The sequence below is a fragment of the Nelusetta ayraudi genome, unplaced genomic scaffold (genome assembly GCF_046127955.1).
Source record: "Nelusetta ayraudi isolate G7.1 ecotype Tasmania unplaced genomic scaffold, CSIRO-AGI_Nayr_v1 ptg000011l, whole genome shotgun sequence".
In the NCBI taxonomy this organism is placed as follows: Eukaryota; Metazoa; Chordata; class Actinopteri; order Tetraodontiformes; family Monacanthidae; genus Nelusetta; species Nelusetta ayraudi.
In genome coordinates this window covers 15,640,025-15,767,500 of record NW_027466061.1, presented here as the reverse complement: position 1 = coordinate 15,767,500, position 127,476 = coordinate 15,640,025, and the positions used below count along the sequence as shown (strand labels likewise).

The 127,476-nt window shown below is 43.7% G+C and overlaps 10 protein-coding genes and 4 non-coding genes across 26 annotated transcripts; 6 read left to right on the top strand and 8 right to left on the bottom strand.

Moving 5' to 3' along the window:
* The first annotated feature begins 1,747 nt into the window (after positions 1-1,747).
* On the top strand, positions 1,748-5,521 carry LOC142885195 (glutamine synthetase). Its single transcript, XM_076021416.1, has 7 exons — positions 1,748-1,902; positions 2,657-2,847; positions 2,930-3,091; positions 3,806-3,952; positions 4,048-4,175; positions 4,259-4,458; positions 4,549-5,521. The coding sequence occupies exons 2-7, from the start codon at positions 2,679-2,681 to the stop codon at positions 4,859-4,861; spliced, it is 1,119 nt and encodes a 372-aa protein (XP_075877531.1). The 5' UTR covers positions 1,748-1,902; positions 2,657-2,678; the 3' UTR covers positions 4,862-5,521.
* A 28,845-nt stretch (positions 5,522-34,366) lies between these two features.
* tmem275a (transmembrane protein 275a) lies at positions 34,367-36,774 on the bottom strand. The gene is made up of 2 exons (XM_076021415.1): positions 35,810-36,774; positions 34,367-35,187 (listed from the first exon to the last, which is right to left on the bottom strand). The coding sequence occupies exon 2, from the start codon at positions 35,080-35,082 to the stop codon at positions 34,465-34,467; it is 618 nt and encodes a 205-aa protein (XP_075877530.1). The 5' UTR covers positions 35,083-35,187; positions 35,810-36,774; the 3' UTR covers positions 34,367-34,464.
* Positions 36,775-37,039: 265 nt separating this feature from the next.
* kncn (kinocilin) lies at positions 37,040-40,800 on the bottom strand. Its single transcript, XM_076021414.1, has 5 exons — positions 39,573-40,800; positions 38,065-38,133; positions 37,887-37,958; positions 37,514-37,601; positions 37,040-37,424 (listed from the first exon to the last, which is right to left on the bottom strand). The coding sequence occupies exons 1-5, from the start codon at positions 39,718-39,720 to the stop codon at positions 37,349-37,351; spliced, it is 453 nt and encodes a 150-aa protein (XP_075877529.1). The 5' UTR covers positions 39,721-40,800; the 3' UTR covers positions 37,040-37,348.
* trnag-ucc (transfer RNA glycine (anticodon UCC)) lies at positions 40,739-40,810 on the bottom strand. Its single transcript has one exon. It is a non-coding gene; the product is annotated as a tRNA-Gly (tRNA).
* A 292-nt stretch (positions 40,811-41,102) lies between these two features.
* Positions 41,103-41,176, bottom strand: trnai-aau (transfer RNA isoleucine (anticodon AAU)). The gene has a single exon. It is a non-coding gene; the product is annotated as a tRNA-Ile (tRNA).
* A 321-nt stretch (positions 41,177-41,497) lies between these two features.
* Positions 41,498-41,569, top strand: trnaw-cca (transfer RNA tryptophan (anticodon CCA)). The gene has a single exon. It is a non-coding gene; the product is annotated as a tRNA-Trp (tRNA).
* A 268-nt stretch (positions 41,570-41,837) lies between these two features.
* On the bottom strand, positions 41,838-41,909 carry trnap-agg (transfer RNA proline (anticodon AGG)). Its single transcript has one exon. It is a non-coding gene; the product is annotated as a tRNA-Pro (tRNA).
* A 508-nt stretch (positions 41,910-42,417) lies between these two features.
* gigyf2 (GRB10 interacting GYF protein 2) lies at positions 42,418-54,446 on the top strand. Of its 9 annotated transcripts, none has more exons than XM_076021404.1 (28): positions 42,418-42,439; positions 44,853-44,901; positions 45,091-45,253; positions 45,355-45,450; positions 45,665-45,776; positions 45,899-46,004; positions 46,134-46,174; positions 46,268-46,300; positions 46,391-46,567; positions 46,648-46,859; positions 46,931-47,093; positions 47,514-47,765; positions 47,876-48,048; positions 48,163-48,319; positions 48,478-48,644; positions 48,882-48,976; positions 49,225-49,496; positions 49,594-49,694; positions 49,894-50,034; positions 50,110-50,268; positions 50,366-50,629; positions 50,970-51,092; positions 51,203-51,433; positions 51,830-52,032; positions 52,138-52,289; positions 52,390-52,583; positions 53,224-53,377; positions 53,461-54,446. In XM_076021404.1, the coding sequence occupies exons 2-28, from the start codon at positions 44,864-44,866 to the stop codon at positions 53,526-53,528; spliced, it is 4,047 nt and encodes a 1,348-aa protein (XP_075877519.1). In that variant the 5' UTR covers positions 42,418-42,439; positions 44,853-44,863; the 3' UTR covers positions 53,529-54,446. The 9 variants fall into 9 exon arrangements, with proteins under 9 accessions (XP_075877519.1, XP_075877526.1, XP_075877525.1 ...); XM_076021411.1 differs by lacking the exon at positions 42,418-42,439 and adding an exon at positions 42,648-42,775 and having other exon boundaries at positions 46,391-46,492; positions 46,955-47,093; positions 49,225-49,484; XM_076021410.1 differs by lacking the exon at positions 42,418-42,439 and adding an exon at positions 42,648-42,775 and having other exon boundaries at positions 46,391-46,492.
* Positions 54,447-54,735: 289 nt separating this feature from the next.
* Positions 54,736-59,830, top strand: snorc (secondary ossification center associated regulator of chondrocyte maturation). The gene is made up of 3 exons (XM_076021413.1): positions 54,736-55,093; positions 58,418-58,564; positions 58,766-59,830. The coding sequence occupies exons 1-3, from the start codon at positions 54,772-54,774 to the stop codon at positions 58,876-58,878; spliced, it is 582 nt and encodes a 193-aa protein (XP_075877528.1). The 5' UTR covers positions 54,736-54,771; the 3' UTR covers positions 58,879-59,830.
* Positions 59,831-63,551: 3,721 nt separating this feature from the next.
* LOC142885187 (G-protein coupled receptor 55) lies at positions 63,552-67,645 on the top strand. The gene is made up of 3 exons (XM_076021397.1): positions 63,552-63,700; positions 64,072-64,816; positions 66,876-67,645. The coding sequence occupies exons 2-3, from the start codon at positions 64,088-64,090 to the stop codon at positions 67,080-67,082; spliced, it is 936 nt and encodes a 311-aa protein (XP_075877512.1). The 5' UTR covers positions 63,552-63,700; positions 64,072-64,087; the 3' UTR covers positions 67,083-67,645.
* Positions 67,646-68,541: 896 nt separating this feature from the next.
* Positions 68,542-75,153, bottom strand: itm2cb (integral membrane protein 2Cb). 3 transcript variants are annotated; one of them, XM_076021399.1, is made up of 7 exons: positions 75,014-75,153; positions 73,344-73,613; positions 71,278-71,391; positions 70,985-71,182; positions 70,786-70,896; positions 70,507-70,654; positions 68,542-69,610 (listed from the first exon to the last, which is right to left on the bottom strand). In XM_076021399.1, exons 2-7 carry the CDS (start codon positions 73,428-73,430, stop codon positions 69,519-69,521), a joined length of 750 nt encoding a protein of 249 aa, XP_075877514.1. In that variant the 5' UTR covers positions 73,431-73,613; positions 75,014-75,153; the 3' UTR covers positions 68,542-69,518. The 3 variants fall into 3 exon arrangements, with proteins under 3 accessions (XP_075877514.1, XP_075877515.1, XP_075877516.1); XM_076021400.1 differs by lacking the exon at positions 75,014-75,153 and adding an exon at positions 74,465-74,556 and having other exon boundaries at positions 73,344-73,606; XM_076021401.1 differs by lacking the exon at positions 75,014-75,153 and having other exon boundaries at positions 70,985-71,179; positions 73,344-73,718.
* Positions 75,109-76,879, top strand: hes6 (hes family bHLH transcription factor 6). Its single transcript, XM_076021402.1, has 4 exons — positions 75,109-75,240; positions 75,334-75,420; positions 75,559-75,640; positions 75,949-76,879. Exons 1-4 carry the CDS (start codon positions 75,166-75,168, stop codon positions 76,374-76,376), a joined length of 672 nt encoding a protein of 223 aa, XP_075877517.1. The 5' UTR covers positions 75,109-75,165; the 3' UTR covers positions 76,377-76,879.
* Positions 76,880-78,685: 1,806 nt separating this feature from the next.
* Positions 78,686-107,907, bottom strand: per2 (period circadian clock 2). 3 transcript variants are annotated; one of them, XM_076021394.1, is made up of 25 exons: positions 107,326-107,907; positions 102,267-102,824; positions 93,492-93,584; positions 92,523-92,677; positions 92,312-92,433; positions 91,994-92,195; positions 91,179-91,230; positions 90,587-90,729; positions 90,332-90,410; positions 90,108-90,214; positions 89,858-90,011; positions 89,615-89,729; positions 89,300-89,449; positions 88,922-89,012; positions 88,623-88,800; positions 88,364-88,488; positions 88,083-88,289; positions 87,361-87,624; positions 85,995-86,884; positions 85,468-85,584; positions 84,356-84,578; positions 83,702-83,909; positions 80,926-81,076; positions 79,041-80,766; positions 78,686-79,010 (listed from the first exon to the last, which is right to left on the bottom strand). In XM_076021394.1, the coding sequence occupies exons 2-24, from the start codon at positions 102,713-102,715 to the stop codon at positions 80,563-80,565; spliced, it is 4,479 nt and encodes a 1,492-aa protein (XP_075877509.1). In that variant the 5' UTR covers positions 102,716-102,824; positions 107,326-107,907; the 3' UTR covers positions 78,686-79,010; positions 79,041-80,562. The 3 variants fall into 3 exon arrangements, with proteins under 3 accessions (XP_075877509.1, XP_075877510.1, XP_075877511.1); XM_076021395.1 differs by lacking the exon at positions 85,468-85,584; XM_076021396.1 differs by lacking the exon at positions 88,083-88,289.
* A 7,579-nt stretch (positions 107,908-115,486) lies between these two features.
* Positions 115,487-124,215, bottom strand: LOC142885184 (solute carrier family 12 member 9-like). The gene is made up of 13 exons (XM_076021393.1): positions 123,914-124,215; positions 123,553-123,687; positions 123,167-123,310; positions 122,936-123,042; positions 122,506-122,707; positions 122,249-122,356; positions 121,768-121,879; positions 119,970-120,127; positions 119,322-119,404; positions 118,639-118,763; positions 118,353-118,545; positions 118,086-118,260; positions 115,487-117,369 (listed from the first exon to the last, which is right to left on the bottom strand). The coding sequence occupies exons 1-13, from the start codon at positions 124,095-124,097 to the stop codon at positions 116,303-116,305; spliced, it is 2,793 nt and encodes a 930-aa protein (XP_075877508.1). The 5' UTR covers positions 124,098-124,215; the 3' UTR covers positions 115,487-116,302.
* Between the last annotated feature and the right edge of the window lie 3,261 nt (positions 124,216-127,476).

Here is a 127,476-nt window from a genome sequence, read left to right as displayed (position 1 = left end):
CAGGCGGACACATTTTTGAATGAGCAAACATCTGCATGCTAACCTTAAGATTTATCCAATGTGGAAAACAAGAGGAGAAGCAAAATCACGTGGAACAGATGTTGAATGCGTTGTTTTATTTTATAGGATAAAATTTAGCAAATTAGCTTGCATCATCTTAACGCAGCTGGTTGGATTAAATGACACTTTTTCACAGGGAGAATTTAATCATAAGAACATAATACATTATTAATGCAAATACATTATTATTAAGTCATAAATAATGTGGAATAATAGAACAGTATTGAAAAAGACAGGTTGTCAAAGATCTCCAGGACAGAGTTAAAACTTTACAGTATATCAACATCATTGACTTTTTCTATTGTGGCAACTCACTTTTAAATTAATCTCCCCTTTGTTTAACTCCAGTTTTATAGTGCAATACTGTCTTTATAGGTCCACAAACATGTTAGAGGCAATTAAACTGAAAGCAATAAGAGTGATATTTACATTAATAGCCAAACAAAGCATACTTTATCTTAATGTTCGCAATATTCTGCTTATCAAACTTGAGGAAAAACTAATTTTGCTATGTGCAGATCAAGCATGTAATGACACCTGGAGTAAAAAAGTGGCATATCATGCAACTTTGAGTGCCCAGCGTCCAACTTTGTTGTCCAGGATCCTGCAAACTAATCAGGGTGTCCATGTGATCGTGTTGATGCATGTGACTCCGCTGTTCTTCGCTGCCTTCAGAACCACAGTCCTCCCACTTGTGACACTGTGTCAATAAACAAGCATCAATAGCGGCAAACAAACACCGGCCAATGCCACTGATAACATGTCTTGCAAAAACGGTTCTCTAAAATGTCTTTCATAGGCCACCACAGAACAGAATAAGGTACCACGAAGGGCGTACTCTTGTTTGCAATACCATGTGCCAATTTTTGACGATGCTCACAAAATGATGAAGAATGAATAATAACAACTTTATCTCAGTATACTTTAGTGGAGCGTCAATGCTCTTTAAAGTGTAGGCTCTCGATACATGAAGAGAGCCAGTTATAAATCAAGTATGCCCCCAATGCAAGGCCTATTCTGTAAGACTTGGTGATATCCAATGGTGAGAAGGCATATTGCAAACAATATTTCCAGAAAATCCATTCACAATTTTGGGGCTTCTCAGGCAAGGCGTGTTTGAGCACAACATTGGTGGGAAAAAATATATACGTTACATACTCACGTGGCTCTCCAGAACAAAACCACTTGGCAAAACCCAGCACGAGACAATGGTATTTGGTAGGCATTGCATAATGCCAACAAAAACACACCAAACCCTAGCATACTTGAGCCGCTTGGGGGCGTCGTTTGACTCAATTGTGCCTCGTGGTTGCCAAAGCAGGAAGACCTTGGGCCGTGTCCGTAGACATGGATTTTAGTGTGGAGCCTCTGTGAACTGGAGCGACCTGCGAGTCAATGCGGCGGCAGTCGTCAAGACTTGGATCAGGCATGTGGGCTAACTGGCTGCTATCTGCCGCACATCAGGCCGGCCAACTCCTCAGATAGCATACCGTTTTTAAACAGACACGTGAGGACGCGCTGCGATAACCAGGTCGAGTTTCAATGAGCACTGCAGTTCCTAGGATTCCTTCCATTCCCCCCCCCCCCCCCCCCACACACACACACACACACCCCGACGACCTCCCCATCTCACTCCCGCCTCCCTCTTCCCCCTCCCCCTTCCCCGTGATTGGTCCGTCTCCATCTACGAGCTGTCAATCACACGCTGCCTCCAGTATATAAGCTCGGCCACCTCTGCGGTTCGGAACCGGAGAATGAGAGAAGCGACAGCGACGCATACAAGTACGAGACACTGGACCGGTCCGTCCTTTAGCTTTTATTTCAATTTTCTCGTTCGTCCAGGTAATTATTGACTCTTTTTTTTTCTCCTCACACTTCTTGTGCGTACTCGTGTCTTTCCGCCTTGTGATTGGGCCGCGGTGAATTTGAGCGACTTGAGAGTTTTCCTTGTCCTCTCAGAGCCGCGGCACTTGTTTTTCTTTCTCTCCTCCCGTTTCTTTGTCCAACTCCCCCTGCGCTTGTTTTCGAGCCCTTAAAGATCCCCGCTCCGCTTCTTTTCTATTAGTCTTTTCTCTTATACTGTGATGAAGCTCAACGAGGAAGCAGGGTGACGCAACGTTGCCTCACATCGTGCTGTGTAGCCATGGCTACACCGAATGGTAACAGGATGTACAGTCCAGACGCGCGTTTCTCACTGTTTGTAATGCGTCCTCCCCCGCTCCCCCCGCACCGTGTGCGACGGCCGTGTGCGCTGTCAAGTCAACACTCGGCCAGCGATAAGTTGCCGTGTTTTTCCTCTCACAGGCTTTGTCCGTGGCTGGGGTGGGGGGTGGGGAGAAGTGGCCGAAAAGCGTTTTTTTTTTTTTTTTTTTTCTTTCTTTCTTTCTTTTTTTTTTTCTCTTACTGAGGTCCATTTATTTTCTAGATGTTTGGAGACAATGCGCTTTTGTTTGTTTTTTGGGGTTTGTTTTACGCATGTTTTCCATCGACCAGCACCGATCGCCAACCTGTCGTTACGCAACATGTTTAATCAACACGTCGGAATATGGCGTCTCTAATCGCATGGCCCTCTTTTTTTTCCCCCCCTCATCTTCAGGTGTGTTATAGTAGTAAATTTAATGATGGCCACGTCCGCCAGTGCCACCCTGAGTAAAGCTGTGAAGCAGCAGTACATGGACCTCCCGCAAGGAGACAAAGTCCAGGCCATGTACATTTGGATTGACGGAACCGGAGAAGGGCTCCGCTGCAAAACCAGAACGCTGGATTCTGAACCGAAAAGCATCGAAGGTAAGTGGCATCCCAACGCTCTGGCACTTTTCCTGCATCCCAGCTGGTTAATAATGTCCTCTCCTCCACTGTGACCCCATAGAGCTGCCTGAGTGGAACTTTGATGGCTCCAGCACCTATCAGGCTGAAGGTTCCAACAGCGACATGTACCTGATTCCTTCTGCCATGTTCCGCGATCCATTTCGCAAAGACCCAAACAAGCTGGTTCTGTGTGAGGTGCTCAAGTACAACGGCAAAGCTGCAGGTATTGAGAGCTCTTGAGCTGTTGATGTTGACTGTGTAGTGTAGTAGAGATCATGCCGACGTGCAGTAGAGTCTTCGGCTGATGCAAGTTGTGGGCCATAGCTGCATGACGTTGTAACCAGATGCATTTGTTGCCAAAACAAACTGCATATTTAGAAACTAATCCATCTTTAAATAAACGAGCCATGCCTTCTGTGCTCCTGAACTGTAGTAAAAGATTAAATATCTGGCACCAGCATAACTGGGGCAAAGTTGCAGCAACAGGGGATCAACTAATGTCATGTGCGCAAGGCTGAGACTTGACACAGATTTTTATTTGTCTACATTATTTTCCCTGGAACTACTTGCAGATTCATGTAGCCAATAAAGGTAACGGGGTAGTCTCCTACTAAAAGCACATTCTGAATTGCTTCCTGATTACAAGCACACAGATATCCTGACACAATACATTTAGTTGAATGTGTATTTTCTTTTCTACTTTTTTTTTTAAGTTGTGTGCCTGAGTTTATACCCTGAGACCTGCACTTGTTTGGCACTGAGTAGAGGCACATGTAGTTGGAACACAAACTAGGTTAATGGGGGGGTGGGTATTGGTTTACGGCACATGGAATAAAAAATGAAATTGTATGCCACACTGCCAGGACATGGCACGATGAAGCACAATTCGCTTCTACTTGGTTGTCTCACTGGGTTTTTTTTTTTATCTCTCTTCCAGAAACCAATCTTCGAATTTCATGCAAGAAGTTGATGGAGATGGTGAAAGACCAACATCCCTGGTTTGGTATGGAGCAGGAATACACCATCCTGGGCACCGACGGTCACCCATTCGGCTGGCCTTCTAATGGCTTTCCCGGACCACAAGGTACAGATGGCTTCCAAATTCTGTTTGTGTTGCTGTTGGTTCCTATTTGATTTTCCACCTGTTGACTTCATGGTTTGTTTGGTGTGTCTCTACAGGCCCGTACTACTGCGGCGTCGGCGCTGATAAGGCCTATGGTAGAGATGTTGTGGAGGCTCACTATAGAGCCTGTCTTTATGCTGGAGTCCAGATTTGTGGCACCAATGCAGAAGTCATGCCTGCTCAGGTAACAACAGCTGCAGACTGAACCCACTTGAACCAAGTTGCAATTGAAAACACAGGTCTCAATTGATTGTTGTTGTATTCCAGTGGGAGTTCCAAGTCGGACCTTGTGAAGGGATAAACATGGGTGATCACCTGTGGGTGGCGCGCTTCCTGCTGCATCGGGTCTGTGAAGATTTTGGCGTCGTCGCCTCATTCGACCCCAAACCGATCCCCGGAAACTGGAACGGGGCCGGCTGCCACACAAACTTCAGCACGAAAGAGATGAGAGAAGACGGTGGATTGAAGTGAGAATCTCCAGACCTAATGCATCTCACTTGATGGAGGGTTGCACTTGGCACAGTGTATTCAGTTTCTCCTTTGTATGGTGTTTTCAGGGCTATTGAGGACAGCATCGAGAAGCTTGGCAAGAGGCACAGTTACCACATCCGTGCCTACGACCCCAAAGGCGGGCTGGACAACGCTCGCCGCCTCACCGGCCACCACGAGACCTCCAACATCAACGAATTCTCCGCTGGTGTGGCCAACCGTGGCGCCAGCATCCGCATTCCTCGCAACGTGGGTCAGGAGAAGAAGGGGTACTTCGAAGACCGCCGCCCGTCCGCCAACTGCGACCCATACGGCGTGACCGAGGCCTTGGTCCGCACCTGTTTGCTGAACGAAGAGGGGGATGAACCTGCGGATTATTGAATCCACCGCTCATAGACTGACTCCCACTGCCCTTTTTATCTTTTAAATTTAGTACTGTACCTCTCCTCCCACTCAGATGATTTTAACATGCATATTAATGGTCCCAAGTTGACTGGTCAACTTAAAGATGACACGGTAATGATGTCCTCGGTGGTCATGAGCTGATATTTGGCAGGATGTCTTTCCTCGTGTCGGTAGATGGATCAGCTTTTGTAACACTTTTATAGTCCATGTCATATTTCTGTCTCTTGGCAAACTAAACTAAAGCACATGGACACTGAAGAGTAGAGCTAAAGCCTGGACAGCATGTATGACTTAATAAATCTGACTAGTTATTTTATGTGGACCTGCCTTTGCAACCATCCAGTCTTGTAACTAATTCTCTGATCTTAGGAAGTGTCTATTTTTTAAATGGCAGCGTTCGTCTTCAGATTTTGGCACACTGGGTCAACTTGTATGGTACTGTTTTTGTAGATGTCTGCACCCAGACTTGTTGTTCATATGTGGTTGATATGTCCATAATGCCATTTGTAGAGTTCCTCAAGGAGTTTTATCCTTTGTTAACTGCAATTTATTGTAATGCACCTGATTTGGTAAAACATTGTTTACTGAACCTGGTGTTTTCTATTGATACAATTTAAAACTTTTATTTTTATCACAGCACAGTATCATGACTCTTCACTTGGAAACAACTTTTGGTGCTCTGCATCACAAGTGATTATCACACGGCCAGAGAAAATTAAGTTAAGCTCACATCCTGTTAGTCTGTTTTGACATTAACATAGATGGAGAATTTGCAGCTGCTGTTGCCGTCTGCTAAATGAGACCTGTAGACTGAGGTGGCCATAACTGTCAGCAGACAGAACTGCAAACAAGTTCACCAAACTACTCTCAGAAATACGTTATGGTTTTCCCACAGCGGGGAAAGCTGCATCAGGAAGAGGAAAAAATAATTCTACTCTGGAGCTCAAGCTTGACATTGAATCATGAGGCTGGGCTTTTCTTTTTTTAAACTTGAGATAGACCGCCAGGAAACTGATCGGTTTTGTATCACGTGGAATCCTCAGGACACACTTTACAAAAAAACCCAACATAATCCACAATACATCTTAACTATTCAACCAGAAAGTCAGTTGAGGGGCCTCTCTGCAATTTCAGTGAAAATACTTCCATGGGTGAAAAAGTGATGACACATCTATTTACTGTAGCTTGTAAACATACAGTGAAGGGGGTCGGTGTCCTCGACTCGGCACCCCTCAGTTCAACTCTGACCTTTGCGCTCTGTGGTATATCATTAGAAGCCATGTGCTCACGAGACTGTTATCCTGCCAGAGCAACTGCCACGTGTTCCCAGAGGTGCGGCGTCATCGAGTTTGCAGGGCTGCTGTTGCTGTGGCTACAAACATGACTTTGTGGGATTATGGCAACTACTGAATGGAAAACATCCTGAAACATTAGCACAGGTACAAATTTGACTGTAGAGCCAATGAGAAAAGATGACAAAGACGTTTCTACTTTTATATGATGACTTTAATGTGCGTGGAATAGAGTGGAGTTTCTTCCTAAACCCATATCCTTAACCTTACAATTCTGCAGCACTTCAACTTAAACCTTGTGTTTGAGTTGTAAATCCAACTTCACACATGTTTAAGAAATTCTTTGTTTTTGCGTTAACTGTGAACTGGACACGGTAATCTCACCTAACAAGAAGCACATTGCATCCGCATGTCAATGCTGTGTTCAAGCGCAGCCTTCCTGCATTGGGGGAAGGGCAGTTTGTTTTGAGACCTTTCCCCTAGTTCCCAAAATGCCTTCACAACAGGACGTGTGTGCTCTCCGATTGGCTTGGCGGGGAACAAATAAACCAATCAGATAGAGTGGAGGGAAGGTACTTTCCCTTTTTTTTAAGCATGCAGGCTGGAGTTAAGGACATGTGCACCAATGTTTTCATTTTTCTGCTGAAGCAGCAATTTCTGCACTGTGGATTCTGCTTGAGCAAAAGTTTTCAGGTCAACTTCGCAAGAGCTTTCCGAGAGTAAGAAAAGCAATTGGGTTGCCTTAACACTCTGTAGCCCCAAAAGACTTTTAATAACATTTCAACTCATGGATTTATCAGGTCAAAGGTTTGTTTTACCCGACTAAAATGGTGAGATTGAAATGCTGTCGAGTGAGGAGTTCTTGCGGATCAGTCTTTTCTTTCACATGCTGTGTATAACTCTTCTTCCAGCTTTCCGACAAGTATGCTCTGTGACACTAAATGCAAAGAGTTAGCACTGAAGTATCCTCACAAAAATGCACAAGAATTAGCTTTCCTGTCTGATCACACAGTCCACATTAGCTTGAGTTTTCATCTCTCTTTAACACTTAACAGACCAAACAGCATTCAAATTGTATGCTGTTTGTGGCTATCCCGGATCTGCTCCATCACTTATTTATGTGATGTCATTCAAGCTAAAATACCAGTTCTGTATCTGCATCAGGGATTGGATATTTTCTCCCTCTCATGTGCCACTTGATTGTTGCCATCGCCGCATGTGGGGAGGCACCTTGCTGCAAGCTGTGAAAAAGCTCCTAATGACTGTCAGTCTCAACAAGAAAGGCTTCCACTTCCTGCCTTCCAAAACTCAATTATATGGGCTTTGGATTTTGCCTGCAGAATCCCAACAACCTTCTGCCTGGGAAGCTCAGACGAAGGGGAGACACTGGACAATGGATAGACAGGGATGCTGCCCTGTTGCCATGACAACCACCAGAACGTACAGGCTGGATCGTGGTGGTTCTTGTATGGAGTGGGAGAGAAAGAAAAACATGTTATGTAAGAAAGGGGCAAAAAAACAAAACATAGAGGGGTTTCATAAATAGAGTCACACAATTAGACCCCCTGGCCAAGCAGAATGTTTAGATGCAGCTCATTTAGCTTCAGTTCACATCAGGTGGTGGAAATAGTGTCCAGGTTTCAACACATCAGATGCAATAATAAGCAGTTTTACTAATCTGTGTTGAGAAAAAACAGCACATGCATGTAGCATCCATTGTTTCCAGAGGTTGCGGCATCACTATGCCTGTATGTACAGTGAAATCTTTCGCACTTGGGCTGCGTTGTTGTGTAACACATCGTACTAGTTCAAACCAGTATCGACGCCTCATTCTAAGGAGCTCAGCAGTAGGAGGAAACTGCATTCAAACCGCTTCCCTCGCTAGGGTGAGCGAATGACGGAAGGAATCAGAAAAGCAAGTCAAACCTCGGGTCTTTGGCCAACCAACATGCACAGACTCGAGAATGTGCATGAGATGGAGAGGAAATATCAACCGAGTGACTTTGTCTTGTCTCGTGACTCATTCTTTAACAAGAAGCACACATACTCCTGTTAGGGAAAACACAGGCAGCGTGATGGGTCTGTGCATGTCTGGTGAGGCTTTGATTTTTTTTTTTTTCACCCCCATAATCATGAACTCAAATGTGGAACGCAAATTACATTCTTGTCGCCGTGCGCTGACACACTGTTGTCACGTGCACACGGCATGCTTCTTCTAACCCAGCTCTGTCTGCTGGCACTGAGCGTAAGAAGCTGTGGTACACACACACACACACACACACAGATGCCTCTCACACAGGCCGAAGCTGTGTTCTGATCTCACAAGCCTCCTGATTGGCTGAGAACCCTGGACGAGACTCACGCTACAATCCCAGCCAGTCCTGCTTACCTGCGCATGATTGGTTGCAACCATAACACATGACACAGTGACACAGATTTGGCTTTGGTGCTGCAGCGCAGTGAATCTAGTGAATCTATGAAACAAACACAGGTAACAGTTTCACACTTTCCCTGCACCGGACCAGTAAGGTTTAATTGAAAAAGATGAAGTCTGTGGAATGTGTTAATCCTACAGTTTTTGAAAGGGTATTTGGATTGAATCCTCTCTGCTCTACTTCATTTATTTTTAAACTAGAGTTATAGTCTTATCATGAGATGAAGATCAGTCCAACTGCTTGTCAGCAGCAAATTTGTGATACCAGCCAGTCACACTTTGTGCCCAAGATACATGGAACTCCTTGGATTTTTGCCCAAGCGCTTACTCTGCATGTGCATTATTGCCAAACTGGCCATTTCCTCTTGACCTAGATCGTCTCTGTTACTTTAACCGCAACTATAGCAGGGTCATCTTTTAGATTTCAGCAGCAACACATTTCTAAAACTTTGGGAAACTGGCAGAATGGAGGGTCACATGCCCGTAATCTTCCGTCCACAAACATTCAAAAGGATCCCCCCCCCCCACCCCAAAAAAAAAAAAAGACTCATTCTAACTTATCTGCAGGAGTTTTTCCTTTCTTGAGCAAAAACAAAGGATGGCCTTCGGAACCTCCTTCCATGCGCACTCTCCTGTAATTTTCCGCAACTCACGCTGAAGAAGGGGGTAGAAGAAGATGTTGTCCCAACTGAAGTTCTGTGGACAAAGAGTGAGGACACTCCGTTCCCAAGTTTGTTTTGGGAAACTGCATCAAGCATCAAGTCTAAATACACAGTAATAGAGCCAATAAATCAGAATAAATGGATCAGCATCTCATCAATAAAAGCTCAGCAATTGAAGTAAATTCAGATAAATGTATTCATGCATCCATTATGTTACACATTGTCAATCAAACCGGTTCTTTCTCAAGTTGCAAAATTGTTTTTGAAATGTTCATGCTTTCAGGACTTCCTTGCATTTTCAATAAAAAAAACATCAAAACAAAAAAAACAGGTCAAACTAATCCCTTGTAAGCAAATACAATCTGACAGGGATGGGTGGCTCCTGGAGATGTTTTGTTTAATTTGCAAAGGAACATAAGTAACTTATATTCCTTGGTGCCTTGAACAGCTGCCTCTCACGTGGCAGTTCTTAAACTCAGGCCATTTGGCTTGACCAGTGACCCACAAAGAGGTCAACGCTTTGTGCCAGCCACAACCGTGAACTCAGCAGTGTCTCCTCGTGCACACCACCCTTTAAGTGAGTCAGCCTCTAAATCTATGAACGTCAGGACCATCCTCTCTGACGCCCACTGTCTGCACTAGTCACAGCCGTGCACACCAAAACAACACCCAAGTATTAAGGTGCATCAAGGCCAATGCTGAAGCAGCGACATCTTACTCCACTCCTTCATATCCACTCAAGCAGGAACATTCAGGACAGGCACATTCTGTACCATCTGAGAAAAATGAGCACTGCAAAGAAAAAAAACATTGAAAACAATAGTGGAAAAACCTGTGTCAGCAAACTCAGCACCCATAGTATGCCACAGCACTATTGTGCTGTTGACGCTGATGGTTTAACATAGCCAAAGGAATGAACTGCTGTAATTGGATACAGCAGGGCGATTTTGTAAGCCCCATACATTTAGAAATCAGGCGTGGCAAAATTGCATGAAAAAAAGTTTATGTTCGTCTTTGGCACACAAGCAGTTGCTTGATCAAAAACTTGGGAGAGAGCTGGAGGTGAAACGTCTCTGTGGCGTAACTACTGCTATCTGAAGCACTGACACACAGGGCGTTCATCTCCAGCTTTCTGTAAGGAGTCAAGACCAAAAGAGGCAGCGGAGTGTGCTATGATTTTTCTTTAGTATTGAAGCCACGGCAGCCAACCAGGTTCTTTTTTCACTTTGACAAGCAGCTTTTGTGCTTTCATGCAGAACAAAAAAATTGGAAAACTGTTGCCCTTAAATCACTTCCTCTGTTGAAGTACAAGTCTCACAAGAATTTAATCTGACACTGGATGTGGCAGTGAGGCATCACCAGGCTTTAAAGAAAACCCTCAATGATATTTTGCACAAGGAGAGTCGGATTGGCAGATATTTATGGCTAAACTGAGGAAATATGTACACAAACGCCTTCTTTTTTAACAAGCCGTATTCACACTTTTAACGTGAGACCCGACGAGGCAACGTCCTGACAGCTGTTTGTCAGCTGTTCAGTCAATTCAAGCGACCTATCTCTTTCTTATTTCATTCTCCTCTAAGACTCTCCTCTTATTAGTTAGCACATTAAAAACATTCTTTTCATTTCTCTCTCTCTCTCTCTTTGGGGACCTTGGTATTCGATTCAGCATGTCCTTGTTTGGTCTTTGCTAGTTGGTTTATCCAGTTCACCAGTGTGATCAAATGTCAAGGAGCAATGAGTTCCGACAGTTTCTGACAGACACATGACGTCACGCAGTAGAATAGGTGGCTTACCTGTCCGATCCTGTTGTTTGGCCACATGGAAAATGACGCAACAGGGTAAAAATAAAAAGGACAAGGTGGGGCTTTTCTCACAGGAGAGAATTAGCATTGATTGTTGATGGAAATATATTAAGTAATGTTTCATTTATGTTATAAATGTTGAAATTAAATTAAATGAAATATGTGATGAAAACTTACAGCTTGTTTCTCACAGCTGAAAAGGCCTTGTGCTGCTGGAATACTGCCCCACATAGGTACAAAGAGGTACTACATGAAGATGCCAGGCAGAGGCTTGACTCAAGAGCGAATTTCAGCAGATATGGTTGTATTATTCCATTTTATTACACAACTTCTGCATCCAAATTTTTTTTTGTTTCATAAGTTAAATAATTCATCGCACCTTTAGGACAATGGCAGCAAAAAAGAGAACTGGTTTTGTTTGTAAAGTTACACAATTGCACATTAAGAAGACCATCTCTTGACAAGATCATGCTCGGAATGTTTGAACAAAGAGACAATAGAACAAGCATAGAATGAGAGGTCACAGAGAAGTGTCACACGCTAGCTCAAAGTGGAATAAATGATTAGATTACATATATCTTGAATCTGTTGCGTTTAAGCTGATATGGAGAGCCGAGTCTGCAGTGTTGGAGACAGAAGAAGAGTCCCTTCCATTGTTGCTGCTTTTGTTAATGCTTAATTCTGCTGCAAAAAGAGCACAAGGATCCCGTTATGATATTGTCTTATCGAACTGAGATGCCATAAAGTTTAGTTATTAATCAAGCTATTGTCCAAAATGACAGTTAATATGGTCCCTTATCCAGTGTCTCAACAGTGGATAACAAAATTTGATAACCACTTTTATTGTCTGTTAAACATGCCATTGTATTTGTGGAAGTGGCATGTAATTAACAGCTCATAATTGACCACATTTATCATTTATTAAATGGCTGGAGTTATTATAACCACCCAAACATCAACGCAATGCTAATAAACTTCAAAAAAATAAATAATCTGTAATCTATAATAACTCACAAAGAAAGTCACTCACTAAGGAACATTATATGGTTGATACAGGGATATATTTTTCCCACAAGTTAGACACACCCACAGCTGTGGGAAGTAAAGTATTTGCTGGAGAGCCCAACTGTGCTGTGCTGTGCTGCCATCCAACTTAAAGGCTCAATTCCATGATCCGAAAATGGAATGTTTACATATAATATTTTGTAAAGAAAACATATGTGTAAGGATGTACTCCGGGCTTTGTGTTTTTACTTTGGTACTAAAGCTGGAACAGAAGAGAAAAATAAGACGTAAGACTGAGTGCTGTGTAAACCAACACAAACAGTCACCAGCTGTTTGTGGTGAATTAACACCAACCCGATCTGCCCCAGAAGGAAACCGTAGGTGAGAGAACTTAAAATGTAACATGTCTTACAGAATGAATATATAGTCATTTATCTGTGAAGGTTCTTATTGTTCAAGGTAACAGTCTGAGAGAGTTTATTAGTAGGCAACTGGACTGAGAACTACCAACCAAGAACCAAGTCCAGTGACCTGCTACGAAACTCTTCTAAGGCTGTAGAAATCTGCTCGCTACTCAATCTTATACACAAGACCTTCATTATGAAGATCAATATACTTACACAAACTCTTTACTGACACCTCAGAGACACAATTTAGAGGGAGTTTCAGGAATTTGTAGTGCCAAAGTCAACTGGGCAAAGACTAAGACTTGAGGAGTTCAGCAAGTTGACTCTCCTCTTAGCGTGTTACAACAAAGGGAGTTACTGTATCGAGTTTTTGTGCTGCTAAACTTGGCAATAAAGGGCTCGCTGATCCTGGCACTGCGCTACACAAACAGCCGCGTTGCGTGGCGCGAGGATATTAAGACAGGGCGAAACTCTGCGCGAGGCAAACAACCTGGTTAAAGTCCACAGCTGGTTATGGTGAACAGGCCCACAGAATGGCTTTCTGTCTGTCTTTGTTCATCCATCCATGTGCTTCTGGTCCTGACCAGCTAAGACAGGAGGAGCCACACGCCCATTGAGGGCACCTCTCGCTATTGTTCACAGGTTTGACAAAGGCAGCGCGTGTTTTTCCAGGATGCAGGTGACCCGCTTTTCACCTCCCGGCGAGCATACGCACATCTGCCGCACACACGTCCCTTGAAACTTGAAACCGTGAGGGAGAGACTGCGAAAACGGCCATTATACTGACTCATTTCAAGTGCGTGGTGTCATGTGCAAGCGTGAATGGTGCTCTCGACCTGATTCCAAATGAGGAATGAAGCAGTTATTTGGAAAACAGGGTGCAACTGTTTTAATACGGCATTCTTCCCTGTTTGTTTTGGCCTGGAGATGCTGATGGGACAAACTACGCTTATGCACAATACAACCGCACGCGTGTGGGAAAGGCTGGTAGTTTGATGATGTGGTTTTGCTGTGGTGAAGAAATATAAAGACAAAAATTGAGTAAAATCTCACAGAATCTTTATTACTTTGTTCTGTCACAGACAACACATTAAAAACACACCCTCATTCTTCAGAAAATTGATCACAATCTTAAGAGGAATGCGAAACAGCTGTCGTGTCAGCAGCATCCCCACACATAAAAAAGACAAATAGCCCCAGGGTCATGATGTCTCTTTAACCATATTAACATTTGGGAAGGCTTATTTAATAATCCCGTAACATGTCATGTATGGTTGGTTACCTTGTGCGCCTAATCAACTCTTACGTAAGCGTTTTAACGTGAACATCAATTTGTTGGCAGTTGTTTGCTAAACGCCTGTATTTGTCCATGCCTGAGGCAGATGGATGGAATAATAAGTTGTATCCAAATATTCATTAGTAAGTATAATAAGTAATATTAAGAATTGGCTTGTCTCAGTTACCCACTGGCACAATTAAGTGTTGACCTAGAATACAAATGAGTCATTCCAGAATTGGAGGACATTTTGGCTTCAAAATAAACCTTCACTTTTCTGATTTTGTAGCTACATATTTATCAATAATAGGTAATAAACTACCAAAGGCTTGATTAGCTCAGCTTACAGACCAATGGTACAATTTTTTTTAAATTCTTTTTACTTTGGGTTGCAGGGTTGCAGCATTACAGGGTTGCAAATCCGTAATGTTTGCTTTCTCTCAGCAGTAACAGCTAGCTGTTTAGCTAGCTGTTACTGCTGACCAAGAGGACAACCTTACTTATATAAATAAGTTAAAAAAAACAACAACAACAAATTGTCATATTCTGATCATATGCATAACAGGGTTGCATGAGGTACAACGAGACATTCAAGCAAGGCTAACTATGTTATAAAAATATGAAAAATAGAAGAGAGGACATACCTTTGCTCTACCCATTCTTTTGGAAAACTGTTTGATGATGTTAAGTCCAGCGTATCATGTGATTCACGGTTTTCTTCTTCTTCTATTATGCTAAAAAAGGTTATGGTAACAGGGTTGCGTGCATGTTGTGGGACACACTTTCCATGAAGAATAAGTGTTATTTGAAATATTATGTTTATAAAGACAAATGTTACCGCAGTTACTGGAGACAGCATGTCCTCCAATTCTGGAATGACCCAAATGTTGAAGTTAACATCATCGACCCCTACTCCTATAGCAGCAAGTGTGTCAACTGCATTATTTGTAAGATCCTGTTCCCTCTGGGATGTTTGTTGTTGTTTTTATTACCTTGCTGAAGACGTGAAGGGAGCAGAGGAATGATAGCAATTTACAAAAAACTTTTAAAACTTTTTGTTAAAATAGACAGAACATGTTGTTCTCTGTTGTGGAAAAGAGCGAAGATGCCGATGCAGGAATGCTGGGATAATAAGTAATTTAATGAACAAACAATAAAAAATGGATCGGAGCTCCGAGGCACAAAACACAGTAAAAATGGTAGTGCGAGTGCATGTGCAAAGAGGGAAGGAGGAAGAAGGTCTTTTATACAGTGGACCGGGAGGGGAAGAGATAAGGAAAGAACAGGGAGGAGAACAGAGAGAGACAAACCAACAACTATACGATAGTTGACCGATTTCACAGCTCATATCCTGTACAGGGAGAGGATGAGCACATCCGTGGCAGGCCATAAAGGAAAGTGAAATACGATGCGTATATGTTAACCTAGGATTCTAACAGTTTGCACGTGCTACTAGTGATCATACAATATAAACCAAGATAAAGAATAACACAAGAATACTTTTCCATTATATTCTCTTTCCTCTGACAGGGCCTTAAACAGCCCTAATTTCCCCCAAACCTCAGGAAACTGCGTTGAGATGAACCGTGATTGAAAGGATTGTCTGGCTCACCTGCCTGGAGCGGTGCTGATCAAAAGGCCTTTCACCCTCACCCTGGTGACACACTTTGTAAGAAAGAACCCTGCAATCCAAGACGACCATTGTAGGCAAAAACAGCAGAACAGTGAAGACACAACTTGAGATTGTTCAGTACCAATTACACCAGGAGGCTACGAGACCAGTCAAGACATGCAGGTTTTGGTTGTTGCAGCCTGTGGGAGCACACAGTTATAGAACCTGCGTCAGTGACACATCGCTGGATTTGTGTCACAACTTGTTCACATCTGAACAGGCAGAAATGTCTTTGGGACAAGTGCGCAGACGGAAACAGCCTTTTAGGCAGGAGACTCTGAATGGCGGGTCTGTTTAGGCAGAGTGCAGAGATGGCATGCAAGTGAATGATGCCTGATTAATAGTTCTGCTTCCTTCCAGGCTTAAACATCCTGTATTTGGCAAAAATATCTCTCTGTGTCTTTTAAGCGGATTGGTTCCTGTACTGCTCTGAATGTCAGTGGTCTGGCACAGTTCTGGCAGTCAGTGCCCTTTGTGACATCGTGAAGGGCATTGACTGGTTAGAGACCACACAACCCTGACCCTCTGGGACCACCTTGTTTTTGTCCCCTTTTCAATGTGTGGAAGGATTAACAGAAAGCCTAAACTGACCATTATTGCTGCAGGCTGAAAACACAAGAGATCATTTCTGGCCCTCTGATCTGGTTAAGTTCTTGGAAAATGAATGTTGCGAAGCTACTCCACCATCACGGATGATCAGAGAACTTTGCTGGAATGTAAACATAATAAAACAATATAAATCCTCTATTGAAAAAGTTATTCTGCATTAATGTGACAGTTTAAGAAATAAGAAAAACTATGATTGCAGGAACATTAAATTAAAAAATTGACTAAAATGAATGTGCACAATACTGACACCTTGCCGTATTCAACAGGTATGGTAAGGTATCATGAACGCAGCAGCACGATCAGTCTCACTGGGACTACCACGTCAAGACAAGTGTCCTGAGAGTTGTGTTGTCAGCCGGCTCAGCAGAGCCAATAGTGAACATCCCATGCAGTTGAAACTCAGAACTGCAGAGATAAACAGGAAAAAAGACGTCATTTTAGTCAATGTAGTAAAGTGCATAGTAGTGTAGTAGTATAAATCTAATCACGCTCTGCTGCACACCTGTATTTACTCATGGCCCAGCATAGCTTTAGGTGCACGTTATGTAATCTGTAGGGCATAGTAGTGCCATGTGTGCGTGTCTGTGTGCGTGTGTGAGTGCACGCACGCCGTAACATATAAGCAGATTTTATACACATAATTAGGCATCTAAAACACACTGACCCTCTGTGTAAAGCTGTAAATTCTGCACCCATTCACAGAATCTGCACGTCCCTTGAATGTTTTACATAACAGTAGAAGAAGGGGGGAAAAATCCCTCAAGCGTCCTGTAAATGTGTTACATGGCTTAAAAACATCCACATGATGGTAAGAATTTGAGATTATGTAATGATGGTAATGAGATGCAGGCGTGCTGTAGACCCTGAGCTCACTGTGAGCAGCTTTTCTCTTGCTTTTTTTCTTGGTCCATCAGTGCAGTGGTTTTTGTTGTTGTTGTAGTTTTATTGTCAAATGTACAAAGAACATCTTACTTTTTTCTAAGGAGGATTTGTGAGTTTTACTCATAAAAAAGCCTGCTTAACGTATTCCTCAGTTTATGGAAAAGGTTGCATAACGCCGCCTGTGGCTTTGGAGCAAATTAGTGACGTTTCTGAAAAAGAGACGGGCGACAGCACAACGTGCGGTGACCATGTTGCGTTGTAAACTGTCAGACAACCCCTCTACTCCAGCTTCAGCTTTTGGCTTTTCATATCTTTTTTATTTTTACAACTTTTGTGGTATCTTGTAATTTCACCATCAGCATCGTCATTAGTTCAAAGCTACAGAGCATTAATGCGTCACTGCGAAGCCTTTCTACCTTGGAGGGCATCATCAACCAGGGACATCCGCTGTGGCGAGAGTTCAACCTCCGCTGAGCAAACTAGGGTGTGACAGGGATACACACGGAATGTGATGAAATAAGTACACAACGTTGCAAGGGAGAGACCGAAAGGAGAGACTAGACAGGCGTGTCGTCGCAAGCAGGCCACCACAGTTACACAGTTCCGTACCAAACCAGTCTGGGGTGCTGTGTCAATGGATGTAGTGCCATTTTCCCCATTGGAGATCAATAAATATGATTCTGCAACTGTTATTTCACTGTATGTGAAGCCCTCAAGAAGGCCTCAACTTCCTCTGAGACTTGGTGGCAGCTGCATTTATCGTATTTGTGCCTTTGCTTTTATGCTGATTTGTCTCACTCTTTTTTCTTTTCTTTTTTTTAATTACTGTGCTAGCATATTTGCATCTTAAAGCTGTAAAGCCGCCAGTTCAGGGCGAGGTATATTTCATTTATTTCCTTTTCCTAATTTCTGATGTTGACTGTCACAGAGAAAGAGGTTGAATAATTAGCAGCAGGAGCACACAGTCGTTCTCTAAAACACAGATGTGAATGACAGTAACACTCAGATCGCTGGTGTTGCGTAACTGCCAACAGAGCAGAATGTCTGGCCAAAAGTAAGCCGTCTCGAACGGAGAAGAGCCACACCCACACGCACGCACACATACACATATGCACGTACTACAGCAAATGCAGTCTTCACGCATGCGACTTGACGGATCTTTTGTCAAATTCTTGCAATCAGCCTGCAAAACCATTGGAGATAAAGCGCTCACTGGACACTCGACGCCTGGCGCTGCCTGCCAGAGATTTAAAAATGATTACACGAAAGCAGTGCCCTCTCCAGCCCTTTGAGCTGCTCCAAGATTACGTGCTGATCACGTATCTGATGGTGCCACACCACGTTTACTACAGCCTCTAGTCTGTCGCAAAGGAATAATCCCCACAAATCCTTTATTTTCCTGAGAACACCCAACACACACACACACACACACACACACACACACACACACACAAAGACACGCACACATGGTGGCACAAGAACAAGTGGGGCAAGTGAGCGAAGGCCGAACGCAGAATGCAAACTGCTGTCTCGTCCCACCAACGTCGTGTCATTATGGTGGATCATTTTTCTTGCAATCCACGGCAAGTAATGAAAACACAGAGACAGACAGCAGACGGGGGATGACGCACTCTGCTGTAAGGTTGTGTTCTTGATGTTGCTCTGCAACCTGCTCAGTGTAATAGGATCACAGCGGCCCAGCGCCGGGGTGTCAGGGAGGTCGGGGAGTGAAGCCCAACGGGTTGCAAGTGGCCACGCAGATGCTGATGAAGAGTGATGCATGAAAATCAAAGGCTGTTGTTCATGAAGAAAGTTGTAACACAGCAGCTTTCATCGTCTTAAAAGTTTTTGTCATGTGTCCATCATGGAAGAGCCTATAGGAATTGTGTGCACAAGCGGAATCAAGATTGTTTAATTTTTTATTGAAAAAAAGATTCTGTCAGAGGGATTCGGCACACTTACAGACAAAGTCACTTAATCCACCATCCAATTCTGTTCATCTAATTCCACTGCAGGGCCATGTGTTGTTGCACCTGCTTGTTGTGTATTTGTCGGCCGCATGTCACAAGACAAACCCCCAACATAGTTTTTGGGGGGGATTCAGATACCCAGCTCTGGCCAAATACAGCTCAATACAGTTGTGCAACCTAAAAACAACAACAAACATTTACCCTTATTTTGAAGAGAAAACCCGCCTGCCTGGAGTGAGCAAACAAACACAAGAGCAAAAACACAGAGGATCACGCTGCAGGAAGTTCAGACCACCTGTTAAGTTCAGACTCCAAACAAATGTGGAAAAGTGCGTCACAAGCAGCTAGTTGGCTCATTTAGCCATCCAGACTGCATTAGGTCTCAAACCAGCATTGATTTTAAAATGGACCCCTAAGAAATGTTCCAACTTATTCTCAAATAGTGTTTGTTTAGTTTGAAATATTATTTTCTGACTTTGTTCACCCTGGGTATAAAAGCTGACTCTTGATGTGAGATTAATTCTTGTCACTATTTTAAACCACCAAATCCATTAATAATCCTTTGGAATGCAATCAATGTGCAGCTCTTGAACAGACCTCTGCTTCTGTCACCTGCTCCATGTCTGCAGTTATTTTCAGAAGAGCCGAAAAGAGCGAGAAGACACTGGTCCAAAACTGGCAGTCTGTCCCTAACAAACTAATGACAACAAAAAAAACATACACAGTAAGGTGATCAGAAACATAGCACACAAGCATCATCTGCAAAAAGAGGCGGCCTTGGTCATGTGGATTTTATTGAAGACATATGGTGGAGCATGACAGACATCAACTGTCTGAACGAGATCTAACTTGCTTTGAATAAGAAAAAAAAAAATACTCACAATGTTAGAGTGAAAACACGAGACTGAAAGCAAGTAAAGCCACAGTGAATTTGGAAGCTTGGGATTGCCCTCCAGTGGCCAACGGAGAGGAGATTTCAGGGGCGGATGTTAATTATTTGCATGTGATGTTCCCGAGCGAGGCTGAACGACAAGGCCAAGACCATTTCAGGCGACCACATCTCAGGGAAGGTGCTGTTTGAGAGCATGCGCACACAACGGCCATTTTGCTCACACGGTTTGGATCCCTAGAAAATGGTGGTTGATCCCTTTAAAGTCTCTGTGTTTGTCTCATATTCCGGTTCAAGTGCTGGCTGGGTCTGTATGGTAAATGGACTGCATTAGATACAGCACTTTTCAGCACCTTCCCAGTGTCCCAAAGCGCTTTACAAAGACTCACACTCACTCACCTATGGACGTAGCGGCCAACTAACTGTTGGATTGTGCGCCACTTCAGACTGTATTACGAAACATGATGAAATGCCATTGTTATCTGCAGGTGGTTAATGAAATTGTTTTGTCACATCCTCCTAATCGCTGGCATTTAAGAAGTTGTCCTTATATGATGGAAATGTATTATGGAATGTTGTAAATATGTTTACAACAAGTATTAGTATATTTCTCTCACTTGCTTACTTACTTGCTAACGTCAGTTGGAGCCCGTCTGTGTCTATACGGTGTTGTTGTTGTTAGCATTATTCCCAAAGTGCCTAATGGGACAAAACAAACAATGATTTGCATTAGCTGCACACACAAGAGCACACCACTTCACTGTCATAAACATGTTTGTGTTATGACATTGAGTAAAAGCTGATGACAGAAATTCTGCACCTCAGGTTTAATGTAAATAACCTATGTGGTGTTTATGCTAGTTAAAACACAGCATTGCTCCACTAGTGAACACAGAAGATCCTATTGGCCTTTTCTGTGAAGTCCAGTGGGAACCAAACATATTTTTGTGTCTGTAATCAAAGGAGGATTTTACCAGAATCCGTCTGAAAAATGTGGCGATCCGTCCAAGGGAAAGAAGCCTAATGGGAAATTTTCATCTTCGAAAAAAAAAAAAAAAGCTTGACAAACCTTAGCCTCAACACAGCATATCATATCTAATTTTATTTATCAACAGAATGCACAATGATTCACAGGTATATAACATCTTATCTTTTCGCAAACAAGCACATAAAAGGATTTCCCTCTCCGAGAAAGTAATACAGTGTAACATTATCTTTCACTCTTCATTGAGTGTCAGTTTATCATGTCCCTTGCTGCCAGATCGACGCTCAGGTAAGCGCACACTGCTACGCTCTTATGTAACAAGACAATGTGTCCCTGGTGGCTCAGGTCCACACCGTGGGAACTGCTTCTGTGGAGAGCCGTGCATTGTGGCATTTGAGTTGTCGAGGGGGACAGTGGGATAAAACAGGAATTGTCCCTCAGAATGGAGCCAATTCATTTAGTTGGCACTCAGTAGCCTCTTCATGCAACACGACCCAAACCATGTCAGGCCAGGGGGAATCCAATTCACCCTCTCTGGGGTGCAGCTCTCAATCCACCGTTATCCAACTTTTTTCACTGCAGTACAGCGCATGCACGCACAGTCATTTGGCCCAGCCACCGTAATTGAATTATCAAATCTGCTTCAGCCTCTTGTGTGATTAAACAAAGCATGTATAATGTTTTTGTTTCCACTTGAACGTACAGAGAATTTTTTTCTTTTATACCACGCAGCATAAGGTATAGTTGTGCCATTTAGAAAGAATTGACTTGGGCAAGAAATTGGAGAGACTGAAGGGATTAAGCTGTGTCTGCAGGGTGACGACTTCATTACGAAGCTGAACTGACAGCCTGCTCAATGTATTGCATATGAACGACATAGCCTTGCGTCATTTGCCAGGGCGCGCTGCTTGTCTTTGCTTGGTTTGCTCAATGAAATAAACTTGTGTTTGAAATGCTGGGAAGAACTTCCAGCCCTGACCTAGCAGTTAACTTGCTAGCTAGGCTCTCCAATGTTTTGGGGAAAGGGAGGCCTATTAAAGAAAGCAACACCCTGGAAAATGTTGGAGAAACTCAGTTTAAAAAAAAAACACACAATTCAGATATTTTTTTGAAACCAGTCAATCCAGTAGCAGCTCAAGGCTTCATCCTACTGGTGTAAGAAGTGATGTGCCACTGCCATGTGGTGAGCAGTGATGAAATGTTAAACTAAACTGCTACTGAGGTCAGTGAGGAGTAAAGCAAACGAAAACAACATCCACTCTGAGAAGCTCTCGCTGCTACTCGTTCTGGTTTCAACACAAACAAGACATCCAGCTCAGATAATACAGCAGCAGCCAGGCTGGGCGCTGCCTTCATTTCCCCCTGTTCTTCTGTGTTGTGTGTGCCGTGTGCTAACTGGCTATGTGATGTCAAGACTGGCTGAAAACACTCTCACCTGTAGGTCGACAGAGATGAATGGACCAGCCCAGCGACTCAGCGCGCAAGCTATTCTGTCTGTTAAACGTAAGAAAACAGCAGCGATTTCATCAGAGTTGGTCAACTTAAAAAGGCAAATGCAGTATCCGAAAACTAAGAACCAGTTGTTTTGCCCTTGATCAGGTTTTATCCTATTAAATTAATTTTTTGGTTTGAATCATTCCTTAGTTTAGTTTCGTCCACCTAATTTTCTCAAATTCACGGAAGGGTTATTGAGAAATTCTGCTACAGAAGTGCTACAAAATGACAGCAGTAGTATCAAGAACACAATCAATACCTTTGCTTTTGAACAACTGCATCCAACACTTCCTGGTGGGTGCAGAACAAACACATGCATGTGCTTGAACATAGCCCAGAAAACCATTCATTCATTCATCTTCTATAACCGCTTATTCCTATACAGGGTCTCGGGTGTCTGCTGGAGCCTATCCCAGCTGTCTTAGGGCGAAGGCAGGGTACACCCTGGACAAGTCGCCAGTTCATCGCAGAAAACCAATGGACACATTTTAATCCTGGATTTTAATACTGGATGAAAGACGAGCAAATCTCCCTCCCTGCAGCATCATTCACTACTTTGCGGCGGAGGCTGATGTCTCAAAATGTCCGAGGCCATCATAAGAGCCAACCCAAACCGACTCTGACACCATGAAACGCTCCTCGGAAACCCATTGTTGTTGACTGTATGATAATTAGAGTTGGCCCCGGCTGGCCGGCTGGCTTACGTAAGAGGGGCCTGTTTATTCATGGCGAGTTCAGTTTGTGCAAAAAAAGCCCCTTTGGGATTTCAATGGCTCCATTATTAGGCGACTGGTTAAAGCCTCTTTGAAAACTTCAATCGTTAGAAGCCTCCTCCTCCGGCTCAGTGGCCTGGTCATCTGCAATAACTGATACACAATCAATCTGCATGTGAAGCAATGCGCAGTGGGACGTGAAGGGCTGAACACACGAGCGCACACGTCCACCGTCATTGTGTCCCCTAAATGTTACGCAAGCTCGTCCACCGCTTGATGACGAGCGGTCTGGGAAACACCTGAGTATGCGAATCACCTGTGGCCATCCACACTGCCACCACCACACAACAACAACAGTGGACTCGCTCCACTTCCACTGACCTGCTAACAGAACTTTCCGTTACATTTCGCTGGGCAACAGCGAGGAGAACGCAGCCTGACACAGCTGGGGCATTGTTCTTCACAGGAGTGAGCAAAGCCTCATTAAGAGCCGATGCCCATAAGCCTCTTTGACTGGACCCTCTGCACCGGCAGACACTGAGCCCAGGTAGAGAACGGCAAGCACTGGCCCCGCAGTAAAACCTGGAAATACCCACTTTCACATCCTGTTTTTCAGGAAGAGGCTAAAGTGGATATCCGTAAAAACCTTTAGCACTTTACTTCCCAACCCAGGGTCAAGAAATCGGCCCGGCTTTACAGAGGCGCAAACACCTGCAGCCCCTCCTGGGAATTTTAAACTAGTTTGTTTCTTTCAAAATGAACCCACTTGCAGGTTTTTGTTTTGTTTTCTTAATCAGTGCAAGGTGAATTTGATGAATAAATGTATTTATTTATTCAGAGCGCTGTGTTGTTGGAGGAAGACCAGATGATCTGGCACTGCAATAAGAGGAGCCATTCATCGCTTCGCTGTGTGAAATCAGTGCCTCTTTATGGCCTCTTGATTACGCTGATCTCACCATAATGATGGCTGGGTCACATGGCCCGCCATATGCCAGTCACAGGGCAAGAGACACTGATACCCGGCACATTTATCCAGTGATAAATCACAAAGCCTCATAGTTGAAAGATGCCCCTTATCAGCAGACATAAGTTAAGAGGATATCTATTATGTAATTGTTACATGAGTTTGTGTAAAAACTTGTTGTTTCATGTTTCATCTCTTTTGCAGGTATTGGAAACATCTTCAGTATTGCAAAAAAAACTTAATTTTAAGATTTTATGCTTAAAATGAGCAAATCTGTTTTGTGGAAGTAAAAATCTCCTGCAAACAATGTAAGTGCAATTATCATAATCTCATTTCATTGGAATTTTTAAAGGTCGAAGGTTATGCAGAGTCCAGAGTGTTTTGCTTTCTCCACTTTTCACAAAATGTTCTCACGCAATCCGATCTGAAAATGAGCCCTGTGAGATGTCACTGAGGGAACTGTTACCAGTCGCAGATTAGTGATAGCAGCATGCAAGGCTGCCCCAGTAAAAGCTGTGTTTGACACGAGCCATACTGCTGAACCTGATTTTTTCACTTCGTTATTTCAGGATGCAAAGTGTCCCATTTCCCCTTTGCTTCCACACGCCTCACAGCACAGCGGCCACATCTGCAGCCACATAGAGCAGACAAAACGACACTGGCTGCATTTTCAGACACCAGTACACGCGAGCGTCGCGGCAGTAAACTTCTTGACGAGTCAGCGGAACAAACACCATGACTCGAGGAAAGCCGAGGAAACACCTGTTTCCATCTGTCGTCTGACTTTGACTGCACTTTTTTTTTTTTTTTTTACTGAACCAATGACCTCGTTGTTCCATTTTGGTTTTAAAGGTACGCTTGTAAAATTGTTGTCTCATGAGACTTTTGACTTTACTCTCACTATCTCACTGTCCATCGTTTTATAGGCCACACCACATCAAAAAAGCGAATGGAAACTGAATCCAAGAGCTTCATTTGATTGCGAAGAGCCATAATAATATAGTTAGTTGCATTAAATGAATGCATCTACAAAGCAAAGACTTTATGTCACTCAGGGAAGGAGATTGTGGCGATATCACCAGCGTGCATTAGCATGCACATAGAATTAGCACTGTGCTAAGGTACCCTGCAATATGCACAAGCCACACACTGCTGGCTCAGAGAGGATTTTACAACTGCAGCAGAGATTATGTTTTTATTATACATGTCACCATTGCCTGTAATCCACTTTAACAGGGATCATATACTGACGTCTTGGAACATGACACTAAAGGGTAAATGGCTGAATCAAAGTCATGGGCGTAATTAACCTTGTTAACTTATGACACCGACCCTGGTACAGAAAAGTGCAACTCTCACAGAATTATCACCGCAAAATATGTTTAGCATGCAAATCAAGGCAGACTCTCTCATTTCAAATCACCTTTTTATTAATTTATTTATTTATTTATTTTTACCCAAGGTTTGGAAAAACTTTTATTCCCCCTGAGGTTTTGTTTTGTTTTGTTTTGTTTCTAAGTCAAAACTAGAGACCTCATGGGAAGGTAGGAATGCTCTTATTTGCCCTTAAAGCAGCTCAGAAGGGTGACTTATTTTCTGGCACAGCATGACACAGGATGTGGTATTACACTTCCCACCCAGCAATCAAAAGGAAGAAACCATCAGTTTCAAATCTCTGGATGTTTATCCTGGCAACACCTTTAAATCTGAAGGTGTTTAATGTCATGCAAAACTCAATTGGCCAATGTTTTCTTGCAATATAATATAGAGCTCTAGTCAGTCAGTAAACACCTCATAAATGAGAGAAGTGCAGTTTTTACTTTGTTTGCCTGAGAAAGTGTGTGCAAAGGGACACAGGTATGCAAATCAGCAACGAAAGGTCACCTAGTTTTCTGACAGTGTCAAAGTGCAAATACTCCTGTAGATTTTCTGCACCTTTTACCTCATCTAACTATTTATTTTTCTGATGTTTTATTTTTACTTCTAACGCTATAAAACATTTTAACTTTGCATTCTAAAACCTGCCTTATTCCCATCACTGTGAGTATTGACATCAGGAACGCTGACCTCAGAATAAATGGGTTGCACTTTGTCCCCTTTATAGTCTCATCTAAGGCTTTTATCAGACGTGTGACGCAAGGGCTTTATACGTGGAACTCAAAGATGCTCAAACGCAAATGTGCTCAACTGCTGTGTGGAGGCTGGACAGAAAACACCAAATAGAGAGACACAAACATTAAGACAGACCATGTTTCTAAACACATTTTGTTGGAGTTGATTTTCAGTACATTTCAGTACATTAATTTAACTTGTTGGAATGTTTGTTTAAAAGTTATAATGATGACGCAAGGTTCCAGTAGCTCTGGCCAAGATCAATGGCAGAAACGTCAGTACTTTCTTCTACGCATTCTTTTTTTTTTTTTATTTAAAGTAAAAGTAGAATCATAAGAATAGAATTCATGCATTTTTGCATTCCAGCCAGCAACCTTTTTAGCTGTCCAGGTGTGAAAGGATTAGCTAAATTTCACAGCAACAAATCAAGTTTTTGATCTAATATCCATCAATTCTTGCTCTGTCTCTGAGCTTTGTGGTCACCCACCTGTCCGTACACCTCGTCGTTTGGAGTGGACAGCTGCAACGTCGCTAGTGCAGATTTAGGCGCTTCGCAACATAACCATGTGTTGGATCATGTGCAACAATCAGCCAGGATAAGGCACAACACTCAGGCTGTTCCCTGAAGGCCCCGCGCCACATAAAGACCTGATTATCTCCTCCTCTCTGCCCACTGTTGGCCGGCCTTGCGGAGTGGACAGACAGTGGACTCAGTATTTTCCCTTCCTCTGTTGAGCGGCGGGGACTCTCCTCTGGCCTTCGCCAGGGCGGCCGCGGCGATTTTAAAGGGCGCGCTCTTGTTTTGGAAAGCAACTGTGGGAAAGTCATTAAAGTGTAAAGCATCCGCGCTTTTATTTCCCTCTAAAGGACTCCTGGAAGAGGCGTCCACCAAGGCGCGGGATGTTAATGAGTGCTGACACAGAACGGCCACCCCCACAGTGCCGTGTGTGCCGATAGCCGCTGCCATGGTGAAGCACCCCTCAGCCGTAAAAAAAAAAAAAAAAAAGAAGAAGAAGAAGAAGAAAAAACCACAGTGACGCACAGCGTGAGAGGTTTCCTCTCCTCTGCTGGTGGCCGGCGTCCACCAGCTCTCCACTAAATCAGGCCTTTTCCTCCTCAAAGGCAACAGACTTTTAGGCAGCCGTTTGAGGATCATGGGGTCAGTCACGAGCCTCGAAGATCGTCGCAAATTGCATTCGAGACAAATGACTCTGAGTCACGCAGAGGGTCGGGCCCCACAGCAGCCGCGCCTCACGGATCCCGTCATTATGACTGCGTGTGATTTACAGTCGAGGGGTGAAGCAAAACTGCATGTCACTCTTTCACAGAGCGAGATGACCCACATGTAAACACTATGATCACGGCATTACGAAGAAACCACCAAAAAGGACACACAGAGCGCGCACCATGACAAAAGGCCCGACACACACACGCACACACACACTGTAGTAGCCCTACAGTGCGACAACTGAAATGCAAAACTGCAAAACGATGCTCTTGACTTTTTCTGCTCTGCTTCCTTGCAGACGACTCAAATGTTATCTATTTGAGAACCTGCAGACACTCGCAGACAGCTGCACAGAAACACACAAGGGCATGAGCCACCCAATGTTGAGGTTGCGTCCGTGTGTGTGTGTGTGTGCGTTGTCTGTGTTTTTTTTTTTGTTTTGTTTTTTGAGCATGACAACCCTCCACTAAATGTAGAGCAACATAAAACCGGTCTGAGGCAGTCTGCTGTGGATGGCCGTTTTCTCATCCGCTGCATTTCTCTGAAAAACGGGGGCCTCTGCTGGAAGCAAGCGGTACCACATGTTGTTTACCAACCCACCCTTGCTTCCCCGGACGTCTATGCACTCGCTGCGTTGAAACGGCTCGCTTTGTTCTATTACCGTGCTCCACATTATGACTATTAAATGTATTGTATTTAAAACACACATGCACACAAACAGCATCACGTTCACTGACATTTATCGAACGCATGAGATTGAGAACATTTCGAAGGCTGTTTGATTGTCGTTGTTGACATTGATTGAAATGTTATTAATGCAGCCAAAGCAAACAGTGTGTTATTTTGGCGTAGTTTGGCGTTTAACGTTTAACCAGTTGACAACCTTGAATAGCAGAGCACTCTATTTTCGAGCTGCCTATTGATTTTTTCTTCTTTTCCCAGTCAAACAAAAACAAAAGCTCAACATTTACAGACCACGTCAAAGACCCCGAGCCAAAGTCAAGAGATCATATCTCTGCTCAGTACGGCAAAGTCACTGAGGCCACATCAACTGTTGACAGGCTGACTGACCGATCACACTGCATCAAATCCACTCACGTTCAATACGTTGTTTTGTGTGCTCTTTTTTATTTTACCCGGGCCTTCTCTTCTCTTTACCCTAACTGTGTAAGTTCTCCTCTACCAGGCCCACGTATGGCGGGGTGAAAAGTGAAGTTACGTAACAGCTCGGCCACTTGAATGCTCTGCCATTTAAGGGCGAGTGAATGGGGGTCTTAAGGATTGCCGCAGACCCATTGTCGTGCTGTGATCGGTATTCAACGCAATACCAGTAGAGGCCTGAGCGTTTCCAATCAAAATCAGCTCCGTCTTCAAATCTTCCCCCCTCACCCTCCATCCCCGCTGTCAGGGCATCATGAGGCCCCAGACACCCACCAGTGTGCGACCCCTGGAGGACCACAAACATCCCCGTCCACGTTTAGAGCCCTGATAAATTGGCTCTGCCGTGTGATCAAATCATGAGTTCAAAGGTGCTCCAGGCCCCAATCTAGAGCAAACATGCAACACGAGGGTCTGAAATTTACTCTGCAACGAGGAAAGAAACGACCATCAGTTCACACGCAGCCGGTCGTAGCGTTTCCTCCTGCTTTCAATGGTTTGACACGATCTTTGACCTTGTTCTTGAGCGTTTGGAAAACAAATCCAACACCCTTTTCTTTGTCATCCAAAGCTGCGGAACATGCTGATATCTGTCTGCACCGGTTTATACCAGTCTAAACACAAGGCTTCGCCCCCACTTCAGTGCGTTCGCCTCGTCCCTTTCCCGCCCAGAGCGCCTTTGAAAGCGGAGTGAGCCGGGTTAGCTTTATGTAACCAGTGTCTGCTCTCATAGATCCTCAGCAGCTCGTCTTCCCCTAATCTCTTCAGCTTGATTACACCCTCCGTCCCCTGCCCCCCCTTTTGCCCCCGCCCCCTCCGCTGACTCATTCGGATGGGAACATTCTCACACACGAACACATCCATGCGGGAGAAGCGCATGAGCAAGGCGACGGGATCCGCCACGTTCTGGTTTGGAGCGGATGGGATGCTTGTGATTGCAGGTGTGTGCATGTGTGCCTTGCGTGCGTGTGTTTGTGCATCTTGTCACAATAAACACAATGGCAGTGGGTCGCTGCACCTGACATTTCAGCTGTGCCTAAACATATATATACTGTATAGATATATAAACTCTTTCTGTTTCTTCATTTCCCCTCCTCGCAACGTGGCTCTCAGCATGCATGTGCACAAAAAGTGTGCAATGCTGCAATTGATTCAATCCAACAACAAACGCAGATTCTAAAAAAGAAGAAATCTATAAAGTGCAGCGGCACGCACAGAATGTGACAGTGTGCATAGCAATAAAACAAGAGGAATGTGAGAGCTTCATTTCTGCATGGATTTAGTGTAAATGGGCTGCTGAAGATCTCAGGTGGTGATTGATGAATTTGAGATGGGAATTCTGCCTCAGTTTCAATAACGATTTCTTTTTTTCTAAATAGCTCTTTTGTGGTCATTAACTTATACCTACATGGATTTTAATCTAACCTAAACAGTGAGTTCTCCTCACTGTCACGGGAGTCCGCTTAATATGAACCATGTTCAAAAAATGTTCACAAGCATTGCTAAAGGGGGTAGAAAGTTCATGAGAAGAACATTCCTGACATCTTTCAGACTCAGCATTTTTCTCTTTAAGTGAACTATGAGGTGCATTTTAAGAGGCACCTCAGGTCAGCGAGAGAGATGGAGGTTCAAGGGGCAAAGGCCTCGCTCCTATTTTCTCTGTTTTCTGTGACAATCAAGCTCCTCTGAAGTAGTGAACAATGACCTGACCTTTGCTCACCCAAGCATAAACATGTAGATATTCTCCTGCGGCCACCGCTCACCTACAAACCTGCAGACCATGCATCCAGCATGCTCCAAATACTTAGCCTCCAGTTGTAAGATATGCCCTTATTAGGAGTCACAACCCCTTTCTGTGTTCAACATCAACTCTGTGGTTCACAATTGGCTCATATGATCTGCTTGCAATTTACTGTTGAAAAGCTGCTATGAGTCAAAAAGATGAACCCTTCCAAAAAAAAAATAAAGCACGCCAAGCAAGCGTGCTCACATTAACGTCACATAATAACACAATTACAGTGTTGAAGAACACAATTAGGAGCACAGTTGCGGAGATGGTGTGAGTTGAAAAGAAGTTTAAACACTTCCTCCCTATGGTGTCACGGTGCAGGCCTCGATAAGAGGCAGCCACACATTGCACGCTGCAGTTAAGTGACAGCCTCGGCGTCTTGGCTGACTTTCCTCGCCATGGCTCGCAGAGTAACCAGCCCTGACACACCATCTGCTGCTTCAAACTCTCCCTCGCAGTGTTTTAGCTCCCTGGTCCTGTTAACATATGAGAAACGTGTCAGGAGGCAGCAGCACAGAGAAGAGGGCTCGGGTATGAGCTCCATCATTTTTTAACCATATCTTTGATTTCCAAATCATTTATTGAACCATAGCTTTGGAGATATGTTCAGCTGTGAGTTTGCTCATCTGCTCAGTTCATTTGTATGAGCTTCAGTGATAGAGGGGCTAAAAATGGGAAGGAGAGGAGGGGGAGCGAGCTCCATTTTGTCACAAGTGTGCTGCCACCGAAAGTAGGCCATCATATATCTGCTTTTCAAAATCGCACAAGAGGGCTCTATCAGCACTGGAAGAAACACATTTTGAAAACACTATCTCATATTTGTCAGACTGATTGAGAGTCTGACGAGGCATAGAATTCAGATAGATTTCTCCCTGTAATTTGAATTGATTTTTTTTTTTTTTAAATTAAAAAAAGATTTTTGTTTTTGTCTCCATCAACCAGGCTTCAAGTCCCCACTTTCTGCTGAACATAATCTGCTTTCCCATTCGTTCTGCTGCAGCCCAGAACACGTTTTTTTTGTGATCTACTGACATCTACTGGCTCGATCTACCACACATTTTGCGTAACCTCAGTGATGAACAGATGGGGCTTTGATGACCTCTAGTGGGCATTTCCAACAACTGTAAGCATTTGACGTATGTATGTATGTATGTATGTATGTATGTATGTTTGTATGTATGCATGTATGTATGTATGTATGTATTTTTGAGAGCCTTAGATTATCAGAGCAGCAATAACTTGTAACAAATGAATCTTCAAGCTTAAGCACAAGCATGCACCTGCATGCACTACTATATACAGACTCATGTTCATTATACCTACATCTACATATCTGTTAATTTAACGAAAAACATTCTTTAATAAAAATAATAACTCCAAAATAATAATTCCCTCTTATATATACAAATTAATAACTGATTTTCCATCCATCCATTTTCAATACCCGCTTCATCCTGAGCTCAGGGTCATGAGAGTCTGCTGGAGCCTCTCCCAGCTGTCGAAGGCAGGGGGACACCCTGGACAAGTCACCAGTTCATCGCAGGGCTAGATGACTGATTTTATACAATTTAATTTTTGGTTGCTGCCATGTATTGCCATTAGAGGACACATGATAATGACGTTATAAATGCAAAATTGAGTTTGTATCTTTTCCATGCAATATGTGACAAAATGCAGTGAGGAGACATTTTCATGGCACCTTCGACCTGACACTGCAAGGCATGTTTTGTCAGCAGCAGCTGGTAGCTTCAAAATTGGAACAGGTTGCTATTGTGGCTGGCTAGCATTAAACATGGCCTAGCTAGACACATGGGGGACAAATCATGAGCACATAGATTTTGCCATGCCTTCGGAACCAGGTAATAATATGGAAAGGACATTGACAAGATCTGTATGATAGCTATATGCAGCGATGATGCATGAGTTTGTTTCCACAAGACTTCAAGGCATTTTCTCCCGAGACTAAAAGTGTTTGGAGTGGAAGAGAAATTTAAGTTGTTATCATGCAGCCATGGAGAAGATTTTGAGACGAAACATTGCAGCCTGACGGAAATCTCTAAGGCTGTGTGTTATATAGACAACAGCAATTAAAGTCACTCACAGCAAGAAGGTCGTGGGTTCGATTCCGGGGCCTGGACCTGAGAACTTTCTGTGTGGATTTTGAGGCTTCCTCCCACACTCCAAAAAAATGCATGTGAGGTCAATTGAACACTCTAAATTGTCCGTAGGTGTGCATGTGCATGTGAGTGTGAATGGTTGTCTGTTTCTATGTGGCCCTGCGATGAACTGGCGACTTGTCCAGGGTGTCACCCTGCCTTCGCCCAGCAGACCCCCGTGACCCTGACCTCGGGACTAAGCGGGTATGGAAAATGGATGGATGGATGGAAGAATTCCTACCATTCTGGAGATTCATAGCCTGCTGATGCAAGATGCAAAAATGTGTTAAACGTGTATATATGTTTTTCTCTGTATATTTATTCCTCTTTCCTCTATCCTATCCTCCTCTTCCACTCCTGCTTTTCCTTCTCCTCTTCTTTGCTCATTTTCTTTTTTCACGTAAACAAATGTAATACGTACAAATAAATCACATATATATTTTTTTTAAAAAGACTTAAAATAAATTTAAAATAACTTAACACATAATGCTTTTAATGTTTGAGTTGTTTTTGGAGACCCAGTGGCTCCAACAGCTAAGGGGGAAAAGAAGAGGCAAAAATGATGGCAAACTGGCTTCACCTGGAAGAGGCGCTGGCAAGAAATAGACAAACAACAGAACTCCAGCTGACAGATGTGGAGCTCCAGACAAACAAAAGCACTTTTGTTCAAATATTTTTTATGTTTTGCAATGATGTCAAGGAAGTAAAGAGGCCTGTCATGACAAAAGAACATTTTATTTTTACCTCTTAAACGTTTCCCATATTTTACTTTTAAAATAAACAAGTCTTCCCAAAAAATACCTTTTTCATCCATTTTACATTTTTTTCTACTCAGTTGTATATGTGCAACACAATGTAGAACACAGACAACAGGTCACATTTTCACAACAGGTTGTTTTTTGGCATTCTCATGTGTCAAATGTCCAAACATGCAAAATAAGACGAGTCTGACAGGAAAATTGGCCCTTTAAGGTGCTGTTTAACCAATAGTTCACTCTTGCCATGATTTGTACAACATGGTCACTATCCTGCATCATAGAAAGTCATTTTACATGCATTTTATTTTACATAAACAGCCACATATGACACTTTTCACAACAGTGAGCGGAATGCAAATTCTGATGGAAACAAATATATTTTGATGGGGGGCGGAACGCAATTGTGCACTTGGGTTATAGCCCTCATTAGTCGATCCTGATATCTTAGTGTAAGGCAACTTTCCTTGCAAAGGAAATCAGGGTTTCATTGTCTCACACAGACATCACAGTGATGTGGCAGATACTGATTTTAAATATAATCTGTATTAATTCACTCTGTCATGCTCCTTGGCTTGTCCATGTTTCATATAATCCTTAAAATTACAAACCTAGATCATTTCCTGCATTGTGTATTTAATTTTCTACAAATTAAGTGGAGAAAAAACTGGTACCCATCTTTAATCGCAATAGAAATTGGCAAAACAACAGGAACATTTCCTCCTTTTATGAGCACCATCTAAGAAAATCTTCATAACTGCCAATGTGTTGGCCGCTGGAGCATTGTGCAACTAATGGGGTAAATTACAAGAGTATAACATTGAATAACAGAATATATTGTGCCAGTGTCCCAGCTCCACTGTGACAGATTTATTTTACACACCCAAAGTAAAGTCAGCATGCACGATAAAACACAAAATGCCAAATGTCACAACAAGTGTATAGTTCACAAATGACCTTTCACATCTCAACTTGAAGCTCTGAGGACAAGTCACATTGTTTGGATAAGCCCTCTAAAATCCCTGCCGACAGCTGAGGTTTCTTTCTACCACAGTGTCAGGGCAGGAGAAATAATGTCCAAGCGAACACTCTCCATGATGCCCCTTTCTGGGGAAACAGCACAGAAGAGGTAGGAATTTGGATTCCAAAACTCTGAAACACCTTGATGTTTTCTTAACATTGCATGCTAATGACCTGTTGGCAACACAGGGACAAGGTAAACCGGGGGCACAATTGCACAACGCGAGAGCCCTCCGCTGCCCAGACAGACAGACAGGGATTTACACTGACAGTGCTGCAGCCTTGGGAGAGTTTGTGTGCTGCTAGGTGACCACCTCCTCACGTGGCAGGTTGAGCCTTACCTCTCCTCCAGCGGCAGCGGAGGCTGAGTAGACTGCGGTATTGGGCACAGAAGAAGCGCCGTTGGCCCCCATCATGGTGAACAGTCTCCCAGGCTCATCCACAGGTGGAGGCTCCTTCTCGGGGCTGGACACCCGGGAGGACCCCGGCGAGGACGTGGGGCTGAGCTGCACGGCCGTGGTGTCCTGTAGCGTGTGCTCGCTGGTCTCTATTTCAAACGCAGCCCCGCCGGCCAGCCCGCCACGTCCCATCAGCCCCCCGCCCTGCCGTCCCACCTTTGACCTGTGCGAGCTGTGGGGAGGGGGCAGGCGGCTGCACACGCAGCAGGCTCCGAAAAAGGAAAAGGCCACCAGCAGGAGGACGGGACCCAAGATGATCGGGGGATTGGCAGAAGGCACGAACGAGGTGAAGGCAAAGGCTCCCACCAGGGTGATGTTAAGTCCAGCCAGCATGATGCACAGGCCGCAGGCGCAGCAGAGCGCCGGAGAGGGGAGACCGTGCGGGCGGGACCTCCTCCTCGGCTTCTTCTGTTGCTCCTTTTTCGGCAGCGGCGTGCCGGTGCTTCTATCAGTGATGACCATGGCTGACACTCTCCCTTCCACTGCGATCAGATCCTCCCACGCGTCAGTTTAAACTTTCCCCCTCAGCGACGATGGAATCAGTGCACAGGCAGGAAACATCTTTGTCTGTTAATGTGAAAACACAGCAGCTGTGAGACCAAATAAACAGAATCTGCACTTGAAGCCTGTCACTGCATCCTGAAAGGTCCCTGCAAAACATATTCATTTTTTTGTTTGTTTTTTTGTAAAAATCACTCGCTTTCATCAACAACTTGCAAATGGCTTGCAGTGTTGTGGAATAAAACAGCTCATGCCACCCAGAATGAACTGGAGTGAACTCACTGCTTCCATCAGCACAGGTTAAAAAAAAATAATATACATGCATATAGTTGCTTCACACACTGCAATGAACCAGTGTGAAGAAAAAAAATAGCTGTTTTGGTGTGCATCAATATAAATTAAGGTTATAAGGTCATAAAGAGATGTAATACTGTCTATATTTTATTAGATGTCTATAAATGTTATAATGTGTTATTCGTACCAACAAGCCCCTGGAGACAGGGGTCAGTATGTGGTTGCAATCCAATTTCATGAGGGGATATTGTGAATCAAATAGCAATAAATGAAAATGAAAAGAAAATGCGTTGAAAGAAAAAATCATCTACCACCATTGACGTGAACTCGGATAAGAGAACGTTGCACCGGTGTGACGCATTCCTCCCTGCATTTCTTTTGAGTCAAATCTTACCCTCCATGTCAATGCCGGGGCTGTTCCCTTGATCTTGAGATGCTCTTTCTGATGCTCCCAGCCTGATCAGTCGGTGAGCGGTTTGGAAGAAGCTCCCTGAACGCCTACTGGGGGATTCCGGTCCGGAGGGCACAAGTCATGACCGCCGTTCAACCGGCTGCTGCACAAACGTGCCGGCCGCTGGCAACATCGCTCAGAAGGAGAGATGGTGGCATCTCTTTGACGAGCCGGGGCGCAGTAATGCTCCTCACCTCGCACCGGGACGCGCGGCAGCTGCAGCGGTGGCGGCGGCGGCACCACCTGACGGGTCGCTCCGCAACGGAAACTGGAAGAAGGGAGGCGCTAATATGAAGGGGGCGTCTCCCCGGCAGGGGGCGCGAAGTCCTCTCTCATCATTTCTCTTATCGTCTGATTTACGTCGAGTACACGCGTCCCTCCTTTGAGGAGCGTGCGTGTGCGCCTTGCTTAAAGGCCCACTAGGTCACCTCTATTTGCTTGTTGCTATTTTTCTCCCTCTCCAATGATAAAACCAATCTCCTTGTCTGCGTTTTTTCCGCCGGAAGCTCAAAGCCCCTGGTGTTTGTACTTCATTTTTGCTTTCCCTCGTTATTGCATTTCCAGCTCCGAACACAGAAGTGAATAATATAGGGCCATCCTTGAGGAAAGTGGCCAGGGACAGGGCAGAAACAGGCGTAAAAAAAAAAAAAAAAATCAAATCCATAGGAAATGTGTGGGATGAAAATGGCAAGCAGTCGCTGAAAGGACCTGACAGACGTGATAATAAAATGCTTATCTGTGGGAGATGATGAAGGTGGGAATGAAAGGTCAGAAACCACAGGGAGGCTCCAGTGCAGCTGTTCAGACAGGGACAATGTGACGTGGCTCTTGTTCCACATGCAGCAGAATTGAATGAATTCTTTTCTTTGTGACAAAGGTAGGATGCAACTACCATTACAATGAAATGCAGGAAGTCACTTCAGGCCAATGCTAATGCTATGAATTAGCGTTGCATTAGCTGCAGACTTATGACTGAGGACCATTGCACTTGCAATCATTTTCCATTTTGTTTTTTGCCTTGCCAAAGGTCAAATATTTTTATGACTAAGTGGCGATTAAAGTCATGAACTGCCATTTTGTATAAAAAACCTTAATATATATTTTGTAAATTTAAAGAATGCTTGAAATTGTTGTAAGAATTAAGTTTCTCTCAGGACGCAGGGGCAATTGAGCCCAACCAGTGTGCGATTATTCCCCCGCAGTCACAAAGCAACCATAATAATCTCTTAATCGACGATTGAGAACATTGTGCAACTTATGAGATGAGCTGCACACAAGTGGGAAATCTGAACTTAATTTGCTTCACTTCATGTCAGGGACTATTAGCAAGGTCCTCCAATAATAATGCTGAAACCTTCAGAGGTTTTTATTGGTGGGAACAACAGCGGGTGGATGACACAGGAAGGTTCAAAACAGCCTCTTTGTTCCACATTGGACAATAACAATGAGCTGGGATGAGCTGGGAACCATTGCCTGGCACAGTCATGGCAGGTCATGATCAGAAGGTGATGGCTTGGGGTTCCTTCGGGACAAGACGTCGGGCATGTCTGCAGACGTCCTGAACAAAACACAAAGAAGTATCGAGTGAGGAAGCTGTGTTTTGCTGCTTCTTTCTCCCCTCTGCATCACTTCACACTGATGTCATACCCCTCCTCTGGGTTGGCCTCAGCCTTGGGTCCTCCCTCCATGAAGGTTCCCATTCTGCTCTTGGAACGTTCCAGGTTCAGTTGAGTCCCTGCAAAGACGCAAAGGGGAGACACTGATGGGTTAGCCTATGAGGAACTGACACTTGTTGAAAAAACTGGAGCACCACATTGAAAGAATCAAACGGCACAATTTCTCAGCAAAGGCATAATTTGTACTCCTTTGTCCCTTTTATGGTCAACAGCTACTTGTTACCTGTCTGACTGCCTTGACACTTACCCTAGAAAACATTCAATAAAGCCCCTCCCATTATCCTTCACTCCTACAGGCATTACTCATATTGTTTAACAACAGGAAGTGTGTTTCACTCTCCTACCTTCCCTTCTCAAAGTCTCAGCAGGTTGATCTGGAGCGGGACTGGCTGGGTTAGGGTGCACCCTGAAGTTTCCTGGGAAGATTTCATATTTTTCACTGCAGGAGGTTTTTTTTTTTTTTTTTTTTTTTTTTCTTTTTTTTTTTTTTTTTTAATAAATGAACAAGCATGTGTTACTTACCAAAGACTGGAAGGATGTGATTGATGTTCAGCCAGGCTTTTATGAAGGGGTAGATAGAGATGAGTAGGCCTGAGAAATAATAGCACACTAATATGAAATAGTGTTAGTTATCACTCCCTTGTCATATTTAAACTCTGAAAACTCATCATCTGTTGCAATTGTTCAAAACAAAATCAAAATTCTATCCAATTATGTTTCACTTCCAATGACACAAGGAGCCCACAGGTGCCACCAAAACAAACCTCTCTGACAAAACAGCTTGGTTGGATTATTTTTAGCGTCCCAGATATTGTGTGGGGTCTCTTCCTGTTCAGCTCCAGGTTTAAAGTAATATGTGCGCACTGTGCTTGTGTTCATCTCAGTGGTGCTCGGCTTTAATTCAGCCGTTATTGATTTCCCTTACAAGCAAACAGAGCTCAAATCAAAACTCCAGCATCTCCTGGGGGAGAGACTGACGCATGCATGTTCTTAAAATGTCATGCAACTGAAAAAAAAAAAAGCAGTGAAGAGGACATTCTGTTTATACCTATTAGTCAGCCAATGTGTCAAGAGGAAGCTTCGAAGCAGAGATGGCAGCGAGGTGCATGGCTGCAGCCACAAAGGATCTATGAACATGCTGCAGTTTGGACTTGTACACTACTTGGAACCTTGCGCAGCAGCTGCATCGCAGAGATTGCAAAGCTGAAACATCATGTATGGAATTGAATTGAATTGCTTTATGAGTGATTTCCTTCGGTGCATACAGTAAATTAAATGAATAAGCTAAACAAACCAGTAAAACATAACTAATAACTAGTAAACCTAAAAAATAGTAATACGTTTTACTAAACATATTAGTAAAACATTACTAATGTTTTACTATATTAGTAAAACATAACTGATATAGTATCTGTCTTGCCAACCTCCCGATCCTGTTATTCCAAACCAATTACTTTAGTTACTATGCTGCCCGTAAGAGCCAAACTAAGATTAAAAATGTTGAAATGAAAAAAAACAACGAATGCCTCCTGGAAGCCTCCAGCTGCTGCTGTCTCATTCAACAACAGCCCCACCCTTTCGATACAAAATATGACAGATGAGGAAATGTTCCATCCAAGATGCCAAGTTAAGATATAAGAAGGATAGATTACCAATTAAAAGGTGATCAAATGATCAGTGAGACGTTGGCCATTAACAATGCATGCTTTCTCCATGAGATAAAAAGCTACGATCTTTGCTCTCTCTCTCTCTCTCTCGCTTAGTAGAAACATTTTATCTTGACGGCACAACTTGTTGATCTGTCGATTAGCTTTAACATGGGTATCAAAGTGTCTGTTGACCTTCAAATGCCAAGGCAGGTTTTTAAGTTATTACAGAGAGGAAGCAAACACAGAGGTTATGCACTTATGTTCAAATAGCCACATCAACATTCTGTGACCATTCTGTCACACGAGGAAAACCGAATGGTTCAAAAAACTTTCCTGCCAAACTGGATCAGTAGGTTCCTGCAATGTTTTCCACATACTCACCAAGGCCCCCGGCTCCGAGGAAGATGCCTCCCACCGCATCAGCATCACATTCCCTGGAAACCCCGATAATGATGCAGCCTGCGACAATGCTGAGCAGAGCGGAGCCCACCCGTAGGCCATGGTACTCCCCGACGCTGACCGGATTCATTCAGCAGGTGGAGACCCCCCACCTGGCCCTCACAGTGCCCAGCCACTGCGCCTCTTTCCTTTGCTTCACTGCCTCCCGCAACTGTACCTTCATCTGAAGTTTTCCCTTCACTCTCCCTGCCACAGAAACACTTTCTCTAGCGGCGCTCCTCATCTCCATGGCTTAAGATGTCTCATGCATCTTTAAAGAAGAAGCTTGGGTTTCTATTGCTGTTGAAAATTAGAAAGCTTGAGGTGCTGACTCTAATTTCAAGAGCGTGCATACTACAAATCTGATCACGGTGCCAGCGTCCAGTATCTCATCGCTGCGAATGCCTACAGTTACATTTTCTGGCCCTCGTGTACTTTTGCAGAGCACAGCGGGCTGAACAATTGATCACAACATTATGACTTTGGTGCACCTCAGCACAGGCATGCAAAAAAAAAAAAAATGGAGTGTCCCTTAAGTAAATATGAGGGGTCAAATCAAGACAGAGGTGGACTGTGTTCTGCTGGTGTGATTTGTCAGTGAGCTTGAAGGGAATGGGTAAAGAAAGGTTCAGACAGTCCTCTGCAGTGGAGCATGAGGCCATCCATAAAGACCTCCAGTTGCCATAGGAATAGCATATCCATGGCAACAGAGGGTAAAAGAGGGTAGCAAAGATGAACATGGGTGAATAGGACAACATATGAAGTTAAGAGATACATGGCCATTGGCACTGGAGCTACTTGGCTCTGTATGTAATGTTTAACAAAGGTCTGTAATATGTTATGTATGTGTAAAAGTGTCCATAAATCTATTAATATGGATGAATATAAAAATGTAGACATACATTATCTTGAGAGGGAGTTTTTTTTCTGGTTGGTAAACCCTAATTAAATAGGCAACAACTCAGAGCTCTATCTGTCCATCATGTTACCAGCATACGCATTTAAAAAAAAAAAAAATCTAACTAATAAAAACCCTATTTTACTTGACAAAATACGATACACCAATAGGTGTCTTGTCAAAAAGACCTTTTAAAGTGAGCAAAAATTACTGCGTTGGCCGGGAATCGAACCCGGGTCAACTGCTTGGAAGGCAGCTATGCTAACCACTATACCACCAACGCCGTGTCATTTCTTCCACTGCTTTTGAGTTATGACATGTACGCTGCCTGCATCGGTTCTGAATAAACATTTGATTTAAATGTGACTGTTAACGTTTGCCTGCGTTTATATCTGGGACTGTAGCGGGTTCGCTCAGGAGGAACAGGCTATAGCCCCGGAACAGTGAAGTTACGCTCCAAGAAGGATAGGACGTGTGATGACGGTGACGATGTAAACTGATGTAAAGAAAAAATGGCAAGTTATATGGTGATAGTGAGGATGTAAGTCTGTAGCTAAGCATTTAAAAAAAGATAGTGGCCCGTACGGGGATCGAACCCGCGACCTTGGCGTTATTAGCACCACGCTCTAACCAACTGAGCTAACCGGCCTGATGACATTGAAGTGGCCCGTAAATGATTTTTGGACAACTGGCTAAAACTGCCAATGTCATTTGAAACAAGAATGTAACGTCAACGCAAACTGCTATTGTTATTTTTGTTGTAATGTTGCTAATAATGCTCTTATCAGACCAGCTCACTTTTGCGTAGTACATTTTTATCCATTGCATTTGACTCCATACGACACAAAGAGATACTAATCTCAAGTATTCAAAAATGCAAATAACACATTTACAGATACGAAAATAAAAGGGGTAGATATATCAGCGTAGGTCTTCCTATATATATTGTGTTTTGTCTACAATATTTCACGACCTCGTGGCGCAACGGTAGCGCGTCTGACTCCAGATCAGAAGGTTGCGTGTTCAAATCACGTCGGGGTCAGTTTTTTTTTTTTGTTTTGTTTTTTTCTCTCTTCCTGAAGGGAAAGCACACTACATTATTTTGCTCATCTTACGAAAAAAGATAAACTGAATGACTGTAACATGAAATACGCTCTCTCTTATCACCTCAGAAAGATATGGTGTTTAATCTCACTGACTTCCTTGCGGCTTCCTCGTTGGCACTTTCAAAGGAAAACTCGGCAATGACGCAACCAAATATGAACTCCTGATTTACAAATTTGACTCATCGGATCAAAAAATAAAAATGTGGGCTCGTCCGGGATTTGAACCCGGGACCTCTCGCACCCTAAGCGAGAATCATACCCCTAGACCAACGAGCCAGCTACACAACCAACGGAAAGATCGACTCACAAACAATAGCCAAGTGAACCTAAACACCATTAAATAAGATGCATCCAACCGTTCCAACTGTTTTGAAACGTCTTAGAACTGCAGTACGTTAACGGATGTTTTATTTAACAAATACCCGAAACTCTTTACCCCACGTCCAAAGGTGTACGTGAAGAACGTTAACGGTTAAGGAAGTCATTAGGAACGATTGAGAATTCTGAGATAAAAGTCAGAATAACATTAAGGTCGAGAGGTTGCCACAATTGGCGGAGGGGGGAGGGGGGTTGGAAGTGAAGTTGGGAAGAGTTGTTAAAAACAAGTTCGTGATGCATGAATGTTGGAGGACGAATGGATATTGAGGATGGCCGTAATGCAGTACATGGGTGGCAGGGTTCCTTTAAACTTCAGAAAAAAACAAAAACATGTGGCTTTATTTGTTTTCAACGAGATAGACATATTGCATAATGCACGCAGAGAACAGAGCGGAGGACTCCCCTTACCATTCACTAGTGTCTTTCAGGTGAGGTGTTCATGCTCCATTATCTTATCTATAGCACCCATTTTCCAAAACACGTCTTACAAGATCCATGCCAACTATTTGTCGTAGCATAACATTGTGGGACATTTGCGTGCACGGTGAACCTGCTTCATCAAGCGAAACCCTTGGTGAAAACGTCGGATGACTGAGTATTGGCTACTCAAGCAAATCTGACCGCGACATACGGGGCTTTTCATCTGATGTCATGTGACCTACACCCAGCCATCTTGTGGAAAACGGAGAGAGAGAGAGAGACTAGAGGGAGAGAGAGAGCCACACAACTCGCATACAAATCTTGTGTTGTCAGAACTAGCTGAGGTAAGACAGCAAAAGTTTAATACACTGGCCGAGAATAATGCGTACATTATGTAACGTCTCGTGTCAGAGATCCACACTGTGGCGATCTGAAGCCGCCTGTGGCTGTCTTTTTAAGCCTGCATGTTCGCTTGGCCTCGCAGCACCGGGCTGCAGTACCTCGGTGTGCTTGCCTGGGCCGCAGAGGGTGCGGGCTGGATTAATGAGGAAATGTTGTTGTGGTTCTTCGCTGCCAGGAGGCCTCGTGTTGCTAGTTAGCCAACCTGTTAGCTTTCTGGCTACAAGTGTTTAAAAACTGGCATTAACTCACAACTGAGCGCTGTCACGGGTCGTCTATAGAACATTTCAGACTACGTCTGTTTCCGGTTGAAGTCATGTGCCAGTGTCTGCGTGACAACGTTCTTGCGTATGATAAACATACATTCGCTATGCTGATATGAAATGCTACAAGCTATCAACCGAAGCTAGTACACCAGCTAGCTAGCTAGCTGGCTAATACACTACTGTTGGTTTTCGCTTGTCGAACGTGAGCGTACAGTAAAAACTAAAGCGTGTAGCAAGTGGTGCTTGAATAGCCCAACTTGCAACATCGCTGCTACCTTTCATCTCGTGTGTGATTCTTTGGTGAACCAGTAACAATTACATTAACGTGTTCGCTAATACCAGGTTCTTACTTGCTGTGATTATCATGAATCAGAACGGCGATTGTTGGTAGCAATTCAACCAACCTGACCAACCATTTAGCTTGCCACGTTAGCTGACGTAGCGCTTAATGCTGACAACAGTATCTAATGTGCACTTAACCTTCCCGAGTGACAATCACCATTCGTAGTAGTAAGTACATGACATGTGCGGTACATACCCGCTATGAATTACTTATTGCGTATACCAACATCTGATCAGTCACTCTCGCCAAGTCTGTAGTTTTAGAGTTTTGACATCGAAGATGAATTCGCGATAGCGTTGCTCCATAATCTAAACGCCCTTTGGGGATAAAGACTAATCATGTTCGTTCCCGAGGTTAAAAAAAAAAACTTTCTGCCTCGTCTGATAAGTTAGTTCGAACGGTTCCTCCTTATCTATCGCCCACCTCGGACAGGACTATGTGAGAGTCGCTTAGCACCTCGTCGTAATAGAGTTATGTCAGGTCTAATGTGGTTGTAAAACCGAGCGGGTTCTTCGCTCTTTCTTCGCGTTTTGTGCTTGGTTGGGATGTGAACAGAACCGAATGCAAGTGCCACAGTTGAAATACTGAGCTGCTCAGGTCGTTGTCAACCATCGAGTTACACGTGGCCGAGTCTCCCATATGGTCAGTGTCATTGGAAGTCCACTGCACCCCACCCCCATTGCCCCCTCGTGTGTCGGGGAGTTTGCCTGCCTTTCTGTTGTCGAGCGACACACTGCGGGGACCGCTTGGTTGCAGAGACACGGCCGACCTCAGTTTACTCTGTTGGACATGTTGTCATTACTTTCTTAAGGTTAAAAAAGGCGAGTTGTCATTCACAGGTGTCTGACGTCTCTGCCTTGCCTGCTGGGAGTCCGCCCAAAATAGCTTTTGGCATATTGAAATGGTACACTGCTGGTGGGATGGGCCACATGTGAAGGCCAGTTGGAAGAGATCTGAGCAAGTGACAGAACCTTAAGTGTTTTTACACATCAGCTGCACTTGGTAAATGGTTGGCTGCAGTAAGCCAGCGTAAGTTCAAACGTGTTTGGATCGCTTAGACTTCAAACGCAGAGTCTTTGGATTTCATTTTGGATTCTTTACTATCTTATTGCTCCGTTGCAACTTACCTGGGTGACAGACTCATTTTTTGATACTAGTCAAACAAACAAACAAAATCTATTATAAGTACACCACAAGAAAGTGCAGTAATTAAAGCTTTATGAGCAGTGATGTCACCAGTGTGTAACTTGAACCTTAACAGCATGGGGGGGGCAGAAGAGTTTACAGAATTATACACCACTTTGTTGTGTAGAAGATACAAGCGTATCAAACATTAAAAAAAAAAAAACACTATTGACTGACACGGTGCTACAGTTACATTGTGCTAATGCTCGCTGCTTTTCACCTTTGCAGAACTTGGAAGAATGACTGAAACTCAGACACTAAACTTTGGACCTGAATGGTAAGAGAGGCAACACAAATAGTCCGGAGGGGTGCAGGAGGCATTGTTCTGGGGTTGTGACCTGCTTGGCTTTTTTTTACTGCCACGTCCAGTCATTCTCTATACACGTTTAGGCACGACAGGTGCTTTCTACGCTTCATTGTTGTCACCCTTTTACAGTCCCCCTTTGTCCGATTCTACCTGTCGCAGGCTCCGTGCGCTGTCTGGAGGTGGTGGCAGTGGAGGCAGCGGTGGTGGAAGCAGCTGTGCTGTTGCGTCGCCACCACTCTCACCTGTGTTGCCAAAGTATAAACTTGCAGACTTTCGCTACGGGAGAGAAGAAATGTTAGCACTTTATGTAAAGGACAACAAGGTGGGTCGCGCCGTCGTGTCTGGATTGCAAGTTGTCAGGGATGCCACAATCCTCGAGACACACGTCATATTCTCACATCCGTGTTCGCGTCTGTCCCTCAGATCCCCATAGACCTACACGACAAGGAGTTCCTGCCAATCTTGCAAGAGGAGCCCTTGCCACCTCTGGCACTCGTGTCTTTTACGGAGGAAGAACAGGTAGGAGCTGTCTTCGTGGCACCAGAGAAAAATACAGAGGCAACCTGTGACTTTGCGACCCGAGAAAGACGGCGATCCGGGCCTCGGCCCGGGCGGCCCTCTTGGAGTTCACCAGTACCTTTTGTTAGTGAGGCTATCAAACAAAAAGCAAGTAGGACGAATAATCAGCGCGTCCTCTCTTCTTCCACCCTGCCCTCTCCCATTGTGTTTGCAGAGAAATTTTTCCATGTCTGTAAACAGTGCTGCTGTAATGCGGCTGACAGGGCGAGGAGGTGGGCCAATTGCCGGGGGGGCACCGAGAGGCCGAAGTACCTCAAGAGGTAGAGGTAAGAAAGTGAACCATTTCAATAACGCCGTTGGAGAATCTTCTGTATGGAAGCCTCTGTTTTGTCCTCCGTGTAGAAACATTGATGTCAGCTGCTGAATGTTTGTGCATGATTGTTGTTAGGCCGTGGTAGAGGAGAAGGAGGGTTTTACCAAAGAAGTTTCGATGATGTGGAAGGTTTTGGTCGTGGAGGAAGAGAAATGCACCGTTCCCAAAGCTGGGAAGAGAGGTATTTAAAAAGAGCGTGAATGTAAAACATTTGCTTGCATGTCTGTGGAAATATGTTCACGGTTTTTGCTTGGCACAATTTACCAATGTTTGCTCTCTGATGAAAGCGTCTTGGGTTTTGTCTCACCAGGGGTGACAGACGGTTTGAAAAGCCCGGTCGGAAAGACCCAGGTCGGTGCCCAACTTTGCTCTTCAATCAAACCCTACAGTGTGGACTTAGATAATCCCTCACGTTCTTGTTACTTCTCCCTGTTGGTCTTGTAGATGCTGCTCCAGGACATTTTCAAATCAATCATAGTAAGTGCGTTGGCTCAGGCTCGGCCGGCTGCCACAAAGTTCCTACTGTATTTGGCAGGTAAATTAAACCTTCATTTCTGCACACAACAGTGCGGGGCAACTACGAGGACGCTGCGCCGGCCCCACCCAGGAAGCATGACTTCACGCGTGCAGGGAGTGAGAATTGGCGTTCCACTCGAGATGATCAAAATGGTGAGGATGAGGAGGGGGGCTGGCGTCTGGCGGGTTCCCGACGCGATGGGGACCGGTGGTGCCCTCCGAGCCCAGGTCGGGAAAGCGCAACGTACGCTCGTAAACTGGTCTGATGTGGCTTTTAGAGTCCAGCCATTTTTTCCCTCACCACCCAGACGGTCCTCGATCAGCAGGCTGGCGAGAATACCCAGATCAGCGCCGCCGTTTCCCCTTCGACGCGAGGGAAGACGAGAGGAGCTACAGGAGGCCGCGGTCAGGCAGCGGCAGCCTTGAGGACGAGAGGGACAGTCTGCCCGAGTGGTGCCTGGAGGATGCCGACGAGGAAGCGGGGACCTTCGATTCATCGGGGGCCTTCCTGTCTCTCAAGGTGAGACGACACCCGGGGAAGATTTCTCTTAAGAGCCCAGTATCGATTAGCACTTATCTAGTTTGAATTAGTATGTCGATTTCTTGTCCATCCAGAAAGCCTCCAAGGAGCCGATCCTGGAGGAGGCGGAGCTCGACTTTAAACCTCTTGAGGAGTACGAAGAGGGATTGGAGGAAGAAAGGCAGCTTAAAGAGACCAAAGAAACAGAGATGGAGGTCAAAAGTGAACGGAAAGGTCAGGCACTGTCTTGTGGTGTTGTATAGCAAACGGGCATGGAGGTTTTTGTTCAAGTTGTTAATTTATTTTGAGAAAAGCACCAATTGAATTTCTATCTTTGATCAAATTACACGATTGTCATCGTTGTAGGTTTGCTGTTGGAAAATGTCACTTTTGAAGCATGAGTTGTTTTCAGGTCTTTGTCTTCCTCCCCTTCAGTCTGTCTGCTTTCCCTGATCAAAGCGTGTTGTATTTTTATGCTGCTTTCAAGCCATTTGTGATGTTAGCAACAAGTATGCAATCACTTGACGCCATAATATTTTAAACGCTACCATCAATTCCCAACTCACATAATGTTTATTAATTGAAGCTCTGCTGCTGCAGGTGGTGACAGGTGCGTCCCGTCCTCTTATTTTTAACTTTGTTTTCCTCTTTTAGACATGCCGAGGTTGCCAGAGGAAGCGCCACCTGTTGCCCAACCCGTTGCTCCCACACTTCCAGAGCCCCAGACTGCTGCCCTGTCTCTGTCCCACAGCCAGCCCAGTAGGACAGAAGAATCCCTGAGGCCGGTGGAACAGCAGCCTCTTGTGGAGCCTCCACCAGAAGCCTCTAAAGTCCCCCTGCATGTCCCCAAGTCCAGCTGCATGCTTGAGTCCCTTCCCATGAACCACATCTCAACAGCACTCACAGGTGGGATTTCACGGCTAAGTAGAAATTTGGCCACTTGGTTTCAACTACAAAGGAATGCCTGTCTGTTTTACGTTGGATTTTTTTTTTTTTTTCTTTCTCTCTTGCCGCAGAAGTATCGGCTTCGGCACCTTCGCTGCAGCTACCACAGCAAAAGCCCATGGAGGTTCCCAAGGCAGTAGCAAACCCGTTGCCGTTCCCTACGAGCATGTTGGCACCTATTAGCAGGCCGGCCGCCATGTTGCATGACACGGATGAAGATGAGGGACTGAAACACTTTGAGCAGGTAACCTGGTGTGCTGAGCAATCCTACAAAGCACAAGCAACACTTTCAGAGAGAAGAGTTGTTAATGGGATTATGTATCACCATACATCTCACGAAAATGCATTTTCCCATCAGGAGGCTGAGAAGATGGTAGCGTATCTACAGGATGGCGCAGCGGATGATGACAGACTCCCTGCGAAGGCCCCAGAGAAGCCCAAACCTGCAGGACTGCCGCTCACCCATGAGGCTGCTCTCAAGTGGTTCTACAAAGACCCGCAAGGGGAGATACAGGGTGAGATTCAAAACGGCATCATGAAATGGAGGCTAGAAAATGAAATCTTGCGTCGTCTTTGTTTGTTTTTCTCTAGCTATTTGTTAACAGGCCAGCTCGACCACACATTCATGTTGAATCTGTCCGTCTCTTCAAACCAATTCCTTCTTTTCTCCCAGGTCCTTTCAGTAACCAGGAGATGGCAGAGTGGTTCCAGGCTGGTTATTTCACTATGTCCCTTTTAGTGAAAAGAGGATGTGATGAAGTATTTCAAGCCCTCGGGGAGATCATCAAGATATGGGGCAGGGTTCCGTTCACGCCGGGCCCGGCCCCTCCACCTTTACAGGTCAGCACTTTTTCTAGCTTTGTTTTTGTTTTTTTTGTTTTTTTTTAAACTCTTCACCGATGTTCTATCAGCAGTCATACCAAACATGGCCTCTAGGTGGTATTATATACCACTCATCTGTGTTTGGTCTTCCTCCACTCAGCACTTTCCTTTCTCATTTTGTCTTTCCTGTACATAGCTGTACAGTGGTTAGTGGTGGTGTTGAGCTCCCTCCTTCTTTGTGATGCATCTATGCAGGGTGATGGTGATCAAGAGAGACTGAAGAGGCAGCAGGAACTCACTTCTGTTAACCTTTACCAGTATCAGCAGCTTCAATACCAGTACCTCCTCAGGTACAGTCACTCAACCGGTTTCTCTGGTACTGCTGCACTACATCCAACAGTCACTCCTTTAACTTTGGCATTTAAACATTTGTTCACATTGGGTGTGGTAAATCTGCTGCATTGCCCCACGAAAATGGTATAATCTCAACACTAAACACATTTTGTAAATGTATGCATGCTCGCATCCACTATGTGCTGTGCCTTCTAAATTCACAAAGTGTTTGTATTAATGCCTGTTCTATTTTGCTGTTTTCCAGGCAGCAGTACGCTCAGGCTCTGGCCCAGCAGAAAGCTGCGGCCCTCAACTCGGCTCCCGTGCAGCAGCAACAGCAGCACCAACAGCAGATCAACGTGCTACTACAGCAATACCAGGCGCTCAAGATGAGAGCCTCCGAGAACCTCTTACCTCCCGTCACTCGCGCCCTGTCTGTGCCAGATTCAGCTTCTGTGTGGGAAATGCAGAAGCCGTCCTCTCAGGCGCCCTGCACACCAAACCTTCAACAAACCGCTCCCAGTAGTGAGTATACCTGTCAGTAATGCTCCGCCGCTCGGTCCTGACTCTGAAAAGAATGTCTCGATACGATGCTGGAGATGGCGTCAAGTATTTGCTCTGTCTCGGTTGCCAGCGTGGGATGGCAGCAGCGTGTGGGACTTACCCATTGACTCGGTGGCGCAGGCTCCAACCATCGAGCAGATGCAACAGTACGAAAAGGCAAAGTCTGCAAAGGTAGAACACATTCACTTCAGTCACTGTGGATGACATTTGAATTGTACTTTGTCTAGTGTCAAACAGCAGTTGTGTGCATGTTTTGTGTTTTGATAGGTTTAAAATCAAGATTCCCCTCCTCTTGTCCTCTTGTCTTTGTTTCATATCAAATCGTCATCCTCACCTCACACTGTTCGTTCATTTTGTCTTTGCTTGACAGTTGGAGCTGGAGATGCATGAAGTGGAAATGAGAGCCAAAAGAGAGGAGGAGGAGAGGAAGCGTCTGGAGGAGGCCCTCAGAGCTCGGCAGGAGGAGGAACACAAGCGCTTGGAGGAGGAGGAACTGGCGCGGCAGAAGCAGGTGCAGGATTTTGACAGGTTTCTGAGTCGGCTGTCTCCGGCTGAACTGAAACTGATGCAGGGCTGTGAATTTAAGGAGGAGGCGTTAAGGCGGCAACGCGAGCTGGAAGAGGCACAGCGTCGGCAAAAGGAGGAAGAGGAGCGGCTGGCACAAGAGGAAGCTCTGCGGCGATTAGAAGAGAGGCGGAGGGAGGAGGAGGAGAGGAAGAAACGTGAAGAGTTCCTTCGCAAACAGGTGGACTAGCTAAGGCTCAGTGCCCGGGCTTGCTGCCGTCTGGTCTAAATGCCTTTATAAATCCCAAACCTGCCTCTTCCCACCACCCCCCAAACAGGAAGAGGAGCGCAGGAAGCTGGAGGAGCTTGAAGCCCTGAGGAGGAGAGAGGAGGAGAAGCGAGCGGAGGAGGAGGCGGCAGCGGCCGCGGCCGCAGCTTCGGCCGCGGCGGCGGCTCTGGCGCAGCAACAAGAGGAGGAGCAGCGGAGGAGAGAGCAGGAGGCCCAAAGACAGCAGGAGCTGCAGCGGCAGAGGCAGCAGCAACAGGAGGCCCTCAGGAGGCTCCAGCAGCAGCAGCAGCAACAGCAGCTCGCACAAATGAAGGTGATTCCTCACGTGACGCTTCTGCAAAATAAAGGCCTTGAAATGCATTTCCAGGCTTCCCACAGTCATGGAAAACCTGGAAAAGTCAGGGAATTTTGCATATATGTCAAATTCCGTGAAGCGCCTCTAGTCTCCTACAATGCTGCGGTCACCAAACTAGGCTAAGTCAACTAGCGCCAGCTATGTAGTTTAGTCTCATTGATCACCTACAGATTCAACCTTCAGTTATCTTTGTTTTAGACGTAAAGAGGGGTTTTATGGTTTGCGGTAACGTCATGGAAAATGTTGCCTGTGAAAATGAGTCCCTGTACTCAAGTCTGACGGATGTCCTGCTTCTCAGCTTCCATCGTCCTCAAAGTGGGGCCAGCAGTCAGCCGGCACTGTCAGCCAGAACCAGAACGCGCTGTCGCTGGCTGAGATCCAAAAACTAGAAGAGGAGAGGGAACGGCAAATGCGTGAGGAGGTGAGTTCAGCAAGCGGCAGGAGCTGTTTTTTTTTTCTTCTCAGTGTCGTCATGCTGCGTCGTCGTCCTCCAAGCTAACTGGCGTGATCCTCTCTGCCTTGTCCTTGAAGCAGCGGCGCCAGCAGCAAGAGTTCCTGAAGCTGCAGCAGCAGCAGGCCTTACAAATGGCCCTGCAGCCCCAGGCCAAGCTGCCTGGTTGGGGAGGTGTGGCCAAGCAGCCAGCCACCAAGTCTTTGCTGGAGATCCAAAGGGAAGAAGCCCAGCAGATGAAGCAGCGCAAAGAGCAGCAGCCTCAGCAGCATCCCACTGTGACTCAGCAGACCCGCCCCCAGACCAGAACCGTACGCATATTTTGATGTTACTTGAGCCAGTATACCTGTTAAAGACTTCTTATTTTTCATTTTAGACTGACTTTTCAAATCAACAAGTAGTCTATTTTATCAAAACGCTCTCTCGTGTGTCTGTGACGTAACAACAAGGATGAAGAGCAAAGAACCAACAACTGGCTAAAAGTCCATAATTTCTCATTTTAAGCTTTAAATTATTATTTTTTTCTTCAAAAAAAGAATTTTTGATTTGACTCGCAAAGAAATAGTTAATGTTGAAGCTAACAGTGAAATTTTGTACGTTCCTCCTTTCATTATTTTTTTTGTCTTTTTTTATTATTTTTTTTACCTTATGTAAGCCAAAATTTCACACTCTGGCGTGACAGTTGCATTATCTTCCCCTTTGTGCAGCCGTCTCTGAGCAGCTCTGCGTGGGGATCCGTGAGCACCAACCCCTGCGCCAACTGGGGCTCGGACTCCAGCAGCATTTGGAGCGACGCCCACAACTCCAACATGGGATTCTGGGATGAGGCGGTTAAAGAGGCCGCCCAGCCGCCTCCGCAGCCCAGAAAAAGCAACGCGCAGAAGAACAGCAAAGGCAACGCAAACCTCAGGTATCTCTTTTGAAACATCTCGACAGGAAAAAATGCAAGACCTCCATCAGACGGACGGAGCAATGACACTCTGCGCGCTTCCTCTTGTTCAATACTTTGATGTAGCAACTCGACAAGTGGGCGGGCCAATAAGAAAGTGGAGGAGGAAGAGAAGCTGCTCAAGTTGTTCCAAGGGATGAGTAAGAGCCATCAGGACACCTTCATGCAGTGGTGTGAGCAAACTCTGCACACCCTCAACACGGCCAACAATTTGGATGGTAAAAATCACGTTGTTTGTTTTTATTTTGTTTTTCAACGATGCGCCACTTTGTCCGTTCAATCCAAGCTCACGTGTGCCCGCCGTGTCTCTCCGCTCAGTCCCGACGTTTGCATCCTTCTTGAAAGAAGTGGAATCTCCGTACGAGGTGCACGACTATGTCAGGGCCTACCTGGGGGACACTCCCGAGGCCAAAGACTTTGCCAAGCAGTTTCTGGAACGTCGTGCCAAACAAAACGCTAACCAACAGAAACCAGCGCAACAGAACCAACAGCAAGCACTCAAGCAGCAACAGGTGAGCGGTGCCGAGGTGGAGCCACCTGTCAGTCACTGCAGGACCTCGGTTCTTGTCAACAGCCTCGTGAGTCCTGTTATGTGACCAGATGGGAAGACTTTCTGTCCCTTTGTGCGGCCCAGAAATGATGGCGACTCTGGGGCATTTCTGCCCGTCAGAGCGATGAGGCCTGACTGCTGCTCCTATTTACCCTCCTTATAAGATTCATCTTTTGCGTCACGATGTCGGATTAGCCTCAAAGGATTTCATTGCCCCTTCTGTTTACTGGCATTTGTGGTGGAAATGAAGACGAGGTCTGTAAAAACTGGTCAGGATTATTAATGCAGCACCATACAGACTTAAAATTATTATTTTTAAGAGACGAGAAACACAAGAAACATTTATCTTGTAATTATCTGGTGTCTGTTTTCTTTGTTGGTTGCTTGAGCTTGCTTTATTGTTTCAGTTTCTTTCCCCTTGTTTTTCGTCTCTTTTTCCGATTATTGTTGACATGTTCGAAAAAAATCAAATCAAACCATTTTTTAAAATGTAGCAAGGTAAAGCTACCAAAGCAGGCTCAGATGATTGTGTCACAATATGAGACTGTTGTATCCTCTTACTTAATAACATTGTTAAAAACACCTCTCTAATTGTTGGACAGGACTCTGTATGGGGTGGAACAGAATCATCGTTGCTCTACCAGTCGAACCACTCGGGAAGCCAGCAGCAGCAGCAGCAGCATCGCTTTGAAACGGTCACCTCAGGGAAGAAGAAGAAGAAGCAGAAGATGGTCCGCGCAGACCCCAGTCTTTTAGGTGAGAAGGCAAACAGCGTTCGAGCTGAGTCTTGTCTGACCTGCTTGCTAATTGAACGCTCTCTCTGTGGCGGTGTGTTTCAGGTTTTTCTGTGAACGCATCATCTGAGAGACTGAATATGGGAGAGATTGAAACTCCGGAGGACCCTTAAGCGGCAGAGGACGAGCGACCCCCCCCCCCGCCCCCGCCCCCCCCCCCTCCTCCGAATGACTGTATCCCATTTGAACAGCAGCTGTGTCACCTGGAACCTTGTTGTGGCCGCCTCCACAACGCTCACTTTGATTTTGAGTTCCCCGTCGCCCAGACGTGCACCGCTAATCCCTCTGGAGTCCCTCACTGTGAGCGGAAGCCTCCATGGCAGTGCGTAGTTTTTGTTTTTTGTTTTTATGACTGCGGCCTCAGACCTCTAATCTGACAAAAGCAAGGAAAAGAGAGGAAAGGAACTCTCAGATAAATGCAGCAGAGCAGGCCAGTGAGACAACCAACCAACCAGCCGGGATGGCAACTATAAGGAAGCTCCAGAGCGGCTCCAGCGTCTGTTGGGCATCAGCTGCTTCTTTCCTGAAGCATTTCCAGTCATAGACATTCTCAAGGGTTGAAATTGATCTCCATCGCACAGGATGTTTTTTCGTTTTTTTTTGGTTCTTTTTAAGTTTCTAAATACAAATTTAATTTTGGGGGGTATTATTGAAAGGGTTTGAGATATATCCATTGATTATTTTTATTTTATGTTTTGCTTTATTTATTGAGTTTTCCCCTCACAATTCAATCATCCCCTCTCCCCCTTCCTGTGTACAGCTGAGTGTTCATGGATAAGGACTGCAGAGTAGAACCCAAGGATTCGTTCCCACTTATGTCCTGTTTTAAGGACATGTTCAAAAAGTTCCAAGTAGTTATCTATTTCTTGTAATATACTAGGCTGTTTAAAGAAAAAAAAGGCAAACTTTCAATTCTGCATCTGTATTATAATATATGAAAATGAACTGCTGGAGTCATACTTTTTTATTGCAGTATCAAATAATAAAAACAGTCTAAAGTGTGGGCCGTTCACACCTGTGTCTAAAACCCACTAATGTGCAGGATTTGTTTGATCCACTTGCTCTCACACCTATGAGTCACGTGAACTGTGTAAAGCGAATCACTTTGTTCAGGCACCATTTCTAGAAGTCAGACTCAGAGTTTGCTGCACTGACAAGCAAAAGGCACATTGAAACACTGGTGAAGTGAATATTATGGGATCTTTTGGATAAGACCAGGCCTTCAACATGGTAATTAATATTTTTCACCGAGAGAAAAATATAGAATATAAAAACATTTTAGCACTTAAACTTGTTTGCAAAGTGTGGGGGAAGAGGGGGGGGGGGTTAGCTAGAGAGTGCTCAGGGGTCAGCTGAATGTTTACCCCTCACACCAAAAACTATGTGGCCACAGAGGCAGGGAATGGGAGTGGGTGTGGCCCCGTGATGATGTGCTCACAAAGTCCACAGTGTCCAGACGGTCCCGAGCACACCTTGTCCCAGACACACACACTTTTCGCCTTACGCCGTCCTACCTCCTGCCGCTCCTCCGCACTCTGGTCCCGCTCCTCTCCCCGGGGTCCTCCGCTCACCTCAAGTCCGCTGTCGGAGGAGAAGACGACCACCGCCATGGCTCACAGCGTCTGCAGGCTCGTCCTCCTGGTGCTCGTAGGCCTCCTGGTAGCCTTCGTACACGCAGGTAAACGCTGCTGCTTCTGTGCCCTGCAGCCCAGATGCTCGGACACTGCTGAAGCATTGGTTTGCCTTTTATCTGCCCTGAAGGTTTTGTGGTGCTTCCCGTTTCTGTTGAAAAGGGAAATTAGGTGTTAATGAATTGCTGTTTCTAGTGGTTGACAGTGGCAGATGTTCCATTTGGTGCATGTCTGAAATGAAAGGCGTGTGTTTTGATGCCACGTTACACCTAAAGATGCACATGCACAGATGTGCCCGTGCCGATCAGAGAGTGATTGAATCACTGTGGCACAGGAACTCTCAGGGAGACTGTCATAACTGGTGACAAGACAATACTGAGGAATTGAAACAAAGTGCGAACTATCTATTGCTTCTGTCTGTTCTTTGCTCTTTTTCTTTGCAAAGCAGTTTCCCCACAAACCTCTGTGCGCAGTTGAAAGGATTTCTGCCCCAGAGGGCACAGTACAGGTCTTGCAGGGGAGCAGTGTGTGAGAAAACACAAATATTTTCACCTTTCATTTTATGTTTAAAAAACAGTAGCTGTCGAGATGCAGTTGGATGTTGAGGTGGATGGGGAGCTAGCTTTGAAAAAAAAAAAAATGATGAGCTATGCAGAATATTTTAGTTTTGCATGCCAGGTTTACTGTACTGAGGACTGTGTTGTACTGTACTGACACCTGCCTTGCACTCTGACTCACCTCCTATCTGTTTTTGTTATGCATGTGGGCGATCCAATGTTTTTGAGTAGTGCCACCCATCCTGACCACAAAACCGACCAACCCAGTGACTGATCCGGCGTGACTTGCGGCCCCAACAGTTGACTCAGCGCCGCTGGCGAGGCTAGGCGCGAACCGAGAGGCTTAAGCAACACAGTGTGACTGTGACTCATTCACTCTTTCTTTCATTTTCCTCAAAATTGCCATTTTCTTTTTCGTAATTGACGGATTTAAACTTTAAAATAAATGAAGCAGTTGCAGCGATCTGATCCAGGCTGGGTCTGAATTTTCAAGTTGTAACATTGGTTGTTTGTCAAGTATGTCGGTGGAGTTTGAGGTTAAGAGGTTGCACAGGGGACACAACCAAAGTTGTTTTCGGGCTGTGTTGTTGCGCTTTCAGTTGTTGGCCAGGTTGCTTTTTCACACACACCTGCTTGCATGCTCTGTCCTCTCTCTGGCTTGTGTGAAAACCTGAACCAAGAGGCCAAAATGCCAACAAATGGCCTTCTGTGTGCGTGTTGGCATCCTCAGTGCGCCTAATAATGTGATTTTTAGGCCTTCCTGCAGCCCCAAAATTTTCAAAGACACATGAACTGAACCAGGAGTTGTTGTTTTTTTGTTTTTTTGTTTTTTTGTTTTTTGTTTTTGTTGGTTTGATTGATTTAGAAAAGGCACAATGTGGAAAAGTGATTTGCTTCGGTGTGAGTTTGGTTTTCAGATGACAAAGTCATAATTCTGTAGTTTGTTAGTCCAAGGCATTCATGATGTATTCTCAGTAGATCTTGTTCTGCGCCAGGGGTTGCAAAACATTTTTGAGGCATTTTGTTTGAGGTTTTTTTGGTTTTGACCTTCAAAATCTTGTGTATGGAGTCAGTTGGAGATAATATAATTACTCTGTGGAATGAAAATGTTACTAAACCGTCAAAGCAAGTTGGTGTCAACTGGAAGTCTTCCATCATTGCTGGGTAGGTGTAGTAAATATTTGCTGTATCATCACTTTAAGACGGTTAAGGTGACTAGAGTACGTGGAAGGAAGTGGCTGGTTCAGAATAGGGCATTTTATGTCACTCCAACTAAGAAAGTAATGAGTTTGAACATGGCAGATGGTCTTGATGTTTGTTAGAAAGAATAAATCAAAGGGAGGATAGTCAGCAGCCACAGCTGTCCTTTAAGAAGACTTCCAGTGTATCTACCCCATATGGTTCAGTCATGCAGAAGACCCTTCAAGCAGAAACCTCCAACTGAAGCACAAACTCCTCCTGAATGGAAACAAACCCAACAGAAAACATCGTGTTATTATTTTTGTCTTCCCATTAAATCAGGCTGTCCAGAATGTGAGACTGTATACACACACACACACACACACACACACACACACACACACACACACACACACACACACACACACACACAGAAACACGGGGACTATTTAATAAACAAGTTTGTTTTACATCGAGGGCCTCGCCAGTGGCGGCTTTGGGCCTGACCGGTTGTTACTGGTTGCAGCTCACTGCCCTCTGCGACCGCACAAGCTGCCTTTTGTGCAGCGGGCTGAAGGCCTCATTGATGGCTGTGCTGGCCTCGGGCCGGGGCCTCCGACCGTCCAGCTTGCGGCGCGACAGGAAGCTGCAACGCGACCCCCGAAAGTCAACATGGCGGCATCAAAACACCCGTATCACAGATCAGCAGAGAAAGTTGCTGATTTCAAAGATATGGGACCGCAAGATGAGGTGGGGGGTTTTTTCGTGCAGAGGCAGACTGATGAGTCTGTTTGGTGCAGACACAGAGGAGACAGCGGAGGGCAGATGATGAAAGGCAAGGCAGAGGAGTTCATTAAGGGCGTCAGCCGGCCTAAAGTAAATATGCAGCGTTAAATGGGCCGAGTGTATATATGTTTGATTTACGGTCGGCTGGAATGTGCTGCGTTGAGGACGGAAGAAGTGCATCATTGAGTGGGTGGGCTCATTTATGAACGGTTTTAGTTGGACTGCGTTGTTGTTTTTTTGTGTGTTTGTTTTTTAATTGATGGAAGGAATTCAAAGACAACGGCTGAGAACTTTACAAGGGTCTCCGCAGACCCTGAAGGATGTGTCAGCGAGGAGAAATGTGCCTGATAGAGACGCTTTGTTCCGCCTCCTGTAGAGGTGTGAAAAGTCTCAGGGCTGTCTCGTGCTCAGACGGGAGGAATGTCAGGGGACAATTTGGGATGGAAAGCGGAGGGACAGGAGACTGACTGGCACGAGGCAAGACTCATCCTCCTTGTACATTTCTACAAAAAAAATGTATCCTAATTTTGGAAAATTAACCTCCATTGGGAAAACTGGAGGCAGGGGGAAATGTAAAGAGTCCACTTTCAGTCCAAATGGATAAAATGTCCATTCTCCACAAAGACATCCTTATGACCGGGCCGCAGCCGTTGAGCTGCTGACATAGAGGGTCGCTGTTCAAATCTTTCCAGAGGAGTCTGTGGGCGCTGCTCTACAACACAGAGGCCTCGGAGTCAAGTCAAACACGGCCTGTGAAAACGGCTTTTAAGAAAAAAGGGGACGAGAAAACAAAGCAACGGCTGCCAGTCCTTGTAAGCAGCGGCTCATGCCTCTCACTCCTGCCTGCAGACACCGTCCCCGACCACCAGGACACCATGTCTGGGGAGCCGCCCGGCGACGCCACCACCAAGTCCCCCTTTCAGCAGGTGACGGAGCAGCCGTTCACCTTCGACTACGACGACGCCACCTACTCCCAGGGCATAGAGGAGGAAGGAGGTAAAAGAACTTTTCACAAGGTCGCGCCATGGTGGCGATGATGATGATGATGTTGACAACGTTGAAGATGATGTTGACAAAGATGATGATGATGAAGTTGACGGTGACGATAACAATGATGAAGATGATGACGATGATGATGATGATGATGCTGGCTCAGCAGTGAGCGTGCTAACGCTGTGTCTCTCCCTGTGGGGTCAGTGGGGCTGCTGGGGCCGGGGGCCATCACAGCCATCGTGATAGCCGTGTTCCTGGGAGCCTCCGTCCTCCTGGCCCTCATCGTCATCACCCTCAGGAAGTTCACCGCCTCCTAGAGTCCACGCATGCCATCCTTTGAGTGTGTATGTGAGTGAGTGCGTGTGTTTTTAAGCCTCGAGGGTGTACGTGTGTCCACGTTGCTGTTTGACCTCACTGAAGGTTTACTGTTAGAAACTGGCTGGCTCTTCCAGTGTGAACCCCACAAAGTCTGTGTTGTTTGTTTCCGCTTATTCTGCCTGTGTCATTTGAAGATTTTTTTCCCTTGCTCACTTTTAAGGCATAGTTCACTCAGTATTGAATGCTCACCCGCTTGCTACTGACTGAAGGGTCTCCCAGACACATATAGATGACCCAAGCTGACACCACAGAGACCATTTTCTTCTTGTCTTTATTTCCCTTTTTAACTTGGCCACAATATGCATCTACTGGGTTGAATTGTTTCCCTTCATGAATGGCTGTGTGGATTAGAGAATGTCATCAGAGCCTCCATCAGCGTGGCGGTGAGCAAACAATAGTGGAAACTCGTGACATTTCTTTGTGAACTATCCTTTTAAAAACCGTCCTGCATGTACCCTGTTTGATTTTGTTAAATAATGTTATATACACTGTGTGTGTTTGTGCCCACGCGCACTCTTCACCCTATTTTGGAAGATATTTGAAGCAAATGTTTTTGTGTGTTAGGTTTTATTTTTGTAGACAAAATACACAGTATTTTCCCCTTCAGAGTGCGTGTTGAAACGTTTCATAAACATTTGAAGAGTCAAAGTGAGAAGAAAATGTTCCTCAGAGTTTGGCCGGGATTGTTGGTCATACGCGCTGAGCAAATATTAACTCAGAGTTGGATGAATGTCTGCAGTGAGGTGACAAATTGTTTGTTGTTGCTTTTTCCTTTTCACAATTTCTCTCCAACTGTCTCCAGGTTGTCAGTAATCCCCACTGAATTTTATCACTGTGACATCACAGCCAGTTTCCTGTGTTTGACTAAATAAATACAGACGACATGACCAAGGTGTGGGTTTTTTTTTTCCTTTTTCTTTTCACACACACGATTCACCAAAGTTTTGCCAGCAAAGAATTTCTGTCAGTCGGGGCGACACAGTCATGCAGTGGCTACAACTGCTCTCACAGCAAGAAGGTCCAGGGTCAATCCAGGGTTCTCCTGTGTGGAGAACAGAAGTGCGAACGGTTTTGGTGATGTACTTGATTAGGGCTTTAATTCTGCCCTCACCCTAAAACAGCTGGGATAGATGCCAACAGCCAGGCAACCCCAAATGCAGGAGAATTGGTGATAGAAGGATGTGTAAAGCCATTGCTATTATTAATGGAGGGATGAATGCATGTTAGTTAATTAGTAGTTAGTTAATTAGTAGTTAGTCGTTAGATTGAAACTGAGCCTTAAACTTATTTTAAAGACAAAGGCTGTCAAGTCACATGAGGTTTGAGTTACACACGTGGCGTTGCATGTGTGTGGTAAGCCACATATCATCCATCAGCAACATAATCTCAAATTGCCTTTCAAAGTCAGGTCTAAAGTTAGAAGAAAAATACTTTATTTATCTCACACTGGTGAAAGTGGCCTAATTACAGCAGCATCATTAAAGTATAAAAAAAAAGACAAAATTGACATTTATATCAACATACAAGTCATTTACTATATATTTACCAAAGAAAAGAAAAATGTAAGAAATGTCTTATTGCACAGTGAAGAGCATGTGCAGGGTGCAGTTGTGCAGCCTATTGGCTGCAGGTGGAAGGACGTGCGTTGGTGGCACTCCTTGCACTGGGGTGCAGTGGTCTGTAACTGAAGCAGCTGCTCTGGGTCTCCACAGTGTAGTGCAGGGGGTGGGAGGTGTTGTCCATGATGGATGTCAGCCTGGCCAACATCCTTCTGTCCGCCACCTCCAGGACAGAGCTGCCAGTGGACAGTCCAGGACAGAGCTGACTCTCTTCCTGTCTACCCTGCCAGTGACTCCACTACCCAGCACGCCATGGCTTCAGCCATCAGGCTGTATAACTGCACTCAATTGAATGCATCTTCTTAACAGCTTTACATTTTCTCTCAAAGGTGCAATAAAGTCTTATTTATTGTCATGTACATAGCTGTACATTCAACTGTCCATAAGATGTACATGTCTTGTTTTATTTTCCGTTTATAATATTTTATTTTTATTTTTATTTCTTTAATTCATATAATTCTCAATCTTTTGCACTGTGCCAGGGGTGTCAAACATACGGCCCACGGGCCGGATCAGGCCCACGAACTGGGGTTTTCCGGCCCGCGAGATGATTTTGTATTAAAAACTACAATTTTTCAATGAAAGAAACTGCTGTTCTAAATGTGTCCACCTGATGTCGCAATATCGTTTCTGCTTCGCAAACAAACTTAACGTTGGGACTGAGTAAATCGGCACAAGTACAGCCACTCATGTCTCCTATTGGGTACCCTCATTGCCTCAGCATGTCTCCTATTGGCTACCCTCATTGCCCCCGAATATCTCTGTCGAAACAGACAAAGTTGTTACAGAGCAGTGTCGCGCCTTTCTCGCTAAATCTGGCGACTCTCCAACTCCCCATGGCGACTTCTGTCAGCGAGCAGCGGGTCAGGAGGGGAACAGGGAGGAGACCCTCAGAAGAGACCCTCAGCACCCTGCGCCCAGGCAGCAAATGAGTCGCTGAACCCGCCCTTTCTTACAGAGCGGGATGTAAATGTAAAGGTTTATTCATTGTTACATTAAAATAAATCACTGCATTTGACTCACACAGCCTCAGTCACTTACTAACCCTTAATTCTAAGAATTTAGAGTCCATCAACAATCCTCTTAAATTACGTGGTTAAAACTAAAAGCTAAAGACATGTGACACTCATCAAAGCAGCAGTGAGGCTCTGACCAGCCAAACCTCTTCACTAATTAACAAGCCAACGACACTGCGCATTGAAACACAACTGAACCTCTTTTAGACACAATTCCAGAAAATGTCAATCATATTAAACAATACAATGTTTATTATCATAATATGGGGTAGATTGTGGTAAATATATTTAATATAATTAAAAATATATTTATATAATATAAAAAAAAAATACCTAAAACATAATTCCTCCAACAGCATCCATTGCGATCAAATGCAAATTGTCAGTTATGCAAATTCGACCTCTAGCGACTTTCAGGACAGCCAAAAGCGACTTTCCTTACTGAGGAGTTGGCAACACTGACGCAGAGTGCTCAAAGAACACGAACAAAGTCAAACAAAGAAAACAATTGGAAGTTGTTGTTATTTTTACAATATTATTACCATGCCATGATTTTACCGGTCCGGCCCACTTGGGAATAGATTTTCCTCTATGTGGCCTGCAAACTAAAATGAGAACTGGGACTGAGCAAGTCGGCACAAGTACACCCCTGCACTATGCAGTTTTGCTGCTGTAATTATGCAAATTTCCCACTGTGATCAATAAAGTTCTTCTTCTTCTTCTTCTTCTTCTTCTTCTTCTTCTTCTTCTTCTTCTTCTTCTTGACTGAATCAAAAATTTAGTTCAATACGCAGTTTTGTGCATCTCTCTCAAACTCCACCACCAGTTACTATGTGTTAAATGTGTGTCATGCTCAAGAAGGAAACTTGCAAACTCAAATGCAGTGTGTTTTCAAAAAGAAAGACGTCTCACTCCCATCACGCAGGGACTTCGACCATGTCTCGATTTTATGTTGAAGTACGGCCGCATAGGAAAACACTGGGTCTGCTTCAGTCACAGCAGGTGGCGGAGAAGCCTCGCGGAAGAAAAATACCTAGCAGAGCTCTAAATCTTTACTGGTTCATGAACGTTCTAAATCGTGTCTGAGCTCCACAAGGTCTCCCGAACTGAGTGGCAGAAACGTTCTCACACTTTGTGCACACAGTCATCTTAGCACCCGAAAGCAGGAAACGCTGAGCCGAAATCTCAGTCCAAATCTTCTGCTGTAGCCTCTCATGCGTCTGTGAGGTGAAGGCTTTGAAGGTTTCGCCGCTCATGTTTCTCTCAGGAGGGCGGAGGGCAAAACTTCAGAGATTCAAACTGAAACGCGTGACTTTGTTACAAAGAAAAGGGCAGAAAGCGCTCACCACAAGAGAGTCACATGAACATTTGTGCTAAAATGAAGAACATAGAACCACTGAATCAGGTTGTAAAACAAATAAATAAATAAATAATAAAAAAAAAAGCATTTCCCCATCAAAACACAAAGTGAAGGAATGTGCCACGTTCACAAGATGCAGTGAACACGGCAACCTGTGTGACTTAATTTCATGCAATAATGGAAATTCCACTTCTGGGGGAACATGACACTACTGTCATCAACAGAAATGTCTATTAGTGCGTCTGTTTCCTCAATTTTGAATGATTTCCTCATATTTGTTTTGTTGTGTATGTTTGGCTTGTTAGTCATGCAGCTGAAATGTGACGTCTCGTATCCCATCTGCTAGCTCGGCCTGTTGCCAGAAACTGATGGATAATCATTTCAATAACTATTTTTCTATATTTACGTATATTGAGATCTTTTTGTTTTTTCTTTTTTAGACATTTGTGATCCTGTGTTGATTAAGCACTGCCCTTAGGCAGTGCTTAATGTTGTGGTAATGTGGTTGGTTTTAATTTAATTGTAACTGTTCTATTGCTGCACTTTTGTATTGTAGAGAAGAACGCACAACCTATATGCTGTTGTTCAAATGTCGAGCACTTTCCCCTTTGCTTTAAGAGGCCGGCTTGTACTTTTCAACCACACAAGCTGTGTGTGGCATGACTCAGGAAGTGGCGATGAAACAATAAATCAAGAGAAAGCAGAAGTGTGTCTGGCACTTGTCTAGCAGTGTCAGACACTCAACATTCACGCTGGCATCCAGAAGGTAAGAACACAAGACTTCTTTTTTTCGCCGACAGTTGACTTTGTAATGCAAATGTTCTCAGCCTGGCAGTGATTTTGAAAAGATTTTCAAGGGAAACATATTTTTAGCGGAGGGGGCTAAACATCGACGCACTCATTTTTTTTAGCCGCTGCTAATCTTTCTGATTTAACTGACTGCTCTAAATAAATGGAGTCATTGTGAGGATTTTGGTAGCTTCCGTTTGTATGTAGAGCCAAAACACTCTACAAGGTCTAGATGGAGGTCGCCACCACGCAGATGTTTTTCTGTGAGCTGAGGGAATTCAAACTTCCCTTTGAATTCACCACCGACACTGTGTGTTTCAAACCCAATCAATGTGCCGTCCCCTGCAGCATCGGCAGTGGAATCATGTCAGCTAACTGCTCCTTTGAGAACGTAGACCATCTGATGAAGTACTTCGAGCTGGTTATCTACATCCCCATCTTCGTGTTGGGCATGATCCTCAACGCCATGGCGCTGTTCGTGTTCTGCGTCTTCCTCCGCAAATGGACCGAGTCGACCATCTACATGAGCAGCTTGGCCCTGATGGACGTGCTCCTCCTCCTGCCGCTGCCCTTCAAGATGCACGCCACCAACAACCGGTGGCCCGCCTCCCTCCAGCCGCTCTGCTCGGTCTTGGAAAGCTTGTACTTTGTGGGGATATACGGCAGCATCTACACCATCATGTGCATAGCCACGGACCGCTGGGTGGCCATCTGTCACCCTTTCAGAGCCAAGCAGCTGCGTTCGCCTGCCATGGCCCTGGGGGTCTGCGCAGCCGTGTGGGCGCTAGTGCTGTCCGTCATCTTCCCGGTCATCTACCAGTTCAGGGAGGGGGGAATGGAGGACTTCCACTGCTTCCACCGCTTCTCGCAGAATGGTTGGAGTCGTCCAGTGATCATCTGCCTGCAGGTGTTTGGCTTCCTCGGACCGGCGCTGGTGGTCATCTTCTGCTCAGTCCAGACCATCTGGGCGCTGAAGAAGTCCGGCCAGCACAGCCCGCGGAGCCGAGCCTGCGTGAGCATCATCTACAGCAGCCTGAGTGCTTTCTTGGTGCCCTTCACCCCGAGTCACCTGGGCATCTTCCTGCAGTTCCTGGTGAGACCCACTGCCAAGTTATTGCCATAAATTCAGTTTTAAAGATAAATGTTTTGTTTGGCTGCACTCAGTTTTTTTTTAAATTCAAGAGGTTCAATTCACACTTTTTGGTCAGAGCGTCTTTTTTATTGTACATTGTTTGCGAGTGGGATTCCGTTGTCTCGTCATGCTGCTCAATCACACTGTCTGCGTTTCTCACTTGGTCCGACTGTTTCATAAGTAAGGTCCCAAGTGGAGAGCAAATCTCCTTAAACACATATCCAGGACGATTTTATTTTATAATAATAATAATAATAATAATAATAATAATAATAATAATAATAATATATTTTAACAGTCAAAGATAAAATTGGAAAAAGCTCCCGCACACTGCTCGACTCTCTTCCTTTTTACCATTATTATAATTGTTATTATTATTATTATTATTATTATTATTATTATTATTATTATTAGAAGCGTTTTCCAGGTTTCAAAACGAAACTGACCAGTGACCACAACCCTCTGCTATTGATCCACCGCATGCGATGTACTACTGTCCTTAGACTACACAGCCAACGTACGTGTGTGTGAGACTCAACCCTGATATATTTGATAAGCTTGTAAGTTCAGCTTTCAGAGGGTACATTTGTTTTTCGATTTCACCAAGAAACTGGCTTGTTTACAGCATTGTTTCTGCCCCGAACACACAGAGAAATTATGCTACGCTAACATAGTGTCATACAGTCATTTCAGTAAGTTTCGGGCTGACTGAGGTATTTTCTCTTTTTTATTATCCCACTTTTCATTTTTCGGACATGTTGCGATTTTGCATTCAATCACTTTGTCTCATGCTGAACCATTAGAAACCTGGTACAAGCATTTGCTTGTGAGGTTTTAAAATGAAGCTAACTGCAAGCCTCCGCTATTTATCCAATGAGGAGACATAGCACAGCTGCTGCAGGTCCTCCTTGCAATATACACATAAATGATTCCCATTGCCTATAGGAATGTCCCATCAAACAAAAACTTATGTGTTTGTCTGATCAAGGCCTACAATTCACACATGACAACCTTCACTGAAAACAAACAGGAAGTGCACAATTTGTGTAATTGTAAGACCTCTTTCAGTACGTATTCTACCCACTAAACATGTTTTGAAATCTTTAAATTTGCCACATACGTTCAGACTGGTGAAACATTTACAAACATGAGGAATGAACACAATAGGCTCTACAGCGCCACCTACAAAAACAAAAGCAGCCACCCAGATCCATGTGACTGTTTTCCAGCAATGCAAAGACAAATCACTTGTTTGTCTCATCGGGGCCTGTGACTCTGACAGTCACACCGCAGAAAGCTGATTGAGGGGGTTCATACTGACAATGGCAGTGACATTGACGGAATGCGTGGGTAGTGGTTGGTAGGTGTCAGCAGGCGTCAGTAGGGGTTGGCAGGTGTCGGCAGACGTCATTGGGGTTTGCGGGCGTCGAGGGGCCACGGTGGGCCACAGCCGACTCAGTCCCTTGAACGATGCTTTCAGCAACAATTTAAAATTACGCTCTTACCATTCATTTATTTCTAATATATTTTTTATGTATCTACGTATGGCTCATCATTACGCACGACACCAATTGAACAGTATTTGAACTTTTTTAATCTGTGAGAAGATTTTATGATTGCTTTTAATTACTTGCTTTTTACTCCATTTGATTTGTTTGGTATTTTAACATCCACAAGTAGATATTTTGATTATAAAAGACTTAAACACAGTTTTGAAAAATATCCCATCAATTTTTATTTTGAAAAAAAGATAGATTTTCTTTTTTCAATTTACTAAAGCACAATAGAATGATGAGTTTTTTTAGTCTTGACATTTTAATTGTGGGGATAAATTATATATAAATATTTTCTTTCCAAACTGAATCCAGTTTCACCCAGAAAAAATCTTTTACTGCAGAATCAGTCAGACGCTGCAACAAAGACATTTTTTCTATGCTTCACCCATGCAGTCAGTCAGTGTATGAATATGGAAATTCTTTTTGAGGATTGCGCTGAGTAGTTTCTCTGTCGTCACCTTCAGGTGCACCAAGGAGTGATTGAGGACTGCGGCTCGAAGGCTGGCATCAGCCTGTTCATACAGGTCACCATGTGTTTGTCCAACATTACCTGCTGCCTGGATGCCGTGTGCTACTACTTCATCGCACACGAGGTGAGGAGCAGCAAAAAAACCTTCCGGCTGTCCAGGATAAGCCAGAGAAAAAACACTTGTAGCACCTCAGAGGTCTGAACCATCTTACAGACACAATTTGAACACACTTTGTACTCGGAAGGCTGCTCAAGATTTGAGTGGAATGCAGGAAATGCCCAGAGGGTTGATGCTGGTTTCAGAATGAGGCCACTGTGAAAAGTGAGGTCTGGCAAAGAAGCAGGTCAGATGCGAATCTTAATGAATTGCACAATTAAAATATCGAGAACTGCAGACTGCTGGCAGCTTTGGCCCAATGAAAGGAAGACGGTTGGCACTTTCAAAACCTCAAAGATTTGTGACTTTCAAATGTTAAATAAATGAAGAAAAAATTGAAGTTTTCAAGTGCCACCCGAGAGACAATAGAAATAGAAGGTGTAACTTGTTTTATCATGAGGAAACTAAATAGAGGTGTTAGTCCTGAACTCAAATCAGAGAAATGTTTGTAGGAAGTGGGAGAGATATTTTGGGCTGTTTTATGCAGCATTAAACCTCATCAACAAACAAAAAACCTTATAAGCGATACAATGTAAAATGTGAATGTATTATGTTTGTCTTACATAACAATAATAATTGTAGATATTTTTTTTTATCATAAATTACTTTTTAAAAAAAACAACAACACCATCACAGGCTTTTATTTATGGTGACATTTAATAGGTGAGACAGCAGATTCACATGCAATGTCTAACTTGAATTAAATTGTGGTGACTATTTAAAACTGTACATTACTAAAAAAAAATAATAACTGAACTGAACAATAGTAGCTCTGTAAGTATTAATGATTTTATTATTTTGAGTAATTATTATTAGAATTTGCTTGAAAGACGTGTTTGTTTGTTTGTTTGAGTAAATAGATATATAATTAGTCAGTTTATTTTATTTTTATTGTTACAATTTGCAACTTCAAATCCACGGAAAACATCAATATATTGAACTCAGATCGGATTTGATTTTTGTTTAAAATGTTAAATGACTGCTCGCATTACTTGTTTCAATTTGCACTCTGTTAAGGTAATTTTAATTCACATTAAAGATTCCTTTAAAAAAAAAAATCCTATTCTGTCAATTCCAAGTCTTGCTATTTTTATGCTAAACTTGTGTATTACAATGTTTTTATCCCTTCAACCTTTTCGGAAGGAGTGAAGTGAGATTGTGATTTTCTCTCTCATTCAAAATGAAATCCTCCTTGTAGCGCACGCTCCAGTCGACACGAGGCTGCAGTTTCGTGCTCAGCCTTAACAGCCAACCGCAGACACTGAGGCAGCTCTTTGATCAACATATGGAGATTGAACTGATAGCAGCTACATTTAAGCTGTAAAGTTTGAGAGGAAGTCAACCGAGATTTGAAGTCTTGTTTCCTTTTTTAAAAAATCCAGGTTAAAAAAAGGACAGGCCACTATTTCATTGTTATTACTATTTTATCATTCTATAGTTTGCATATTACTACAGGTTTGACTGAAATGGATCTATGCGAAAATGACACATAAGGAGCAAAAAGTTGTTTTGATTATTTATTGTTAAAGCAGCAAGATATTACATGAAAAAAAATCAACAGTATAAGTTAATGCGATGTCAGATTTTCACAGGTCTCTCATGAGAGACTTATTTGCTCCAGTTTGAAACTTAAGAGACTTTTTCCTTTAAAAGTTATGACACATCAACATTGTAGAACTTTTAGTGACAAGATAGAAAAGAGCCACAGACAACAGGGAACTCCATGTGATGGAAGTATGAGATAAAAGGATAAGGTGTACAGCAATATTCTTTCATTATCCACAAGCCTAGCATCCCCGCAGCAACTAACTTTGGTTCCATCCCAGCTCTCTGCAACACTGCTACTGGTTACAGTCTAAAGCCATTTTATCTGAGGATAAGGAAATGGGAGACACCACAGGAACCAAAAGAGACAATTCATCAATAAATGGCTGTTCGCAAAGTCAATTTTAGATAAAAAACCTATGCATGTAACAACAGATTTACAGAATATATTGCTTAAGAACAATTAGAATTCTTTACACCATTCATTTATGAAAGAAACCAGCAAAGAAACTACATGAGGTATGTTTTGCAATTTTCCTGGTATCTTAAAAAAAAAAATAAGAAAAACAAAAGAAAACAAAAATAATAATAAAAAAATAAAGTACTGCCACTCGCAGTAAAATAAAAAAGGCGTAAACCAACCTTAAGTCTGCAGGAGAGCCTGCAGACTTAAAGTTGCAAGACTTTTCCAGTCTTACAAAGAAGTGGACGAGCTACAGATATATCCATTTGGAACATCATTAAAACAAATAGACTAAATTAATTTAAAAAAAAAGACACAGGAACATAGAAAGAGCATTTTCAAAAGTCAGACTAAAAGAGAAACGGACATTCAGACGGTAACAAACGCTTTGCTCTTTAAAGTGCAGTTGAAAGCCTAAAGAATTCAAGAGGTATGGTTTGAAATTGGCTCTAGAGTTTTGGGCGGCTTCAGATTTAGACTCTGTCGCAGATCCTGGTTTCCACCACAAATGTGTTCTCGAAGTGACGAATGCTGCTGCACTTCTTCGTCTCTCGCCTCTCAACACCTGGAAGGAAACACAAAATAAAGGAAACCCGATTTAAAGCAAAGGTGACTGGAGCCTGAGCTGTCAAGTCACAATCCAACGGGCCGCCTATGACGCTTCCCCGGAAGATCAGCTGAGACGATGCTATCCTTATATGTACTGGGGGAAGTTTGTTGCATCATCTCTGGTGTTCTCGCTGCTATCAAAGGCAGCAGCAGTAGCGCAGTTATCACTCATGAGCATCACTGCCTCCTACGTGGTGTGTGTGTGTGTGTGTGGACGTTTCTACTGATCTACCAGTGACTCATGCTGACAGGAAGCTCCCCAGCTTCACCCACACACACACACACACGGGTGGGCGCGTGCGCGCAAACGCACGTACGCTCATTACACACAGCAACACAATAAGACGGTAAAGCTGGCAGAGGAACTTTTTTTCAGCGCAGAAACGGCGTCTGAGGTGTTTGCTCAGAGGCCAGATTGGTCTGTTGCTCACTGAAGGAATTCTCTCCTGTGGGTGCAGGGTGATCACTGACTTGCTCTAAAATCACACCAGCCATGAAATGACTGCACGCTGTGCACTACACACAACACACACACAAAATTGACAATAGGGTGAGTTCGATAGCATCAACATCATTGTTGCTGCCCAATCAGAATTTGCCAATCCACTGCTGCATGCGTTGTTTCAAAAAGCATATATAAAAACAATATATTTCCATGTGTTTCTGTGTTTGAAAACCCCCCTCATTCAATTCAATGTTGCTAACATTTACATTTACACATATGTATATACACACATATATACATATATATATATATTTTACTTGCTACATTTCTTGACACCACTTCCAGTGGCACTATCCAGCCTGAGCTTCCTGCTGACATCTAACACAGCGTGGAAACTGTCTACTCACGGTGCTGCTTGCGACGTCTGAGGCGGTAGGTTTCTTTGCCGAAGCACAGCCTGTGGATAAAGGGACCCAGCTGCCTCATGTTCTTCACCCTCCCTGTCACCACCATGTCCTCCTGGACGATGTAGGTCTGAGGAAGGTAAGTCCCTCTCTGTCGAGGAGGCACACAAATGGATGAGTCACCCAAACCATCCGTGGGCTGGGAACTGGCTGTTCCTCGCAGTCAGCCCTCCCAGACAATGGCTTTGGCAATGGTGACAGCCAAGTCGGCGGGTGGCTTACCTTGACGTTGATGAGCAGCTCCCACAGGTTCCTCGGGGGCATCACCATAGTCGTGTTCAGCTCTGTGACGTAGCACTTGTCCAAAGCAATGTCATAGTAAGCTGTAAGGCCCTGCAATAGAGATTTGATTGTTTTAACACATGGAATCAAGCAAAAATGATGCCAGACCGCGGAGCGAAAAGCCACTGATATCACCTACCCTATGAAAGTCATGGATGATGTCGGCAGGGTCGCTGCCTCCAAAGTGCGGCACAGGCACGCTGATCTGCTCGTAGTTGTCGTCGAAGTAGATGCCAACGTTCTCCTCAAGCTCCTGTTGCCGTCCCCTCAGAGGATTGTACATAGAATCCTCGTAGACAACCCGGCAGTGGAAGAGGCTGTCTTCAGGAGCCTGCTGCTGGAAGGCAAAGCAACACAGCTGTGTTAGCTTCAGACCTTCACTTTGGTTGCTGACTGTGTGCTATTGTGGTAAAAGACAATGATTGTACTGACTCTGAGAGCGGACAGGTGGCGATAGCTGAAGATGCCGGTTATGACCAAAGTGAGTGTCACGGCCGCCAGAATGAGAAGGGGAATGCAATAGCGATTGGTTGGAACCGGCTGTGCCTGTAACAAAAGGAAAAGCACATTTGTTAGAGCCTTGTGTCTGCATTGTTGCACCGTTTAATGCAACTCCCAGCGAAAAGGTTGCACCCGTCTAGAACAAAAATCACAACTAGTCCCACGAGTGGACTTCACGTTCCTCCTGCTCCGACAAAATGAAATCGTAACAGATTCGAGTGTGGCTAGAGGCGGCTGCCAAGTGGTCCGTCTAAGGAGGAGATCTGGCAGATGCAGAACGGAGACAAATGAGACATACCAGATGCCCACCCACAGTCTCTCAGTCAACCTGCCGCTGTTGCCATGGAGAGCGGAAGCAGGGAGGACAGACTGTGTCAAGCTGTGACGCTCGTGCTGGCACGCGTCCGTCTGACTCTATTCTGGGAGGCCTATTTCCACGTTCCATATTTGTGAAGCGGGCCTCTTGGAGGGTGTCGGGGATGCGAGATTGCGTTGAACAGGAGTCTCTCTGCACATGCGGATGTATTAATAGTTCTACGCACACCGGCTCGCATGCAGAGTCAATCTAAATCCGGACGGCCTGTAACGCAATTTGTAAGCCTCGTCTTGACGTAGCAAATAAGTGAAAAGAGTTTACAGAGGCAAAGAGCAGATGTATGTGCCATTAATAATGTTAATAATAATGTTTAATAATGTTTAACCAATTTTGCATTTTATTCTTGTTTCTTATTTTTATTCACACATTTGCTGTATTTTAACAGTTTTATTAGTAATTGTTTTTATTTGTTTAACTCTGGAAAGCACCTTGTGCACCAGTTGGCTGTTGGAAGTTGTTATATAAATAAAATTTGATTGATTGATTGATTGATTGATTGTGCCAGACATCTAACGACATGAACTTCAGGGAAGTGGTGGATAGATAAATATATATGTTTAAATATATATATACATATAAATATATATATATATATATATATATATATATATATATATATATATATATATATATATATACATATATATATACATATATATATATATATATATATATATATATATATACATATATATACATATATATATACATATATATATATATATATATATATATATATATATATATATATATATATATATATATATATATATACATACATAGGCAAATTTTGCTGGCATAAATTTGACCTCCAGAGGCAGGATTGCTCGCTAATTCAATGGCAAAGACAATGCTCCTTTCCTACACAGACAACTATTGATTTCTGCCAGTCAGATGGGTTTCTTTCACATTAAATGAATGCACCAGATGAGAACCTATACGCGCCCTTGAGAGCCTAACACAAGCACACAGCGATGCCCATCTGCTTCTGTGTGAGGCTACCTGCAGAACACAAGTGCCACCTCCCCAACCCCGCCTCCACCCGGCGATGATGTCACAGCCTGGTGCAGCCGCTGATGTCCTCACATCTCGGGAACAACAGTTGCCTTTGCATGCTGACAGTGCTGAGCAAAGTCATTAGAGATTTTTCTTTCCCCACCACTAAGTATTACAAACTAGCAAATGATCATACATTGTCATCAGCCCGGCACCGGCAGTCATCTGCAGCGTCCTGTGTGTCCTTAAGGTGGTTGAGCGAGGTGACGTAATGTCAACATAGTCGGGGACCTGCGGCCTACAGAGGTCGGCCCAGTCTTTGTTGTTCAAGACGTGGGGCATACACGTGAAATTATTACTTTATCTAAAACAAACACTTAGCCCCGAATATAATGGTAAGCATTGTTTAACCTCACAAATACACTTGTAAGTGCAAAGCCCTCTTTTGATGACACGGGTGACTGTTTAATTGCACGCAGCATTCCCAGAATAGAGCAAGCCCCGAGGGACACACATCTAACAGCAATAAACAATGCAGAACTTTGCAAATAATTTAAGACTGAGGAGGCGGTAAAATAACGAAATCCAAAACTGAACCATTAAGAACAAAAGTGTGCAAACTCACGTGAGCCTGAGGTATAGCGATCTTCTCTTCATCGTTCTCCTTGTCGGGCTTCTGCGCCGACACTGGCTTTAAGGAGATCTTCACCATGTTTGCAAGTTGGGTACTTGACCGCCTGGTGTGCTGTCTTGTTCAGTGAGCTGCCTTCCTACACCGGCCGGGACAGTTTTATAGCAGAGATGCGGTGTCGCCCCCGGGACTCAGTGACATCAGAGGAGCGTCTTCTCTGACGAACAAGCCTTGTGTGGGTCTGAAGGAAAAGCCGCCTCGCTGCTGTCAAAATAAGACACGGCGCCCGAGTGAACAGCAAAGTTTCAGTACTAAACACACAACCGGCGGATTGTTCGCTGAGAATTAGACGCCTTAACTCATCCTGAACCAGTTCATGACGGAACACGAACGATACTCTTCCGTTTGCTGAAAAAAACCATGAAGTCGTGAATTTATTTTGAAATCGAGTGCCCGATATGGTTGTGCTTTCCGTATTTTATTTAAAGCTGCATCTTCTTTTCAGTCCTGTTCTCGACACCATCATCATCATCATCATCATCATCATCAAACCGGAAATGTATGGATGTTGCGAACTTCAGCCTGAAAAAAGTTAGCTCTTGTAAATAATAATAATAATAATAATAATAATAATAATAATAATAATAATAATAATAATAATAGCGTATGTGCAACGTGGCTATATATCAGTACACGAGTTCCTACATTTTTAATTACGGGGTTACATACTAAAGGCAATTTTTTTTATATTCATTTTGCGTATGGAAATTTATTTCGTCCAAGACCTACAGCCACCATCATGTCCCGTCACCCAGCAGCAAACCAATCCATCACGTCCTTAACAAATGCTAATTTCAGCACACATGCAAATTTGCACAGCCATGAACACACAGCCCTCGTCAGCAGGCATGGTTGGCGCATCACTACTGTTGGCGCATCAATACTGACTTATACTTGCAGATTTTGAGACTTTGAAACATTGAGTTAATTGTACGACACAACGTTTAAGAGGTTTTCTACCCGAATAAGTCATTAAAATGCAGCCGTGAGACATAACGGGGAGCAATGCAACTTCGCATTACAAAGGAATGTCAATCGTTTATTTACTTCCTTACTTCCTGTTACTTGTAAAGTATGTGGAGGTTCGTGCTGAAACACGAACGATCAAAAATGAACGACTAACAAATAAATGCACTTGGTTTCTCTAATTCTATTAATCTATTATTGACGCTACATAAACACTTGGTTTGATCATATTGAAAACGCCAGGCGCTAATTGGTGAGATGATTAAGATTTATGCAGTGAAAGGCCTTTATCTTATATTAAGACACCGTCTTCACAGGCAAATACTTTAATGAGAACCAAGTGGATTGTTGTGACTCAACGATCGAAACGATGGGGGGAATGAACCTGACAGTCAAGCAAACATCAGAGGACTGCATTTTATTGTATGAATGAACTGTATGAATGGCAGTCGTATTAATTTACTATGTCCTGCCGTACTTTCGGCACTTGTTTACGTTACCTTGGAAACCAGTGGAACTAAAAGCAGCTCCGCCAACCCATGGTGGGCGGTTACGAGGGTTGCGCGTCTTGGCCATCCCTTGCCCTTGTAGTCCCCCACCACCAATTGACATGTAAATGAAGCGACATATAAACCAACCCTGAGCCCCCTCTGAGCGTCACTGAGGAGCTGCAAGCTTTGTTGGCCGCTGGGATTGGCCGGCCATCTGTCCCACCATCAATTCCTAACGGCTCTTTTTTTGGGGGGTCCAACCTCCAGTCAGTCAGCAGCCGGGTTCAACTCCCGACAACATGGCCCCCATCCGCAACAACACAAGCGGGATGGATCAAGATGATGACTATACCGGGATGAAGCCAGACAGAAAGGTAAGGAACGGCCCTCCGCGAGTGATTAGTACTATATCCGCGTTCTTCTCGTGATTGTCTAAGTTGATTGTATTGTGCTTCTGGTCTCGGTAGATCAGGAAACCTCTGGTGGAGAAGAAAAGACGAGCTCGCATCAATGAAAGTTTGCAAGAACTCAGACTTCTAATCGCGGATGCGGAGGTAAGATTGCAAGTTCAATATTGGGAGTGTCTCCTAGTAGTTACAGTGGTAGTGTACGCGCTGGTGAAGCGGTGCCTGCTTCCAGCTACCTCATGCGACGTGTTCTCCAACTTAACGTCTTTATGTCACCGGCTACAGCTGCAATCAAAGATGGAGAACGCCGAAGTGCTGGAGATGACAGTGAAACGTGTGGAGAGCATCTTGCAAACACGGGCTCAAGGTAAAACGGTACACAACACGCCACACAATACTAGCTAGGAAGCTGCAAAGAGCGCCCACTGTCAGCTAGCCGTCAGTCGCATTACGTTGTTTGCGTGTCGTCCTCCTTTCGCCGAAGGGCACGCACTACTTATCCATGAATTATCTACCGGCGCATTAATATCGAAACCGACTGTGCCACGGCTACAGGTGCGCGCGTGCATCGTCGGGCCAGCCAATCAGCGACCACTTTGAATGGCAACCGTTGCAGCGCTAGCTCGAGATGTTAACCGTGGCGTGCTTCCGTCTGCCTTCCTCCCTCCCCCCCAGAAGTGGACGTCGTAACCCGGGAGGCTTGCGAACGTTTCGCCGCCGGCTACATCCAGTGTATGCACGACGTGCACACTTTTGTGTCCACTTGTCCCGGATTTGACCCAACGGTGGCCGCGGAGTTGCTGAACCACCTTTTGGAGAGTATGCCCCTGCGCGACGAGGACCGACTGCGGGTCATGCTACCGGACAGTTCAACAGATAGCACCTGCAACAGCTGCAACAGCGACCATTGGCCGCAGCCGGAGAGCACCGACACGCCCCGGGTGTCCCCGGCCCTGTCCACCGTCTCCGCAGACGAGCTTTGCTCCGACTTTGACGAGACAGAGTCGGAGCAGAGTCACGTTTCCTCCTCGGAGGATTCTGACAGCCATGATGTGCTGAACTTTTCCTCAATTGCCCACAAATCAATGTGGAGGCCATGGTAGATTGATTGATTGATTGATTTTAAGTTTATTTTAAACATAAAGAAAGAAAACAAAAAATAAAAAACCTAAAAAAGAATTTAAAAAAAAAAAAAAAAAAGCACAGATGGAACGGAATAAGCACACTTTGCAATAGAATATCCTGTGGTCAGGTCACATCAGAGAAGCTCTTTAATAGTAATAATAATAATAATAATAATAATGATAATAAAAAAGTATTCAGTGTAAATTAATATGTAATTAATTACAGGCATTTATTGTGCAGTGCTCTGAGAAATAGGGTGTTTGTTTTTTAGTGTTTTGTATAGACCTGAGTGGATCAATGTGTGTAAATATTTAGAACATATATATATTGAATATAGTGTTGTGGTATATGTGTTGTGTGTAAATTATTGTGTTTTGTTTTAATTAGGATTTTTTTTTTCCACCTGATATTTATAATGGTCAATTTCTCTTTAGCAGGCTACCTCACCAAATCATTTTTAAATAAATATCTTTTGTGACAAGTCAGTCCTTTCATGTCTCGTCTGTGTTTCAGTGACTCCCAAAGAGACACATTTCACACACACAGTTCAACGCTATCCACCCACTCACTGCTGTATCCAAGATATTGGTTATTACTCTGCAATTGTGGACTCCCTCTCTCGAAGATCCTTTGCGAGTCGTAGGCACTTGTGAGGTGTGAAATGAGTAATCTGCACGCTCCATATATAGGCTTATAGTTGGGGACTCGGCAAATGAGTTTTATAACTGGACTGAGCAGTTTTCGTGTAGCCATTTTTAAAATAACTTGAGAACAAATACCCTGATTACTCATTATATTGTTCTCCTGACAAAGCTGCCACCAGTGATGTGATCTGCCTATCAACCCGTCAGTTGTGCTGTGTTTTGTAACACGCATGAAGGAACTTGCCCGGAAGCTTGGAGGGAACTGAGAAAATGTTGGCTGATAGCAAATAAAATAAAATGTACGTTTAGTAGCCGATGTTGGAGCTGAAGAGTCCCATTGTAATTCAGAGACTTGGCCGGGAGCTTGGCCTGCATTTCTGCTGTCCTGATGAGAGGAAGAGACACTGTTCTGCCCCTCTCCACTGTGAGGGAATTGAATAAGAAAGGACAGCAAGTCCTGGGCCTTCTCCAGCAAAATGTCTCCTCTGGTGTTCCTGTGATGTCCATTCGAAAGTGTTGCTCCTGACACTGTCCCACTATCACAAGATCCATATTGAGAGGGGTCTTCTTCACATAAGGAACATTATGACCAGAGCGAGAGAGAGGGAGAGAGCGAGAGGGAGAGAGAGAGAGGGAGAGAGAGAGGGGGGGGGGGGAGAGAGAGAGGGAGAGAGAGAGAGAGAGAGAGAGAGAGAGAGAGCGAGAGGGAGAGAGAGAGAGCGAGAGAGAGGGAGAGAGCGAGAGGGAGAGAGAGAGAGGGAGAGAGAGAGGGGGGGGGGGAGAGAGAGAGGGAGAGAGAGAGAGAGAGAGAGAGAGAGAGAGAGCGAGAGGGAGAGAGAGAGAGGAGAGAGAGAGAGAGAGAGAGAGAGGGAGAGAGAGAGAGAGAGAGAGAGAGAGAGCGAGAGGGAGAGAGAGAGAAGGAGAGAGAGAGAGAGAGGGAGAGAGAGAGAAGGAGAGAGAGAGAGAGAGAGAGAGAGAGAGAGAGAGAGAGATTTCCCCACTAAGAATGTTTTAATTTTGCTCTTACTCCTAAATCTGGTAGAACAGTAAGTATTTCGGTTTACTGCAGTTATCACTAGTAAACGTCACTCCTGTATGCTTTATGGACTGAAACGAATTCCAAGATGAAGCTCCTCGTTAAAGACCCCCCAGATCCCTGGGTGTCTGCAGATCCAGACCGGATTTGCGGCTCCCCATGAGGTGCAAATGAGCGCCACAGGAGAACAGTTTGTTACTTTGGTCCAGGTGTGAACAGAGGAGGGGGACGAGGCTCGCTTTGATCGAGCCCCCCTAGCAGACATTCAGACCACAGGGTCTGAATGTCTGCTAGGGGGGCATCGAAGCATTGTTCCGGCAGCGAGACCGGAGACACATCCGCTCCTACCGTGAAGGTGAATGTCACGACTTTGATGTCAAGCGAGCCATAGATTATTTCATATAGGGGATCGAAAGATACATTTTTTAATTGTTGTTGTTTTTTTGTTTTTTTGAAATCCCCACTCCGTGTACTTGCGTCATTTCAACACGATCGACGTTCACGGATGGACAGCAAGTGAAGGTCGTAAATGGCCCATTAGCACTTGTGTATTTGTCCGATTTAAGCTAATACAGCGAAGATGAGTCAACAAACACTTAACGGCACATTAAGAGTTCATTGGAAACCAGGTAACGGTTTAATCAAAGACAAAAAAAACAAAAACAAAACATAAGACAATGAAAATAGAACATTTGCCATTCAGAGTGAGAATCCACCAGACAGAAGACACGAACATAGAAGGTGCGTCGGTGTCGCCGTCCGTTCCAATAGCGGTGAACGGACAGTCAGGAAATGTTCAAGTTTGCTTGGAATTCAGTCACAGCTAAGCTTCAAAGTGATCAGATCTGCGCAATCACTTGGCATCTGTCCACTTCTTCACACCCGTGCAATAACCCTAAACTCTGACCTGTGAAGTGGCCACATGTACACCCCTCCCCCCCCCCCCCCCCCCACACACACACACACACTCCCCAGCAGCAATGAGCTTCAGCTACTTCCCCAGGATGCTCCTTATCCATATTTATGAGGACCAACATTTCAAGTGTGACATGGCACACTTTCTAGCTAGAAGGGGAACACATCACTGCAACCAGGCCACCATAAACAACGTGCCATTAAAGGTCTCATATTATACCCAACCACATAATTAGCCCTATGTTTACAGCAAATGTGATGCTTTGTTGTACTGTCCACACGTTTGGAAGGGGACAAAAACAAGGAGGCGGTCCAAGAGGGCAGGACGAACACATGCCGTCACTAAACTGCAAGTAAGTGTATTCACCACTGTTGGCGTCGTCACAAGGGGATAGATCTTTTAGGTATAAAATTTCTTAAAATAGAATGGACTTCTTTTTTTTTTTAATTTCCCAAGAGCTCACAGACAGGCTAGCAGTACGAAGGCTGTCAAAACATCAGGAATGTGGAGGGAGGTGCATGAGACTTAGTCTTGTTTTCCAGTCAATAGTGGGAAATATCCCTGTGCTGACTGCATAACTCACTTTTTTAAATATGTAAAAAAAAAAGAATCTGGCCCGTTTTCCCTCCAGTTCCCTCCATATAATGGATTGTCTTTTGTAAGTGAAATACTTTGCAGTATGCAGGAGCAATACCTATTAGATTAAAGGAAAAATGCTTAGAACTCAGGACAAATATTCACACAAGCATCAAAATGCAATAAATTAAGCAAAACAAGACTTAGCTTAGGAGCCGATCAAGCAAGAATGGCAACTTAATAACAGACTATCAGACATGATGCGACACGGTGGGCTGTGGAGTAAATGTAGCTTATGTGTCACACTTGCATCAGTCTCTCAGTGCAGTCTCTAACAGAGCAGAGATGAGCCCAAAACTTTCCAATATACTGCAGTCAGTGTGAATTCATATTTTGTCCCGTGCGAAAAGCATTTTTTAAACCAGAGAAGATTTATGGAACTCTAGGTGACATTCTTGCAGTAGAAATGACAAAATGCACTTCGGGTGACTTATTGGCAGCTTTTAACATCAAACTACATGTTAAAAGCTGCTGTAGCCGTTGCGTCACACAATGCATTAAAATGTTATAGGCAAAGGTTAGAACACCAAAGCAGGAAGTCTCTGGTTGGTTTATCTCTCTGGTGCTGCATTGTGGTATTTCCCTTGTTGGTCTCTTATTTTTTCGGTGCAGTGCATTACATGCTACACAGAAACAAATGAATAAGTACATAGTGAATGTCATCTCTGCGTCCAGTGCTACCTACCGACACCAAGCAAAATGTAGAGCTTATGAGCATATTAAAATAACATTTCACATTCTACACTTCACCATATAAGCTATTTTTTTTCTTTCTTGGCATCCAAACAGGTTGATTAAAAAAACAAAAAACAAAACAAAAAAACAAAACAAAACAGTGAGACAGTAATAAAAAGTTTATAAAGAGGACCTGTACCAGAGTAAAGAAGGTCCCTTTTTCAGTGAAAAGTAACAAAGTTGTCTCTTGAGTCCATTCATTGTCTGGACTGCTGTGTCTGTGAGCTAGGGCCGGGAGAAGCACGGTGGCAAGAAACAACGCCAGCGTTGGTAGATTCCTCTCTGGGCCGACACTGGCAGACGGTGTCCCCCGTCTCCGTCTCACCCATGTTCAGGTCCGGCTCATTCTCCGCTTCCTCTGCTGTGGCTGCCTCTGTGGTGCCGTTGCAGTAGAAACACACCTAGATGACGCACAGCCAAAAGAGAGGGTGAGAAGTGCAATGGATGGATGTAACTAAATCACATCTGTCACTTTGTGTCAGACATAAAACACAGTGGGCTAAAATGCTTCAATGTCCATGACTGACACACATAACTGAAAAAAGAAACTGCCACACTACCTTGATGTCGACCGCCTTGGGTAGACCTCCCTTCTTGATCCATGGATGGACTTCCATCAGCTCCTTCTTCTGTTCTTCTGAGAAGCGAGGCTGGTTCTTCTGCAGGAGCCTCAGCTTCTCCCTGTCCTCTCTGAGCACGCTCTGGATGTCACTGCAGACAAAGCACATCCATGTTGAAAAGTTGAAACCCCACTATTGAGTGAAACACATCACTCTGAGATTTGTATTTACTCCTGTGAGTAACATGATCTTTGAGTAGCTTCGTCAAAGTGTGCCACCTGCGTTGCTCCAAATATGCAGGTTGTAAATGGACATTTTCAATCTCTGATTGCTGGCAATAAGCACATGGTTGCCATCTAGTGGTCAACCGGCTGCACCATTTGAGGCATTCATTGCGGGAGACCGGTTAAAGAGTGCATGAGCTCGTACATACAAGCACAATGCACGGTGCATAACAGTGACACCTAGCGGCTATTTTAACTGCTTGCTGCAATTTATTTATTGGACTGCTATGCCTGAGGGCAAATGTAATTAGTTAATCAAATCTTATCTTTATTTATACAAGGTGGCATTTTACAGACAATTTTGATCTTATGTTAAATAAAATAATTGAGTTATTTCAGTGCTGTAAGTACACAATAAAGACGAGGAGTATTGATGTGACTAGATGATGAAATGTGTTGAGCCAGTCTTATGAAACAGGGGTAAAGACTTACTGAGCTTTTATCTTATATTTAGCGTTGCTGCAAGACGTCAGACACCCAAGCACTAATAGAATGACAGTTGTTTCATCACATTAATGCTGCCCACTGACAGGCTTCACTTTGAGATTTGTGCGCGTGTGCGCAGCCAGGGGGCAGAAAACACACCGGAAACAGTGAAGGGCGGGTGAGGGGGCTTCATATTCTTCCAGCACAAAGGACAGAATTACATGCAATCTAGTGGTTTCAGAATATTCCACAGCCCAACAGGACAAATATAGTCTTCTTTTTTTATACTATGCATACATGGAGTGAGGATTTTCTTTTAAATATAAAACTAAAACCCTGTGGATTACATTATTACATTGCAGACAACACAGCTGACAAAGATAACCTCATGTTACTGATGCACCTTTGTCACTGACTCAACTTTTTGTCCCATGGCTTTTGAAAGAGATCTGAAGTATCAAACTGTGTCTGGGGAATTTCTAAAATCATAAATCCGAGAAACTGAATCTGAAGAATAAGGCATAAAGGATCTGAGTATCTTTGGACCTTATTAAGGCAAAGTGTAGGGTTAACTACCACTGGAACCACTGTAGACCATAGAACTACATTTAACATCAGCTCCAAACAGATCCATCCACTATGCACAAACTGTCACTGTTGTGCCATTAGCACTTTTTTCCACACAAAAAACGCTTTCAAAAGTCTTGTTTTGAATTGTTCCAAGATATCATGGTACTGGGCGATTTTGCTTGTGTTATGTCCTTCAAGTCTAAATCATTTTAATTGATGATTTCGAGTACTTACATTCTGTTACAAAAGAGGTATTTGTGTTGTACAGCAATATATGTTTTGTGTCCAATGGCTGCACACAGATGCAAATAGCCGTAATAGAATTTTGCCCTGTTGCCAATTTACCCTCAGTCTTCCTCACTTCCATCACAAACAGAACACTGACAAACGACCAAACTACTCTCAAGTGCCACTAAGGGTGTGTTTACAGTGCCTCGCCTCGCCACGGTACGGTGTTAGGGTGTTTGCACTGGCCGCTATACGTTCGTAGGGGGCGCCATTTTGGTACCTCTATCAGGGGCCAAGCGAGTAGAAGTGAGTTTAGTGGTGACGTAGCGACGAGCAGGGCACTGATTGGCTCAGTGTCCTCGTCGTCGTCCCCTGGCGGAGCCGACATCGACGCCAACTCCTTCTTCGCAGCGCTGCGTGTCAGTTACATTTGACCGTGAATACAAGTAGCTACTATTGATGTTGTACGAATACATTTATATGTGTATACATTTTTTTGAAAGCAGCTATTTCAATACGTTTTTTGTCTTTTGGGGAGGGGCAGGCGAACCGGGAATGCCCTCGACGTCGCCGGCGTGTTCAACCATATTCGCGCAACGCTCGGAACAAATCGAGTTGCACCTGCGTGAGGCGCGGCAAGCTAGGGAATCTGAGGAGGCCTTGAGGCGAGAGGAAATACGGATTTGTCGAGAGGACGTGGCTCTTCGCCGCGAGGAAGCCTCGAACACCGCGGCATTTAACAAGGCCTTTCTTGGCTCGCTAGGGCAGCTCATACAGGCTATTTCAAATAAGTAGGGGGCTCTATTTTGGGCGTGTTTACAGTCTGTTTTTCTATTGTTCTTTAATAAATGCTATTTCCCCCATTATATCTGTCTCGTCTTTACTTTTGCTGAAAATATAAAGGTTGAACTACACATTTGCTCTCCTAGAAAACGAAACATTAAATTAATAATGTTGCCTGCATAAATTATTAACTGTGGCTTCAGTGAGGAAAACTGTTCTTTCTTTAACAGAAAAGCAACCACAGACCGAGCAGCAGGTACGAAACAACCTCTACTTTGTCCATTGCTGCGCTGTTGTGTGTCGTACAGAAATGATGCTGACTAAAACATTGTCCCGATTTACCGCGTCGACTGCGCCCACGGTCTCGTGATCACAGAGCCAATGAAAACACAATCGTACCGAGGCGCACCGTGGCGAGGCGAGGCGAGGCACTGTAAACACCCTAATACATCCGTCACACACACAACACCTTCTGTCCTACTCACCGTGAGGGAAGTTGGTAGGTCATCATGACCTTCTCGTCTGTGTTGGACGCCAGCAGACGCACCGGGTCCTGCAGCACATATTTGATGAAATGATCGCCCTGCTCCATTTCCACAGGTCCCCCGTCGTTGCTGCTCAAGTGGCCCTTGACCTTTTGGCTGTTCTGGGATGAGTCCACGCTGCCAAAGTAATTGCTACTGTTGTTGCTTCCTGAGGAAATAGAAAACAGTACAGTGCGATACTTCTTTAGTATTCACCCTGTACTTCCCAGCAATTAGTATTCCATCCTTCTTATACCTGATGCAACACAAATTTTCTAGAAATGAGCATACTTTGTGACATCACAAAGGGGCCCTGAGCCAGGAGTGTGCTCTCTAAGACCACCTAATAAATGTGTTTGTCCTCTTCCAAATCTGGGAGGAATTACAAACCATATTAGCAAGAAGCTAAAGCAATTCTGGTAGCAAACAGTGGGCTAAATGTGTTGTTTTCTGGAGAAGTACAATGTGTTTTGGATGACTGATTGTGAGAAGTTGCTCCACTGGGGTCAGGATAAAGGAAAAAGGCACCTTTAATATGAAAGCAAATTTTCTTCACTTTTTAATGATGTTTTTCTGCTGATTCTGTACTCTTGATTTCACAATGATGAAACAGACCTGTTCCACTCCCAGAGGTTCCACTGGCTGAAGTCCTGCTCTTAGATGTTCCACTATTAGACGTCCCACTTGCCGAAGTCCCACAGCCATTGGACCCTGAGCCCATGGACCCCGAGGTGGCTGAACCCGTGCCAGAGCAGGAGTCTTCATGGAAAATAATATCCAGCATGTCACTGGACGAAGAGTTGATGTCACTGTTGTTGCCGTCGACGCGTGAACCCGCCTGCAAAAACAAGAAGAACAAAGGGAAGTCTGAATTAAAGACAAAGCTTTAAAATGCAGGGCATCAGACTGGTTTTTGTCCCCATTTGCAGTGTGTTCGCCTGCATCCCTAGCAAAAATACAGTTTTTTAAAAGACAAAATTAACTTGCCCCCTCGCTGTTTGATCTCTTTTGCTTCTTTCTCAAATGTATTAGATCCACACATTACTTCAAGTATAATGACACCAAGAGGAAACACTAAACCCTTTACTTGCCAATCCGCTGAGTGAAGGGTGCAGTGGTATCTTACATGGCCAGTGCACTTAGAAAAAGGGTCCATATTAAATTTAAAATTCCAGTGCAAACAGTAGGAAGAGAAATGAAATAGAACAAAAAACAGGAGGGGGGGACAAATCCTTTTCAACAACACTCATCTTTTCTTTTACATACAACTGGGATAAACTGGGAGAACGGAAGCTATCCAGCACGCGAGTCAGTGTGGCCTTTTCATTCTCTCCAATCACCATCATTACACGACATGAAGGGTAGGAAGGGTTAACAGAAACGGAACAGTGATCCTTATTCTTCAGCGGCTGACTTAAAGGAGGGAAAACAATGATGTGCAAAATCAAAGTGTATATTGTATTTGTTCATACACTTATACGTGACAACTGGGTGCAACAAAAAACTTTTAGGTTCGGATACTTCAAAAGTAACTTATTGCATCGCTTGTTTTTTTCAAGTGTGCATTTTAAACCATTGTTATTCTTGGCCAGAGACCTGCAAGAATAAAATAATGCAAAAAGCAGATCATAAGCCACAGAAAGGAAAATTAGAAGGAAGTTTTTTTTTTGCAGATACAGCTGATATGGAATTGGGGAAGTGTGGAGGTTTTCTGACGATTCGCCTACCTCTTTGCTGCAAGCCCACAGCCTAGAGAACACTTTATCCCAAGACAAACGCTCACAGACACAGGACGTGCCCTCGCAATACAAGGGTCCAGGTGGACCAAGGAGACTGAGAGATGGCTATAGGGTGTAAGGGATAATAACATCATGTGTTAACACCCGGGGCCACATTTTCACTTGAGGTGTCTTGACTGATCTGAGTTTATACAATGCAGAGAAATACAGTGGCACAGAATTGCTGCAGTTCAATACAGTGAATAATGCTGACAACGCACTGTGCCAATGGCATTACATCCTGAAAGGGTGAGAGACACGTGGGAGCGTGTCTCGGAGGATGGTACAACAACCCTACCGGGGGTCGTTCAAACAGCTCGACATACTCATACTGGCCGACGCACTGACATTTTAACATTTGTAGAAGCTTACACGTGGCTAACAATTGGAGGCATTTATGTGCTCGCAGGAGGGAAAAGGTGAGGAAAGGACGAGGAGAAATCAAACAAAGCCAAACTCCTTTTCTCCTGGGTTACCTGCTTCAGTTCCCTCTCCTTGGCCTGGGTGGCACCCGTGCTCTTCTCCCACTCTGCCATGCTATTCCCTTGTCCTCCAGATGGGAGCACTGTGCTGTCCTGCCTGTCCACCGACAGCTCCAGCTCCACCAGATTCAGTGGGGAGCTGCAGCGGGACTGGAACAAGGGCGGCGACGCAGGGCCTCCACATCCTGCGGACTGCGGCGTCGAGGAGCGGGACTGGGCCTCAGCGGCGGCCTTGGGCGTCTCCGGAGACGAGGAGCAGTAGACGGACGGCGCTGGGTGTCTTGCTTGAGGAGTGAACTGGTTGTTCGGGGGGTTGAAGTAGGAAGGCGACAAGAAGGGCACCTGGTTCGAGGGAGGGACCACACAGTAATTCTGGGAGGGGAAGCCTTGCGTTTCTCTGTGGTACATCGGCTGCGGCTGCGGCAGTCCAGCAGCGATGGGGGGGTACACATAGTTGGGCAGCAGTAACGCAACAATCGGCGTGACCATGGGGGCGGTGTAAGTGGCGGCCTGGATGGGTGAGGGGCAGTGAGCGGCCTGTCTGCCCTGGTCGTCCCTGCAGTCTTGAAGAGGGCCAGTTGTGGGCAGAACCACGGAGCCAGCCCGGGGATAAACCTGGAGCGGGAAGCCTGGAATGATGGGCGGGTAGGTCATGGGGAACGCAGACTGAGAGGTCTCGGAGGGAGACCACGAGGTGGGGTTCAGGCCGTGGTTCAGGAGAGGAGGCCGCAGCTGCTGCTGCCTGTGAGGGGACACCGTGCTGTCCGACGACGCGATGTGCTTCGTCCGCTTGGACTTGGTCTTCTTGATCCGGGTTCCACGCCGGGCAGCGGGCCTGGCACCGGCCTCGGCACTGGGCTTGCAGGAGCGGTGGGCGGGAGCCGCTAGGATGAAAGATCAATTACATTTTATTCAATGTGACTTTTCTGATATTTAAGTCAACCCACTGGCTTTTCCCCTCAGTTATAACATAGAAATGAAGAAATGAAGTTCTTCCAATTCTGTTTTAAAATAATTAATTATTATGTTTTTATAGGAACTAATTCACATATTTTGCTTTACGTTTAACGTTTGTAAGAGCTACTCTGGCATACATCAAAATAGAAAATATAAGCAAGACAATCAAAAAGTCAAGAAAAATTCAACCGAAAGCTGCTGTGTTTGTGGCACTTTCTTTCTACAGTAGGTCAAATTTACACAAGAAAAATGTTTTGAGGGTGATGCAGAAGTCGCTTTCGTCCTGCAAGTGTGAAAGCACGATGTTACACATAACAAATAAACAGCAGCTCAAACAGTTGGTCATGAAGTTAATGTGCAGATTGCTGCTTGGTGGGACTGTCGGTCTCTGTGTTGGAAGTACCGTCGGTGGTGAGCTGCTCTCTCTGGCGCTCAAGGTACTGGGAGCAGTTGGCCTTGAGAGCCGTCAGTCCCCGCAGCTCCTTAAAACGATAGAGGAACGCCTGCTCCTCCTTCTGTGTGTGGGCTGCCAAAACCTGCTTGGTCAAGCCCAGTTTCTTGTAGGACTCCCTCTCCTGGCTGGGAGGCGACACAACAGACGAAACAGTGCCGGGGTTCTGGCTGGAGTCAGCCATCTCTCCGGTGCAGGGAATGTCCTCTATGATCTCTGTGTCGATGACAGCGGCAAAAACACTTCAACACATGGCGGCTCAGTAAGAGGTGGAGTTCAGTGGTAAAGACATTCACTATTTCAATTAAAAACAAAAAGCACAGGTCACAGGTCACAACTAAATTATGTTCAGTCTAGTTCGTACTGTTGTCTCATAAACTTAGAATCAGAATACTTTATTACAGTACAGTACATTTAGCATAGAATCAATGACTCAGTCACTGATTAATACAGCTATTGGATTTCTATACTCAGCACTTTTTGTTTTAAATGTGCTATATTAGAAATACTTAAATTGGAACTTGTTGAAAAATTGCAGAAAAAAGGTGGAAGAGCGAGTTGTTTTTTTTATGTCACTTTTAGAGCAACGTTAGCAAATTACTCAAAGATACAGCTGCCGCAACTGCAGCTGTTTCTTCAGCTTGGCAGAGAATGCGTTTTCACAGCATTAGTACCTGACTCTGGCTGAGGTTTCTTGTCCCCAACATGCACTATAGTGCTGCTGTAGCTACACTGGCTGGTTATGGACACCACACTTTCCGGTTTGTTAGGCACGGGAAGGGGAAGCGAGGTGCCCACGACTGCTGTGGCTGCATCACTGGACTTTTTGTCTGGGACATCCAAAGGAGAGAGAACGGACTGATCCTTCGACAAGACCGGCTCTGTCCAGGAAGAACAGAGACCATGAGATTGTGACATTTTTGGAGATGGAGAGTTGAAACGCCACGGGACGTACCTTCTGACACCTGCATGCTGCTGGGCCCTTTCTGCTCGCCATCGTCAGAGTTGGAGGAAGTGGTGTTAGATGATGACTGACACTTCCTCTTCATGGTGATGGGAACACTGCAGCTCTCCAAGTACCTACAGGCGTCATAACAAGAAAGCCATCAGCCTCTCATCTGTTATTATAACTCTTTTGTCTATTTATACCAAGTCGGACGCTTGGAACTTGGAACAACCTCGTCACAATGGCTTCCTTCCCTACATGAGCGTACCTCACAACGCTGTCCAGGCAGCTGATCTGCTGATACGAGTAGACTGTCTGATCGTTGAAGTCCATCTCCTCCTGAAAAGGGGACCTGCTCTCCTCCACGGCCGATCCTGTCTCCATTAGGTTGAGGAGAGCCAGAGTGTCTTTGGGCCGCACCACTGCAGGGCTCCTCTGAACAGATTCTAGTGGAGGGAAGCCAAGAATCAGACACCACTTCGCTAGAGTGTCAAGGCTGAAGTTCAGTACTCCTCCTCCTACTACTACTACTAGTACACTACTAGGTTGCTATCAATTGAGCTTTACCGCCATTGCTCTTCTTGTTGTCTGCTTTGGTGGTCTGCTGCTCTTGGTTCCTCTGCAGGTGTATTCCCTTGCAGATTTCCTGAAAGGTTCGCTATTCAAAGTAAAGAAATGAAAGAAAATTTTAAAATAAAACATGTTTAACTTGAGACATTTTTAATTCAAATTTATTTTCACAACATAAATAACATTATCTATGTAAGTATACAGTGGACATTTAAGATATGCATCAACTAGATTCTGGATGTATTTAGTATATGCATTCTAGAATTATATATTTTTGTGAAATGTGTTACTGTTTTTTCAAGACTAGTATGAGCAGGTGGTGACAGGGAGGCTGAAAAACATTGTTCTGAACTGTGACTACGTTGGTTCACTCACAGGTCTGGCTTTGCCACTGATTTCCTCCTCAACTTCTAGCATCTTGCTCTCTTTGCAGTTTTCCAGACTCTCGCTAGAAGAGGTTGTGCTAACCAGATGGCCGTTTCTGTTCATGCTGCTGTAGCTGCTGGATCCGCTGTTGTGCACAGGCTGAACAAACAAAGAAAAGTAGATTGAAAACAAAACAAGTAGCTGTTTATTGATCCATTTTTCTTTTATTTGTAATTCTTTTCTGAAGCCCTAACAATTTTAATTTTCCTCTCTTGTTGTCCCCTTTGCTTTATTATTAATTCAAATTTGAATTCATTCTCTCACCTGCAGCAGCAGTCGATGGATCTGCTCAGTCAGCTCCTGGATGTCAGAGTCCATGGTCTTCATCTCGGCAACGTTGGATGGCGGAGCCACAAAAACATCCTCATTTACTGGGGCCCTGATCAACAGCAGACCAGCAGCTCAGCTACCACCTCATGAATGCTTTGTAAATTCATCCACTCTAAGAAAGCTCCCAGGTGAGAGAGAGCTACGACACCTCACATATCATAAGACAGTAAAACTCACATGCGCACTTTGTGTCTCCCGATCACGAAAGAGACCTTGCGGCTCCAGGGATTGACAAAACTGGACCAGCTGGTGTCAAGGATGATGTATTCTCCGTTTCGTGCACGGAATCGGACTGATGAGTGGTCGAATGGTTGCCCTGCATACTGAAGAACTGTAAAGAAACATGGAACAATGTAGCCGGTGTATGATGGGGAGGTTTTCTGATACGGCGCACATTCTTTTAGTTGATTTAATGCTGTGGACTCACTTTTTCTGTGAATTCCCAACATAATTGGACGGTCATTTGGGTGCAGGTGAAGGAGGACCGGTGTTCCAATAAGATCCTGGGGAAGGTACCCGAGCAGAGGAAGCGCTCTAAGCGACGCAAAAATAAAAACATGTAAAATGCAAAATCCAGTAGTTGGTTCATGATATCAGAATATTGAAAAACATAAACATTAGAAGAAAAAACAAACATGCAGCCACACATACCTCTCGTCAACATCCTGAAATACACAGCTTGGAGTGTGTGTGGTGGTGAAGACACGTTTGTCTGTTGGAATTCTGGGAGCTTGAAGAAAAAGGAAGAATTCAAGTGAGGCCTGAATCCTTAAATGTACCCATAAGAATCATACAGAAACATTCTCAGTGCTTCTTCTGCTCCTCAAAGAAAGACAAAGTGTAAACTTTTCTGAAACAATATAAGAGGGTTTTTCAGTATATCCGGAATGCCTTGCAGGTTCTCACCTTCGTAACCAGAGTGAACCCGTTCGGCCAGCAGGAGACAGCAGAACTGGTCTTCAGCATGTACAGTGTCTTGGACCTTCATCAGGTACGGTGTCATGCGAAAAGGATAGTACTGCAGATCGCCCTCGCACGCCTTACCCCCGCTGGAAATAAAACCAGATCAAAGAGAGAGTCTTAACAAGCAGAAACAATCTGATCTGCGGATGTAGAAATTCCAACTGACGGACACAAGAGGGCCCGATTGAGCCACAAGAAACAACAGAGGAACCAATCTGTTGCTGGGCTAGAGACCTTTCCGCAAAGCACCCAAGAAAATGTGGCTCTCATATTAAAGTTTTAATTGTGTTTTAAAAACTTCACTGCTTTAATAACAGTGACGTGAGGTGTTTGAGTGTGAGTGTGTGCATGAGTGTGTATGCATCTGCCTAAACATATCATGTTGACCTGGAAAAAGCATCTGATTATGGTTGACAAGCGTGTGATGTCACAAACTCATTGAAAAACATCTAGAGTGGGAAGGAGAAATGAATAAAAGGCAGAAACATGGTACGAGCAGCAGATGGCCGGACGCCACGTCTGACCCAACACCCACCTGATGCGGCAGAAGAAGGACTTCTCCTGCATGCAGTCTGACGGCGATGACTCTGAAATGGCAAAATAAATAAATCAACCTTCTAATTCAACAGCAACCGGATCCCTCCGAATGGCGAACACCACCAAATAAACATCATCCCTGAATTTTAACAAGGTTCGATAGCAACTCAATTCCTTGCCCAAAATATGGGAGCAATCTGATGCAGCTGATAACTTCATTTTAAAGAATGAACGACGGCGACAAAAGACGGCAAATGCTGCTAGGACTCAGCGGAGGAAACATGCTCTCTGAACTGGCTGGAGGAAAAAAATGAAAATTTACTTTTATTTAACCTCCATTTATATAGGTAGTCTTTGTGAGACGCGAGGGCTCATTTTCCACAGGGACATGTTGGAGATGGATGCATTTTGGCTTCTTTATGGTTGTCGTTTGGCAGAGCTTCCTGTTTCTTGTAGAGCTCAATGGGTTAAGAGCAGCAATTTTATGAATGACCGCTGCCAGGACAACTTGAACTCACCACCCCATTGTGGCAGCAGATAGACTCTACACAGGGATCTTGTTCGTACTCTGTTTCTCCATTGGGCATTTTTATTTTTAGAAGCATGCACTTAACTGCAAAGACTACTTCATTCATAATAGCCATTACATGGTAATAGTCCCATTGCATTCATCAAACACTTGAATGTTCATATATATTGTGTTGAGACACCAGCTTCCTGAAATGGACCGAAATCACAGAAACGCCCGGAAGAACAGAGAAACTATCAGAATCAACAGATGTGTGTGGTGTGTGAGTCCACACAGGCGTGTACCTGCTCCGGTGCACATGCTCCAGGACGGCAGGCGGTACGGCGTGGTGAAGCTGTAGAAGACGCTGACGTCCTGCGGTGTCAGGAACTCCACGAACTTGGTGTTCTTGAAGACGTCCCGTTTGCAGTTCAGGATGCAGGCGGCCTGGTCGGAAATGTAGACAATCCTGCCCGTGTTGAGAGACACTGCTACTGCAAAGATGTCCTGGAAATAAGTTTTTTAAAAAAAATTAGCTATACGCTGACACCGACACACTGAGGAAGTGAATGAGGAAGAGTTGTGGGTTTTTTCTCCCCGAGTAAAATTATTTAAAGCCTCACATTGTTTTTGAGGGTGTATTCGGAGGTGATGCTGTCTATCTCTTCAATGGTATAAGAGGAAACATCCAGGCCAGAAGGCTGGCTGTCATTGATCATCAGTAGCTGGTAATATTCCTCATTGGCTGCAAGACACAATAATAGTAAGACTACAAGGAAGCACAAGAGGCAGAGGAAAAGAAAAGTTATTATTATTAAAAGTGAACCTCTTTACCTTCCACTTGTTTGACGCAGCGCAGAGCGTACTTCAGGGTGTTCAATGTGGTAGACTTGTTATTGTGCCTCTTCTCAGGGGGCAGGTGACGCTTGAGCTCTTTCAGGGTTTTAATTACCTCCTTCTGCGTCTTGGCTTTGGCAGACTCTTGACTGCTACAGTGGCACAACCGCAAACATGCACAGCAGCAAGTCAGATATTGCACAACCATTATTTAAGGCAAAAATGAAGAACACACAGAACACAACATTGTTGTAAATTTAAGAGGGTCTTGAATTTCCTCTCATTTTGCTAGTTCAATATTTACAGCATATACAGGACACAACCAAATCAAAGACCAGATTAGCTACCATTCACCAAGAGAGCTGCGTGGTAGCAGCAGGGATGTAATGTCAGCCACAAAGACACCGACTTCTAGTTTCATACAGTGTGAATGTGGAGCAACACCATTATCTCCCCTGGTGCATCATGTTACACAGCAGCTAGTAGTTGCCAAGTAATCTGATTGGAATGGAGGTGCTGAGATTTGGAGAGCACAGTAGTAACATGACGTGTAACCCATGCGCCAGGTGCCCCTCGTAACTGTCAATTACATAAAAAGTCGGTCACTATTAGAGGCGGGCCTCTCCCCCGTAGGGGGCGACATGTATCTGGAACACATAGGTGATGGAGAATACACTTCTGCGTGGAGAACATGAGAGTATGATTTGGTTATTTCACTTAATAAAATATATTTAGCAAAACCTCATCACCACTCCTATTAAATGATTAATTCAGAAAACTGCAGAAACAGAAAATAAGTGATATAATATCTGAAGCTGCTGATGACTGATGTACACAAATCTTGCACATTTTTGAAGAAGAAAGGAGCTTGTTGTGCAAAGTCAAAAAGTCTTCACGGAAGCCAAAGTTAATTCATGAACAAGCGTAAGGTTTCTGCTTTGTCTCAGTGTGTCACAGTGTACCAACCTGCAACCGCTGGTCGACGGGTTGTCCTGCTCGGAACTCAGCAGGCTGAAGGCGTTGGAGCTGCTGGGAGGAGACGAACTGTGGGAGTTTGAGCTGAAAGACAGAAATATATTAACAGACATTTGATCAATTTTAAGAGCAAAAGTTAACAACAGATGTGTGTTTCAGAGCCACCACACTGACAGGCTATTGCACAGAGACATAGAGACAAAAGTGGAACACATACAAAACTGAACACACGTCAGGAATGATACAATGAATCCGAGTGTGGTTGATTGTACGGCAAGAACAAACCAGAATCTTTGAAAAAATGTAATTAGTCTGATTTCAAAAAGAAACTCAGGCGCTCCTGTGCTCCCCGGGCATTGATAGGAAGGCAGTCAAGACGCGTCAGTATATATTTATATAATTTAAAAAAAATTGTTTTACATATTTTACAGTTACAGCCACCTGAGTGCGATTTGTACAGTGGCTGATCTGATCGAGTAAGTGCAGGTTTAAGTGTAAGCGAACTTGTAACTTATCAATGTTTTGTGTTCTTAATAAATAAATAAATAAATAAATATATATATATATATTTTATATAGAATAAGGTGTGTGTGTGTGTGTGTGTGATATTTTTCTACATACACACACCTCATTCATCAGAGCTGGAAACACTTTGGCAGACTGAAACTGCGCCTGGTTTTGGCTGGTGTTGTTTACGTCTGTCAAATTACTTGTGGACGTGAGTGCAAATTCTTTGTGGATCCGGCGCTAGTTCCAATGAGGCATATTTGCATAGAAGGGGGTGTCATTTTGTGGAAAATTACTAGTTTAAATACATTCAAATGAGTCCGGCACAGCCCTGCCACTACCTGCGTGTCAGCACATTTTGCGCCGCTTTTCACCTTTACGTCCGCTCTGTGGATAGGACGCACTGTTTTTGGTGCTATTTGCACGCATTTTTTGGCATAAAAGCCGGGCAATTTCTTTTGCATAAAATCCGGGCAGTAAGAGTTATTTTAAGCACAAAGCTTCCTCTCCAACTGAGACACTTGAGTTGCCATGGTGCCATGGTTAGGGTAAAAATCACTGTGTGTCCATTACTCAGAGGCCAGTCTGAGTCTGTCCCCATGCCAGCAGTTGATTAGAGCAACTGTTTCAGGTCAAATAATGACAGAAACTGTCTAATGACGAGGGGATTTTATGATGTGTTTTTCTTCTGTTTTTTTAAGATCTGACACATTTCAACTGTGAGGCAGAAATCCTGTCAAGGCGCGGTTTTCATTTAGCTGATTGATTTGAAAAAAAATGACCCTGTGATCACTTTGATGCCAAGAACAAATGAATGCCTGGGAATCAGTTTTGGAAGGGTTACACCAATGATTAACTCAAACAGACACTGTGATGCGAGTATCTGCATCAGCGCCAGTTTCTAAACTAACCTTGGGGCTATCAATTCTAATTATTATTACTACATTATTGTTATTAATCAGAAGGACCAGAGTCGCCTAAACCTGCTGAGGACACTGAGGTCCCTCGGGGTCAACAGCGCCCCACTCTGCACTTTTTTACAATCTGCTGTGTGTTATGCCATCATGTTCTGAGGAAGCGGAGTTCCGCACAGGGAGGGGAGGAGCCGGGACAACTGGTGGGGAGAGTCACCTGTGTCCTGGACCGTCCACTGGACTCCATTCAGGAGGTTGCAGACAGAGGCATGTTGGCCAAGCTGACATCCATCATGGACAACACCTTCCTCCCCCTGCACCACACTGTGGAGACCCTGGGCAGCTCCTTCAGCGCAAGACTGCTGCACCCTCAGTGTAAGAAGGAGCTACCGCAGGTCTTTCCTTTCCTGCAGCCAACAGGCTGTACAACTTCACTCAATAAAATCATCTTCTCAACCAGTTACATTTCATACAGGTGCAATAAAACACTTACCTGTATGCCAATATTATGTAGATAACTATCTTGTTTGTCCTTTCTTACTCTTTAAATATATTCTTTTATTTCTTTATTTATTTTTAATTAATATAATTTTCCTTCTCTTTGCACTATACTGTTGCTATGATTATGCAAATTCCCCCACTGCATGATGAATAAAGGCATTCTATTCTATTCTACTAGCACCTCAAGTGACTATACATAACCTGCTTACCTGGCTAAGAATAGACACCTTGCACACAAATAGCCTCTTCTTGCACGACTCCGTCTGAACATAGCCTTGAGTGGATGCAACAGCTGTTTTTGGACTGGACAGTCGGCTTGTGTATTATTACTCAGTGGGTTAATTGGTCCGGTGGCGAGTCATGGAAACACTTTCTAAATGCAAGTAGAAGGAGTTTTTTTTTTATTTCTGCTGGAGGTGAAGGACAGCACAAGGTTTAACCAGAGAGAGAGAGACAGTGTGCTGGGTGATATCTTATGGGATCTGCTAACGTGCACGCGGATGTCCAAGTACGCACAAGAGTCACGAATCCTGCAGCGAATCAAGAGGCAAAGAGGCGGTTTTTGCATGACGGCTGCAAATTACCTGACCAGACAATTTAATTAAATGACAGGGAGTGAATAACACTGTGCATAAGATGAGAAGATTTCCTCAGGATTATGTGTTTTTGTCTGTCAGGAAGATTGATGAGATTTGTATTCTGGTCAACTGTTGTGCATGCTGCGCCATGTGTGTGTCTGTATGTGGCCTACTGTACTGGCCTACAAATCCAACCCTGCTATAAACGAGCAGGCTTACACGATGCAGCAGGCAAAAATATGCTTACCAGATTTAGCCATGGATCTAATTCTACCGAAACACAGTGAGCAAGTTTGTAAGAGTGCAGATTTAGACTTCAGGTTCTCAGGTTGGACCGGCTAACTGTGTTGAGACTGGGAGGAAGAATTAGTAGTCGCAGGTGTGGTCCTGACAGCAGGATGTCCAATTCAAAGTCATGTCAGTGTCCAGCTAACAATAGCTGAGTCCTGCAACTTGTCATCATCGACAATTTTCTCATCACTTGCTTCATATGGTTTTATTTTCACCATAATTTCCCTGCAATGTGTCTGGTGTTTTGCTTCTGTGGAGCACATCCTCTGTGAGGGAATGCTGCAGAAGAAGAAGCTGGTCTGCCATGTGTGACCGCTGACTTCAACAAATGTTTTCCTCCACACAACTGCCGTTCATTGGATATTTTCTCTTTTTGGGAGCATGTTCAGTGTCACTTCAACCCCCCCCCCCCTTCCCAATCTGATGCTCGCTTTGAGGAAGCATATTCTTCCATTTTTATTCTTTACTAAAGAAAATATTCTCATCTCATGCAGTACACAACTGTATCTATTGCTCATATTTTCTCACATCCATGAAATGGATTCTTGCTTTATTGGGGTCGGGGAACGAGTTGTTAAAAGTTTTCCTTTTCTTTATGTAAGCTTTCCCCTCAACTCTTTACTAACAAACTGAAGTGTTAAAAAAAAAAATCACAACTGCAGGTTTCATAAAGTAGGCTCAGAATCCAGTGGTGATGTGACCTAAATAAAAAAATGAAATAAAATCGCAACAGCAGCGCGTTCCAACTAAGCTGGAGTGTGACAAACAATTCATTAAATGTTGGTAGTTGTTATGAGACACAGACGTGAAGTAAAACGTGTTGCAGGTAAAGGAGATAAAAAGAGGGTTCATTCATCAATAATATAACTTCTTGCATATAAACATAACACAAAAAGTAAGGAAATTTGTGTTTGGTAGATTATTTCTTTGTTGTAACAATGCTTCTTGGAAATAAATCTTATATCGTTGGAAAGCCTGTTTATTCCCCTTTTAAATGGTGCCTCACTTGTAAGGAACATGCATTTGAGGGGTGAGCAGCAAAGCTAAGTATCTGAGTTGCGGCCACAAAAAATGTGACAAATCTTCTCTGCCGAGTCAAACAGCTTATTCTGCTGTTGCTATTGACTCTTTTTTTGAGCTTTCGAGCTACAACACCTGCACTGGAACCTGAACATGTGGAGGAACGTTATGTCCAGTGATGAGTACAGATTCTGCCTACAGCAGTTGGATCATAGGGTCAAAGTGTGGAGAAGATGTAGAGGACGCTATGCTGATTCCTGCACCGACAGAGTAACATCTCTTGGTGGAGGCAGTGTGATGGTGTGGGGCGGAGGGCATCTCCCTCACTGGAAAAACAAGGCTTGTCATCGTTGGAGGGCATCTCAATGCAGAGAGTTGTCGAGATGAAACTCTGAAACCAGTGGCAATCCCATATCTCCACAGTCTGGGAACAAACTCCATCCTCCAAGATGACAATGCTAACCCCAACAGAGCGAGGTGAGGATGGAATGGCCTGCCAGCAGTCCTGACCTCAACCCCATTGAACACTTGTGGGATCAGCTTGGGCGTGCTGTTCATGCTAGAGTCACCGACACAACCACATTGGCTGAGTTGCGACAAATGCTGGTTGAAGTGACCTGAAGTGACCTGGTGACCAGCATGAGGAGGAGATGCCAGAATGTTGTGGCTATGTATGGTTCTTCCACATGCTACTGAGGCTCCTGTTTGTTAAAATAATTAATTGTTACATTGCCAATATGTTTTGTTTCTTCAAATTTCAATCATCCAATCCACCAAACAAGAGTCAATGGCAGAATAAGGTGTTTGGCTCGACTGAGAAGATTTGTCACATTTTTCATAGGCGCAAACCAGATACTTAGCTCTGCTGCTCACCCCACAAATTGCATGTTCCTTAAAAGGGGAATAAACAGGCTTTCCAACGATATAAGATTTATTTTCAAGAAGCATTGTTACAACAAAGAAATAATCTTCCCAACACAAATTTCCTTACTTTTTGTGTTATGTTTATTTTGTGGATATGGTTGATTTGTTGCTGTTAGCTGTGTCTTCCCACTTGCTGTCATGACAACAGGCCGCATGCAGGTTGTTGTCATGTGTGGGTTGATGTTGCAGACTGAGTGATTTAGTGAAAGTCTGAGTGTTGGACAGCATGTGGAATCGTAACATCCGCTTGACCTCCTTCTATTTTTAGTGAGAAAGTTAAAGGAGACACGGCGAACCTTCAAGCAGTGGCAGGTTTGCTTATTAGGTATCAGCACGATTCCCTTTTGTGACAAACCCAAAGTGGGGTAAGAAAAAAAAAAGTGTAAAATCATTTGAGCTGTGGGTGGCATGAGGAAGAGACGAAAAAAGGAGAGCAAGGGAAAGAATAAGACCAGAGATACCAGAGATAAGAGAGATTGATGGGCTCGCCCGAGTCGAAGGACTTGAGAGCCAAAGCTCAGAAGCTTAAAGGAAGGATGCTAACAAAAGCACTTTAGACGACTTTAGACTATGTTTAAAGTTTTCCGTGATCATCCAAAAGACGTGGGTGTTTGCTCAAAGTTGCCGTCGAGCAAGATCAGGGAGTGCTCATAAAAAACAATACAGTGGGAAAGGCAGGGAGGAAAATGAGAGCCAGACAATGTGGAAGTTCGATGGCCCCGCCCTTCGGTAAACACACACAAACGCTGCGTTGCTATGGCAAGAAAGCAGGAGTGGCAGAGTGTGATCCAATCCATCCGGCATTTAAAAAAAGGCTTCCTAAAGCATGACATCAATCCAGTGGCTCTACCGGGAGCAACAGCATTTTTCCCCACAAGCACGCAAAATCTGACGAGCTTCAGCCTGCTGTTGTTGACGGCGTGGCGACTTCCAGCCAGGGAACATTTCGTCATGTTTCCTGCCGCAGTGACTTGGAGCAGACCACATGATACACACAGCTAGGACCCGAAATAAACACTTGTAAACACACATATGTATGCAACATTCTAACCCCCCCCAACCACCACCAATTTCATTCTAAATAGAAAAATAAAAATGAAAAAAAGAATTTAGTTAAAAGTTGGTTGACATAAAAATTCATTTTGACTTTCATTCCAAAATTTAATTTTGAGTTCTTGGACTCTGGAGGGTTGACTGTGATAACCGACAGGCTCTAATCAACATCCACCAAAGTCTTTTTACATGTTTCTTCACTTTGTTTACGTGTTATCAGAAAATAAAATGAAAACAGGAAAATGTTTAAGGTTTTCATATTTTTTCAGTTTCAGAGGTAGTGACTGCTAAACAGGCATTACGATGAAAAGTTATGAACAAAGGTCTTCCGGTTTCTAGGGGTTCTTTTTTTATTTATTTAATTTTTTTTAAAACTTAAATGACGTGCCCTACTCAGGCAGTGGGCAAAAACACAAAAACGGAACTTATCTAAAAACCATTATTCAAATCTATCTCCCTCTATGTTTTTCTCATGGTCAGAGAGACAGGCTGGAGCGGAACCGCTTTGCCTTCCAACTGGCCGTCGGCGCAGCCTCGGCTCGCTCATCCACAGCCTCTCGACGACGCTGTCAAAACATCTGACGCAGATGGTTGAGTGTATCATGACCAGACTGTGGGTGTCAAAGGCAAAGTGAACAACTTTCTATATTGTTTGTGTCTAAAATACGTCAGTCTTTTCACTGTAGCAGAGGAGCGATGCATAATTTCAGAGCAGACCTTGGCACAGCACTAGTGGACGTCATGAGGGACCAAACAGATGCGTTTTAGCCCATCGGCTCGACCTATTTGTCATGATTATTACTTCAAATGGATATGTGATGGCACTGACGATACTCTTTTCAATATTGTAAAAAATGTACATGGCCATTGGTGCTTTGTGACTGTGTGCCTCACTCTTATACCATATTTACATGCTTCCGTTCAATCTGGAGGACAGCTAAAAACACACAACAACAAAGAAATAATGTGGCACACATTAGAGACTTATTACTAAATACTCTATGGTTGTGTCCAAAATCGCCCCACACTCGCTATACAGTCACTGTATAGGGCAGGGGTACACAAATACAAACTTTAAAGGTCCACATTGAAATTTTCTATGAGTCAAAGGTCCATTTACTCTAGTCACAAGTCAGGAATCAATCTCCAGTGTGTAACAATAATAATAATAATAATAATAATAATAATAATAATAATAATAATAATAATACAAATAACCTTTCCAAAATGACCTATTGCACATTGTGTCAAACACTGACTGATAAAATGAAATAAGATATGGTGCCTTTGGTCTGTTGCCAAGACTGAACTTTGGCAGATCTCAAATAAAACAACACCCTTTCAATCTTAACAACAACTCAATTAAATACTCAACTAAAACAACAGCCTTTTCATTTTAACATAAATTCAAATATCTACTCAAATAAAACAAAACACAATTACTAAAGGTGAATCAAGTATATCAGGAATCCTTAGGAAACAAATATATCTCAGAATCAAAGTACAGTGAAGAACTATTGTACATTGTGCCAAACACTGCTGCTTAATGAGAGAAATGGCATCTTGTGTCTGTTGCCAAGACTTTGAACCTTGGCACAAGGACGATTTCAGCTCATTGATTTTTGTTTTTCGTAGGTCTGAATTTTGAGGATAGGAATGTTCAAAATACCGATGTTTTGCTTCATAATGACATTTCAAGTTTGCGCTTTTCACCAGAGCCACAGTCTCCTGACAGATAAGGCACATTGGTCTTACGCTTATTCGACGAAGTATGAATGCATAGCGCTCCGTCCATTCCTCTTTAAACTGTCGGTTTTCATTGTCCACCTTTCTTTTACTGGGAAACTTTGAAAATGCCATGTTGATTTACGTCAATTCAACTGCTAGCCAAGCAAAGTAACGATATAATCCACTCAAAACCGGAAGTAAAAAAATCTCAGCTTTTCGTTGCAGCTGTGACCCCAAAAAGCAACAGCCTATCAGAGCATTGTTGACATGGAGTTGACAGCCCATAATACACGTGCTGACAAAATCGAAACACACACAGTGACACATTCAGCTGATAATTGTTACTTGTGCAAATGCTTCGCATGTAACACAAATAATATATTTATTTGTTAAAAAAAATTCGACAATTTGCCTAGGGTCCGCAGATAGTTGTGTCACGGTCCGTCACTGGTATAGGGGCTACAGCATTTTGTACTGTTGTCTGAATCCTGAATGAACACTGGCATTCACTACATAGTCTGCACATTGTAACCCACAATGCATAGCTAAAAGTAGCGTACAACCATGGATGTATTACAAGAACTGGATACCAGACTGACAATACGGCAGGGCAGTGCATTTTGTTTTCCAGTGGTCAATCGAGGTAGTGCAGCCATAAATCACATAACGCCCATAAAGCACTTTTCCGCAGACCGCAATAAAAACGAAACACCTGTCAAGCAGCTTACAGGAAACCTCCTACCTGAAACATGATAAATATTAAATCTTTCTATAGGAGATTTTTATTTTTATTTTTTTAAATGGGACTGTTAATGTTTCAAAATTTATGAATGCTAGAAAATTAAAAAGAGTTTGAAGGGTCTGAAAGTTTTTTTTAAATTTGGCTAATGAGTGAACTACATAGTTGGCTGCATAGAACTCCCTATGTCGGGAGCAGGGAGTAGTTGAGGCATAATGCTGTTAGTGTGCTAGCTCACTAACGTAGCATCAGCGTGACAGCATAACTTAACCAGGCATGAATTTGTGTGCTGTGTGTGTGTGTGTGCGTGTGTTTACTCTTTGTGTGATACAAGTAGTGCGTATGCTGTCTTTACCATCTGGTTGGAACTAAAACTGCAGCCAGTCAAAAAGCGGCGGTTCAAAAAACAACAACATAACAACTTGACCACTTTCTGCCAAGAGCAAAATGGCAGTGTGCAATTAGTGCACCTGGCACTAAGCATGCCGCATACAACTAACGGACCACTGACCTCTTGTTGCTTTCAGAGGATTCCAGCAGGGCCGAGTCTTTGCTGTTGCCGTTGGAACTCCCCACCGACTCGTGTCCATTGCTGTCGTTGCCATGGCTGTCATTGCCGTGACTTTCATTGCTGTGTGACTCCGTCCCGCTGCCGCTGGACCCGCTGCTCTTCATCTCCACGTCCTCCTCGGTGAGCGAGCGAGACCTGCTGCTTTTGCGGTGGCTGTGCGGCGAGGCCGATGGGTCCTGGCCGCTGCTGTCGCTGCCCTCCGATGGGAGGCCTAGCTCGGCCCCGCACTGGCTGTAGCCCCCCATGCGGTGCAGTTGTGCCATGGAGCTGCAGCTGGACGCTCCCCTGGGCATGGAGCTGCATGAGGTGGATGCTCTGCACCCTGAGGTTCCCTCTCCATCCTCCAGCACCGGGTAGCAATACGGCTTGGAGTCTAAATCTTCTGACATGAGGAGAGAGTGCTGCTCGGGGCGTCTTTCAGGTTTGTTGAGTGGCCGAGAGGTGAGTTACCCCATTTTGACAAGAGGGAGGTCAGGTGAATAAAAGCTGCACACTGATCTGTTGAAAGAAGAGGGGCCATGTTAGTAGTGCTGAGCCGTTAAAATGTATCTCATAACACAATTATTACATTACTGTGTTATAAAGGAATCATGGAATGTGGAATATGGAAGGAAATGTGATTCACACAACATGCCCGGTTGGTCTGGTATAGAAGTAACAGACCCACTCTGATGCCTCACAGCTAAGCCCAGCTAAAGAGAATACAGTATTTGATCTCAGCCGTCGCCGTTATAATCGTTGGCCATGCCTTCTAACTAGACTAGCTCTGTATGTTTGTTCATCCTGGCGGGGGTGCCAGGCAAGTGAGTTCTCTCTACTAAAGTCATACTGTCCAATACCAAGCCAGCTGGGGGCGCTGTATCAATAGCAGGAATGTCATTTCCTCTGTTAGAAGCAATACAGATACGTTTTGACTGGATTCCTCAAACACTGGTGTGACATTTCAAAAGAGGATAAATCCACATACACAAGCCCGTCCAAGTCTGTACACCACACACATTCACAGACACAAATCAGGCCTCCTTCAAAAAGGATCCTTTAGGTCTCCTCTCATGTTGGAGAGCAGTTTTGATCTTTGACCTCAGGAGAGAGCCGCAGGAGTTTCTCTGATGTTCTGTCAAAATGCTAGCGCGGCGCAGACAGCGTGGCCTTTGGAAGCAGCAGGTCAGCCCCAGTCTGAACCCTCCGACGCTTTCAAAGGCTCTGCCACCCTGAACGCCGCTATGGGCCAGCAGCCAAGGAGGCCTTATTTACTGGAGCTGCAGGTGGGTGTGTGATGCACAGAAAGGGCAACAGCAACAGCTGTGTCAGATAATGATGCCACATGCTAAAACTATATGACAGATATAAGTGAGTCATACAAAAGGTCTTACAAATAAATGCAGATACGAAACACCAAGGGTTCAGGTCTTTAGTCTTAAAGCAGGCTAAAGGGTCGCTTTAGACTGGTTTGACATTTGCATTATGCGTGAAAATAGGTTACCTAATTAAAATGAGAAGTGGCAGCTGCTACTTTAGCTTTTAATAATGCCGAGTTAGCAAAGCAAACCCTTTGTGAGGCTGCCTCTGAAGCGACTTTGTTCTCCAGCTCAGAAATCTCGACGGTGCAGTCAAAGACTTCCTACATTTACCTTTGAACTACATACACAGTTCCAGGCTGACTCGAAGCCGAAAAAGAGACAAGTGTTATCTACCACACAATCCTGTTTCTGGGCAGCATGTGAAGCTCCGATGAAAGGCGCCATGGAAAACAGCCAGTATGGCGGATTGCCAAGGAAAATCCAACTAAGCCACGACGAGCCTTACTCTGTGACCTACAATGGAAAGTATCCTATTTTCTGTCCTCGACTGACGACACATGGCTAAGTGCCCTCCTTCAGGTTGTGTGCCGGTGTTGTGCGTGTGTGCGTTCAGTGTGAATATGTCGACGTCAAGCCCAAACAGGCGCGTTCGTTTTTCACACAGAGCCTGGTGCGAAGCTCTCGCTGAAGCCCCCCCCACTAATCGTGCGTTGTGGGTTTGACTTGTGTTTTGCACAGTGTGTCGCGGCAATGAAGATGATGCGGCTTCATCAGACACACACTTGCACGTCTTGGCGTGGAGAACAGAGGTTTCAAAATACTGAATTATTAGGTAATCTCAGTTGTCAGTTCAGCAGGTGTTTTCAGTGAGGAACGTGGCCGCAAACAACATTAATGGAAAGCAATGAAAAACGAGAATCTGACTGTTTATTTCTCAATCTGTGACGCTTTGAGATACAAGCGGGTTCACTATCGCTGGGCTGCATGCTTATCATTGCACCGCTAGCAAGCTCTTTATTTTTTCTAACATCCTTGAGCCTGTGTAAACTGGGTCAGGATCCAAAAGAATGAGACAATTCTGACGGGAGGAATGACCTTTCATATAAAGCAGAGCTCTTTACTGAGCTGATCATTTTTCTGCACAAATACTTCAAAACCGGAGTGAAATTCCGGAAAAAGTTTTGCATCTGTGCCCTTTGTTCAACATTCCGAAGCATTACATCACTCCATTTTTGACGACTGTGACGTTTAAAAATTAACTAAAAATAAATCTTCCAAATATTTCAATGTCTAATTAATCAATCAATATCTAACTAATGAACTAGATGTTTGGCTAGAGGGTGTAAAAGAATGAAGTCACTTGTAACATATTAGTGGTCGACAAAAAATGTTGCCACCAAAATTTATGTTGTTGAGACATTTCACTTGGCCTTCGATCTTTGGCTGTTCCCCCCTTTTTTTTTTATTTAGTAGCAAGAGTTTGTGTCAATGCAACAAGGAACAGGAGGCTTAAAGGGGAAAAGGACAGATCTAAAGCAATTACAGGCAATTCATTACTCACCACTCGCCCATCACATTCTTCTAATGCAATCAAAAAATCGTTACAGGCGACCAGAGGAAACATTCAGTTTAGTTGTTGAAAACATGTTGCTCATTTGACCTCAGGGGACTTTCAGTGACATGCGTTAATAGTTTGTGGAGTGAAATCTAAGAACATCTTAAAGGTTAAACCGGCGTGAAAGTTGTAGGGGTCTTTGTTTCAACACTTTCTAGCTCTGAAAAAGTACATTTCTGTAATTTGATGTTATAAGTTCATCATGTGTCACGTGACGCTTGCAGTGTTTTTTAAGACATGGCTCTGAGGACACTGTCTAATGTGCAGGCTCGGCACATTTCAAACAGCCACATGGGTTTAGGAGCAGTAAACTGTTCATCCCGTTCGAGGCATTCATTCCGGTAATTACAGTGTCGAGTCTACCATCCACCAAATTTGCATGAGAACTTACATAAGTCGTCGAGGCTATGTTTGCCCCGTCAGAATAAAAACTTGCAAGAGTTTCTGTTTCTTTTTGTAGATCTAAGTTCTCTTTTATATATATGTATATATATATATATATATATATGTATATATATATATGTATATATATATATATATATATATATATACATATATATATATATATATATATATATATATACATATATACATATATATATATATATATATTTATATATATATATATATATATATATATATACATATATATGTATAAACTCCCCCAATAATGAAAAGGTTCATTCGGTACTTATTACATTAGAATCTATTCACTCCAGGCAGGTATTCATTCCTACCACCCAGACCTAATGTCCTAATGTGATGAAGTTACAACGAAGCATTTGGTTTAGCAGGATGATGACTGAGTGGTGTTGCAGAAGACTTTAAACAGAGGGCTAAATGTGCTTGTTTTTGGAGATAAATATCTGGGGGTTTTGTTGGATGATTAACTTTGCGCTGCTGGAGTCTATAAAGATTTTCTTTAATTACATAGCATGGAATTGAATGTTTTTACCAAATGTGTTTCTTTCATTAAAAAAAAATGAGAGAACCTTAAACCTAACTTTTAAAAAGAAAAACTGAATTCTTCAATTCGTCAATTTTGGATGAGGAAGTTAATAATTGTATTATACCACACCCTCAAGACAGCAACAGCCCTATCTGCTTGACTTGACGTGCGTCACATATTTTCTCCTCCTACAACTGGTCCCGCTGAACATGCTGGAGCACTTGGCGCGCTCTCATAAAAATTCATAATGATTTCATAAAGTCCTGTGTTTTGTTTGATCCTCTAGTGACGAGGAAACACGACTTAATATTGTGTTTTTGTTTGTTTGTTTGTTTGTTTTTTAAATTCATATTACATAAACTCGTGGGGTAAATTACTTACTTACTTACTTACTTACTAACAATCCGCAAACACCAAACAACGCCAAACAACTTCAAGTGATCCCAGAGTAACGTTGCAATTTAGCAGTTACACATCGGTAAATAAGTAAAGCATGCCGTTAAGACCTGCTGCGCAGGTAAGCAACGACAACAAAATGCAACCTTTACTTAAATAATAATAATAATATTAATTATGTGAAAGAAGACTACAATTCGTTCACTTTAATGCATTTAATTGAAGTAAGCATTGCCTATCACACTGACACTGCGAAGCCACGACACATCACGCTGGTTGTCTGCTGGAACCTGCGTTCTCAACTTCTGCCATGTGCTGCTGTCGTCGCTGCTGCTGCTGCTGCTGCTGCTGCTGCGGTACTTTATGTAAGGAGTTTTCATGTGACACCGGCTAATGTGACTCAGACATCTCAAGCGCGCATCTCTACGTCAACTCTACAGCTAACATCTCCATCAGAAGGCTCAATTCAATGTGCGAAGAAAAGCTTCGGCGTCACTTTTTACTTCCTCACCTGACTCCTTCGCCGCGGTCCCATCCCCGCCGGCCGCTTGCTGTAGTCTACTGACCGGGCTTGACCCTCCCATTGACACAGTTATGCAACTTTGGCGTTCGGCTTCCACTCTTTCTTCAACACTCGCACGTTTAAAATCTCAAAATGCAGCTAAAATCTTAATCTAATAAAATCATATTGCATCGGTCAGCCAGTGTTTGCGCACACGAATGAAAAACTCCACTAACCTGGCAAAAAGCGTGTATCCTTCCCTGGTTTCGACACTTGAAGCAAAGCGCTGCTTTAAAGTTGCTCACGTCTGGAGTCGAATTGATGTTTTCTCCAAATGTTTCTTCTTTTCTAAAGGTGTTTGCGGTCTGATGTGGCTCCGCTGCTCTTGTTTTCTTGCCCGTCCAGGCTCTCTACCCCACCGGCAGCACGTCCCGCATTTCCAGCGGAGGCTGTGACCTCATTCCGGACCCCGCCCCCTTGCTCGTCGCTCATTGGCCTAGAGAGTGCCGATCTCTCCCTCGTAGTCTCCGAGCCAATAGACGCGTTCCGCCCCTCGACGCAGGGGCTCACGGCTACCGCCGCTCGGCGCTACGATTGGCTGAGGTGGTGTCACTCTTTTTACATAAGTGTGTCACCGCTTTCACGTGGGAACCCACGGCTACGTCCGGCGTAAAAGACGCGAGAGCAAATCACCAGGAAGCGGCTGCCAGTGAATGAATCGGTGTAGATGGTTGGCTCTCCGCGGCTCTGCAGGACCGACTGTTATCTAAACGGTTATACAAGTGTGTGCACAGCCAATCTGGGTACAGAGCGCAGTGGTGCCCGCCATGAACCAGTGGACTTCTGACTCTGTGAAGTATAATGCAGCGCGTGTCAAGTTTTTTCCCCCCTTATAGATCTCCGGACTTTCCGACTTTGATATAGTCAGACGTGCCATTGAAAGAGGCAAAAGCGAGGGTTCGCCTTCGCCTTTTTTCTGTATCGCGTTAGACTGTTGTAGTTCAAATGTCATTTTGTGACACCACGACACAAGAACGCTTAGATATGATTCGGATGAATTGATAGAACGGTTGCGTGTCGAAGCAAATTCGTTTCAATGTTTACCCGTAACTAAAACAAGCAATTTTATATTTCATATTTCTCTTTTTACTTTACAGAGATGTTTGATTTTACTCAAGTTTGTCGCAAATATATCATCGTCATCGTAGCAAACGGTCTATTCAGTGTTTTAACGCTCCTAGACAGCAAGTTCAAAGCCAACCTGTCCCCCTAGTGGTTGACTTAGGTCTGAGCGATTTAACCGTCAGCGGTGAATAAAAATGACCCTCTCCACAAATGGTTTGAGAGGTGATTCATTCCAGCTCTTATGAACCTATTTGAAAAGTTAATGGTACATTTTATTTGATGTAAGTGGTTCATCTCTCCCATATTTCAAGCACTGGTGGGCCATTGTCTTTGAGATTTGTTTCCCTTCTTCAGAATCTAACTAGTGCTGTGTTTGGGAGAGTGGGAAACATATAACATTTTGTGGAAGAGCTGCTTATATATTTTTTGAAAAAGCCAATTAGCAATCAGTGCAGTTTTTATGTGAACAGCAATGCCATCCACCATCCAGTTCCACCTCCAACAGAAAACTGCCATGGGAGACCTTTTTCTTTTAGACTAAAGAATCATTTTTAAATACTGGGTGGGGTGGGGTGGGGAACCTGTATGTTGGGGGAATTAAACAAGAAAGGTCTGATTATATGATGGGTCTGTGTCAAGGCCTACAGATGGGACAGATTCTGTGGTGTGAACTATGCTGGTGAGGCAAATGAAGTCTCGACAGAAGAAGCAGGGCAGCAGATGGTGAGAGGTCTGAACTGGTGGGAGCTGCCTCGTGCTCTGTGTCAGTAAAAGCCAATGCAAATAAAAATGAGATGATGGGTTGAGCATGCCAGACATGTGAGGCCTGTTGGAATCAGACATTTAACACCATGCATCATAGCATATTGTGCTATTATATTGGTAACATTACATTCATATGTTGGAATTATTATATTGAGTTGAATGTATAAATGTGTTGAATGTTACTATATATAATGCTTTGGTGTATATTTGGATAAGGATGGGGACTTTTGACCTCAGGCTTTTCTTGAGGGAAGTTAATAAGGACCTGCTTTCTGATTCACAAATAAGACACACAAAGTTCTGCGCATTGGAAATTCTAAAGTGTGGTCGTCAGTGTTCTGTGATAGAAGAGCAAGATACTTGGAATCATTTTATTTTTATTATGGTCTGACATTTTTATTTTTATTTTAATTGTGATGAGGTAATGTTTGGAAAGTAGGACGTACGGTCTGAATTTTATTTTGTTCTTTTAAGAAGGGCGTTTGCACCAGAATTTTATATTGTTCTTTTCAGATAAGGACGTTTTTTGCCAGAATTTTATTTTGTTCTTTTCAGATAAGGCCGTTTGTGCCAGAATTTTATTTAGTTCTTTTCAGATAAGGACGTTTTTTGCCAGAATTTTATTACAATTTATACAATTGTAGTTTTTGGATGGATTTTTGAGAGAGTCCAAACAGAAGAGAGTTGCAGTAGTCGAGTCAGGAAGTGACAAGACCGCGGACCAGAATGGCAGCTGTGTGAGGAATAAGAGAAGGAGACCGGAGGTTGATGTTGTCTAAGTGTAAGTAAGCTGACTGGGTTATGTTGTTGAAATGGGATGAGTAAGAAGGTGTGCTGTTGAGGCACATTAACAGAGAAAGCATTGGTGAATGCTCTATAGTTAGAAAAGATTTTTAAAAAAAAGGCAAAGTATTTTACTAATAGGTTCTTATGAGATGTCATAAAACATAGTATGAGATACGGGTTGGACATCGCATAATAACGAACCAAAAACCAAAACACTTTAAAATCCAAATGAGTTGCTCAAAGGCAGGCCAATGCACAGGCCTCCATTAGGGAGGTCATGCCCTCACTGGATGTCTGGCAGACTGACTGTGATAACTAGATGACAGCACTGACTAACTTTTACTATGTTTTATCTAAACAGATGCAGCTTATTTAGCCTGATGCAACTGCAGGATGGATCCAGCGATGAAGGTTGATGCAGGTGTGGGTAAAAGCCCACCAAAGAAAGAGGCGGAACCGAGGTGGACTGGACCATATGAAGTCGTGGAGGTAATCTCACACGTAGTCCAGGTAAAAGAAAAACTGGACCAAATTGGCACCACCAAACACATTGTGCACCTGGTTAAACACCCTCCTGCCCTCTTTGAAGGAAGTTAGAGAAGATTTGGATGAATCGAGTGAGAACTAACAATATATAATTATAAACATTTGGCCTAATCCTTTATATTTCTTCTCACTCAAAACCTTGGTTAAAAATTAAAATTTTCTATTATAATTGTTCAGTTATCTCAACTGGGACTACCCAGAGGGCGGATGATGGCGTGTATAGGTCCAGTAACGACTTTGGGGGCTTTTGTGTTGAAATAGTGACTAACTACTCGTTATTCAGAGATGAATGAAAAGATGAATGAATGAAGTAATCAATTAGGATTTTATTTCAAATAGATAAGTGCTAAAAAAAAGAAATAATAATATCAATAACTCATGTTTGAAAGAATGAACCAAATTCGTATGGTCTCTGTAATCAGTGTCATCATGGAATAATCTCACTTCTCAGCATATCCTGCTTGGTTTTGTGATGTTACTGTTTTATTTTATGCTTTGCTCATTATGCAATCAACACATTGTTTTGTTATGCAGTCAATGAAGTGTTACTGAGGTACAAGGTAAAAAAAACACAATCTTACTGGCTCAACTTCAGACGGAGAGAACACCACTGATGAATGATTTGGTGGAAGAGTCAGCAAGTACTGTGTTCAAAGTTTGTTTATAGTTGGCCTAGCGCAGACGAGGCCAAAAGGGGGACTGTTGGAATCAGACATTTAACACCATGCATCATAGCATATTGTGCTATTATACTGGTAACATTACATTTATATGTTGGAATTATTATATTGAGTTGAATGTATAAATGTATTGAATGTTGCTATATATAATGCTTTGGTGTATATTTGCTGATCATGACCAGTGCCTTGGGGGTGTTCAAAACCTGCCAAGCAAAGACTGTGTTATTCATTAAGTCTCATGAACCGTGACCCCGGGTGACCAGAAGAGTGGTCAGCTGAAGGAACTGCCTTTGCGACCCTCATGAAGTTTGCGACCCATCCAGTCACAAGGATGGGGACTTGTGACCTCAGGCTTTTCTTGAGGGAAGTTGTTTCAACAGGTTACACCGGGAGGAAGGATGGACCATTTGGCTCACGGCCAAATAAGGACCTGCTTTCTGATTCACAAATAGTGACAGTAACACCCAGGAACCGAAGGGGGAAGAATGGACAGCCAATCAAAGGACAACACTGGAGAAGACATTCAAATCAGGAGTCTGATTGTTTGTCTTTGTACTTAAGGACTTTATTGGGAGAAAGTTGTCAGTCTGACTCCGGCGACGGCCAGGACTCGACTCCAGAGATCTCTCCATCAGATCTCTGTAACAAATGTCTTGTTCTTCTTTTCAGACAAAATTGATTGAGATTTTACTAGTCTCCTTTTCTTCATTAAACGAGCACGCGGTTTGGTAGCATACTAGGTAAAGGAACCAAACCAACAGGCGCCACAAAAAGGTGAGATGCTCGAATATTAAATTCTCATTATTACTGAGATGTGAGAAATAATGGATTTTCAGATATTATCTGTCATTTCTGAGAGTGTAAGTTGGGATAAAGCTACTTTTAAATTGTGTTAAAGCCTTTGTTAGCTTAAAAATGTCAAAAAAATATATATACTAGATATAGTCAAGCTAGACCATCATTGTCGGAAGAGCAAATATGAAAGAACCGATCACAGGCCTGCATGTTTCTAGGTTTTATTTTGTTACTGTTATTGAAAGTGAAATAGAGTATGCATTTACACTGGTGAAGGATTTTTGTTTTTATTTTATTGTGACATTTTGAATTAAAAGGACAGTAAACTAGTCAGAGGCAATTTAATTAATCGTAAAATATATCTTCAAAAAAATTGAATATTGCCAGAATCAGTGGAATAAGCCTTCTGATCACTGCTTAAATCCGCCCCCTCGTGCCGTCTGTGAGTGATGCAGATGTCCAAATATGTCACTGCCTAGGAATTCATAAGATCCATCATAACCATTTATGGCTTGAAGATAAGATGATGCATGGTGGCGCTTCTGTTGTGAAAGTGACGCAAATGTGACCAGAGGCACCCCCGAGAACAGGAAAGAAGGGCATCCCCGGGAGCTTCCATATGACTTCGGCTGGTGCAACCCCTGCTATCTGCTGGTGGAACAGCAATGACAGGACAGATCACATAATAAAACAAGTAAAACAGACCAAAACTGCCAAAGTGTCCGCAGTATTTTTTTAAAATTCATTAGAAGTCATGAGAGACACTTAGAAAGCACTTGTATGTGTTGAGTTATTTTAAGTGTCAAGAGGTTCTTTATTTTAAAAGGATGGTAAACATTCATGTGCATATCCATATCATCTTTTCCAATGACCTAAACAAAAACAAACGTAAACGACTTTAGCCAGAAGGTTGATTTTCATTGACAGTCCGGAGCTGGTCAATACAGAGCTCCCCTACCCACACCAAGGAAGAGGAACTATCCCCCATTTACAAATATATGTATTGTAAAAGTAAGAGTTGAAAATTGGTCATGTGACTTGAAGGTACTTGAAAGAGACACCTGAGAGTGCTTCACCTTCACACAAAGCGCCCAGAGTAAACATTATTCAAGTTACGCTTTTATGATCCTGTAAATTATTAGCACCTGTACAAGAGGCTGCGCACAGACATCTCTACCAATTTCAAGGTCAATACAGAAGTCATAAACATAGCAATGATGATGATACAATATGCAAAGAATACCATTCAGTACTGCACAAATACAAGTGTCCTTATTAATGCTGTGTTCCTATTCGCTAACACTTGACATTTACTGTGATAATTTAAAAGAATGGGTCCACATGGGAGCTCATGTTGTGTCTCTCTGATGTCACAGCTGATGGAAGAAAGATGTGAGATCAAGTGGGACATGCTCAAAAACATGTTCAGTGCATACTTTTTAATCGGACCAACTTGATCTTTTGTTATTAATGCAGAGAGATAAAGATGAATGATTTTTGCTTTCAAAAATGCATTGTACTTCCTCCCACTTAGTTGGAAAAAATGTTAACTGCGTCACTAGCATAGATTTCGCTGCCAGATCATGTGGGATACTTTCATATCGTGCTGTGGATCTTGGGAGGAAAGTGCTGCTGCTTCCTCCCACCCTTCATTCATCCGTGAAAATAACACACAAAAAAAGTATAAATTCCTCTGACTGAAATAAAATGGCAGAATAATCATTCTAAAATCATGCTTGGGAAAATCCATTCATATTATTAGGGCATCAGCATATATGAGACAGCAATGGCAGTGATTGATCTGAACATCAAAGAGACACTTGAACCTTGAAAAAAAGAGTGTTGATAGCCATGATAGTATATATAAGATAGCCATGTTTTCAAAGTATGATCAGCAGACAATTGACAATTTGATTTTTTTTGCCAAATGAGAAATCTTTGTACATTGCTGACCACAGACGAACAATGCAGTAACCACCATTAACACCCTGTGATGAAAACATCAACCACAAACAGTGAACATACCTCGGTGAAAGACCACGATTTACATTTATTGATTTCATTACGTTTTTTCGTTCTTCCATAATACTGAGATGCTATATGTCTGAAAAGTGGGTCTGTCTTGACTGAAATTGACTGAATTTAATGCACCCAATGCCTGCTTGCTTTAAAACGAAATACTAAATAAAGTACTTGAAACATCACTCAATCATGCCTTTCACCCATTGATGGAAATATTTTGACAGCGCTCTCCATGTTCTGTGGATAAACAAACTCTGCAGTCCGCAGCCAAACATTCGGGAGTGATTCACGTCCCTCGTCTTGTGGACATGGACAGACTCACCCACAAACGCACGCCCACTCTTGTGAAAAAAAAGAAAAGTGGAGAGATTTGTGTAGGATGAGTGTTGGACAATCAGTGCCATATTTGGTCCGTAAGTCTATTAGCAGGAGCCCATCTTCATGATAGACGTGGGTTCCCCATATAGCATGCGGCCGACACCCGCCGACCTAAGCCTGCGAACACACTTCCACCCACATCCAGTTGGTTTTTGTCACGCGTGACCTCATACATGGAATGTGACATACGCAGCAGCACTGTTGCATCTGTGTTAAGAAAGAAAAAAAAAAGAATTAAAGATATGGTCCATGGCCTCAGGTTTTGATTAGAATAATACAATTCGTATGATATGCAGCTTACTATCAGGTTTCCTGTGGTAATTCTGTTACCCCAGATGACAACAGGTGAGAGAGAGGGCAAAAAACAATTTCTAAGATCATGACGATGGAAAAGAAGTGAAACAAACTTAAACAAACATAAAATCTAATTTATTTTAAAAGAATCTTGTCTATTAAAAATATAGCTTTTCTTTTGCCAGCACTTTTGGTTCGTTTATCAGAGTTGTTAGATACAGACAATCGGAGGATACAAATCCATGTTAAACTTAGCTACATAAGGACCGCCACCTACAATAATTCTTCTCTTGAGTCACAACTAACCAGAGGGTCATTGAGCTTTGTCAGGCTGTTTGTAGCATCAGCAAATTTCCCTTTCCGTCGTCAGTCGGAAGTGATTCAGGCCCTCCACCTTGCACGTGCCTATACTGAAGAGACAGATGGAGCCCGATATCACATGACAAAATTTGTCATTCTTTTGGGGCTTCAGATGAATCCACTATAAATTTAACATATGGCTTATTAAAAATGTGTATGACGAGATTTTGGGGAGTTGCATTTTTTTAACCACAGGGAACATGGAGCCCAATCTGTGAACACACTCCCTCCCACATTCCGTTTGTCAGTGTTGCGTGGGCCACCGTCAGTATACTTCACTATACAATCACACGGAATGTCATCCAGTCAAATGTGACATACCGCATGTCACAGATGGTGCTGGCGATTGATCAGCAACTTTCACCGGAACTCATCCTGCAGTTACCCAGGCAATGCTTAAGAGAGACTTCCGGCCAAAAGAGAGCCTTGTTTCTTAGACAACTTAGAATAAATGTGATATGCGTGAAAAAAAAAAGAAAAAAAAAAGAAAAAAGTTCCCTCCTCCACAAATTATTTTTGTCTAAATTATTTTTGTAATTCTGGTAATGTGTGTGGTGATGTTCTGTTTTTCCTTCAGATAAAAAAAAATACAAATATACACTTGGCTTATTTATATTGTTTAATTTTTCAAAGGTGCATGTTAAAAACTGATTTAAATATGATCGTATCAGTGTACCAAAATAATATCTCTGGAACACAATTAAAATCTGCAACACCAACAACAAACATTTTGTAAAACAAGTTTGACACTTCTGAGGGAGAAAGAAAAATCTTTTTCATACATGAGCTCCACACTAATATGTAGTGCAGGTTTTTTTGTAGTTTCTCCCAAAAAACCAAATGCATCAGCTCAACCTAAAATTTCACCAATCATGTCTGTTGTAGAAACGTCCGGCAGCTGAAAGTTAAACGCAGCAATGATAGTGGGTGCATGTCGCCATCTGCAGGCCTAAAATGTCCAAACCTGATTAACTGTTCACATTCATGTCAACGTGAATCCTTGGAAATGAAACTAGATTAAAAAACAGATATCTGCAAGCAAAATAATAATAATGATAATGATAATAATGATAATAATAATAATAATAATAATAATAATAATAAATCACATTAAAGATCACCCCCGTGTTGGCTGTAGTGTTAGATCTGAACATAGATTAGGAAAAACATTTCTAATGAATTGGAAAAAATAATTATAGTTTCTTTCACCCCAAAAACACGTGTAAATTACACCATAGTGGCATGTCAATTCAACCGTGGTAATCACTCAAAGAAGAATATCTCAGCATCAACTAAAAGGTTTACATCTCCACCAGCAAGTGAACTGAACGTCAAACATGTTCATGCAAACAGTGTAAAAGTGAGAACTATGTACAAGAGTGGTGATGCGTTAATGGGTGTGCAATTGCCTGAAAGTGACTGCGACAGTCATCAGCCAGGAGGACACCAGCAGCAGCTTCATTCAGAGGTCGGTTGTGACCACGGGAGTGACGCCGTGAATCAGCATCGTCGGGCCCAGGCCTTGACTCAGCAGCTCCATGTGCTGCAGGTAGGCGCCATAACGCCTTGTGTCGGCGGGTGGGCGTGGCAAATACAGGAAGCGCACAGTGGGCTGCGGGGCTCCATGCTGCCGAATGAGGGCGTTGACGGCGCGGATGTATTCCTCTGTGATCAGCGACACGTTTCCCACCCAGGCATTGTCCCGCCCCCTTCCGTCGTCGTCGTCGTCGTTGTTGCCGAACGTCTCCGCTGCCTCCCGGCGCTGCCAGTGTAGAGCAACCACCTCGTCCCATTCAACCGTGTGCACCGTCGCAGTGACCCTCAGCTCCGCCAGCATGGCCTGGAGCTTCCTCTCATCGTCCTCCTCCTGCGCCTTCAGACTGCCGCGGGCCTCGACGCACAGGAAGAGCCGGAGCCTGACCCGACTCCAGATGTGGGTCTCATGGAGGACGCCGGCCATCTGCAGCAGGAACAGCGAGCAAGTGTCCACGTAGCCGCGGCTGTCTGGCCGAAGCAGGTTCAGGGGCCACAAGTCCATAAACGGTCCGGTCGAACTGCTGCAAATGTCACACTCAGCCTCTCCTAGCCGAAGGAGGACCTTCTCCCGGTCGAACTGCTGGAAGTAACGGGCCAGCGTCACGTTCTTCCCCATTTTTAGGGCGTCGACAATCAGCGACACGTACTCCTCTTCGCACAGTTCCTTTGGATCCTCGGGTCCCCGCACGTCGGGGAAGGAGGCCGGCCGCTGCTCTCTGGGGTCTGCAGACGAATCCACAGAGTCCAAACCGTCAGCCGTGGAGAGGAGAACTTTGCCCCCGAGGTCGTCCTGAGGGGCGCGGTCATCGTAGAAACCCATGACTAAGGTGTTTGGCCTCATGGCACCAAAGCCCGAGATAAACAGCAGGTTCTGGACGCCCTGTCGCACGGTGTTGGCCAGGGTGAGATTGACAAACGCCTTGATGTTGAGGTGGTCCACCAGGGACAGCCAGGACTCGTAAGTTCTCTGCAGAGGATCAGCGGGCAGCCCATCTGCAGGGATCACACGCAAAGACAAGACACGAGTAGCAGCAGCGTATTGGACCACAATAAGGCAAACAGCGAAACAATATAGTGGGCCACTGATGCAAGATATTACGTATTACTATTAGTACATTTTAAAAGGGACAATAATAAGGAGGATTGACTAACAATGTAAAGCAAGTCTGTCGAACTGCACGGATGTGAGGAAAGTCCGTCTTTTACTTCTGCTGGCGCCTCTTCTCAGACTATTGCCAACAAATGTTTTAAACATTCTATATTCCTATAAGAATGGAAATTATTTTAGGTTTTACTTGCGTTACATAATCTAACGTCCACACATCAGCCTTAAGTAACTTCATATAGTAATTTGAACATGCACAGCTGATGATACAGTCTGACAGGGGACGGATCTGTTAATGGTGCACTGGTTGTGAGGATGATTTTAATTTGACACTGAAGTAATTACCTCTGTGAGACAAACAAATTATTCATCTTGGAGTCAAATTACGCCTTTTAATGAATTCATTAATCAATGAATGCTGCCAGCCCTTTGAAAACACAAAGACTGTGACTCATTTATCTCCATTACATGCTTTGTCGACAGGCTATACCAGGCCGACAGTGTCTCACAGCCTGAAAACAGCGGCTTCTTCCCTGTTTAGTAAGTCATTTGTTCTAGTTAGATGGAAAAAAAAAAAAAAAAAATCCATGGACAGTATTCTTACCCAACTGTCCTAGCTCTACATGTCCCAGCACATAGAGGCCACTCTTCTTGAAGTCGTTGATAAAAGTCATGAGGGCCGTACAGCTGCGAGGATTCCCTACCACCAGCAGTAACTGGGGCCTCCAGAACCTGACGTGATCTTTGCGCACATCCAACAGTAACAGATATTTACGCACCTGAATGTGAAAAAAAATGAGGGAGAACGGGATGTAACAATCAAGGAATTTGTGTAGGCTCCTGCTGCGTTGACTTCTTTTCATGTGGGCACCTGGTGGAAGATGAGAGCCTGGCTGATGAAGCCCCATTTGCTTCCGGGACCGAGGAATTGGATAATCATTAGAAGCATCAGCATGAAAGCTATGCTGGCAAATGCATAAAAAGCATCAATGAGGAACATCATGATAAGGCAGCCGAGGACTCCCAGAATGCAGGTGTACCATCTGAATAAACGAAATGAGGGTCTACGAACGAGACAGAGGTTGGGGTTATTTAAAAAAATAAAGCATTTTCCACACTGACACAATGGAATGCAAAACTGAAATCACACCATGTACCTGAAGTTGGCTGCAGAGGCCCATTCCAGAGCCAGACACGCCATGTTGACGGAAGCGTAAACCAAAAGAAAGGAGATGGTCACAATGCTGGCAATGGTGTTCAATGTACCGGCAAACAGCACCATCTAGTGGAAGAAATAAGCACATGCCATCAAAAGTTCCACACTATGGCCCATTCGGCATTTATTTTCACAAAGCATTAAAGTAGGCAAGCTCGCACAATACATTGAACAGCCAATATTTAAAAAAATAGCTCATTTAGTATTATTTACTAAATAGCTTATTTAGTTTACCATTGAAAAAAAACCCAAACACTCGTTTTAGATTTTTAAAAGATTAAAAAAAAAGAAAAAAAGAAATGTTTTCTTGTCATTATTGCATGTTCGGGGTCAGGGAGCGCCATTTGTGACACCACAAAGGGCTTATTTCAAGAAGTCTGTTTTGGTACACGTATTGAAAAGTGGAGCAAGCAAGAGCATTTAAGGATGGACTTCTGCCATTTCTGTGAAGGCTTTATAGGCAGAAGTCTCCCAAACATTAGGCAACAGGATGTTCACCGTCATCATATATGCACCTTCCCCAGTCATTTTTGGGGGAGAGTGGTGTTATTATACTACTTTTCCCTATCTGTGCCCTTTGGACGATACGTTTCGAGCATTTTAAAAGGGTCAAAAGTGTGTCACCTGCACAAGCAACCAGGAGATGAGCACCGATGCCCAGGGGTTCCCACTGCGAGACGTCTTCGTGGCCACGGCCAACTTACCACCTATGCACATTCAACTCACAAAGTTAGCAAAAGCCAAGTCACTGCTCGTATCCCTTCATCGGAAAAACAACTGAGTCATCCAGCTCTCCACATGAAGCCAAACGCACAATGAGAGAATTTTTTCACCCCCCCCCCCACCCCACCACCACCGAGAAACTCAACACTGCAGCCATCTGTTGTCAAGTGATGCTGTCCGCATCAACGTCGTGCCATGTGTAAAAAAACAGAAAACACACATGATTGCATTAACAACAAGTGTCAGTATCTCACAGAGATGGAGGCATCTTTCAGCAGATGGCTGCTTATTATATTGTTGACTCAGTCTTACAGGAGACCAGCTGGAGTTGGATTTGGTTTAGTTTACTCTGGATCAAGGACCCAAAAGCCCCAGAATATCACCTCAAGAAACAAATTTGGTAAATGCATTCCTTTCCATGGCTCATAGGGCAAGTGGCGGGACTTCAGTTAAACCCTGCTAAGCTAACTGGCAAATAAGACGGTTGCTTTTCTGGTATGCAGTGCTGACACCAGGGGAATTAGCTTCAGTTTGTGTTGTTCAACTCACCAAACAGGTTGTCTCTGGAGAGTGCATAGAGGATCCTGGATGCTCCGATCAAGTTACTCATGGAGGCAGAGATGCTGGAGAAGTAGACCCCTATTGTCACAAGTGGCGGCCAAATATTGATGTCTCCCAAGAAACTGTAGTTTCGTTGGAGAAGATAACTGACAATCAAGAATAAAACAGAGAGATGTAATTAGATTATATTTATATTTTTGTAATCCATAAAATAAATATAGTTAGCCCCTAAAACAGACAAAGAAAAGGTATAAATGTATTGTTTTTTTCTATTTAACAAACTGTCCTTTATACACTGTGTGGACAATTATTAGGCAAGTGACTATTTTGACTATATCATCATTTTATCCTTAATTTCCAACCCCAAGCTGTATAAACTTGAATGCTAAGAGGATATAATGCATATTAAATGATGTGTATTTGTGTAACGAGGGAGGGTGTGGCCTAAGGAGATCAACGCCCTATATCAAGGTGTGCATAATTATTAGGCATATTCTTCTCCTCAGAAAAAATGGGCCAAAACAGAGATTTGAATGACTGAAGTCAAAAATTGTAAAAAAGTCTTTCAGAGGGATGCAGCACACTTGACATATCTAAGATATTGGGGCGTGATCACAGAACCATCAAACGTTTTGTAGCAAATAGTAAACATATGCAAGAAACGATGCCAATTAACCGCAAAAAATTGAGAAGAATCAAACTTGAAGCCACCAGGAACCCATTACCCTCCAGTTCTGCAATATTTCACAACTGCAACCTACCTGGAGTGTCAAGAAGTGCATGGTATTTAGTTCTCAGAGACATGGCCAAGGTAAGAAAGGCTGAAACCCGACCACCTCTGAACAAGACACACAAGTTGAAATGTCAAGAATGCGCCAAGAAATATCTGAAGACAGATTCTTCAAAGGTTTTGTGGACTGATGAGATGAGAGTGACTCTTGATGGACCAGATGGATGGGCCCGTGGTTCCATCAGTAATGGATACAGAGCTCCACTTCGACTCAGATGCCAGCAAGATGGGGGTGGGGTATTGGTATGGGCAGGTATTGTTAAAGATGAGCTAGTTGGACCTTTTTGGGAGGAAAATGGACTCAAAATCAATTCTCAGACCTACTGCCAATTTTTAGAAGACACTTCCTTCAAGCAGTGGTACAGGAAAAAGTCTGCAACTTTCAAGAAGACTTTGATTTTTAAGCAAGACAACGCTCAATCACATGCATCAAAGTATTCCACTGTGTGGCTGGCCAGTAAAGGCCTTAAAGATGAAAAACTAATGACATGGCCCCCCTTTTCACCTGACTTAAACCCTATTGAGAACTTCTTAAGCAGGAAATTTACAGTAAAGGTAAACAGTACACCTCTCTGAACAGTGTTTCGGCGGCTGCACAAAAGGTGGATTCTGACCAGATCAAGAAACTGACTAACTCTGCGAATGGAAGGCTGGTGAATGTTATTGAAAAGAAAGGTGTTTTTTTTTTTTATTATTCTCACTTTAACAGGTAAAAATAAACAAGTGAGATGGGAAAATCTTTGTTTTTCATTTAGTTGCATAATAATTGTGCACACTAATAGTTGCCGAATAATGGTGTATATAAAGATATTCTCATAAGAAAGCCAGAACTTCACGTTTACTGCTTAAATGTTCAGGTTTGATGGTTTGTTCACATTTTGGATAGACCGAAAGCACTCTAGATGTACAATAGCAAAATTAATACTCAAAAATACAACTTGCCTAATAATTGTGCACACGGTGTATGTAATGTAAGTGTGTAAGTGTGCATCTAACCGGTCACAGGATGCTGCCGCCAGCAGACTCAGCAGATTGTATGTGATGAAAGTAGTAAGAACCACTGCAAAAGTCCCTCTTGGGATGGAGAAGCAAGGGTTTCTCAGGTCGCCTGAAAAAAAAAAAAAGACCTAATTTTCGTCTCAAACAAAACCACATCTGTGTTGTTAAAAGGCTGCTAAAGTTTTCCCTCCGACGCTCATAATCCACAAGTGAATCCTCAAAAACATAGGATGTTTACATCCACACAAATTTCAGTTCACATCCTTATTCTGTAACAGGTTGGACTCAAATTAACTTCTTCCTATGGCTGATGAAAATTAATAACCTTTACTGAGGAATGCCCCCCTTTTCTCTAGCTTGAGATCCAGCAACTAAACATCTTTTTTTTTTTTTTTTTTAAGAAACAACCCTCCTAAAAACAGGAAACACGACCTTCCCTCAAAATTAACACACTGAAGGGACTTTCACAGCATCTTACCCGACATGTTGGACCCTGCCATGATTCCAGTGCAGCCATTGAACATGACGGCAAACACTTGGACAAAATTCATGATGGCACCAGTTGTATAGTCAACCGTGTAACTGGCTATGAGAACACAGAGAGAGGAAGAGGTATTTGTTTTGTTTTTTTACAAATTTCAAATCGAGGTCATGAGTCCATCTCTACATTTTACAATCATCGCAGTCTACAAATGGTCAGCCCACGACACTGCTGGGAACACATTTGACACTTACGCATTAGGTTGCTCTTCAGGGTGCGAAGCCGAATGCCAGTATAATTTGCCACAGTCTGGGCTGTGCTGTTAAAAACAGCACTGGGGGGCAAAGCCACCACACGCGGCCCCACAATGAAGAAACTGATGAAGATGGAGGCCAGAACGAGCAGGACAACGATGAAAACAATGAAGGTGGCTTTGGCATAAATGTGAGCTCCTACCTGTGACATGGCCAAGGATGCAAAAAATGATTTATTTTTAATTTGTTATATTGAAACAAAAATAAATACAAAATGACGTGAGGAAGGTAAAGTCAAAGTGAACAGTGAGGCGTCAGACGTGCAGCTTCCCCTCAGGGTGCATTTATGCACAATATTTGCAACTCTAGGCTCTTGCAGATACAATTTCAAGTTGGAAAAAAAAGAAAGGCAAAAACTTATAAGCCATACCAAACAGACAATAAAACAGAGGAAGAGCAGGACAGTGGCATAAAGCATCGACCACCAGTATCCTGAAGGCAAAACCTGATGGACGTTTTCAACAGCTGCGGTGCCGTCTGGGAAGAGCAAAAAAGAAAAGATGACGAATTGGTGCAGCAATACACTGACACACATGGTGCAGAGCAGGGAGTGACGATTAGCCAGAGACCCTACAATGCTATCTCTGAACGCTGAAGGTACCTTTAGCATTTGGAATGCCAAAGGCTGACACGATGGCTTCGACCAGACCCAAAATGTAGAGAGCACTGCAGCATATGTTGGCAAAGAAAAACATAACGCCAATGCTCCCACCAAACTCTGGACCCAGGGCTCGACTGATCATGTCTGGGATGACTGAATCAAGGAGTCACTCAGTATTTTTATGTAATCGTTATGTGTGTGTTTTTGTGTTTTGGGGAGATGTGTGGATGTGTGTGTTTTTGGAGGGGGTGCTCTTTTGTAACCTGGGGTGAAGATTTGAGACACTGCATAGACATAACTGCTACTGTGCTTTTAGAAATAGCAATTCACTAGCCTGTCTTCTTCCTACCATAATGTGCAGACATGCTGCAACATGTGAAGGATACAATAGGCACCTCCAGCATCTAGAGCTCCATTAGTGCAGATGGCGCAGATTGAGAGCACAGTCATGGTGACGATTAAGTAGGCCAGCAGGAACATTGTAATGGATTGGTAGATTCCAGCATGACCCACGACAAATCCTGAAAGATATAAAAGGGTTGATTTATATGTTTGGTGCAGCAGGGGGCGGTAAGTGCTGTGAGTGAGAATTCAGATTTCCATTCATGATTCAGTGCCTCACTTTCCCAGTGGTCATAGATCCCAATCACTATTTTTTAAAGAAAAAAAAAAAACAAAACATCTGAGGTCCCTGTATTTAAAAAATAAAAAAATAAAAAAAATAAAAAATCTGACTTTTCAACTCACCAATCCGGAGGAAAACAACGACGCTGAACATGGACAGTAACGTCGGCACGACGACGCCGAACAAGACGCCGAGCTTGCGGCCATCTCCTCCCAACTTGGCCGCGGTGGTTTCGGCGTCATGGCAGGGCTCAGGTTTGGCGCCGCTTCTGAAGCGGTAGTTCAACAGAGGAGTCTTCTCTGACATGGCGATAAACCGAGGCAGCGGTGCATTCACGCAAACATTCGGAGCCGGATCCCACCTGCACGTCCGCCAGTCCACCTTACTCTGCAGGTAACGGCCACTAATTGCTAAGGTGACGCAGCTTCCTGTCAGCGGTGAGCGGAAATAAATGGTGTTGCCCGGCTGATGAACTGCAAACAATCAAGCTCTACACTCTGCACAGATGCAATTGAAATGTATCACAGACCTATTCAGCAATCCAACAATCTTTAGTGACTGCATTGAGAAGGTTGCTCATAACATTTTGGGGGGAAACGTGCTTAAACAAAGCTACATAAAGGAGAAGGAGTGTGCTCTGCAAGGGTTCGGTTATTTTCAACTAATTTGAGTGTTTCATTAAGGGGCCAAATGTGTAACAAGCAAAAAGCTGAAAGATATTTTTTGCTTAGATGAATGTTTAATTCAGCCATGTGATTGTTTTAGCAATGCAGTTAAAGCTGTTCAGTCAGTTAATACATTTCCCCAAAATAGTCAATAATTCTTTATCATAAAATTAGAAATAGGAAACTTCGGCCACATCTGTTGTCCAGCTCATGGGTCTAGTCTGGTGTTTGTGGATTTTTATCCGAGATAAAATCACAGCTAAAGATGCGGACCAAGCAGGACATCAGACGACAGAGAAAGGAGCAGGCTTACCTCGCATTAGGAAAGTCTAGATCTGACAGACGGGGCCTTTGACTACGTCCCCCAAATTAAAACACATGACATTCATCTTGTGGATAAAACCTACAAGTGCTTCCGTCTTCTTATGGAAACACGAAGCCATTTCACTTTTCCTGATATATGACTTTGTTTAACTTTAGCCGGACTGACCTATGGCTGGAATAGAATGAAGAGAGCAAAGGACAAATTTGATGGGCTCATTACCACTCCATGGTACAAAGATAAAATGCAATCAAGATATTTTCAGAATACAGTTGTCCTGAAAGCTCACATACAAACACTTTCAACACAAAAGCCACAACACAAACCCCACAACGCAACACAAAAAACGCAACAGAAGGAAAAGCTAACTTAAGCATTAGTCAAAAGTAGTCCACTCCATTGGACTGCTGTTGACGAGAATAGTCAGAATCCTGCCCAATTGTTTCTATAGTTATAAGACTGTTGCCTAAGCAGCAGGTACATAATCATGAAAATATGAATCGAATCTCACTTGTAACACAAACTTTTTTCTCCAGTTCTGTTGGTTTCCTCTATTTGTTCGTTTTTCATTTCTGTTGTGGCTTTTGTTGTGGAGTTTGTATTCAAGAGCAGAAGCTCTTCAACAAAAAACAACTGGAGAAGGGACAAACCCAAATCAGACAGTTACAGCATTGCAGCAGCACAAACTAGTGGTCATTTTCCCACAAATAAAACCTCAAATAATGTGTAAATAATGTGTTCAAATACAGATCACAGAACAGCCATCATGTTCTCTCAATAAGTAAAAATAAATAAATAAATGAAAATTGCACTGCTATTTACTTCATTGGAAGAGAACATCACCAACAAACACTGTGGAAGGCCACAGAATTATAAGAACCCACGATATTTACTCATCAGAGAAAAAAAATGATTGCACCTCATTTTCAGATGCAAAACAATGAGAGAGAATCCCATCAACACATTTTTTTTTCTGGCTTTGTGTGAATATTCATCAGCACAGTGATGATTTTTTTTCTTGGCTTTGTTTGTTGCAGAGGCAGATCGAATCTAACTTAAATTTGGCAGGTTCAAATAAGTTCAAGTGTATGTCCAAAGCAAAACTTGTATTTCTGCTGACACTTAATTATTATTATTTATTTTTTTTACAAGGCTTTTTTTCTAGAAAAAAAAGAACTTTATAATAACCTTATCTGCCAAAAATAATTGTGATTTTGTCCTTGGCATGTGCATTTTTTCTCTCTCAACAAACAGCTTACTAGAATTCCTACCCACTAACTGAAGTCTAATCTTGGCTGGCATTATTGGAGTAGTGATCTTTTGGTGATTGACGGGTGAGTCAATAGGATAACGGGTGAGTTATCCTATTCTGCAGTCAATGCAGAATAGGATAAGATAAGGACATAAGCTTCATGTCATATCATAAAATATTATTATTATTATTATTATTACATTAATTTTCCTTGTGCCTTTATGTCACACTAATTCTGTGTTTTTGGATGTATTATCACACACCTGCAGAGGCCAGTCAAAGTATTGACAGCAACATCAAACACAAATACAGCTGAGGGCTGAAAGTTTGCATGCCACAGCTGTGTTGAAACCTAATTGACCACAACTTTCTTTGCTCAACAAATGCAACAAAGTGCTGTTGCTCTTCTCGTCTGCCACGTTGACCAAACCGCGTTTGTCCCATTGAGAAAAGTGCCAGGTGGAAAACGCTGTGCGTGCCCGATTCCTAAGAGCTGCGTGTCCTTTTTGTCTTCGCACCACTTGATTTCCCACCTCCTCATTCAGTAGTGGGAAGTGAGTGTTATCTAGCCCGAGAGCAGGATGCGCTCCAACTTCCCTGCTGCTCCTCACAACAAAACGTTAAAGACAAGGGGAAAAAACATGGTATTTTGCTGTTCATTAAGTGGACCTCGCTGCATCTCGTTTGGCTGTGACTCGAGCATTTCAAGACGGCGTGTAATCAAAAAGGTTAAACTTGTGAAAAGGCCCCATATGCATCACGGGTTTCAGATGTTTTAACCACTGCTGGAGGTGATGTTTTAACAAGCGTTTCAATCAGTTGCAGTAAGAGTCATAACTTTACTTCAAATAGGCATCAGAGAGAACAACACATCCACAAACGCTCTTCATGGTGATTTAAATCTTGACAGTTCATCTATTGGACAATGACACGATGAACAAAAATATAAATTTGACTGGGGAGAAAATTGCCAGGACACATTATTGTTGTAAAACATTGGGAATTAGTATTTTACATAGAATAAGCCCTGTTTTTTTTAAAAAACAACAAAAAAAAAACAACAAAACAAAACAAATCCTGACAGAATATTTCTACGTACACAAAAATGCAGAAAATATAATGTCATGTAAACTGTTAGACCGAAAAATGTAAGACCGATAGAGGTCTGCTTTATTTGTTTCAATGAGAGAATCCCTGCCAGGGGAGGGTCGCTGAGCTGCCCCCACTGCGCGCGTTTATCACCTGGGAGAGCAGGTGAGCAGGCGCTCTATAGGCGCATAAACTGCCGCCATCCATCCATCCATCGGGTTTTAATGCCCCAGGGGCGCAGCTGGACGCCGCCGTTCAATTGGCGCGCGCGCCTGCATTTGTCAGTGCGCGAGCTGTCAAAAGGAGAAGAGTACAAAAAAAGACCCCCAGCCAGGTAATACGTCGTCCATCCTCATT

Excerpts from the sequence above, each read along its gene's own strand:
- LOC142885195 (XM_076021416.1), top strand. The coding sequence starts at position 2,679 with ATGATGGCCACGTCCGCCAGTGCCACCCTGAGTAAAGCTGTGAAGCAG. Across the intron at positions 2,848-2,929 it reads TGAACCGAAAAGCATCGAAG|AGCTGCCTGAGTGGAACTTT; the intron begins GTAAGTGGCATC and ends GTGACCCCATAG. Across the intron at positions 3,953-4,047 it reads TGGCTTTCCCGGACCACAAG|GCCCGTACTACTGCGGCGTC; the intron begins GTACAGATGGCT and ends GTGTCTCTACAG.
- tmem275a (XM_076021415.1), bottom strand. The coding sequence starts at position 35,082 with ATGGTCATCACTGATAGAAGCACCGGCACGCCGCTGCCGAAAAAGGAG.
- kncn (XM_076021414.1), bottom strand. The coding sequence starts at position 39,720 with ATGAATCCGGTCAGCGTCGGGGAGTACCATGGCCTACGGGTGGGCTCC. Across the intron at positions 38,134-39,572 it reads CCTCGGAGCCGGGGGCCTTG|GCCTACTCATCTCTATCTAC; the intron begins GTGAGTATGTGG and ends ATTATTTCTCAG. Across the intron at positions 37,425-37,513 it reads GAGGCCAACCCAGAGGAGGG|GACGTCTGCAGACATGCCCG; the intron begins GTATGACATCAG and ends TGTTTTGTTCAG.
- gigyf2 (XM_076021404.1), top strand. The coding sequence starts at position 44,864 with ATGACTGAAACTCAGACACTAAACTTTGGACCTGAATG. Across the intron at positions 46,860-46,930 it reads GGGCCTTCCTGTCTCTCAAG|TATGTCGATTTCTTGTCCAT; the intron begins GTGAGACGACAC and ends AGTTTGAATTAG. Across the intron at positions 51,434-51,829 it reads CCCGCCCCCAGACCAGAACC|CCGTCTCTGAGCAGCTCTGC; the intron begins GTACGCATATTT and ends CCCTTTGTGCAG.
- snorc (XM_076021413.1), top strand. The coding sequence starts at position 54,772 with ATGTTTACCCCTCACACCAAAAACTATGTGGCCACAGAGGCAGGGAAT. Across the intron at positions 55,094-58,417 it reads GGTAGCCTTCGTACACGCAG|ACACCGTCCCCGACCACCAG; the intron begins GTAAACGCTGCT and ends TCCTGCCTGCAG. Across the intron at positions 58,565-58,765 it reads GGGCATAGAGGAGGAAGGAG|TGGGGCTGCTGGGGCCGGGG; the intron begins GTAAAAGAACTT and ends CTGTGGGGTCAG.
- LOC142885187 (XM_076021397.1), top strand. The coding sequence starts at position 64,088 with ATGTCAGCTAACTGCTCCTTTGAGAACGTAGACCATCTGATGAAGTAC. Across the intron at positions 64,817-66,875 it reads GCATCTTCCTGCAGTTCCTG|GTGCACCAAGGAGTGATTGA; the intron begins GTGAGACCCACT and ends CGTCACCTTCAG.
- itm2cb (XM_076021399.1), bottom strand. The coding sequence starts at position 73,430 with ATGGTGAAGATCTCCTTAAAGCCAGTGTCGGCGCAGAAGCCCGACAAG. Across the intron at positions 70,897-70,984 it reads TCATCCATGACTTTCATAGG|GGCCTTACAGCTTACTATGA; the intron begins GTAGGTGATATC and ends TCTCTATTGCAG. Across the intron at positions 70,655-70,785 it reads AGCTGCTCATCAACGTCAAG|AGAGGGACTTACCTTCCTCA; the intron begins GTAAGCCACCCG and ends CCTCCTCGACAG.
- hes6 (XM_076021402.1), top strand. The coding sequence starts at position 75,166 with ATGGCCCCCATCCGCAACAACACAAGCGGGATGGATCAAGATGATGAC. Across the intron at positions 75,421-75,558 it reads TTCTAATCGCGGATGCGGAG|CTGCAATCAAAGATGGAGAA; the intron begins GTAAGATTGCAA and ends CACCGGCTACAG. Across the intron at positions 75,641-75,948 it reads CTTGCAAACACGGGCTCAAG|AAGTGGACGTCGTAACCCGG; the intron begins GTAAAACGGTAC and ends CCTCCCCCCCAG.
- per2 (XM_076021394.1), bottom strand. The coding sequence starts at position 102,715 with ATGTCAGAAGATTTAGACTCCAAGCCGTATTGCTACCCGGTGCTGGAG. Across the intron at positions 92,196-92,311 it reads AATACACCCTCAAAAACAAT|GACATCTTTGCAGTAGCAGT; the intron begins GTGAGGCTTTAA and ends ACTTATTTCCAG. Across the intron at positions 90,730-91,178 it reads TCCTTCTTCTGCCGCATCAG|CGGGGGTAAGGCGTGCGAGG; the intron begins GTGGGTGTTGGG and ends TTTTATTTCCAG.
- LOC142885184 (XM_076021393.1), bottom strand. The coding sequence starts at position 124,097 with ATGTCAGAGAAGACTCCTCTGTTGAACTACCGCTTCAGAAGCGGCGCC. Across the intron at positions 122,708-122,935 it reads TCTGTTTTATTGTCTGTTTG|GTAGGAGCTCACATTTATGC; the intron begins GTATGGCTTATA and ends GCCATGTCACAG. Across the intron at positions 118,261-118,352 it reads AGGCTCTCATCTTCCACCAG|GTGCGTAAATATCTGTTACT; the intron begins GTGCCCACATGA and ends TTTCACATTCAG.